The following is a 144179-nucleotide window of genomic DNA, read 5'->3' on the forward strand; positions in this document are numbered from 1 at the left end:
AGGTTGCCCGTTGTCTCCACTGTTGTTTATAATGGTTTTGGAAATTTTGATGATACAGATCCGAGAAGATAATGCAATCCGTGGAATAAAGATAAAAGACTTTTCCTATAAGGTCAGAGCATTTGCAGACGATATAATGTTAATTGTGGAAGATCCAATTGAAAACATGCCAAGGGTAATAGAAAAAATCACAGAATTTGGAGATTTGGCAGGTTTTTTTGTAAATAAAAAGAAGTCAAAGATACTGTGTAAAAATATGATTAAACAAAAACAACAGCAACTTATGGAAATAACAGACTGTGAAGTAACAAATAAGGTGAAATACTTGGGAATTGAACTGACTGCAAAGAATATAGATCTATTCAAGAATAACTATGAGAAATTGTGGACTCAAATAGAGCGAGACTTGATTAAATGGAATAGATTGAATTTGTCATGGTTGGGAAGAATTGCAGCAGTCAAGATGAATGTGCTGCCAAGAGTGATGTTTTTGTTACAGACAATACCAGTTATTCGGGACTCCAAGCAGTTTGAGAAATGGCAGAGAAAGATATCGGACTTTGTTTGGGCAGGCAAAAAGCCTCGAGTGAAAATGAAAGTGTTACAGGACGCGAAAGAGAGAGGCGGAATGCAACTGCCCAACCTAAGACTTTACTATGAGGCAATCTGCTTGGTTTGGCTGAAGGACTGGATGATGCTTAAAAATCGCAAATTGCTGGCCTTGGAGGGATATAAAAAATATTTGGATGGCATGCATATTTATGGTATGATAAAGTAAAAGCGGACTCTATTTTTTTACACCATTACATTCGGAGAAGCCTCTTCACAATATGGAAAAAGTACAGAGATTACCTACAAGAAGGAATTCCCTCCTGGGTGGTTCCTTATGAAGTGATAGATCCGAGAACTGTTGATAATGAACAACAGTGTTTAACGTATAAGGAGATAACACAAATAGAATTTTCTAAATTAAGAATAAAGACGCAAGAAGAGTTGTCTCCAAACTATGACTGGTTTCAATATAGACAGCTCAGAGACCTTTATAAATCGGATTGTGCCAAGGGAGGGATAAGAATGGAGAACTCGGACTTGGAGGAAGTAATTTTACAAGAAGACAAAAAGGAAATTTCAAAGGTCTATAAAGTGTTGTTAAAATGGTATACTGAAGAAGAGGTAGTTAAGGTGCAAATGGTGAAGTGGGCTATAAATTTTAATAAAGAAATAACAATGGAGGCGTGGGAATACTTGTGGAAAAATACTTTGAAGATTACGACATGCACTAACATTAAAGAGAATGTCTATAAAATGATCTACCGTTGGTACCTGACACCAAAGAAAATTGCGCTAGGGAATGTGAACACGTCTAATAAATGCTGGAAATGTAAAAAGCATGAAGGATCTTTGTATCATATGTGGTGGACTTGTGAGGTAGTCAGGCAGTACTGGGGGGAAATAATAAGAGTAATAAGTGAGATTTTACAGTTTCAAGTTAATAAGAACCCAGAACTCCTGCTACTGAACTTGGGAATGGAAGATATTCCAGCACAACATAGGACATTGCTTTTTTACATGACAGCAGCGGCTAGACTTTTGTATGCGCAAAAGTGGAAAGTACAAGAAGTGCCAACTATCGAGGACTGGATTTACAAATTGCTGTACATGGCGGAGATGGATAAACTGACAAGAAAACTAAGAGACCTTGATCCAGGACAGTTTAACACAGATTGGGAGAAGCTGAAACAATATTTGGTGAAAAAATGGGAGGTGGGAGGAGAACTGTGGCAGTTTGAAAATTATTGAAGAAAAACAAAAGAAGAGAGAAGTGACTATACCGGGGGGAGGAGAGTTAAAGAAGAATTACTAAGCAATTATTCTATTTGATTATTCTATACAGTGTTGAGTAATAGTTATTATGTGATATATAAGAATAGAAATTAATTAATTAATTATGTTGCTGGCAGATAGGGGTGTAATTGAGAATTAACAGAATTAAAATTCATGAATACAAGAAGGGAGGGAATGAGAAGTAGCATATAGAATATAGGTTAAATTGATTGACTTATGCTGAAGGTATTTTTGGTTATAGCGATATTTAGAAATGTGCAGAACATGGGTCAAATTGATTGACTTATGTTGAATGTATATTGTGTTTATAGTTATATTTAGAAATGTGTAGAATATGAGTCAAATTGATTGACTTTATGTTATAAAGATAAGAGATATAAGAGGAAGTAAAGAGTAACATATAGAGTATACGTTAAATTGGTTGACTTATAAATGTATTAATCACTTATGAGTACTCAAGTTATGTATAGCGAGGGATAAATTGTTTGTCCCATATTGATGACATTAGAATGAATAAGTTACCAGCTCCCACCCCAGGGATGAATGAATAAGTTAGAGTACAGGATATTGAGAATATTACCAGTATTATTACTATTGAATAATATGCCAGGAATATATTAGTTAGTTGATAAGTGAAGGGAAACTGACTTAGCACTGTGTTATAATAGATTAGCTTAGAAGAGTGTGAAAGTATATGTTTAATTGACAAAATAAGTTGAAATGAGTAGGGGAAGAATAGACAAAGGGTTGGAAAACTGTTGGAAGTCAACAAACGGGGGGGGGGAAAGGGAGGGGGTTAGAACTGGAATATTAGAGTATTTTGATTGTTATAAATGACCAAATATTTCTAATTCCAATAAAAATTTTTATTAAAAAAAAAACACTGGCAGAGGAGTGTTTGCATTCTGCTGCATTCAATTAACTGCTAGTTTTTATAAAAAGAAAAAGAAAAAAGAAAAAAGCAGCTAAATTCATAAATTTAATAAGAGATTCAAAAGGAAATACGCATACGACTACCCAAAAAATACTTGAAGTGTTTGAACAATTTTATAAAAAACTCTATAAAACAGACAACTCCGATGAGAATGATATCAATAAATATTTGTTGGTCACTGGGAAATTTAAAATTACCAACGGTCACAAAGATCTGATGGAACAGCCAATAAGCGACCAGGAAGTCCAAAAAGTGATCAAATCTTTGAAAACAAATGAGACCCCGGAAGGGAAGGTCTTCCTGCAGAATCCTACCAAAAATACTCAGAAATCCTAACGCCCCACTTAGTTAAGGCTTGTAATTTTGTTATGGATAAAGGTAAATTGCCTCCGTCCTGGACCAATTCGGACGTTGTTGTTCTCCCCAAACAGGACAAAGATCTTACAAATCCTGCCTCGTACAGGCCAACTGCTTTACTTAACCAGGATGCCAAGATATTTACAGCAGTACTAACAAATAGACTGAAAACCTCCATAACCAAATATGTACATAAAGATCAGACAGGCTTTATGACAAACAGACAAATGATAGATAAGATACACAAGACTTTAAACATTATTAATTTTTGTAGAAAATCAAATGATGATGCCATAATTTTAGCCTTAGATATAGAAAAGGCATTTGACAGCTTGGAGCCAAAATATTTGCATGCCCTGTTAGGCACTATGGGATTTGGTGAAAATTTTTTAAGAGCCATATAATCAATATATGCTGAATCTACAGCGCAACTGAAAATTAATGGCCAAAGATCCAAAGACATCACCATGTCCCACAGTATGAGACAAGGGTGCCCAATCTCACCTTTATTATTCACAATGGCTATTAAACTCTTAGCCCAGGAAATTAGGCAACACAAACTGATCAAAGGTATGTGAATTGGCCAATCAGAGTACAAAATGAGCCTATTCACAGACGATATGGTCCTGTACCTGTCTCAACCACTTACCTCACTTGAAGGTCTAGCAGAGGTACTACAAAGATTTAGCCTAGTGTCTGGCCTAAAAGTCAACCTTACAAAAAGTGAACTCTATCCTATTAGGAATACTGATAATGCAGCTAAAGCGATTAGTTCAGTTTTCATACAAGTGGGTCAAGAAAACTTGGAAACATCTTGGAGTCAAAATCCCTTTAAAAATCAGTGAACTTATAAAATACAATCACCTAGAGTTAGCAAAGTCATTGACCCTATAACTTAAACAATGGAATGAAAAAAGCTTAACATTATTAGAGAGGGTCAACATAGTCAAATCGCTGCTGTTCCCAAAATTCTTATTCTATTTTAGAGCCCTACCAATAACCATACCACTGCAGCTCTTACAAACTTGGCAGAAAAAAGTTAACAAAATTTATCTGGAACAACAAAAAGGCAAGAATAAATTAAAAAAATGCTGACAAGACAATCCAAACAGGGAGGACTGGGTTTACTAGATCTCAGGAAATACTATGAAGTGACCCACTTGGAAAGCATTCTAATCTTGCTAGACTCAAATAATCAGAAAGACTGGAAAGACATAATACAAACATATACACACCCCAAAAGTAGTCAAGATGGACGGACCTGTGGCACCACTATCTCCTCGGAATACAATCTCTTCTGCAATACCAATACAGTGGGTTTGCCATTGCCTGCCTCTGTGTCTCAACCCTGGCCTTCTCTGGTGGCCTCCCTTCTGAGTCCTAACCAGGTCTGACCCTGCTTAGCTTCCAAGAACTGATCAGAGCAAACTAGCCTGGGCCATCTAGATCAGGGCAAGGAAGTATATAGGCCCATGAAAAAAGTGATCCATAACAATATCTTCAACTTTCCATTTTGTTTCATTGGGAATACCTGAAATAAAATAGGATACTCCTAAATTTCAGGATTCCCAAAATTTATTGTCCCAAAATTTCAGGAGTGTTTCCAGTTCTTTTGGCTTTGGGGCTCTACTGTTTTCAATGGGCAGTAGACCTGGCCTCTGTACTCTGGATTTCATCACTGTTCAACAGGAGGTAGACCTGCCCTGCACACTCCAGATGTAAGGTCTACCACCCATTAAAAGCAGTGGAAGTTGACATGGTGTACCTGTTATACAAACACTAGGTCTTCTGATACTCAATATTCCTAAATGCCAATAATAATAATAACATTCGATTTATATATTGCCCTTCAGGACAATTTAACGCCCACTCAGAGCGCTTTACAAAGTATGTTATTATTATCCCCACAACAAGAAACACCCTGTGAGGTAGGTGGGGCTGAGAGAGCTCCAAGAAGCTGTGACTGACCCAAGGTCACCCAGCAGCTTCAAGCAGAGAAGTGAGGAATCAAACTCGGCTCTCCAGATTAGAGTCCAGATTAAGATTAGGCTCTTAACCACTATGCTAAACTTGCTCTAAATCAGTTCCCAAAATGGTATAAATACTCCCAATAATAAACATGACCTTCCTGAAATGTTTTTTGAGGGTTCTGACCACTGTTTATTTTAAAGTGGTTAGAATTATTCCCCAGTTTATTAAATTTAAATATGCTTTATAAACAGTTACAAAGTAAAGAAAAATAGACAGTGGTACACAATAAGTTTTCCACTACATGCATTTAGAGTAACTTAGGTATTGCTAACTCAAAAATATTTTTATATACAAATATATCTTCATTGATTATGAGTAAAGTACTATAATTTGGCATCTCTAAGACAGGTAATAACTTATATCTTAACATTATTCCTAGCTACTATCTAAACTACTATCTATTCATAAATGCTTATAATTCTACTTCTTTTCTTTTTTTCTGTGGTAATGAATATCCAAGAATATTACAGTGAATAGCCTTTATAAATTGCTTTAGCCAAGAACAGTAAAGTGAAAAATATAAACAAAAACTTGTAACTGTTAATATTGTCCTTACAAAACATGTTAACATAGCCCCTATTACCCTCCTCCTCCCATTCCCTCCCCTGCCCAACCCCATTCCCCAACTCCCCCCCCCCCATCACCCAAAGTAATAGTTCTTCCACTAAAAATAACTTCAACATTCAAACAATATTGTACTCTGTAACCATATGGACATTTGCCATCAGTTATTGGGGAAAAAACCAAACTTGAGTACAATAAACTAAACAGTGGGAGCAAGTGCAAGATGCATCTGACTCCCTCCCTCCCCCAACATGTTACATTATTAATTTCTATTATTACAACCACAATAATTGTTCCTTTTTTAAAAGTTCCAATTGGGCTTTCAGTTTAGTCTCACTGGAATCTTTCTGCTTTTACAAGGAGACAAATCTTGAAGGTTTTTTCACTTCTGTGTTGTTTTCTCTTTATCCATCAAGAGTTCTAAATAAATGTACTTAAGCAATGCTGTACCTGTTTCCTTACCAGTGGCAGTATAGGTAGTATTCTGATGGTTTACTTGCAAGGTGGTAAAATTGTTCCAATTGTATTTAATTTGCTTTCTTCTTAATGTCTCTGTTATTTCTTTTAACTCTCTTCTTTCGTTTAAAACTTCTGTTGGCAAATCAGATAAGGCCAAAATGGGAGAGCCCTTAAAGTTTAATGATCCTTTTTTCTTTATCAAGTTCAAAATTGTCTTTTTATCTCTCCAACTTGCAAATGTAGCCACTATATCTCTGGGATATTTTCTTTTACTTAGGTTGCGTTTACCCACACAATAAGCATTTGTTATTTTCAATTCTGTTCCATCTTTCATAGTCAGGGATTTTATTAGCCAGGAGTTTAATAACGAAATAAGGTCTTCTTTAAATGTGCTATTTTCTTCTATGCCCCTGAACTTAATATTCAGTTGTCTAGCAGAAATTTCAAGTGTTAATATTCTATCAGGCTCAGCAAAGCATCATGAATCACGCAATTTCCTGACCTGCCTGGCCGATAACTTCCTTTTTCAAAAGGTGGAGGAAGCTACAAGGGGCTCAGCCATACTAGACTTGATATTAACCAACAGGGAAGAATTGGTAGATGAGATTAAGGTGGCAGGGACCTTAGGGGGAAGTGACCATGTCCTCCTTGAATTCCAGTTGCTGTGGGGGGCCAAGGAAGTTCATAGCCAGACTCGTAGGTTAGATTTTCATAGGGCCAACTTCGATGAACTCAGAGGCTTGATGAGAGTCATTCTGTGGGGGAGTGTGCTGGAAGGGAAAGGAGCGAGTGAAGGGTGGGCCCTTCTCAAACACGAGCTTTTGCAAGCTCAAGCCCTCACTATCCCAGCAAGACAGAAACATGGTAAGGGCTCCAAGAAACCGATGTGGATGTACAGAGAGCTCCAGAATAAGCTAAGGGAGAAAAAGGAAATGTTCAGGAAATGGAGAGAAGGACAGACCTCTAAAGAGGAGTATATGAGGGTTACTAGGTACTGCAGATCAGCCATCAGAGAGGCCAAAGCTCAGTACGAGCTGGGTCTGGCCAGGAGGGCTCGCTACAATAAGAAAAACTTCTACGGATATGTGAGAAGCAAACGCAAGGTAAAAGAGGCAATTGGACCACTGTTGGGAGTAGATGGAGAAACTCTGATGCAGGACAGAGAAAAAGCAGACAGGCTTAATGACTTTTTTGCCTCTGTTTTCTCCCTGAAGAACTCAGGCACATCTAGAGATAGTAGAAAATGTGGCAGGACACCTGAGTGGCTAATTGACATTGACAGAGAGGTCGTGGAGAGGCATCTGGCTGCACTGGATGAATACAAATTCCTGGGCCGGATGGGGTGCACCCAAGAGTGCTGAAAGAACTTTCTAGAGAACTTGCAGAACCCCTGTCCATCATCTTCAAGGCCTCCTGGAGGACTGGAGATGGGCCACAAGATTGGAGAAGAGTGAATGTTATTCCAATCTTTAAGAAAGGGAAGAAGGATGACCCGGGAAACTACAGGCCGGTCAGTCTGACTTCTGTAGTTGGGAAGATATTAGAACAGATTTGAAAGGGATCAATCTGTAAGCATCTGAAGGACCGCTCAGTGATCCGGGGAAGTCAGCATGCTTTTGTTCCTAACAGATCTTGCCAGACGAACCTGGTTTCCTTCTCTGATTGAGTGACCAGCTTACTGGATCGGGGGAACTCTGTTGACATGATTTATCTGGATTTCAGTAAAGCTTTTGATAAGGTCCCCCATGACATTCTGGTGGGCAAACTGGAAGACTGTGGAGTGGACTATAAGACAGTTTGGTGGATAGGAAACTAGTTGGAGGACTACACTCAAAGAGTGGTGGTCAATGGCATTTCATCAGATTGGAGGGAGGTGTCCAGTGGGGTGCCGCAGGGCTCAGTTTTGGGCCCGGTACTTTTCAATATTTTTATCAATGATCTGGATGAAGGAGTGGAAGGGCTGCTCATTAAATTTGCTGATGATACCAAATTGGGAGGGGTAGCAAACACCCAAGAAGATAGAATTAAAATTCAACAAGACCTGAATACTCTGGAGAAGTGGGCAGGTGTGAATAGGATGCAATTCAACAAAGACAAGTGCACAGTATTACATCTGGGCCACAAAAATGGGAAGCACAAATACTGGATGGGGGATACACTTCTGGGCAGTAGTATATGTGAAAGGGATCTTGGGGTAACAGTGGACTGTAAACTAAATATGAGCAGTCAGTGTGATGTGGTGGCAAAAAAGGCTAATTCAATCTTGGGTTGTATCAAAGGGGCCATAGCGTCGAAATCGCAGGAGGTCATAGCCCCTCTCTATACTGCCTTGGTCAGGCCACACCTGGAGTATTGTGTGTAGTTCTGGAGGCCTCACTTCAAAAAGGATGTGGACAAAATCGAGAGGGTGCAGAGGAGAGCGACAAGAATGATCAGGGGTCCGGAGACTGAGCCCTACGAGGAAAGGCTGAGGGCCTTGGGAATGTTTAGTTTGGAGAAGAGGAGGTTGAGGGGGGACATGATTGCTCTCTTTAAATATTTGAAAGGCTGTCATTTGGAGGAGGGCAGGGAGCTGTTCCAGTTGGCAGCAGAGGGTAGGACGCAAAGCAATGGGCTTAAATTACATGCACAAAGGTACCGGCTGGATATTAGGTAAAACTTTTTCACGGTCAGAGTAGTTCAAAAGTGAGATCAGCTGCCTAGGGAGGTGGTGAGCTCCCCCTCACTGGCAGTTTTCAAGAAGAGGCTGGATGAGTATTTGTCAGAGATGCTTTAGGCTGATCCTGCACTGGGCAGGGGGTTGGACTAGATGGTCTGTATGGCCCCTTCCAACTCTATGATTCTATGATCTTGCAAGAGGATATTTTCCTCTTGCATTTTCCTCTTGTATTCAATTTGCAGCATTTTTCCTAATTCTACTGCTGTTTCAGCATTTCTTGCTGCTTCACTTTGTGCCGTTTTCAACTCAGCAAATTGTTCAGTCGTTGAATGTAATAAAAGAGTTATCTTACTTTGTAATCTTTGCTCCATTTGTGTTAGAAACAAAGTACTGCTGGTGCATTCAGAGGAGCAACTTCTTCTCTGTCAGCCATTTTGTCTTCCCCTGTTAGCAGGGGTCATTTCCTAGAAAAAGAACTGCAGGAACTCATTAGCATATGCCACACCCCCTGACATCACCAGAAGTGTGTCAGAAGGCAACATCCACCCCCCAGGCCCCTTTCCACAAAAGTCTCCAGGTATTTCTTTAAAGGAAAATGAACTCAAAGCAGCTTACCCTCCTCTAGAGAGCCAGCCCTACTTGCAGCCACTCACTCTCTCAAGTCACAAATGAAAATAAAGCAGTATGAATTCCAAGCACCCTGCATTCCTTTGGTGCTCAGCACCACTTGGCTTGCACTCACTCACTCATTTTCTCTCCCCGCCCCCAGTCACAAATAAAAGGAAAAGAGCAGAGCAGAATAAATGCAATCAGCTTGCCTTTCTTTGGAGCCCAGCAACACTCGGCATTCACTTCTTTCTCCACCCCCGCCCCGCCCCAAGTCACAAACAAAAGTGAAAGAGCAGAGCAGAATGAATGCAATCAGCTTGCCTTCCTTTGGAGCCCAGCACCACTCGGCTTGCACACTGAGGAAAAGTAATCACGTGGGCGGGGACAAAACCCACGTGACCTCTTTTTAGAGGTACTGGAACGCCGTTCTTGTGTGTTCCGGCTCCAAATGAGCCCTGCCTGTTAGTACACTTGATGTTTCCTCCAAGGCTTTTGAACTCGGGAAGAAGTCTTGTAGATTTTTAACCACCTTTGGTTGTTGCTTCTTTCTTTCAGCAGTCTGCTTGCCCATATTTTATTCTGGTTCTATGGGTTGTAAAGCTTTTAATTGGCTAAAAAAGGGGAGTGGGGGAGTGGAGCTCTGGCACTAAGCTTCCTTCTCCTCTCCCGGCGAAGCCACACACCCCACCTTCCTGAAATTTTGAAATGACATTAAACTGAAACATTTTGAAAAGCACATCTTCACATGAAAATACTGTGGTTCTCTGGTCCAAAGCAGCTGTCAGAGTGCTGTCTCAGAGTGCTGTCAATGACAGCAATGGACCCTCTCTGTGTGTTTCTTGGTGTCTAGCTGCCTTTCCCCTAAGTATTTTGTCCTCAAAGCAAAAAAGCAAACCTCACTTTCCTCCTTCAGTAGAGTAGAACAGTCCTGGAGAGGCCTTGCTGTGTGTAAACAGCTACCTCAATCATAGGAGGGCACTGGACTGGAACTTTGAAACTTTTGTGGATCCTCTCAACTTTCTGTGATTGAATCAAGCCTCCAAGGCAGCCATTTTGTGATTGGTCCCACCTTCCCTGTGGCAGCCATTTTGCTGTGGCATCCTCTACCTGTTGTCCAAATCTTTAGTATTTTCATGATTCTTTAGAATACATATCCATTCTCCAAATTCATGGCTAGGCTGAGAACTAATTGCTACTCTACTATATAGGGTTCAACTACACTTTGTTTTATTTTGTGTTTATTTTAAACAATGTTGTTTCTGTTGCAAATGTTTATTTTATTTTATTTTATTTTATTTTATGTCATTTATAGTCCGCCTTTCTCACAGAGACTCAAGGCAAATTACACAGTATGAGATTAGTACAGTCAATTTCAAGGACATTTCCATAAACAATGCCATAGGGTAAATAAACACACTTTTACAAAGACAATAGCATTGGTAAGAATCCAATACAGAGTTGAAGAAATGCTGAAACAAAACCTAAGCAATTCTAGGGCTGATATTAGACCACATGAAGCACAAGGATCTCATAGGAGCACATATTTAAGACAACAGGTAGTACGTAAGGTAACATTCTGGTGAAGTCTAGGGTGCTTAACTCATTAGTGAAGCATCTGAGAGCCCCTCCCTACAGTATAAAAACCATTTTGAATAAAAATGAAGCCTCCAGAACTGCTTTTCTAAAGGAGGAGGAAAGGTGCAGGGAAAGAGAGAGGGGGGATTTTTAACACTCCCTTCCTGTCACTTAGTTGCTGGGAAAAGCCATCCACTCCCCCAATAACCTTCTCCCTTCCTTCAAAGCAGCCCATGAGACTGCTAGTTGTATGCAAGGTGAAGTAAAGTTGCAGCTGAGTTATGGTGACCCCTTGTGGGGTTTCCAAGACAGGAGAAAACAACTGAGGAAAATATTTTACCAAGTATTATTACAAAAACGCATAGTGAATTATTTAAGTATGTGGTGGTGGTAGCAAGAGTAATATTTGTAGCAATGCAGAAGCCAGTGAAATGCCCAGATGTGGATGAAAGAATAAATTATACAAATATACGAAAATGGAAAAACTAATATCTTATATACACAATAGGCCGATTTCAGAATTTCAAGAAAAATAGAAAGCATTTTTTGATTATATAGCTGTACATTAAGAATATTTAAGAATAAATTAAAACAGAAAGTGCTATAGGAGAGAAAAGAGGGGAAAAGAGATTGGCAATGTATGTTTGTAATAAAATTATTATTAGATATGAAGACAGACAAAAAGGATAGAATACTTAAATAGAAGTGAAAAATTAAGAACATAGATAAGCAAGTTCAATATAGATATATGATTTAATTGATGATTCCCATCATTTAAATTACAGTAATTTATGTTTTATATTTCCTTTGTATGATATAGATTATTGTGTTTATGGCCGTTTCCACACATCCTTAAAGGGACGGCTCACTCACCAAACGCTAGCGGCTTTCCCCCTTCACTCTAGATGTCTCTGTTTTCAAAATGGTTGCAGGCTGTTTGGCTTCTGGTTTTTTGGAGCCTTTTTGGGGAACTTACATTCCTGTGGTCCCCAAAAAGGTACCAAAAAAACAGAAGCCAAATAGCCTGCAACCATTTTGAAAACAGAGACGTCTGGAGTGAAGGAGAAAAGCTGGCAACATTCGGTGAGTGGGCTGTCCCTTTAAGGATGTGTGGAAAGGGCCTATGTTTTATGTAGGTGATTGTGGACAATTGCAGTAGTGGACCACTGTGGATGTATGATTTAGAAGAGTGTACAATTGTAGTTCATTTTATGTTTGTCAGTTTATTAACTGAAATAAAAATTTATTTAAAAAATGAAAGAAAACAACTGAGGTGATTTGCCGGTTCTCAAGACACTGCTTCAAGCCCCTTTGCAATAGTCATTTGTGAAATTGCCCTTTGTGCTATAGGGCCATGTCATACCCTGGTAGTAACTAACTAAGTTGTGTATTGCAGCTACTTTGGCATTTACACACACTGCAAACTAAATCTTCTCCGTAACCAACGAGAAACAGCTCCTCCATGATTATAGTCAGGGTCATTAAAGGGGCCATCTTATTAGCCACAGACTTAATCACAGTTCACCCCATCTTGATGCCTTCATAGTCAAATGTATCCTTTAAATACCCCTAGAGAGGATACGTTGCTTGCTGTTTGCACCTCTGCAGTCAGCAGCATCTATACCAAAGTGACTGCAAGATTAGTTAGGTTCATAGGCTGACACAACATCACACAAAAATACCTAAGTTGTAAGTTTAAACTTTAAAAAATCATTTCCCCGCCTTTTAACTATATGCTTTTGCACAATTGAAGATGGCAGAGGCAGCTGATAGGCTGTGGGGGGATCGCAGCTGTGGCAAAGCAGCCTGTAACTACGCAAGCAGGCATCTGAATCTGTTTGATGAGCCAATCAGCTAGAAAAAAAGTTGGCTTCCTGATCATGACTGGCGAGCAGCACATGACATGAACCAGCTGGTTATCAAGCAGCCGTCTTCTAACCAGCAGAGATGCCAACCTGTCCGCTGCTGTCTGGACAAGCAAAGCTGCAGTCAAGTGAATACAGAAAGCGGAAGGTGCCCATCTGCGCCAGAATGACCCCAGAAGCACACAGGTACTGCATGCTAGGAGAGCTATTTCAAGGGGGCACTGGGCAGAGAGAATTGCTTGCTTATGAGGAGATGTTGCTGAAGGGACACAGGGATGCTTTGCTCACAAGGAGACCCCTCTGAGGGCAGGTTGGCTGCCTGCAGGACAGTCCTTTGATCTGCAGCTGTAGGCCATTTGGCTACAGGCCTAGCTCCACCCTGCTTTCTCGTCTCTTCACACAGGTAGGAGAGCTAATTCAAGGGGGCACTGGGCAGAGGGGCATGAGCCATGGGTGCCCTGGGAGTGCAGCCCGGAAGCAGCCATCAGCTAAATGAGTTGGAGGACAAGAGAGGATAAGAAGAAACTGCTTCTGAGATGATTGCAACAACTGATCAACATGGCTTCTGTAGATATATGAAGATTGTAGCCCTGAGTTGAGACTAGCAGTATGTTTAATATTGTAACATGTGGTTGTAGGGTACAATTCTGAGCTTCTTACACTACTTATTTTCTTGGCAGAAAATGTCAGGCAAATTTACTATTCAGGTGCAGTTGAGAGCTGGTAGATATGGGAGCAGGGCTTATGAAAGGCGTCCTGCATTGAGCAGTAATACTTGTTGCTCATTCAACCTCTCTAGTATCCCACCTGCTGACAATGGGGCCCACTTCTACCCCCACCCCCCGCTACACTAATCCTATGTAATACCAGATCTGTTAGGAACAAGGTTGCATGCATTGCGGGGATGTTTCAGGAAGAGAACATTAATGTGGCTTGCCTAACAGAGACATGGCTGCAGGAAAATGACACGGTGTGTCTGTCCCAACTAACTCCCCCTGGCTATGTGGTCCTACACCAACCTTGCTATAGTAGCAAAGGAGGAGGGGTCGCTATTATTCTTCGTGAGTCCTTCAACTTCCGTAGATCTCCAGTACAAGCTATAGCTGGTATTGACTTCATGTTCTTGGAAGTAAAGATAGATCAGGTATCCTTCTTGTGTTAAGACCTCCTGGCTCCCCCATAAGCACCCTTTCTGAGTAGGCAGAGCTGCTAGCAGACATGGTGCTGGAGACACCTAGACTTATTGTTCTGGAGGACTTCAACATCCATGCTGAGTGTTCAAAGTCAGGCCCGGCTCAGGAATTTATTGTTTCCCTGGCAACCCTGGGCCTCTCGCAAATTGTGACAGGCCTTACACGTGAAAGAGGCCACACCCTAGACTTAATATTTTGCACTAAGCCTTTAAGGCAAACCCTTGTTTCAACATTGGAGGTTCAGCCTGAACCATGGTCAGACCATCATCTGCTGAAGGCAAAAGTGAATATAGCCCCAACTCCCCACAAAATTGGGGGTCCAGCTAAAATGATTTGCCCACAAAGGCTCATGGACCCTACTAGATTCCAAAATGCCTTGGGGCCTTTTAGAATCCCAGACACATGCCCCATGATGGCTGCTGTAGGAATGTGGAACTCAAAGCTCCTTGAAGCCGTTGACACCATTGCTCCTTATCGGCCCTTAGGACAGACACCAGCCCCATGGTTCACCACGGAGCTGGCTGACTTAAAGAGGATAGGAAGACATTGAGACAGGCTCTGGAGAAAAACTCTCACGGAAGAAGATAGAATGTGCTACAGAACCCACTGGAGGACCTATGAAGCAGACATGAAAGCAGCAAAGAAACGTTTTTTTCCGGCAACTATTGCATCAGCTAGTTCACGACCATCCCAATTGTTTAAGATATCCAGATGCCTCCTAACCCCTAAATCTGAACCTTTACAGTCCCAAGAACAGACAATTAACTGCGAGGCCTTTGCTAAGTTTTTTGCTGATAAAATAGCATGAATATGCTCTGATCTAGATGCTAGCTGCAATGCATGTGAGATAGAAGAAATGACAAACACACCATCCAGCTTACATTTGGACTGCTTTGAACCAATCACCATGACAGATTTTAACAAGATCTTGATGTCTATGAAAACCACTACTTGTGTGCTCGATTCTTGCCCATCCTGGCTGTTAAACCTCAAGTAAGGACCACATAAGTGAGCCACTATTGTAAATCAATCACTAACTCAGGGCAGCTTTCCCCGATAGCTCCAACAGGCAGTTATCCGTCTGCTACTTTTAAAACCATCCCTAGACAAAAATGATGTGGCCAGTTATCACCCAGTCTCTAATCTGCCCTTTCTGGGCAAAGTGATTGAGAGAGCAGTAGCTGACCAACTCCAGACCTTCTTGGATAACTCTAGCGCTCTGGACCCTTTCCAATCAGGCTTCAGACCAGGGCATGGGACAGAGACAACACTAGTAGCATTAGTGGATGATCTCCGTCTGAATATAGACAAAGGCCATGCCTCCTTACTGCTTCTGTTGGATCTGTCTGCAGCCTTTGATACAGTAGACCATGCCATCCTGTTGAGGCATTTGGAAACAGAGGTGGGCATCAAAGGATGTGCTCTGGACTGGTTTAAATCATTTCTCTTGGAGTGGACTCAAAGGGTTGCCATTGGAGATCAGCTATCTCCAGAATGGGGTTCCGCAGGGCACAATCTTATCTCCCATGTTATTCAACCTCTACGTAAAGCCTTTAGGAGAACTCATTCGCAGCTATGGAGTTGGATGTCATCAATATGCAGATGACACCCAACTCTATGGGTGATTCCCTACTATTGGTTTTCTGCAGTTCAGCTTCCAAATGACCTCAATTTTTTTTTGCGTTTCCACATGTGGGAAGGCGATCCTAGCAGCAGCTTCGAAGTCACTGCAGGTTTTGTCCATTTTTTTCCCTTCCTGCTTTTCCCCGACTTATTTGTCCATTCACTGCAGATTAGGGATTTTAATTGTGCGAAATTCTTTATCCGATGTTCTTCCCACCCTTGCCCTTTTCTCCCGCCCTTCGAATCAACTAAATTTGATTGGTTGATCACGTTTTCCAAGCCACACCCACTACCCTTCCCCTCTTGTTTCTCTTTTTTAATTTTTTTTTTATAAAAAACGTTGCAACGTTTCTACATGTCTATGCAGAAACATATCCTGTGTCACTGATGACAGCTGCCCAATAACGGTCCGTTTTTCAATTTGCCAAATTTGTTACTTGTTGCTCACTGACAGCTGACAGCTTCTGAGGCAGAGGGAAAGCAGGTTCATGGGTAACAATTTTCCCTCCAAATGTCAATAACCAATACTCATTCCATGATATTGGTGGGAAATGCTCTGACCTATCAGATGTGTTGGTTTGATGCAACGTTTATACGTAGCAATGTTTTTTTGAGAATTTTTTTTTTAAAAAATGAAGAAGATGCATGTCTGTTGACACTTCCCCCAGAAAAAGTGATGAGGAATTGATTTTTATCCTGTCAAATTCCGCACGATGGACCTTGAGCATGAAATGAAATGAAATGTCAATGCGAAACAAAAGCCTTAATGTGGAACCGGGGAGCGGTGGATTCACACGACTCCACTGCAGCACAACTGCTCAGAAAGCCCGATCAAAGTCGATCATGTGGAATCGCCCTATATCTCACTATCCAGATCCCCACAGGATGCAGTGGAAATCTTAGATCGCTGCCTGACAGCCACGGTGAAATGGTTCAAAAACCACAAATTGAAATTGAACCCAGACAAGACGGAAGTGATGCTTGTTGAGAAGGCAAAGATCTTGAAGGACGTTGTACTCCCCACCTTCGATGGAGTTTGTCTGACCCTTGCAGACTTGGTTAAGAGCCATGGGGTTGTACTGGATCCAGCGTTATTACTAGAAAAACAAGTTAAGTCAGAGGCAAAAAATGCTTTCTACAACCTCACTCTAGCCTGGAAGATGGCTTCTTATCTTGACACAGCTGACCTGGCCACTTGGATCCATGCTATGGTAACATCAAGGCTTGACTATTGTAATGCTCTATACATTGGCCTCTCATCTAAGTTAACTAGGAGGCTCCAATTAGAGCAAAATACTGCAGCTCTATTGCTATCAGGAGCGAGCAGGAGCATGAACATCACGCCCATCCTACAGTCGCTCCACTGTACCCAGCTCAAGGTATTAGTTATTACATACAAAGTTCTTCATGGCTTTGGTCCAGCATACCGATGGGACCGCCTCCCTTCCTATGTTCCTCCACGGCAGCTTCGCTGATTTGAACAGGGTCTCCTGCAGGTGCCAGGCTGCACACAGGTGAAGTCAGTAGCAGCCCGTACAAGGGCTTTCTCCGTGGTGGCCCCTATTCTGTGGAATGACCTGCCTGGGGAAGTCAGAAGAGCCCCCACTCTCCTGGCTTTCTGTAAACAACGCAAAACTGAACTATTCAAAAAGGCTTTTTTACTCAAATGGGAGGGCTGCATTGTAGGGAGTTGGGGATCATAGACTTCATCACTATTTTTGCCTTATATATTATCTACTGCTTTAAATATGTACAACCAGCTCTCCATGTTGTCTAATGTTAGTCCTAGAATTGGTTATGTTTTGCTGCAGAATTTTTTCTACTCTGTCTGGGATCCTTGCTAATGCTCTGTCTTTTAAACTTATATCTGTTCACCTTAGAGTATCGTATTGAAATGTACTTAATACTGATTGTATTAACCTCATACTGTGTAATCTGCCTTGAGTCTCAGTGAGAAAGGGGGACTATAAATGATGTAAATAAATAAATATTGAAGTTAATCTTGTATCTCGTTAGTTCTCTGCACAAGACCTCTCCAGGTGTTGACTAAATGCCCAGGGAGGGAGCACAAGGCCACACGCGGAAAAAATTTCTGTGGGGGAGGAACCTGGCCCTTTTGATTTTTTCCCCCTCCACATACCAGCAAAATTTGCTGCTATGAATAGAATACCAACAGGTTTTAGATTCTCAGTTTGAACCAGATTCTGATGCGACATATCCCTTGTATGTGAAATAAGCAGTACTGCTGGCATTTGGTCTGCAGTATGTTAGTAAGGGACTTGTGAACTCCTGCATACAATGTCCTCAACCTTCAGGGGTCTCCAATCTGTTGGAAATAGCAAGGAAGAAGAGAAGAAGACCCTTTCCATACAGGGGGCAGCAAGGACCAGTTAGTTAGGACAGTGAGAGTAGCACCTCTCTTGTTTCCTGGGGGTCATTTCCTTGTCTTGTCTCCTATTGGACTAAACAGGGCAATCTCCTCCTTCTCTCTCCTAAACGCACACTATCTCTACTTAGATAGACAGCATCGATCTCCATCTCTCCTCTTTACTATCAGATATGTTGTACCTAAATAAACTCTTTTTAACTTTTAATCAGTACTGTGTAACTACTGCTGTATTACTTACAACTCTGTCAACACAATCTTGTTGAATGTGAGTGTGCTTTTGGAATTCTGAGGAAGGGTTGTGGGTACCAACACAAAATAGTTGCCATGAGTCTAATCATAAAATGGCTGCCTTGGGGTTGGGAGTTCCCAAGCCAAGCAGCCTTCTATTGGCCAAGCTACAAGTGACGAATGACACAGGTCATAGAATCATAGAGTTGGAAGGGGCCATACAGACCATCTAGTCTAACCAAGGTTGGACACTTGTCTGCTTCCCTCAAGTTTTGATGGGAAATGTAGGCATCCCGGTCTTGCAGCTTGGCTCTCTGACTGCTGTCCTTTCAACTGTCACTTGTCCAACATTCCGCCAAGCTGCCTACATTTCCCATCAAAACTTGAGGGAAGCTGACAAGTGTCCAATCTGTGCCTTTTGTCAGTTGTAGTTTGGCCCTATGATGAGGACAGCTATTTCTCCAAGAATGTTTTCTTCAGACTCAAAGGTGATACTTCCTGGAGTCTTCTAACACACTTCTAGGTCTAATGAGATGGAAGAAAGCCAGGCAACAAATGGGTGCCAAGAAGCATGTAAGCGGAGAAATAGTCGAAGAAATCTCTCATCTCCTACACTTCCTCCCCTCTTATATTGCTCTGTTGTCTTGTTTTTCCTTTCCTCTCTCCCAAACTTGCCTGATAGCCCATACTCCCCAACCAATATTCCAACTTTCTGTTCCTTCCTGACCCCTCCAAAATGCCCAGTTCCCTTTCCCCTCCCCAGCCTCCTCAATAAACAGGTGTTCCTTCCCTCTTCTCAACCAATACCTCCTTTTCTGGTTTTGTGCATTTTAAAATGTGACATCTATACATGCACTAATATTGCAGGTTACTATTTGGAGCTTCTTAAATTGCCTTTTCTTTTTTACTTTTATATTTGTTACACAGTAAAGGCATGTCTTCACCAGTCTGAAAGCTGCACTGATATGTTGTTGTTGTTGTTGTTGTTGTGTTCCTCTTTACAATAACTTGGACTCAACTAAATCCAAATTATATTTACAGTGCAATTGAAAAAGGAGTTACTCCATTTTAAGATAATTGAAATCAATGGGTTTAGACTGGAGTAACTCAGTTTAGGATCACACTGTTAGTATCAGACACATTTTAAAGAAGAAGACAGAAGAGACAACACTTGAGTATCTCCCAGTTTGGTGTAATGGTTAAGAGTGGCAGGACTCTAATCTGGAGAGCTGGGTTTGCTTCCCTACTCCTCCACTTGAAGCCAGCTGGGTGACCTTGGGTCAGTCACAGCTCTCTCAGAGCTCTCTCAGCCCCAGCCACTTCACAGGGTGATTGTTGTGAGGATACTAATAACACACTTTGTAAACTGCACTGATGGGTGTTAAGTTGTCCAGAAGAGTGGTATATAAATAGAATGTTATTAATTATTGTTATATGTGGCGGAGCATGTACAGAGTTTATACACGGTGCATACAGACTAAAGAAAAAGAACTTAAATGAGCATCATCCTTCTAGGATGTGTTTATTCTGTCTCTCTATTTATTTTATTTAAAATATTTATAAGTCTGCCTTTCATCTGGAAATCTGGGGCCCAAAGCAGGAACTGTAACACACACTAGAGAAATCCAACACATCTGAAGTGCAGCTCCCCATTGAAAGTATTTCTGTACACACACCCTTTTTTAAAAAAAGACTAGCCTTTGTGATAATTTGAAATAAATAGGAGAGAAGTAAATGCAATTGCTGGAAGGGCTGGTTTTGGGCTGTTGGGTCTAGCATCTGCAGTGAGAAGTAGAAGCTTTGGACCGACTGAGGAAAGTTTGGAGATAATCTCCTACATAACAAAGGATCATGAAACGTAGGCTTATGATAGAGAACATAGTGATCCATCTGCCACATTTTCATCTTATCTTTCCTCCAAGAAGATTTGGGTGGTGTATAATTTATTTATTTATATTTTTGTACTCCACTTCTCCCCCCAATGGGGACCCAAAGCAGCTCACATCGTTCTCCTTTTTCTCCATTTTATCTTCACAACCCCGTGAGGCAGGTTAGGCTGAGAGGGTGTGACGGGCCTAAGGCCACTGAGCAAACTTCCACGGCAGAGCAGGGAATCGAACCCAGGCTTCCCTGATCCTAACCATCACTCTAGCCCCTACATCACGACAATATTGAGGAAAGTTACATTTTGACATGATTAATGATTCTCAGCCTCCTTTGTTAAAAGTAACATTTTTTTACAACCGGAGTGATATATATCAGTGATCTGTAAGATATTGTTGACTTGTGCCTACCACCTACTCTTCAAACTGCATTAGTCTGGAGTTTCTATTTCCTACCATATAGCTGTAACTACTCAGGAAGAAAGGAAGGATAGGCTGTTCCACAGTTCAAATTATCCAAAATAAGCTCTCTGAAACTGAAATCTATTGCGTTGTCTGTCTTCTTTCTTCACAGCAGCATCTCCCAGTGCGTCAGTCACAAATGTGGAGACCTCTCCTTAACTTTCCCCTGCCAAGTTCCCAGCTGCACTTGAGACTGTTTGTGAGATCTCCAGTGCCCCCTAGTGGTTAATTTGCACTCCTGTATACAATTGTGCTCTATGGGACACTACATAAGATTCAATCCGCAGAAGTAAAAGGAGAATGGAGGAAATAGGGGTGCATTTGCAAACCTCCCTGATATACATGTAAAACCTCCTATCAGTTGCATACCCTTACTTGGATAGCCCAGGTGAGCCTGATCTTGTCAGGTCTCAGAAGCTAAGCAAGGTTGGATGGGAGACCTCCAATGACGACCAGGGTTGCAGAAGTAGGCAATGGCCATCCACCTCTGTTAGTCTCTTGCCATGAAAACCCCACCAGGAGTGGCCATAAGTCAACTCTGACTTGAGGGCACTCTCCACCACCTTATCAATTACGTAGACTCCCATTGTGTTTCTGGGCCTAATGCTTTTTTTTTTTTTTGTAAAAATTTTTATTGGATTAGAAATATATCATATCATATCATTTACACTCACATTCCTTTAAATTTCCAATTCTAACCCCCTCCCATTCCCCCCCTTTTGTTGACTTCCAACAGTTTTCCAACCCCTCATCTATTTTCCCTTTACTCATATGAATTTTACTATATTTATTATAATATACTTTCAGATTCTTCTAAGCTTATCTATCATATTTGTGCTATTTCTGATTCCTTTCAATAATATTCATTCTGATCACCTATACTCTATTTTACTCTTTCTACTCTCTTCAATATGGGACAAACAATTTGCCCCACCTTATACATATTTTCTAGTACTTCTATAAACTTTACATGTATTCATAATAAATCAATCAATTTGACTTATATTCTATATATGTTGCTCCTTACTTCCTTTTACATATCATATCCAATATAATTATCTAATTTCTCCGTTATAGAGCTATTTAACTAGAGTAATCCATTCATATATTCGTTTAACATAAGTCAATCTATTATTTCCACATTTCACCTACTGATATGTATCCATTCACCCTTTTGCAACTATTATTTACGTCAGAAAGATATTTAGTTTAGCTTTTATCCTTACATTTCTTATAATAATAGCACTACTAATACTCTATATAATAATCCAATATGGTATTTGCTTAGAATTATTCAGTCAACTCTCCCCCCCTCGGTATAGTCACTTCCCTCTTCTTCCGTTATGTTTCAGTAATTTTCAAACTGCCACAGTTCTCCACCCACCTCCCATTTTTTCACCAAATATTGTTTCAGCTTATCCCAGTCCTTGTTAAACTGCCCTGGGTCAAGGTCTCTCAATTTTCTTGTCATTTTATCCATCTCCGCGATGTACAGCAATTTGTAGATCCAATCCTCAATGGTTGGCACCTCTTGTACTTTCCACTTCTGCGCGTACAAAAGTCTAGCTGCTGCTGTCATATAGAATAACAATGTCCTGTATTGTGCTGGCATATCTTGCATTCCCAAGTTCAGTAGCAGGAGTTCTGGGTTCTTATTCACTTGAAATTGTAAAATCTCACTCATTACTTTTATTATTTCCCCCCAGTACTGCCTAGCTACCTCACAAGTCCACCACATATGGTACAAAGAACCCTCATGTTTTCTACATTTCCAACATTTGTTAGACATGTTCAAATTCCCTAGCGCTATCTTCTTTGGTGTCAGATACCAACGATACATCATTTTATAAACATTCTCTTTAATATTAGTGCATGTCGTAATCTTCAACGTATTTTTCCACAAGTATTCCCACGCCTCCATTGTTATTTCTTTGTTAAAGTTTATAGCCCACTTCACCATTTGCACTTTAACTACCTCATCCTCAGTATACCATTTTAGCAACACTTTGTAGACCTTTGAAATTTCTTTTTTATCTCCTTGTAAAATTACTTTCTCTAATTCTGAATTCTCCATTCTTATTCCTCCCTTTGCACAGTCCAAATAATAAAGATCTCTGATTTGTCTATATTGAAACCAATCATAGTTTGGGGACAACTCTTGTTGTGTCTTTATTCTAGCTTTAGAAAGTTCTGTTTGAGTTATCTCCTTATACGTTAAACACTGTTGCTTATTATCGACCGTTCTTGGATCAATTACTTCATATGGAACCACCCAGGAGGGAGTTCCTTCCTGTAGGTAATCTTTATATTTCTTCCAAACTGTGAAGAGGCTTCTCCGAATGTTTCTGCAATGTTCTGTTGCTGACCTTTAAAACCCTAAACCCCACATCTGAAATGCCTGAAGGTCAGCCAAGGAAACCTTGAAGCAGGAATTCTCAGTGATGGAAGGCCATGTGGTGAGGTCTCACATGCAGGCCTTCTCCATTACCACTCCTAATCTTTGAAACACCTCCTGTGAAAAGCAAGATTCAAATCCAGTCACACCTTAAAACCAGATTTCCAGAAAGTCAACATTCCTTTTGTCATCCACAAGAGGAATGGAGATCCCTGAGACCTTATTCCCAGTCAGAAGGTGGGAGGGGTGCTGCAAAGAAGTAAGATAGGATGTGGAAGTACAATGCGAGATGTGTAGTTTGATTAGAACAGGGGAGGAAATACAGAACGTTAGCATCCGTAGTGAGAGTAAAAATCTATGTTCCTATTCAGACTTGGGGGAGGGGTCCTTTATTCTGAATTTGTGAATGAACTCAGTTTCAGCAATCTTGCATTGTAATCTCTCCTTGAAATGCCTCTGCTTGAGAACTGTCACAGTTAGGTCAGCAATGAAATGTCCTGCAAGATTAAAATGTTCTTCCACTGGTTTTTAAGTGATGTGATTTTTAATGACAGATTTATGTCCATTTATTCTTTGGAGTAGGTGCAGACCTAATATGAAGTATGTCTGATCCCATTGCAGGCCATCCTGACGGCAGCATTTTTTTTAAAGGCCTTTTTAATTGAAATTCATACCCTGGTTTGCAGTTCTCTCTTTTGTAAAATTTTTGCTTGGCATTTTGCTATCAGTGGTGTTGTGTGCTGTCATTGATGAGGGGCTTCAAGCAATAGCCAATTTCAAAAGGCATATATAAATATCCAAAATTATATGTAAATCAAATGCACAGTGGTACTTTCTATTATCTCAGATGATTCATAACCTTTTTCTTGACAAAGCGAACCAGCCACTACAATGTACTCAGTATGAAAATGAACACATGAAAGCATGAAGCTGCCTTTATATTAGTCTGTTAAAGTCAATGTGATCTTTCACATCATCTGTTGCCTGGTCCTTTCAACTGGAGATGCCAGGGATTGAACCTGAGACCTTCAGCATGCCATGCAGATGCTCTGCCACTGAGCCACACCCCCTTCCCTGGATTGGAAGTGATATCTTGAGATGGAATGCTTTAGGCACCGCTTTCTCTTCCAAAGACAGAGGGAAAGAGGACATCATCTGCAGTGGATTGACAGCTACATTCTTTTCAACATGCAGATTCTCATTCACAAAGCCATGGCCTGTGCTCAGAAAGGATGCTTAAGCACCCACAGGTTCAGCACATGTCCTGCTCCTTCATTGTGAACAAGGGAGCCAATTGTTCAACAAGCAGTTTGGGCTGCTCACCAGCAATTTGAGCCAATTCACCTTTTCATGCATGCACAGCATATATTAACCTCCCTCCCATACATGCACCCATCACTGCCACCTTATCATGTTTAACTGCAAATTGTTAAACAAGGAATGAACAGAGTCAGTCAGTTGCATATAAACACTGTGGGTTGAATCCAACCAGCTTTTTCATCAGGGAGATGGGAGCCAAAAGTCTACACTGGACAGGGATAAAAGGCTTGTGGTACCAGAGTAGGGCTGCCAAGCCCCCCCCCTCTGGGTTGGGCATTCCCTTCCCCAAGCTCCTGGTGCATTGATGGGAAAACAAAAACCCAGCAGCATTGCAGGTGTCATGATGTCACTTCCAGGGAAAACCGGGAAGTGGCATCGTCATGGCCACGACACTGTCTTCCCTAACATATCCCCGCTCCTGTCCCTCCTCCTGGTTACCAGGCTTGGACTGGCAACCTTAAATCAGAACTAAAATAAGGAAGGGAATCAAATGACATAGACTAAATGCTGGCTGGATCCAATGCTGTCTAACTTGTTCCCCCAAAAATTGCTACTTGGTGTTTTGTAGCAGGTTTACATGCAAAATACCGTTATATGGTAAGGAGATAGTGAATCTGTACAGCACCTGATTTATTCCCTCTGTTTGCCCTGTTTCACTCTGCCCCAGGGTTCAGGCCTGCACTGCCAATTCCCCAGGCTACTAATGCCTAGTTAGAGATAACCCTGAAGGCAGTAAACAACCCACTTACGGGAACGTGTCTCAAGAACAGCAACCGAGGCTTGCTTGTAAACAGGCTGCAGTGACTTTTAAAAAGCTGGGTGAGCCGTGAGGTATGTGGGTCTTTCTGGGTGATGGAGAACTGAGCAGATGTGGGACGAGCTATTCGTCCTTCAGAGTGAAAGTGAAAGGCAATGGTCAGGGATCTCCCCTCTCTTCAGAAGATCCAGAGGAGTCAGCCGTGTTAGTCTGTAGTAGCAAAATAATAGAGTCCAGGAGCACCTTTAAGACTAACCAACTTTATTGTAACATAAGCTTTTGAGAACCACAGCTCTCTTTGTCAGATACATCATCAGTTTTCAAGAACCACAGCTCTCTTCTTCAGATGCATGGAGGATATGAAGAAACTGGCCAGAGATATATAGGTAGGAAGGGGAGAGGGGAGAGTGCACAGGGAGTGAGGGTCATGTAAATAAGTTACAAGAAGTCATGAAAGTGGTGGAATGCACAGTCCAAGCTGGGTGTGACCCCTCCCCTCCATGGCATTTTTATTGAGGCTTCAATTCACTGATCTTTTTAAAGAATGTTATAAGTACTGCATTTTTAAGTTCAGTTTAATTTTTGGTTGCTGTCTCTATATATTGTAAAGGATCTAACCTTTAAAAAACTAGTCAGGATATAAACAGGAGAAAAAAACAGACAGAGAACTGAGGATATCGTTTTACTTGAATTAAAACAGTGGGGAAAACATGGTGGGAAGACATCCAAAACAAGAAGTGCTTGGAAATAGTGAAATCTACAGCTTCTGCATATATTTCACACACCATACCATAGAAAGGTCATAGAGCTTAATCCTGAGCTTATTTACATATGAACAAGCCACTGAGTTCAGTGTGACTGGAGACAGTTTGGTGTAGTGGTTAAGTGTGCGGGACTCTAATCTGGAGAACCGGGTTTGGTTCCCCACTCCTCCTCTTGAAGCCAGCTGGGTGACCTTGGGTCAGGCACAGCTTCTAGCTCTCTCAGCCCCACCCACCTCACAGGATGTTTTGCTGTGGGGATAATAGTAACATAATTTGTAAACTGCTCTGAGTGGGTGTTAAGTCATTCTGAAGGGTGGTATATAAATAGAATGTTATTATATATTTTTAGAATCATAGAACCATAGGGTTAGAAGGGACCTGCAGGGTTACCTAGTCCAACCCTCTGCACCATGCAGGAAATTCACAACTACCTCCCCTCTTCCACCCCCAGTGACCCCTGCCCCCTGCCCACTTATGCCCATTTACCTGGGAATAAGTATCACTGAACTCCTTGGGACTTACTGCTCCAGTAAATGTATGTCCAATGGCATAATTTCAATCGGCAAGGAGGTTCATAGCCCCCCACCCATTGCACTTGAGGGATGGACCAAATTCTCAATTTCATGATTTCATAACACTGTTAACTGAAAAGTAAAGCTCAGTCATTTGATGAGATTTACTCTCATCATGAGCAACATCTGTGAATAATTAGTCCCTTAATGCTTTTTGTCATTAATAATTGGTATTCTTTTTTTTAAAATGAGGGTTACACTGAACATCTGTCACACCATCTATTCCCCCCCCCCCGCATTTCAACACACTGATGTTGCTTCATATTCCAATTTTTAGATGTCTTTCCTCCGGTTTGACAAAATGAATCGAATTCTCTGACCAGGTGCCTTAAATGCTGTAAGAAATGTTTCCGCCATTTTCACACACTCTGTGAAAACGTGAGATTAAAAAAATGCAGATTTTGAAAGGTGTCGGTTTCCCAAGAATGGAAGAGGGGCCCGGGATGGCATCGTTAAGAATAAGAAAATGACGGAGTTGCGCGTTGCGGTCATTCAGTGGCACCACCTGACGACCAGCAGAGGGCGCAGAGATAAATTTTTAAAAGAGGAAGAAGCTGCAGCCCGCAGCTTTGGATATGAACAACATTGTCCCGTTTCGGATAGGTGCTCGGCTGCCAGGAAAACAGACACTGGGGAAGTGGGGGGAGCGGTGGGGGGGGGGGACGAATTCAGTATATAATTCAAGTCCACTGAGGAGCAAAATATTGTGTTGGAAATAAATGCTCCCAAACAGCACGGGGGGGGGGGGGGGGCGATGTTTCGGGCTGCATGTCGCTGAACCGTCTCAGTGGCTTAGCAGGTGTGTGGCTGTTCGCAACGAGCAAACTCTCTTTGCCCAAATCCTTGCAAATTGTTGCCGTTTATTTCGATGCATGGCTGGAATTTCTTTTACCTGATCCAGAGGATCTACTGGAAGTGGTCGCTCCTAAAGATGTCCCTTCCCTCCCCAGTAACACAGGCCAAAAGGTACAGAACTGATGTAATCTTTTGAAAGCAATCCTAAGCAAGTTTCCTTAGAAGTAAGTCTCATTTTATGCAGGAGGCTTACTTCTGTTTCACTTTCTTCTGCACTTTTTAAAAATGTAACATATAATGTGTACTTTCTGTTGCCGTAAGTATGCGCCCGCTGGATAGTTTGTTCCGTGTTAGTGGAATATGTTGTGTCAATTTGCTTATTTCTCAGCATTGTTTTTGGCTCTGTATTAGATCTCCGCTTGTTTTCAAATTTCTGCAATCCTTATCTTATTAGTGTTGTTTATCGAATGTCCCAGATTTTGATGGTATTGACTTACGGTGTGAAGTTCCGGTGAGAAACATAAATTAAAATGAAAATGAAAATGAAAAAGAACTACCGAAAAAGCTTGCCGCGAAGTTGGCTGGTCGCGGTCATTACGAAAAGGCCCGACAGAGGGCGCTGGTACTTTGCTAAACAGCAGTTTGCGGCGATTTCGCTTTGCAGAGAATCTGAGTTTTTAAGATCTGTGTAGCAGGTAGGAAAGTCATTCCCTTCGCCTGTAACTCTTCTAAAGTGCTGGGCTTTCCTGACACATTAAACCCGCGTAGACAAATCACTTTAAACTCCCTATTTGCGTCCTCAACCCATAAAGCACTCTCACACCCCATTCCTAAAACTCAGTACTAGCGGAAATAACCTTACAGGTTCCATTTTTGTTATCCCGAGAGAGCAAATATAGATTGCTTTGAAAGAAATTCCTAACAGGTTTTTTTTTGAGAGAGAGAGAAACCCACGTACAGAATGTTTCGATTTGTCCACTAGTTGATTATGCCAAAATACTTGGATTTCTAATCGACTCGCTGGCTATTCATTCATTCATTCATTCATAATCCTCTTTTCTTCCTGGGACTCAGGGCGCTTGTTATCCTCCTTGAGAATCAGCGAGAAAGACAGACTATAAATAAGGCATATAAAATAAATAAGTCAATACAATCAACAGTATAGGAAATCCGATAAAACAAAGTGGATTGTAGAGATCTGGACCCAACCAGAAATCTAAAACAGAATTGTGAGCTTGTTATCGAATATAAAAGGAGGTTCCTGAGAACCTTTGTAAGAGAAAAGCAATTGCTAATAATGTCTTAGTAGTATTAGGATGGTTCCGTTTCTTCAAACAGCTTTTGCAACGGGATTTTTTTTAAGGGCTGGACTCTTCTTGTCCAACTTGTCAAATTCTTGTCTCTGTCAAATTCGGCTGGTGCTTACAGTGCAATTCTAAGCAGGGTAACTTTGTTTAGGATTGCACTGTAAATGCTGTTCGAGTCGTCAACGCTGGCCTTTGGCTTTTCTAATGGCTGCGCTTCCCAGAGAGACCTTATTTATGTACGACGTGAGATTCTGCTCCCCCCCCCCAACAGTAAAGGTCGTTGGCCCGAAGTCCTGTGTGTGTTTTCCTAACAGAGATCTATACAGTCCAAGAGGACGAATCCCTCGATACACGTGACAAATTCGTTCCCCATTGAAAAAGACACGCGGGCCATTCTTGTCACCGCATTGCTAAACGCATCAGCACATCGCCTCCGAGAAGATCAGCCGGGCTGCTGCGGAGCCTAGAAGGGCGCAAACTCTCCCCCACAGGCGAGGGGCACCGAGTCACCCACCCCAACCCCAGAAGCCAACGGTCTGTTTAGGCTGTAGGGTATAAAAGGGCCTGAATTCGAATTTGCTGCTCATTGCAGTCAAATTTGGAGAGAGAGAGAGAGAGAGAGAGAGAGAGAGAGCGAGAGAATACGTAGGTGCGAAGGCCAATGAGATGCGCAGGTGCGCATTCGTTTTCTGCTTAGACTTCCCTTTGCAATGCTGATCCTCTCTTCACACCCGCCTTGCTCGGCCTGGCTCCTTCCCCAATCCTAGGAAGATGGAGCCCCCCCTTCCTCCTCCTCCTCCTCCTCCTCCTCCTCCTCCCCCCTCCCCCCCTCCCCGCAAGCAGCTCATATAAGAGACTCTTCCTGCCAATCCCTCCAACCGGCTTCAGCAACTTTCGAGGCAAACTGGCCGGGGCTCCTCTGATCAGAGCGCCCTGGCTGCTGGTTGCATCTCGTCTCCCCCACCCTCGTGAGTCCTCCCCGCCAGCCTTCTCTCCCCTCGCCCATGACCCACGCGCCCGCCCGCAGAAAGGGCACCCGCACGCGGCGCTCTGATTCGGTGGCCCCCTAGAGCGTTCCTTTCCCACCCGCCCCCGCTCCCTTGCTTCCGATCGAAACCTGCAAGATCTTGGCCGGTATTGTAAATAAGTATATAGGGGACAGGAGATATATGCAGTCTCTCGAGTCTCCCCGGACGGCAGCCAGGCCAGCGCCGAGGTGACCTCCTCAGCAAACCCCGAAACGAGGCAAGCCACTAGCAGCTCGCTCCTCTGGTGCAAACCCGAGAGCTTCGCTTCCCCAGATGATCTCCGAGGATCAAACTTGCTTGGAAACTCTCAGGGCAGAATAGGCACGAATGCGCTCTAGCGTTATCTAGCAGGGCGATCTTTTAAAACGTTTATAACACACATCCATTCGGAAACAAAACCTGGGTGACTTTTCGGGGGAAAAGAATGGTCTCCAAGCCAGCCAAATGCAAGATGAGGGCCGGCCTCAGAGCTGATCCCCTGCTGGGAAGTTCAGCACCTCCCGCCTTTGTCTGGGGGGGTCCACGCAGCGCCAGTAATTCTGCCCTATACCTTACCGGTCTGAAAAGTCTGGTAGTTTTCCAGCTAGCTTGCCGACTCGCTCTGCCTAAAATGGTTCCTGAAAGAGAAAGACGTGTGTGCATAACAGTCCCCATGTGCTTCTATAGGACGTGGGAGGGTGCGCATCAGTGTATGCACACATATTCATGCGTGTCTATCTATCACTTTAAATCTACCTATAGCGCGCGTGCCCTGCCTATATGTGGGCATCTTCGGCCATCCGCGCTCAGTACGCTCCAAAAATTCGGAAATCCCCGTGTCCTCTGTTTAGTAGACGCAGGGTTCCCAATGCACATGTGGATACGTGTGGGCGACTGTATCGCGATCGAGATGCATCTCTAAACGGTGCGGGAGTATCATTTATCATTGCTCTCTGTTTGGGCTGGGGTGCGGATCTGTCCGCGCGTGTGTGCGTGTGCGCGCGTGTGTCTAGGTGTGTGAGTAATTATATGCATAATATATGTGCGTGTTCAATCTGGGTATGTGTTCTAGATAAAGTGTGTTCGATGGGAAATGATTTTCCTGCCGGCCAGAGGTTGCCTTTCCCCAGCCTATTGTTTCAGACAACAGATATAAGTTGCGATGGGAGAGGAACGCCGGACTCGGTGTCTGTCCCCCATTTCCAATTATAGATGGATCATTACAGAGCGGGAAGGAGAGAGAATCCAGGCATCTGCTCTTCACATGAATGCATTCACCTCCTAGAGAACAAACCGCCATCATGCTCTGGAAACTGGTGGAAAATGTCAAGTACGAAGACATCTACGAGGTAAGTCCCGAGACCCGAAGCGAGTCTTTTAGAGGGAGGAAAAGAGGGGCTTCGGGGCGACAGAGGAACCGAGCCAGCCTCCCCAGGAGAGGTGCGGATTTTCTGGGAGGATTCTCCGGGAGACATGCAAACCGAGAGGCGCGCGGTGTGGCGCTCGCCTGCGGACAGGCAGCCCAAGAGGACTTGATTTTAAGGGAAAGAAGACGGAGGAGATTTCCGTGGCAAAGGACCGAGAGATGGGGAGGGGGGGGGGAGAGACAGAACCGCAGGAGCTGGTTCGATTCGGAAGGCGATGCCATTCGATTCGGCGCGGGCTGATGCCGGCTTGGAGTGGGCAATTCTCTAATTCGAAAGAGGGAATCGCGTAGAGAAAAGGAACGGGGTTAATTTGCTCGGTCTATTTTTAAACACACAAACCCCTCCGCCGGTTTTCAGTCGAAGACCAGCCTAAGTCCGCCCTTTCTTTAGGGGAGGACGAGGCAGACGAGGGAAAAGGCAAGGAGCGGGACACAAACCGGTTACACGCAGCGACGCATCCACACGTTCGGGAGAGCCCCAACGCGTTGACTCTGGAGTGCAAAATCTCTTTCTCTATCATTTTTGCACCCTTTTCTTGAACCTGAAAATCCCACGCGAGCTGCAGCGCCCTCCAAACCAACGGTCCGTTTTCTCCCGGGCTGCAAGGAAGGCGGAGAGGTTGCGTTCCGAAAGCGAGCCCGGGTGTTTCGCTTTTCGCCTTTCGCAAAGACGCCTCCTTAGCGGGGCGCCGAAGTGGGTTCCGAGGCGCTGTTAAAGTAGATAATTCTCGGTTCCGGGTTTTGTTTTGTTTTGTTTTTGGTCCGTGGAAGGAAAAAAACCCGCTTTCCTTCCGGCGGAGGAGGCGAGTTGGGACAGCCTCTGTGGTTTCCCAGCGTGGGAATGGGCAGCGTATTTTTCCTCTCCAGAGAGTGCTTTTTAATAGCCTGGGTCGGGTATTTATTGGAGTGCGGTTGGGGGCAGAGAGAGGAGTTGAAAGAGGCCCGTTTTCTACGCTCGGCAGAGTTTATAGTTCCTCGCTGAACGATCAAAAAAAAAAAAAAGTCAAGAGATCCCGGGGACGGGTTAATCTTTAAAGGCGTCGGTCTGCAGGGGTAAGATCGCCCCTGGCTGGCCCGAGGGGGGCTGCGCGCAGTGCTGAGAATCTGAGCTCCCCCAACGCTGCCCTGCAAGAGAACTCGGTCAGGGCGGACGAGCTCCGGGATCCCGGCGGGTCACCATCTTTCAAAGACCAGCAACGTCCGTATACTCTCGGGGAAATTATCACCCGCAGCCTAGCCCCCAAATAAACACAAATGAAAATACATCCCAGTCCGGCCTGGTGGGTGAGTGCCTTTGGGCCCTGCGCCCTTCTGGGTCTGCCCCATTTCTCCAGCCCAGCGCACAGACTTCAGTTCCCCCTCTACCTCCCGCTCCCTGCTTTTCCCCTTCTCGAACGTGTTGGAACGAAACCTTTCAAGGCAAAGCATAAAACAAATGGCACGGGGGCAGAACGAGGGGGAGAAACGCCCAGCTCGGACCTGCCTCGAAACCTTCCCAAAGCCCAGCGAAGGGGGTTGCTTTGGGCGCGTCTGTTCCTTTTGCCTGGATGCTGGGAACAGCCCCTCCGCTTTTGGGCCAGGGTTTCTCGGCCTTACTGCTGCTGCTGGGCTCTGCTTGGCGCTTGGGAAAAGATCTTTGCAAAATGCAGAAACTGCGGGAATTTGTGGGGGGGGGCATGGGAGGGGCTCTCTTGGCAAAGGCTGCTTCGGAAATCCCCCCCTTGCAATGCTACCAAGCCCGCCCCGTTCTTTGCAGCCGTTTGATGGAAGGCGTTCCTGTTCCGATTCTGTCGGACGTCGGAACGCGCTTTACGCTTGACTCGGGTGAACATTCCCGTCAGAATCAGGCGGGAGGGCAGCAGGCCAGACCTGCCTAGGCCAAGGGGGAGCGAAGAAGGGACGTTTGGTTGAACTTTAACTGCCAGGCCAGTCCCGCCGGCCAAACGGGTTCTGGAAACCTCGCTTAGGAACAAGGCGCTGGGAATCCTTTTCCCCTACATAAACTGTAGGGGAAAAGCACCTTGGTGGAAATGGGCTCAAGGAGCGAAGGGGGAGAAACTATCCGCACGTCAGGGCAGGCTCAGCTGAGTCCAACTGCTTCGCCTCCCACCCCACCCCACCCCACCACACACAATTGCTTCGCAAAATTAGGGCAGTCTGGGAGGGTTTTTTAAAAAAAACGTGTTTAATTGCTACTGTAAACAAACAAATCGCGTTCTCTTCGTCTTAACTGCTAAGATTAGAGAATCCCCCCTTTTGATTATTTGCTTTAAAAATTAGAACACAAGCACCGAGGGCAATCGATTTTCTTTCGTATTTGGAATGTATAATTAAATGTTCAAAAAAGGAAGGAAATATGATTTCGCCCCCCCCTTTGCCTCCAGCGTCTCCCCTTTCCCTTTCCTTGCTCCAAATCAGCAGTGCCTCGTTTACACGCCTGCCTCGGCTCGAGTTAATTGAAGTTCTTGCCTCTCCCCCCCCCCCAACTTTTTTTTTGGTCCCTTCCCTCTCCCTCTCCCCCAGCTCTGCCTCTCCCAGCCCCCTCGTCTGATTACATCTAGTAATTCTCCACTGAATGAACGTCATTTACAATACGAGGGGAGCTCTCGAGCCGCCCGGCAAAGCCTTCACGCTCCATTTGGCCCCGCATTCTCCCTTTAAACTCGTCGTGTAATATTAATAGTCATGAATATCAATTATTATGAGGCGGGTGTAAGGAAGGAAGCGAAGGAAGGGGGCACCGGAGCAGTCTGAACCTCGCCTTGGGTTGAAGAGGATTGCCTGTGGTCGCTGGGGGGGGGGCATAGGGAGAGAGTCTTTTTCAAATACAGATATAGTTTTTCAGTCCCGCTTGGGGGGGGGGGGCACTGGCTTATTTTTTAAAAATTGTTTTGATGGAGAGACTCGGAAATCCCCCCAGCTGTTCTCCTGGGTTTCTTCGCAGGATACGCTGAAACGTTGTAGCGCTATTCTTTTATTTTTAGGCGTTCGAGACTTTTTTTTTAAATTTTCCAGATGTTAGTCCACACCTATGCCGCCATGGTGAGTTGGGTCCACGTTGTCTTGTACAATGGCATGCTCGCTTTCTTCCTCCCGCGCCTTCACTGCCTCCCTGTCTCTTTTCGCCTTTGGCTTGGCAATTTTGCACAATAATTGCAGGCGGCTCGCAGCTGCTTCTCGGGTTTGCGCTGTGGATTCTCGGGTTGGAGCTAAGGGGGCGAGGAGGGGGGAAGAGAGAGGGGAAACTTTTTTTTTTTAAAGACATTGCTGATGGGGATTTGGAGCACGCTTTGAGGAATTGATTTTGTGTGTGTCTCTGTGTGTGATTAAAATCCCAGCCTCACTTCGGATGGAGCCCGTTATTCGGAAGGAACACCGGCCTCCATTTTAAACTATTTTTCAATTAAAGGGCTTTGTTTTTTTGTTTTTGCTAAATTCTTTATAATCTCCAAATACTTTGGAAGGTTAATCTTTCAATATTTGCCTTCAATGAACACCCAAAATGTCGACATAATCGAATTAATTCGGAGGAGAACAACCATCAAGGGGGAAGCCTTATTTTCTTTCGGTTTTGTTTTTTTCAGTTGTGATGGGAGCTGGTGGGAGAGAACCTCATTTGTTTCCCAGCTTTCCCAACTTTGTCGAACACCCTCCTCGTGCAAACTTTCCCGGTTTGATAGCTTGCTACTGAAAAGGGAAAGGAAGCAGTTCGAGGAAGGTTGGATCCAGGAGCTTTTATGTTTCTTTGCGCTCCAAATGTTTTCTCGCAGAAGGGGTAGACAAATTGGATCTTTAGCGTGTGGAGTCATGAGCTTTTATTCTGGGGTTTCCCACCCCCAATCCAGAGAGGGCTTCTTCTGTTTCTTCAACGCGGGTTGGGTTTGAAAGTTGGGAGGGGGAATACTTTCCTACCAATTTCTCGGTGGATCTAGAAGAGAGGGAAGACAAGGTTGCCAGAAAGCAAGCACGGCGCGGCAAAGCGCAATGGCACATGAACGGCTAGCGCAGATTCATGATTTGCGAGTGTATCGGATGAAAACAGACCCTCTCCCCTTCTTTGTTTCTGCCCTCCAGGACCGGCACGATGGAGTCCCCGGCCACAGCTCCCGACTGTCCCAGCTGGGCTCGGTCTCCCAGGGACCTTACTCCAGCGCCCCTCCGCTGTCTCACACCCCGTCCTCGGATTTCCAGCCGCCCTACTTCCCGCCGCCCTACCAGCCACTTCCTTACCACCAGAGCCAGGACCCCTACTCCCATGTCAACGACCCCTACTCCTTGAACCCGCTGCACCAGCCCCAGCAGCACCCGTGGGGGCAGCGGCAGAGGCAGGAGGTGGGCTCCGAAGCCGGCTCCCTGCTGCCCCAGCCTCGGGCCTCTCTGCCTCAGCTCTCCGGACTGGACCCCCGCCGGGACTACCACTCGGTCAGGCGGCCGGACGTCCTGCTGCACTCGGCCCACCACGGCCTGGACTCTGGCATGGGGGATACCCTCTCTCTGCACGGCCTCGGACACCCGGGCATGGAAGACGTGCAGGTAAGCCGCTCGCGGGGATGGTTTCCCCTACACGTGTCATTGCCTCGCCCCGGAGAGAAGCTCTGAGCTGCTTTGGAATGCCCATGGGGAGGTTGGCAGTCCCTCCACCCCACTTAGGCTGCACCAGTTCAAATGCAAAGGGCTGGGGAACCACTCGCAAGGCCTGGGCTTCTGTGGGATGACTCTGGAGTAAATGAATAGGAAGCAGTCTGTTTGCAGCATAATGGTCTCTGGGCAAGGGACTGGAGCGGATCCGAGGCCCTGGAGGCCGCAGTCCTAAACACGCTTTAAAAACGCGGGCGTCAAGTAGTTCTGCAATCGCTAGGACTTACCCCTGCTAGGTATGGCCGCGACTTGGAAGGGAAGTGGGTCGCAGGGACTGCAGGGAAACTTCCGTGGCTATGCGGAGCAGTGGAGAAATGCACGGCCTTTTTTCAGACTAGCAAAAACTGTAACCCAATGTCAGTTTTCGAAAGGCTACAACCCGCTTCTCCAAAGGAAACTGGTCTAACTGGTCTAGAAAGCCCTCCACGCTGACGCTTGGTGGTCGACTTTCAGGTGCCCCCAGAGTCCCCTTTAATTTCCCTCGAAGCGCGCCCAGGGTGTCTACAAATATTGAAGCCTAGGGATTTGGTTTTCTCTCCTTCGGTCACTTTTGTATGAGACCTGAAGAATTTTTAAAGGCAGAAAATCGGGAATATCCTCGGAGTCTTCCCCAGCCCCCTTAATGCAGTGAAGTCAGGTCAGAATTCTCTCCCTAGTTGCACAAAGGGCTTTCGGGAGCCTGGAGGAGCCGGTGATTCCTCCTCCCCCCCCCCCCCAGCTCGCTGTCCTTCCAGTTCCGGAGGCAGCCCGAGGTGGCCGGCTGGCTATTGTCTATTTCGAGACAAAAGCCTGCGAGGGAAGGGACAGTAGCAGGAGAGAGACCCCGGCCTAGGCGGCAGAGGGACGCGGCCGGGCCAGAAGCGCTTCCCTCTTGGCCCAGGCGCTGGTGCGGAGCTGCTCTTTCCCACCGGTGAGCTTTAGTTCCCTGTCGAACTCAAGCCCGGAAGGGTCTTCTTTCCTTGTATTTCATGGTGGATCACATGCCTTACGAGTCAACTTTCTCAATATGCACAGGGAATGCTTAGCTTTGGGGAAAAGAATTTTTTTTCTTTAAAAAAATCCTTCCAAACAAAAAGGTACTCAAGGGAGATGACCTGGATTCCGTTTGATTTGGAGAGGGGCGGGGGCGGTCTTAGAGATCAGGATTAGAGACCGTTTCTTTGTCTCTTTGGCTGCTGTGTGCTGTGGGAGGAAGATGTCAGGTTTCAGTGAGAGCAGAGCGGCTTCCTACCTCGGTTCCCCGGTGTTTCCTTCAAGGGCGCTCTCCCCTACCCACTTCTGGCCCCCCTTGGGTGCAGGTCTTCCAGGCAGTGAGAAGCAAAGGGCAGGCAGAACAGGACGGAGGGAGACTCGCTGTACAGAGGACTCAAAGTGCCTCTGGAAAGGTCTCTTCTGAGTCTGGGTGCAAAGGAATATGAAAAGGGACCGCCGGGCTCCAGCACAGCCCGTTCTGTCCCGACCCGGTTAAAGCAGTTGGTTTTTAATAGCCCCCTATTTCATTCCCTTCTTGGGGATCCCAAATGCGTGGTGGTAGCTAAATTTTACCAACAAATGCTATTTTTAAAAATCCTATCAAAATAAATCGTTGGGAGGCCAGAAGCCGGCCCTTCGAAAGCTAGAAATGGCAACACTTCGCCGGAAATACCAGCTTCAGCTTGGCGGGCGATGAAGAATTTTTGGAAGCTCCCAAAAGCTGCGTGGTAGAAACAGAAACCTTTTAAAAAATGTCCAAAGGGTATTTCGAAATGTTTTCTAGCCCAGGTCAAAATAGTCTGATCGACACTGGAGGCTAGATCTAGCAGATCATATAGAGAAGAAGTCTGGAATTCTACCGATCCGCACTTTTTCGTTGTCCAAAAGAGGGATTTTTTAAAAAAGTTTTCAGAGGGGAAAGTACTTTCCTACCCTTCCGCCCCGCGGATTGGTTAAATTGGCGGGTGGGGATGTGTTTGACTGTGATAAGAAAAGCTGGAAAGAAATTAGGGAGGAAAGTGGACCATTAGAGAAACGCAAATCGAAGCCATGTGGAATTGGCCGTCCTTGAGCAGAATGGAACGGGGATGACTCGAGAGGGCGCCCCCCCCCCCCCCGCCGCCCCAGTATGTTGTCTTGGAGCGCCTCGCATTTAGCACCTGGCCACGTGCAGTTGGACCCTAAATTGGTAGGGCCACGTTGCCCGCATCGATGAGCATATTTGTGAGAGTGTCAGAGAGTGTTTGTGAATTGGGACTCTCTCTTTGCAAGGGCCTCCTTACCTGGAAGGCCAAAGACAGCCGTCTAGAATACGGGTTGCCGGGGTAACACCAGAGAAACACAACCATTGTTTGAACCGGATTTATATCGGATTCCCTGGTGCCCGTGGGCCCTCAAAACCAGAGACCATTTTCCGGAAAGGCCCAAGTTCAGCCTTTCCGAACCGCCCTTGATGACGGGGGGGAGAGAAACACAAGCTTGAGAGAGAGAAGCAAAAGTTTTCAGCCATGGCCAGGTTAGCATGGCCACATTCACAACCCGAGTGTAAATATTGGGGGGGGGGGGAGGGGAGGGAGAGCCTGAGCAATCAGTCTGCTTACTCCCGAGTCATCCTACCGTGGAGGGCCGTTGTTGAGCAAGTGGAATGAAGCGCTGCATACTCGTGTTTTCCGAGCGGATCCTGCTAATATTTCTGTTCTAGGGTGAAATTGAGATTGACTAATGTCTGTGTTGAATTTATCAAGGTGACCAGGGCTAGCCAGGCCACCGTTAGGGAAATGTTGATCCTTGGCAGACGTTTTCCCCTTCCTAATAAATAGCAAAAAATGTAGCTTTCGCCCCACAAGAGTGCTTTTTATAAACGATTGAACAATCACGACCTATCTTTAGGTTTGAAACAAACATGATTTATGTGTATGTGAGTCCTTTGCTTAAAACTAAGGTGTCAGGTGGCAAGAGAAGGCGTTTTGTTTCTGCGGAAGGACTTCAATAAATTAAGAGGAAATTGCCAAATCAATGGAGTAATAGTTTCGAGGTATGCAAGCCTCTATGCCAGTCAGATGTCTGTATTTGTGCTCTAGCTGTAACTAAGGACGAAATTTAGCTTATTCCTGATTGCCAATACGACATAACTTTCGGCTTCATTTTCTCATTTTCGCTGCTGTCAATTTAAAATTTCCTTGAAATCTTTGCGAGTACACTCAGGACGTCTTTGCAGACTTTCACAGGCAAAGGGATCCAATTTGTTCACGCCACGATCCTTGTTATTACAGGGGGAAATGTGATGTTATATCCACCGGGGCCTTCCTTCGGGATTCATGACGCAAAAGAATGTTTCGGCCACAACCAGTCTGTGGGTCAGATTTGCTCCAAGGACATAAATTTACGGAGCTGATATGCCCCCGGCGGGTCATATTGGGAGGGGGGGGGAGAGGGTTCCTGAAGGCAATTGCAACCCAATTGGAAACTCCTCTACAATGCAATCGAAAGCCCGTTTGCTTGCAAGTAAGCAGGCTGTGCTCAGCCGGATTTTTTCCCAAGAAGCACCTTTAGGTTCGGAAGAGGTCCCACGGAGATCGAGGGTAGTAGCGAGATTGCATTGCACTCCTCGGTGAAATGGGGGGGGGGGGGGTCTTCCGAGTAAATCAGTTTAGGGTCGAAGTGTGACTTCATCTCCCCCTTGCTCTCCCCAGGTTTAATTTATTGCAGCCGATAAGTCAGGCGATGATCAGGAAGTGTGTGTTTGTGAGTGTGTATGTCTTTAAACCTGGCGAAATGCGTATGGTTTATTGCTGGGAAAGCCCAAGAACCGACCCTCCCAGGACTCCCCCCCGCCAGACCCAACAGGCACTGCAGAGGCGAGGTTGTCCCACTCCTCTATAAAGCAACCCCCGGTATCACTTTTAACTAAAGAAGTCTAGTAATTAAAAGTCTGCGTGGTGTGTGTGTGTGTGTGTCTGTGCGTGCGTGTGTGTTTTCCTCTCTACGTTTCCGCATGCAGCCCTAATTAAATCTTTACGATCCTCTCTGTGACTATTAACTGCCAGCATGCTGCGCGAATATCCTGTACAAAAACCCAGCAGGCGGCTGTAATTAGATCGAAAATCAGACAAGACTCTTCTCATTAACTACAACAGCTCCGCCACGTTGCGGAGGGACGGTGTAGCACACACCCCGGGCTCCCCACAACACCGCTAGACAAGAGCGGGGTAACCAGCCCCAACCCTGTCTTGCGCGTGTCTGGAGGAAGATGGAGAAGCGATTTAGCCCACGCAGATTAGAATGCCTACCTCGGAAAACTTCCCCGGCAAAGGAGAGATTTCGCGGGTAGTTAAATAGAACCTCCATGGTCAGGCCCAGAGTATCTTTTTCCCTCTTGGAGACATCCCAGGAGGGTTCTTCTGCTACTTTCATGCCCTAATTGTGAATTTCCAGGAGGCTAAGGAATGTTGGACTCGATGGAGCTTCCTTTGAATCCAAGCAGACAACTGCCTTGGGATTGTGAGGCTGGCAAAGTGGTTAAGGGGTGTGGTGGGATAGCATCTTTAGCAAGAGATTCATGTAATCCCCCCCCCTTTTTAGGTATTTATCCTTTTCTCTAAAGCATTAGAAAAGGTGCTTTTCTTATGCAGCAAACCTGCTCATACTGTACCTGGAAGTAACTCCCCCTGAGATCACTTGTAAGTAAATAAGCATAAGATCTAGCTGATAGCTTTTTGACATGGCTGAGGGAATCTATGTGCTTACTGGTATTATTTAACCGTTTCCCTTTCTTCCTGCACACTTAATTGGATTTCAGTCCCTTTACCATCAGCTGGGCCGGGTTTCTAGGGAAGCCTCTTTGGCAGAAAGTTTGATTCGGTTACCCCATAAATATTCCACTCAAGTCCTGCACTGGGTGCTACTGACTGGGAAATCCGTTTCCAATTAGATCAATAACCTCATTTTTTGCTCCCAAGGGAATGCATTTAGGATGGGAGTCTCCGAGGCCCTTAATTCCACTTGCTTCAAAGCTCCCCTTGCTGAACTGTGATTTCAATAGGACAGCGGCTTAAATTGATTTAAAGCGAGTGAAGGTGGATTTAACCTGAGCTGAGAATCAGTTTTAGGAAGGGAGGGGAGGTCACCCCCCCCCCTCCACAAAATCACGGGTTTTCCAGCCCTCCTCTTCTGTAAATTTGACAGTAGTAGCATAGTGTGGATTTTCTTATTAAATACTCACAAACTTACCAGAACCCTGGATCTTGTAGGGAATTTGTTTTGTTAATTGTCTTAAAACGGGGCAAGGTATAATTGATCCGATTGGGGAATTTATTGGCCCTGAGAAAAGGGCTCTTCCCCATCTCCTTTCAATGGAGCGATATTTTTATTTCTTGCTACGGTTGGGTTAACAGAAAACCAAGGCTTCCCCGCATGCTTACTTGGGAGTAAATCCTCTTGATCCATGGCTTGCTTCTCCCATACAAGAGGGATTGAATGTGTGTAAACTTCTGACTGGGGTGGGAGGCTCATATACATGACCGCTATTCGATTATTCTCTTGCAGAAAACTAGGTAACTGGCTTTTCCTCGATGTACTCCTTGTCTACGTGCAGGGAACTCTTTTGTATGTCAGTTGCCAGCTGGCCTGGGGGGAAATGGTCCTGTCCCTTTAATGGAGGCTTAATAGGATGCTATTTGTCAGGTGCTGCTATTTACCTCTGTGTGTGTGTTGTGTGTCCTCAAGTCGCTTCCAACTTATGGCGACCTTATGAATTAATGACACCCCCCCCCCACGTCCTATCACGGCCAACCTTGCTCAGGTCTTGCTAACTGAAGGCCTTCCTTTATGGTCAACCCAATCCCACGTTGGTTCTTCCTCTTTTCCTACTGCCTTTCACTTTCCCCAGTATGATTGTATTTGTTATTTAGCTGCATGGCACAAAAAACTTTGGCTGCGTATTTCTCCTGCTTAGGCCTCTTAAAGGGCCTAAGGGCCTCCAGGCCTGTTGGCAACCTCAGGGATAGGGCCCAGACCAGTGTTAGGCAGGAGTAGGACTTACTTGCGAGTAAACATTCTAAGCTTTCCCTTCCAAATGTAATTGTCTCGTGTAATCTAAGCCTGTGTAAATTTACTCGGAAGGCTGCATCTCTAGAAGTCCCTAGGACTTACTCCCATGGAAGAAGATTGCTGTCCTTCCTACTCAGGAGTAACAGGTGATGCTCCTATAGCCGAGGCCGAGAGCAGCCAAATGGCAGGCATCAGGCGGGCGATTTTAAGCCAGCCAGCCAAAGCAAGTCTCCTCGGAAGTAAGCCTCGTGTTCTCCGAATGGGCTTCCTCCCCGGAAATCGTCTTTAGGACTGCAGCGTTCATTGCCTGTAAAGGTGTCAATGGCTTCTGGCTCCCATTTTGCTGAAAGGGCATCAGTGCTGGGGGAAGGAAGGGGTATGAGGAGAGAGTCTTGCGGTGGGGGAAGAGTTCAAACCAAAATACTGCCGAGAACAAACCCCTCGTTCCCCTGGGTGTGCGGAATAGCAGTTCTGCCTACATGGCGGGCAGCCTTTAATTAAGGTTGCAGGCCTAGGGTAGCTTACTTGGGAGTTAGCTGCAGAGTAAAGCTAATGAAATTTGCTTTGCACCCGTCTGTACTGAAATCACCAAGGAAAGTATTTTAAAAAACATGTTTAGCCCGCACAGCCTTTTAAAAAAAATCTGCAGCCTTATGCACACCTTTCTGGAAGTGTTCCTTGAAACACAAGCGGGATACTTTCCGAGTAAAATGGTCTCAGGGCCGGGGTGTTGAATGATATGAAACCTAGAGGGTCTTGCAGCTATTGCTGGCTTGTTAGACTATCGGAGGAGTACGAAGTTTTGAGGAAGGGTTGAAAATAAAGCTTGGTATATTCTCGAGGCTTGCTGTTTTCGTCTTTTTTAAATCACAACAGAGAATCGCCCAGATGTTCTGCACCTCTTTCTATTAGATTCTCTAATTTGGGAAAGCTTCATTTCCATGTCGATTTAATGAGAAGAACCTTCCCTTCCCCAGCGAATTAATATAAATGGAAATAACAGACTACCCCTCCCTCCCTGTCTAACCAACAAAGACGTGTGGATTCTTTTTATCTGTAATAGCCAGCCAACTTGAATAGTGATTCCTGTTTTGTTATTGTTTTCATTCGTAGTCAGTGGAAGATGCAAATAACGCCGGCATGAACCTGTTGGACCAATCTGTCATCAAAAAAGGTACGAACCTATGCCCGCCCCCAATAAGCTAAAATGGCTTTATTTAGTCTTTCAGCAACTTTCAGTCGCGTGCGTCAAATTTGTTTCCAGTGGCCTTTTCATGCTTACTCGGGATGGGGGGGGGGGTCCGATTCCCACGTTCACGTGCACAAGCTCGGGCTGTGAAAGTTTGGAGAATGAATGAGGGCACGTAACGGGAAAAGAAACGGAAGGTTTAAATCAAACCAGACAGCCACGTTTGATGCACACGCAGGGATGCTGTGAATTTATCTATATGTCCCTGTCCCATTGCAGCTAAAATTCTAAAGTTCAGATGCACGTTTATACGTGCTCAAAACACCCAAGTCTTAGGGGGAAGTACGACTTGCTGACAGTGATGCGATTAACTCCCAAATTATTTATTTCTTTTTTAAAAAATGGAGGATTCTCGCTTGGGGCTAGAATTTCTGCAGTTTTATTTGGGAGGCAACTCTGTCGCCCACGTGCGTCAGATCCGGGTGTGGGAAGTGCTCCTCGACACCGAGGGAGCGCAAGATTGGAAAGAATGGGGCTGGCTTAGTCGGCTCCATCCTGTTTCGTTTCGCTAGTCCTCCACTGAAGGAAGCAGAGTAGAAAAACGACTGTCAAAGTTCTCAGCAAATAAAAGATCCCCTGCATTGAGGGTGGGGTCTGGACTCCGCTTCCCTTTGCTGCAGGTTCTTCCCGGATGCTTGACCCGAGGAGGTTGCATTTGTCCTGGGGCAGGGGGTGGGGGATGAATTGCTGTTGATCCTTGCTGAGTCCTTTTTGGTCGCTTTTCCTAAGGTCTGCTCAGTCAGCGGAGAAAGCATTCATTTATAAACAAAAATAATAATAATTGGGGGAGGGTAGCTTCGAGACTCCCACATGCTCCATTTTTAAAAAAACAATCTCTCCCCCTGTACCCATGATTTAGGGAAAGCGCCGCTTCGCCCCATACTGTTAAAGGGAATGTGATATTAACAAATGTTTGCAATCGCTTGTACAGCTGTAAGCAAAATAATTAACTAATTAAACTAATTAAATGTAATTACAATAACTCATTTTGGGCGTTTTGCAGCTGCTCCCCCCTCCCCCGAATTTCTCTGACAGGCTGTGCCAGGCTCAGGGATATTAAAGAGACCTTATTCCACAAATACTGCAGGGTCCCCCCCCCATTATTCGAGGGCTTTCCCTTTCTAGTTTTTAAGACAACTCAGATCTGGGCTGGAGACCCTTCTGTAACCAAGCGCTGTTACTAGCGAGGAAATCGCCTTTCCTTCAGTGGAAAAGAGCAAGAGTCCAGTAGCACCTACCTATAAGATTAACAAAATTAGCGGTAGGGCGTGAACCTTCGGGAGCCACAGCTCCTTTCTTCAGATACCTTCAGCTCATACCCTTCCACTAATTTTGTTAGTCTTGTAGGTGCTACTGGACTCTTGCTCTTTTCCACTGCTACAGACAGACGAACCCGGCTACCTATCTGATCCTTTCCTTCAACGAGAGTTTACTTTTGAGTAAACAGGCTGATTGGTAGGAAGCTGCTCTTTAGCAGGCTGTTCTTTGAAAGAAACGATCTTAGCAGTTTACTTGGAAGTAAGACAGCAGAAGTACTGCTTCACAGTATCAGGATCGGGACGTTTTAGCTAAAGGGGATCGGGGAGGGAGGCTGTCTTTCACGATGGGAGATGTGCGTATATTGAAAAAATATTTATGTCTTGGGTGATGGTTGGGCGAAGTTCTGACATAATGTATAACTTCCCGCTGATCCTCGATGTGTTTCCTGGGAAGTAAATCTGATCTGAATCGAAGTGGGCTCAATCCCACGGACAAATAATATGTTTCGGAACTTGCTCCCGAGTAAACGGGCCTCTCTCGGAGGCTCTGTTGGATTATTGTTATTATTGTGGTTGCTGTTGTTACTGCTGATGTAGTTATCGTTATTACTGTTTTTATTGTTGTTGGGGGGAAGGGTGCCTTCTCTGTCGCGAGAGCGATTTCCTTTCCTCCTACGCGGCTGGCTCCGGTGGCGTCTCTGGAGAGCCCTTCTCGGTCTGGGCGGTTTGGGCAAGGAAGTCGCTCTTGCTTTTCTGTTTTTGAAGTTGAGCAGGGGGTGCTTTCCCGAGCCGGAGCGAATGGCTTACACGCGAGGAAATCGAAGGGAGGCAGTCCAGGGTCCTCAGCACGGCCTTCCATTATGTTTGGCAGGGCAGCCTGCCTCGGAAGTAAGGCCCGTGGTGTAAAATGTGGGGGCCGGCGATTGCCCAGAGCGCTGAACAGACGTTTTGGGGCGGGAAGAAAAGATACAAATATGCAGATGACTAGTCGGGGGGGGGGGCGTGAAGGGATCCGCTTGAAATTCTGCAGAGGGCACCAGACTGGGTCGCGTTTTGCAGTGCGATCCTAAGCACGCGTGGAGTAAGCAGGCCGGAAACCGCAAACCTCCTCGGGAGCCGTTAAATTCGGGAGGTTGAGTTCGCTTTCTCGGATTTCCGTGGGAATCTATGGGCCCAGATGTCCGGGTGAAATGCCTTGAGGTCCATCACTGCAAAAGCCTTGGAAGAAGGGCCGAGTCACTTCCTAGCTGGAACACGTTCAGGAGTGGGAACCCCTCCTCCAACAGACACACACGCAGATGCTTGAAAATTACAGCTTTTGTTTCCCTGGAATGAATACGGTTCTTGCGGTTGCGAATGCGGCTTTTTTCGGAGGGGGGGGACAGAAGAAACGCCTCCACGGAAAAGGGGGCGCAGTTGTGTGTGTGAGGAAAGCTTTTGCGTCAAGAGAAGCCCGGATTTCGAGCTTAGGAAGGGCCCGGGGCAGGCGGCTCTTCAGGGGCCCCGTTCTGTAGTGTGGGTCGGTTCTCTGTTGTAGGTGCGATTTCTTTCCCTCACGTGCTGTTGGCTCCCCATAGCACATTTCTAGCATATGCAAAAGGAATGGCCTTACTTTCCCTTCCCAAGAGCTGTCCGATTTTTTTTGCCCAAGCACCAGTCCCAGGGCCGCCATGCCAGAGAGAAATTACGATCACAACCGCATCCCTTTGAGGCCTGTGAAGCCGTCATTTTATTTCCCCCCTTTCCTTAGTACCTGCTTCCTTTCTCCATCCTCTACGAATCGTTTTTTATGTTCCCTCTGAAAGTCTAAGGCGGAGAGCCGCTCTTATCGAAGCGTTTCATTCAGCCTGCGTGTAACTGGAAGCCACAGAGTGCCCTTAGAACCAATCCGGCGTGTTCACACGTGCACCTTTGTCATTTGGTTGGGGGCAGCACGTGTGAATGAGCCCTCATAGATCAGCCCCCGGGGGAAACCTTGGAATGACGGTCAGACTTGCAATCTGTAAGCCGCTGCGGCTGGACATAACGACGACGTGTACCTGCTCGTCTAGACAGATGCAAAAGCCACCGACTTATGAACCAGCCCCTTCGTGCTCGGGATGGGGTCTTTCTCATCTGAAAAGTCTCGTTTCCTTGACATTTCCCTCCGTTTTACCTGCAGTGTACATTTGTTTGGAAGTCCATGGAGGCTAACTAAGGGTGCTCTCCGCATTTGTCTGGGAGGAAACACCGCTGAACATAGCAGAGGGAGGCGCGCACCTCTGCAGCAGAAGCGCGAGCACTCGGAGTAACCCCCGCTAAACTTAATAGGGCTTACTTCTGAGTAAGCGCGGGCTGTTTATCCTCTCCTCCTTCCTCTGTCTCAAGCCAGCCTCCCTCTGATGTCTCTCGCCTCTCTCCCATCGATTTATCTCGAAGCGAAGCAAACAGATGGTGCCACATACATATATTTTTTCCAGCTTTCCTCTTCCCTTTTAGCTCTTCTCTGACAGAGGCTAGCGACTGCCTGCACAAACACAATATGTTGCAGGCCCGCCTCTCGCTCTCGTTATGTTTGCGATCTGGGCTTGCTTGACATTTCAGAGGTAATTTAGTTAAGAGGAAATGAGTTGTTCCCAGTAGAGAGAGCAAACGAGTGGAGTGGAGGTAGCCAGCGTGATAAATGGCTGTTTCATTTGGAGATCTCCAGAGCTCGTTTAAGGCTAATTTTCTGTATTAGCCCCCTTTGAGCGATTAATGCAATAGGCAGGGGCCCTGGCCCCTCGTCTCGGAGCTGCCCCATTAGAGGCAGCATTAGGCGATCTCCAAGCCCTGGAAGTTGGGGAGGGGGCTGGGGGAACACAACCGAAGGTGTCTTTTTATGACGAGGATGACTCTGCAGAAGGGGGCGGGCGCAAAGGCTCTAATGTAAAGTGGCAGAGGGTGGTTAATACGATTTGAAGGGGGCCGGTCGATGCGCAATCAATAACGTAATAATGAGAGGGATGCGCTACATTAACAAGCTAAAAATCCAACTAGACATTAAAAAATCATTCGGGAACTCTTATTCTCATTAAGGCAGGCGGGAAGGGGGTGGATGGGGCCGGCCAGGGAGGCAGCCCAGGCGCAGGCCTCGGTGGTGCCGCCCGATCTGGCAAGGGGCGACTCCGAATTCAGGCTGCCGTTGCATGGGGGGGGGGAAGCAAAAATCCTACCCAGGCAAACTACGAATTATATTGAAGATTGCAGGGCAGATCCTAGGCCCGAAAACTGGTTTGGTGGGGCTCTGGCAGCCCAATCCGGATTGTGGCCTTACACCTGGAGTAACGAATGGTGATACATCTAGAGTTATGAAGCGCCGCGCCGATTCAAAGCTTCAACCGCCCTTCCCCCGAAAAAAAGTACCAACCTCGAATTCACGCTAAGAGTGGGGTGCAAAAAAGGCCAGCTGACCCCGAAAGAAATCCTGGGGGCTTTTCTCTTCTCGGCTGAGCCCATCTCGCCTTTCTACGGAGTAACGAATGTGAGTTAAAACGGGGGACTGATAGTCAACCCCGGTCAACATGGGTGACGCTTGAAGCACTTGACCCGGGGCCAGGCAGGCCAGGCCACACCTTCTGCCTCCACATCCGAGAAGGGTCCTCCAGAAATCTGGCGCTGCACCCTTTGCCCCTAGAAATGGTAACTACGCGGGGTTATTCCGAAGTGTGCCTGGAGAGTCTGGGGATCTCCCTCTCCCCAGAATATTATCTGCATTATACCTCAGGGGGGAAGGTTTTCAAAAGCTTTATTGCGTTGGTTTTGGACTGGGTCATGAACCCAGGGCGGGTCTGGAAAAAGGACCTCTCTCTGCGCGTTTCTGGGCGCAGTTCGTGGGAATGCAAATCCCACGATCGTGGGTTTGTAGGAGCCACGCTGCCAAAAAGCGCTGCCAAAACTGCCCCCCCCCCACACACACACTGTTGTTGTAGAAGATGCTTGTGCCCCTGGATCTGGAGGCTCCAGAACTGGGCGCTTGCGGCGGGCGTTCACTGTAAGGCTGTACCCTCCTAGTCCTTCCTCCTTTGGATTTCTTTACCATCACCTCCCGAGAATCTCTCAGATCCGTGCCGTGCCTTTTTCTTAAAGCCAAAACATAACGGTCGCGGTGATTGTGGCGACTATGCTTTATAATCAATAAAAAGGCTTATGGTCCTTGCACATCCCACAATTTAGCAGAAAACGATCATAACAATTAATGCGGTCCTAGTTCACAATTTTAGAAAAAGTCCCATCCTTGTGGTACTGGAGAATGGCTTCTGTAATAAATTGTAGTAAGACTAGCATCTAGCTGTAAAGCCCGCTTTGGAGATGACGTTCTTCCGAAGTTATTCTTAGTGGATCTTCCTCAGAGCTTATCTCCCTCTTGTTTACAACTGGACATTTCCATAGGAGGCAAGCCAGTCCAATCGTCTTTCCTTAATCAGGAACAGAACCTCCTGCTCTAATACTAGTCGGCAAAACGTTGTCAAGTTCCTGGGAATAGACTAATGGAACCCCACCGCACCCCCCAAAACTTAGCAGCCTCATGTCCATTTTTCCAGAGGAGTTAGCTGTGTTAGTCTGCAGTTGCAAAAATAGTAAAGAGTCCAGTAGCACCAACTTTATTGTAGTATAAGCTTTTCAGAACCACAGCTCTCATCAGCTTTCGATGCATCTGACGAAGAGAGCTGTGCTTCTCGAAAGCTTATGCTACAATAAAGTTGGTTAGTCTTAAAGGTGATACTGGACTCTAGTATTTCTTTTTCTGTGACTTCAGAGCCTGGGCCAGATGGGGACCCGAACAGTAGCCCCCCATTACTCTCTCCACCCTTCTAGAAGTGGGAATTTCACTTTGGCTTCCTACTACTCGTTCTGGGATGCTCTCCCAGCCAAAGGAACCAGGGGTCCCATGGCAGCCCCATCCGAGTGAGTTTCTGCTGGAATGAACGTGGTTAGTCTTCTAGGTGCCACCGGTTTCTTCGGGTGGAAACTGAGGTCCTGAAGAGAAATTCTCTTCATTTCTCTTTCCTTAATTTCTCCCTGAAATCCAACAGTCCCTTTCTCATTCTTTTTTAGGAATTTTGAGTCCGCCTCATAGCCATTCCGTTTTAATTAAAATTAAATTCGAAAAGAAGGAGAAGGGCAGAAGGGAGGGTCCGCAAAATTTCAGAATTGCACTCTGTAGATGCTCGGGGGCGGGCAGTGTCTTCCCAAACCTTCCTTCCTATGCCCGTTGTGTAAGGGCTGAAGTCTCCAAAGGCTAGATTGGTTCCTCTTTTAAAAGGTGGGGGACAGATATGAAGAAAAATCAATGGCTATATCTAGAAAAGTTAATTTTGGAAAAAGAAGTTCCCTTTCCTCTAAGAACACTAAGATGGTCCCATTGACCATCGCGGAGAAGGAAAGACCCTGTAGGACCCAAGAGGAAATATTATCCCCCCCCCCTCCAGAATCAAAGCGCTTTTCACTGCAGTTTTGCAGGGCTGCAAGTGGGTCCAAGAGCCACCGTGAAGCCCTTTCTCCTGGCCGGTTTCGGAGAGACAACCGAATTCAGCCCTACTGCCCGGACAACGGATATATTTCTTTTCAAACCGACTCTTCTTAATGCGTGTGAGAAGTGCAGAAGTGTCTGGGAGAGATTTATCTCTTATCATTTAGCCTCAAAGAACTCGGTGCAAGGGTCGTTAGGGAGCGAGGAATTTGTTTTTCTGGCATTCACTTTTTTAGATGTGGCCATTGGTTCCTCTTACTCACTCCTTTTCTCTTTTAAGAGCAGGCTTTCTCTTCGAAGAGAAATCAAGGCACCCTTTTGTAACTTCGGCCGGTGCAGTTGTTTAATGTTCTACACCCTGGGGTGGTGGTGCTTTAGCAGGAAGATAGGAAACCCGGAGAAGACATTAGCTGCCTCAGAGAATCGACGGGTTGAAATGCTGAGATTTGGCAGAACTTCCTTTCCTGCCCCTTCTCTCTTCAAGTTTCTCTTTGTTCAAAAAGGAATGGATTCGAAATGGACTCCAAATTCATGAAAAGAGGAACTAAGAGGATTTCTCTTAACAACCCCACTCCATCCCTTGGAATTGGAGGGTAGCCTAAAACCACGAAACTCTCCGTGGCCAACACGTGTCAAGAAGTGGGCAGAAAAGTTTCTGGGCCTCTCAGCCAGGGACCGAATCCAACCTGGAGGGTACTCCGACAAGGTGAAAGAAGCCACAAAGACCATTAGAGAATCGAGAGGAAGGTATCTGAAAATCTCTAATGGTTTTGCCAATCAGCCACCCAATTTACCCCCAATTTAAATCCAGAGGAGTTCGCTGTGTTAGTCTGTAGTTGCAAAATAGCAAAGAGTCCAGTAGCACCTTTAAGACTAACCAACTTTATTGTAGCATAAGCTTTCCAGAGCCACAGCTCTCTTGGTCAGATGCATCTGACAAGGGAGCTGTGGTTCCCGAAAGCTTATGCTACAATAAAATTGGTTAATCTTAAAGGTGCTACTGGTCTCTTTACCATTTAAATCTAGTGTCATTGAAGGAGGCCAGCCTTACCTGGAATTTAACTTGCAATGAAAATCTGCGTGGGACCTCCAATAAATCGACTTAAACCGAACTAAATGGCCAGTTTAGCCAGACGGTATACTGTATAGGTTCATTTTAGATGGTCTTATCGAGAAGTGCTTCTGGTATCGAAGCCTTGATAAATTCTTTCCAGCTGGCCTGGGCGGTACTTTCCAATCCTGGTGCTGTGCCATGTTATCAACCAGAGAAATCTCCCTCTTGCTTCTCTTCTGTTTAAATGCTATTTGTTAAACGCTCCCTTATGGGGTTTTCCACCCCATTGAAATGAGTGGCAGATAAGAAAAACGAGAGTAATACAATTTCGAAAAGTTTGCGCTCAGAAATGCTGTTGAAACTCTGGAGGCAAGAGATCCCTTCGAAGGAAACCATGTGCCGGTCCGGTTGTCACTTTATCTTGGACCAACCGTGGTTCCTCGGAAGACAGGGGAGTTTACTCCTGAGTAACCATGCATATGGAGGAGCCGACAAGCCTGCCTAAGACTCACTTGTGCGTGTGTGCGGGGGAGACCTTCCAAAAAACTGCGCCCCGATTATTACAATATCTTTCGATCCTATGCTTGGGAAGGAAATGAGGCCCGCTCCGCTTGTTCATGTCACCCCACCGGCTTTAACGGGATTCTACCAGAGCTGGGGATCTCGCTGCAGAATCTATACTCTTGCAGGTACTAGGAAGCCTATGGAAGTGCTCCAGGAGTACAAGCCTCACACCCACCCACACTCGGGAGTCTTATCCTTGGTATATAAAAAAATCTGCCACCCGAGGCTGTATCTTACACTCGAATACGGAACATTTTTAAAAGCCCGATCGGGGAAATAAAGCTGAGATAAGCGTGCCTTAAAGCCACCCAAGTCTTCTCCAACCTACTTGCCGGTTGAGTTCTTATGGGTAGGTGGGCACCGGTCAGAAATATCTCTGTTTTCTGGCATTTATGGTGGCTCCTTCCCCCCCCGCCCCCATCGGGAGAACAGATTTTCTTTCTCCTCTTCTCTCCCTCCCAGCCTTACTTAACCAGCTACCGCGCTGCTCTTCTCTGGCACCCGTGGCTACTACGGAGTCCCGGCCTTCTTGGCTTTTTTTAATGGATCGGCTCCAGAGAAAAGGGAGGTGTGACCCAGATCCCACACACGAATTAAACACCCACCTCGGAGAAAGGACCCCCCTCCCGGAGACAGAGCAGGCAGGGAAAGGCCTTTTGAGGCCAAGAAGCTGCGGCTAAGGAGCGCCTGGCTTCCCTTTTCCAAGCACGAATTGGCACCAAGGACGCGGGTGCCTTGGCGATGCCAACGGAGCTCTCCTCTCCCCCTTGGTTGGGGCGAAAAAAAGTCTCCTAAATGGTCCCAGCAGGGTTGCCGGCTCCAGGTTGGGAAATCCCTGGAGATTTGGTGGTGGTGGGGAGGTGTAAAATGCCATAGGGCCCAGCCTATGAAGCAGCCATTTCCTTCAGTGGAACCGATCTCTATGACCTTGAGATCAGTTAAAATTCCAGGAGATTTGGGGGGTGGAGCCTGGAAAGGGCAGGGTTTGGGGGGGGGGCTCAGAAGAGTATAATCCCATACAGCCCGGCCTTCCTAAGCAGCCATTTCCTTCAAGGGAGCCGATCTCTATGGCCTGGAGATCACTTGTAATTCCGGGAGATCTCCAGCCACCACCTGGAGGCTGGCAGCCTCTGGCCCAGTCAGGCAGCCTGCTCCCTCCCTGGGAAACGTGGACAGGATTAGGGCCACCTTAATCTTCCCCGTCACCCAAGAGAAAGTGGAGGCGACGCCCTTGGAGTGTACCATTTTGAACGACAGGTTTTGGGGGAATATGTTTTGGAATGCCCTCTAGGTGGCGCTGGAAAGCTCCTCGAAGCAAGCAAGTTTGGGAGCTGCTGATTAAATTAAACCGACTCGAGAAAGGTGAGGCGAAGGGCGAAAGAAATATCTCTTCGCAATTCAAAAGAGCCTAGACTTCTACTCTTGCAGATGGCCCTACACATGATCGTAAGGACGATATGGCGGTATGTTTGGGGACAATTTCAACGGGCTCAGACTGTTTAGGACTAACCAACTTTATAGTGGCATAAACTGCTTTCGAGAACCACAACTCTCTTGGTCAGATGCGTCTGACTGAAGAGAGCTGTGGCTCTCAAAAGCTTATGCTACAATAAAGTTGGTTAGTCTTAAAGGTGCTACCGGACTCTGTTACTTTGCAACTACACTAACATGGCTAACTTCTCCAGATCTATGACCTGTTTAGGACTGCACTGCCAGTTCTCAGGTTCCTGGGGCTAAGTCCTAGTAATCGGAACCAGTTGGGTCCGTTTGAGCTAAGATAGGAAACACCTTTATCCCCACCCAACGGAAAGAAAATGCCTCTTGAGTATAATCGTTTTGGGGAAAGCAAGATTAAAGTTAAAAAATAACACCAGGAGGGACGCAGTGTACCCGTTTGCAGATGTATAGCAGATTACCTATAACCACGCATGCACACACCCTGCGATGCCTGCTCTCAATGTATATATTCCAAGCCGCTGATGTCTCCGAATTGCATCACCTCTGGCTACAGCTTTAATAGCAAAGTAATTATTCAGATCTAGATAAGGCGAAACCCGCCACTCCTTCCACGGGAGGCTCGCCTGGCGTGCCTTTTTTGAAGGGGGAATTAGGCAATTTACAAAAGATGGAGCCGAGATTAGCGCGCATCTCCGGAGCTATGAAATTACGATGGCTGTGGCTGTCGAGGCTTGTCGCCCTGTTGCAAAAGGCATCCCAAGGAGGGTTTTTTGTTTTTTTTTTTGCGTTGTCATCCACGTGGACCATCCGAGTCAGGTGATATCTATTTACCCCTGCGAGTCTGATCTGGCCCAGACCCAAATGCATCTCCCTGCGAGCAGGTTCCCTTAATTTCAATGCTGTTTGGTTTCCAGCACAATTCTAGGCAGGGGCTACCATAAACCCATTGGATATGAATTGGCCGAGTTTTGCATAGGGTGGCATTGTGAGTATTCAGCAGGCTTTGAGTCCAGAGGCACCTTAGAGACCAACAAGATTTTCAGGGTATGAGCTTTCCAGAGCCAAAACTCCCCTCTGCAGAGAACTGGACATCCCTGAGCCCTTATGTATGCGTGCTATGTGCCGTCAAGTCACTTCTGAAAGACAACCCAAACGTCCTGTCATTAACAGACTTGCTCAGATCCTGCGAACTGGAGGACGGGGCTTCTTTTACTGAGCCAAGCCATCCCGGTGTAGGTCTCCTCCTTTTCCTACTGCCTTCCATTTTCCCAGGCATTATTATCTTTTCCAGCAAATCTTGTCTTCTCATGATGTGACCAAAGTTCTGTAGCCTCAGCTTTGTCATTTTAGCTTCTCTGGAGAATTCAGACTTGATCTGATCTAGGACCCACTTATTTTGTCTTTTTGGCCATCCGTGGTATCCGCAGAACTCTCCTCCAGCACCACATTTCAGATGAATCAATTTTCTTTCTGTCCGCTTTCTTCACTGTCCATCTTTCACATCCATCCATAGTAATGGGGAATACCCTAGTTTGGATTATCTTGATCTTGGTTCCCAGAGAGACATCTTTATCTTTAAGGATCTTATGCAGCTCCCTTGCAGCTGCTCTTCCAAGTCTCAGTCTTCTTCTGATTTCTTCACTGCAGTCTCCCTTTTGGTTGATGAATAGAAAGTCTTGACCAATTTCAATTTCCTTATTCCTCATAAGAGTCCTGACCTGGATAGCTCAAGTGAGCCTGATCTCATCAGATCTCAGAAGCTAAACAGGATCGACCTTGGGAGACCGCCAACAAAGACCAGGGCTGAGGAGGCAGACAATGGCAAACCACCTTTGGTAGTCTCTTGCCATGAACACCCAGCTAGGGGTTGCCATAAGTCAGCTATGACTTGAGGGCACCAGGCACACACATTCCTCATAAGAGTTCTTTATATCTTCCTTGTATCTGAGGAAGTGACTCTTGAAAGCCTATACTGTGAATATCTTGCTGGTCTCTTAGATGCCACTGGGCTGAAATTCTGCAGACCAACCTGGAATTGTGAGAATGGTAGTTCTTGAGGAAAGAGTGCCATCATGGTAAAAGAGAAGGTTTTTTGTTGGTGGTGAGAATTTATAAAGGAAATAAAGTAGCAGAGTTTGATATTAGCGCATTAGGAATAAGTAGACAGACATCTGTGGTTTTAGCTCTATAAAAATACTTTACTACATAACAGGGAAAAAAGGGTGCATTTGGCAAGAAAATAAAGAGTAGCTAACTAACTGCATCTTGGTGTCTAGAGAGAAAAGCTTTGACTAAGACACAGACTGGCTTAGAACTGAACAAAAAGCAATAAAACCTTAGTATAAATAAAACCTTTTAAAATCATCATCATCATCATGATGTCATTTCCAGTCCACCTTTCTCACTCAGACTCAAGGTGGATTACACAGTGTGCGATTAGTACACTCAATACATTTATTCTGCTAGAAGTTAGACTAGCTACAGCGCATATTTCTACCTATATGAATGAAGTTGTGGGACATTTTAAAAAAGCAGCACTGTTGTCTGATGTAATACCATGCAGTTGGAAGCTTACAGATTCATGTAACTGTTTCGGGGAATGTCTAGGATATACAGCATTTGGGTTTGTAAAGCACTTGGATCCCACATGCATGCCCTGCAGGTAGTAATAGAATGTGGCTTTGCTATCCAGCATTGGATTACTACCTGCAGGGCATGCATGTGGGATCCCGATTTCTCTCCCCCTTGCTACCAGGGAGTAACAAATCCTAGAACTTGAAGATCTGTTTGTCTGTTAAAGGTTTAAAAAAACACAGGCTGCTATGATCTCAAGGAAACAGTAATAGTTGCAGCAACTGTCAGCTCTTATTAACTCTTGCATAAAATAACCTTAAGTATGGTTTGTTATCAATTACTGGCAGCAAATGAAACAACAGGGGGAAAACGCAGCCAGGCTTGGTATATATTAAGGGGGTTGGTTGATTGATCAGAGCACCTGCTGTAATCATAAGTTACATGTACACGAAGGAGCTATTTAAGTTCATCTGTAAACACCATGTTGCAAGGAAATTGCTTCCATTCCCACCCCCCTCCCCGGCCGAAGGAGAACAAGTAAATTTATTTGAACTCCCTTAAATCAACCTCCTTATTTTGCCTGAGAAGATCTTTAAAGGTTCTTGAATTTCATTCAGTTTTATAATCCAAGATATGCTGAAGTCAGTACAAGCCAACGGTGCTTTGTTTTTAGGCTTTGATTAGCAAAGAACTCTTGCATTAGTTCTTGGTTAGGTTTTTCAAGTCATTAAAAAAACCCCTCCTCTTTTACTGTATATCAAACCAACAAAAGCAAAGTTACCCAGCTGTTAAACTTACAAAGGTGGAATAGCATGGAAACGAATACTATAATACTATAGTATATAAATACTATAGTTATCCATATGCACATGGCTCTACTTTATAAGTACACAGAATTACCTAAGCAAAAGAGACATTCCTTGTTCAGAAAGCTCACATTCTAAATATATTACCACTAACTCCAGGTATATTCCCTTACCTTCCTCCCCTTGGAAATTTTTCCTGTGTGATAGCTTTATAAATAAATGTAATAAACATCTTGAAAGCCCCGTCCTCTCTCTTAGCTAGGCTTATAGATGTCATCCATAAATAACTTAATCTGAAATAATTTAGTTGTATGCAGTTTGTTTCCATTCACTTCAAGGAGTCCATGTACAGAAGGTGCCATAAAATCACAGCCAACTTACAGTGTCCTCATCAGGGTTTCAGCCATTATGTAGTAATCTCAGACTTCCTTGGTGGTCTCCCATCCAAGTACCAAACATGCTGAGCTTCTGAGATTTGAAGAGAGAGGGCAATCCTGGTCCATCCAGGTTAGGGCTTGATTTCACACCAAATCCACTTGCTTACTGGTTTACTGAATTGTGCTGTGGGACTCAAGAATTCCCCAAGCTTTCTCTCCTGATCTGCTTGGCAACTACACTCAGAACCAAGTCCCACCTTCATATACATCATGTATTGTGGGGATAATAGTAACAATGACCTTGTTCACAGCTCTGAGTGAGGCACTAATTTGTCTAGAAGAGAGGTATAAAAGCACAGTTGACGTCGTCATCATCATCATCATCATCATCATCATCATCATCATCATCATCATCATCAAGTGCGTGTTATGTGACGTCAAGTCACCTCTGACCTGTGGCAACTCTATGGAGGAAAGATCTCCTATCATTAACAGACTTGCTCAGAGCCTGCGAACTGGAGGACGTGGCTTCTTTTATGGAGTCAAGCCATCTCATCTTAGGTCTCCCTCTTTTCCTACTGCCTACCACTTTTCCAAGCATTATTGACTTTTCCAGTGAGTCTTGTCTTCTCATGATGTGACCAAAGTACAATAGCCTCAGTTTTGTCATTTTAGCTTCCAGAGAGAATTCAGGCTTGATTTGATCTAGTACCCGCTTATTTGTCTTTTTGGCCATCCATGGTATCTGCAAAACTCTCCTCCAGCACCACATTTCAAATGAGTCAATTTTCTTTCTGTCTGCTTTCTTCACCATCCAATGTTCACATCCATGCATAGTAGTGGGGAATACCATAGTTTGGATTATCTTGATCTTGGTTCCCAAAGAGACATCTTTATCTTTAAGGACCTTTTCTAGCTCCCTCACAGCTGCTCTTCTGAGTTTCAATCTTCTTCTGATTTCTTCATTATTATTATTATCTATGCATAACTGTAAATCTATTTGGAAACAAGCAATTGGGTGCTTCATTAGGGATCCAGGACAACCTATCATGGGTTTTGTAGTGGCAAAAGCCTTGGTGTAATCAGGGCTTAATGCTCGAAATAGGAAGCATAAGAACAAGCGCAAACAAGCCACTGGGTCCAGAAAAAAGGATACATTTCTTGGCTTGACAGCTGTATAGAAAATTGGTTGACCAAATACAACTAGGGGACAGGTTTCCCATGCAACAATCTGAGTACCAGAAGATGCAAGGTTGTAAGGAACAAGGCAAGGATCAGAACTCCAGAGAAGCCCCTTTCCTGCTGCTATTCTCAGCATGTACTCAATGGGAGACAGAAGGCATAACTCATTTCTACCCACGCACACTTGCAGCAGGTCCTTCCAAAAGGCAGCTGAAAAAATGATGGCTCTGTAGGGACTGAGGACCCTGCAGATGGGGCTCCAAACCAGGCCCTACCTTATCTTCTTGACTTATGGGCTGATGGCAATGTAGTAAGGGTACTGGAGCCATATTTCTCCAATAGAAGATGAGCAAGAAAAGAGAGTAGGGGCACCATAATGGGCATGCACAGATTTTTAAAAATGGAGAGTAGCAGCTATCATCTACTATTCTCAAGGTGACCAATGGAAGATGGCCCATTTCACAGAGTCTCCCAGGAGGAAAAAAAATCTTGATGGTATCTAGGGAGTCTTTCTTTTTCTGCCAAGATTCTTGTGACTTTGACAATTGCATCGCTGGTGAACTTAACCAAATGAAATTTTTGCCTAGCCTAGATGGGACAAATTTTACTTACTGTTTTTTAAAATCCGGCTGTCTTACGTTAAAGCTGGGGTCTGATCTTTTTTGCCCACGGGCACCTTTGGAATTCTAACACAGGCTGGTGGTGTGACCACAAAATAGACACCATAGAAGGCAGAGCTAACCACAAGTTGGCTGTTGCAGGAGGAGAAGCCACACGCAAAGGAAGCCCAAGAGCACGGTACAAGAGGAGTAATTTTTAAATATACACTAGGAAAGAGGGAGGAGAGTAAACCAACACTGTGGAGGCAGCTACCACTGAAACAATGTTATTTTCATCTCCATCTCCAATCCAGTGGCCAGTCAGATGCACTGCTGGGCCAGGAGCCCACCCACTTTCTAAAAACATTCAGTGGGCACCATAAACATGTCAGTGGACACCTGTGTTAAAGGAATTCTGCCAGAAATCTCATTTATATCAGCAGAATCAAGGTTTTCCAACCCAATAGGACAGGAGAGGGAAATTTTCTCTTTGCGTTACAACCCTTCATTTGCTGTGGAACTCCTACCTTTTTGGATACCTTTGAAAGGTGCATCCGTTCATTATAATAGCAATGTGCTAACCCACAGGACCACATCATGTGTGGTCTTCATACAAAGTGGTTTGTTTAGCTCATTATTAAGTTAAATTTGGCAGCATTGTTATTGTCCCCCTAAAGTTTTCTCCCATACTGTTACACAGAGTGTGAGAAATTAGGAACACAAGGGAAATCATTTTCCTGGGATGCTAATACTAGAATGGGAAAAATCCCATATGTTTGACCTACTCTGCATGGCTTTCCTTTGGAGTTTCCTCAATGGCAGTTGGAAATGGGTAGCCATGTTGATCTACAGTAGAAGAGCAATATTTGAATCCAATAACACCTTGCAGACCAACAAGGTTTCTAGGGAATACATTTTCGAGATTCAGAACTCCCTTTGTCACATATGTCTTGTATCTGATGAAGGGATGAAGCTTATGTCCTGGGAATCCTCAAGGACATGGAAGGCATGGATAATAAAAGTTCTTCCTAAACAAGAATCAGTTCTGTACACTGTGAGGGACCCCACACACATAGGAAGAAAAAAAAGTGTGGGTGGGGGGAAAATCCCCACAAACTCAACCCAAACAAGCAGGGGAACAAAATAGAGGTTGTTAATCAACCCCTCTGTTTTGGACCCCACACACATGCCATATTCAACATTATCCTTAGCAGTATGACTTCCTGTGGTACACGTTAATATCCAGTATCTGCTGCGATCAGGTGAGACGTGACATCTCCTAGGAACACTGGCCATGGCCAGGAGATGTGGGATTTCCATAGGCCACATTTCCTAGCTCTTCAGATTATATCACACTGGTTCCATTCCTACAATGATATCTGGTTAGAGCATCGGACTAGGATCTGGGAGACCCAGGTTTGTATCCTCACCCTCCCACCGAAGCTCACTGAACGACGTTGGGTCTATCATTTTCCCTAGGCCTGATCTACTTCATTGGGTAGACTTTGCTTCCCCATTGAGGAGAAAAGCGGGGGTTCAGAGATCTAAATAAGTAAATGGGACATTCCTGCTACTATAAAATCAATATTAAAAGAGGTACACCTCTGTGTTAAGGAGTCATCTTTGACATGGAACTTCTAATGTGGTAGTCACAAAAAAGGGGAATGCTACACATGCTAACTTCCATATCCCTGAGAGTCTCTCTACATGAGATGCCTTGGTACATGTTGGTCAAGTATAGGGAGACACAATGGCTGATTCCGCACACGTTGGATAATGCACTTTCAATGCACTTTATCAATCATTTGAGGTGGATTTTTTGTTCCGCACAGGAAAAGATCCATTCCAAATGATCTATAAAGAGGATTGGAAGTGCATTATCCAACGTGTGTGGAATCACTCAATGTTAGCCAGGAAGTGTAATTTTAAAAGACAGAGCTGGTGGAGACCATTCCTCAGAGGGTTTGATAATTTCATCTTCACCTCCCTGAAGGCTCTGTCAGTTTCACCTCTCCAGTCTAAAACTGTGTGGGATTGCAACCAGAGGGCAGCGAGGAATGGAAATAGGCTGGGGCTGCCTTCTAGAGCCGGACTTGGACCTGGAGAGGTTATAATGGGCAGGAGTTTCCCTTCTGGCATTTCACAGTCCATTCACGCAGCTTCAGTGTCCAGCAAAGCCTTTGCCCTGCCACCAGCTCTATCTTTTTAAATTACCCTTCCCGGTTACCATTTCATCTCCCAACATGTGCTCTTCATGTGTCAGATGTCTTGTGTGGAGAGACTCTGAGGTAACACTGGGAAATGATTTGGTCTTCCTATTTCATATACTGCCCATGCAGTCTCCCAAGAAGACCGAGGTTGCAGAGGCAGGCAATGGCAAACCACCTCTGTTAGTTTCTTGCCTTTAAACCTCAATAGGGCCTGCTGTAAGTCAGTTATGACTTGGTGGAACCTTACACTGCCGCCAATTCCAGATTTAGCCTTGTGGAAATGTCAGCCAGGATACCAAGATAATCTAAGAACCAACCTTTTGATATGTTCCCCAGAAAACCATCTGGAAAGAGGGTGCAATTTGGAGCCGTCAGAGGAATTTCCTTTCGAGCCAACCTGGGAGGAATCAGGATCTACATGTCTTTAGCCTTGTTATTCCTAAATTAGTGGGGGTGGGAGAATAGAAGTGATCTTTTACCAGTGGGCTTCAAGGGAGGAGTTTTTTTATTTCCAGAATCATAGTGCAATTACATTCAAAACTCTACATGTAGACATTGTAGATTTGTTGTGGTGGCTAATGGCAACTCCACAGCAAAACCTTTTATTATTAACAAAAACCTTCAGAGTTGCACTTATGGGAAGTAGTAAAGAACATAGTACCACCTTTAAGACTAACCAACTTTATTGTAGCATAAGCTTTTGAGAACTGACGAAGAGAGCTGTGGTTTCTCGAAAACTTATGCTACAATAAAGTTGATTAGTCTTACTGGATTCTTTACTGTTTTGCAACTACAGACTAACACGGCTAACTCCTCTGGATCTATGACTCATGGGAAGTATTTCACTCAAAATGGCTTGCTCCCTCTTTTTATTATTTCACTAGAAAATTGTGTTATAACGCTAATCTTGTATTATGAACACACAGCCATGGCCACAGTGGTCTAAGCAGGCAAATTATAATATTCATTTGTGAGTGCCAATGTAGCAATCTGCAACGGTTCAGGCACAATTCTGAAAACAGATAGGCCTCTGCAGAAGTAGAGTATCATTTCCTCTCTGCACCATTTTTCTGTCTTCCCAGTTCCAGTTCCTCCAAAATCTGTGACTTCCCTGATGATGAACAAAGATGGCTTCCTGGGAGGCATGTCGGTAAATACGGGAGAAGTGTTTTGCTCGGTACCAGGACGGCTGTCCTTGCTCAGTTCGACTTCCAAGTACAAAGTGACTGTGGGAGAAGTTCAAAGGCGCCTCTCTCCTCCGGAATGTTTGAATGCCTCGCTCCTCGGAGGTGTACTTAGAAGGTAAGGCCCTAGAACAAACATGCGTATGTATGTTTTATGGGTGGCATTTATTGGCAGTTTCAATAAATGTGCTGATAATGTTTTAAGTAAGTGTTTTATGACATTAATATGTATAAGATAACACATGGGAAATATGCAATGGATAATAATGTGTAGATATTCCTAATTTAGCATGCTAACCAGTATACTGTAAGTCAGTGGTTGCTAGCCTTTTTGGCATGGTGACTCACAAGTCCAAATTTACTTGGTTTGGTGACTCCTTTTTTTTTTTTTTTAAAGGAGCACGAATAAATCAGTAAAATTGGGGGGGGGGGGAACCCACTACCACACATTTTCTGACTGACTTTTGGGTCAAGATTTACCAGGGGCAGCAGATAGGCTCATGTCTCGTGTCAGCTGCAATTTGGGATTTTCATACTCATCTTACCTTACCTTACACATGATATAGAGAAAAAGGAAAGAATGATTTTTTCCTCTCTTCCTGGTAATAGCACATTCTTGGGGTTTCCCACTGAGATTGGCTGGCCCTTCTCTAGATTTAAAAAGAAAAAAAATAGGACACAGCAGACCATTTCTATCAGGATCCTTGCTGAGGATGTATGCCTGAAGGGTAGATTTTTTCCTCATCCCCTTGGGATGCTTCAATCTGTGTGTGCCTGGATCCTTATTTTTATCTCCCCTGAGAAGGAGGAAGGTGAATCCAGAATTTTACAGCCGAGCTTTTCCTCCCTCACTGTAATGCCACTGTGACCATTTTGCAGTATGTGTTAGGGTTGTGTCCATTATGCAGAGTTGTGGGAGGTTTGGTGTATCCTGTCTTATCAGGTCTCAGAAGCTAAGCAGGGTCAGTACTTGGATGGGAGACTGCCAAAGAAGACTCTGCAGAGGAAGGCACTGGCAAAATACCTATGATTTTCACTTGCCTTGAAAACCCTTTGATGGGGTAACCAGTAGTCAATTGTGACTTTTTTGGAGTCTCTCTTGGGGTCTCAGTTGTCGCTGTAGGGATGAGGGTGCCCCAAACCGGCCAACCACAAGGGGCCCCTATCATTGTCCCAAGGGGGACAGAAGTACAAACGGGCCATCTGCAACCAGGAGGTCAAACGCAAGCTGTTCACCCACAGTACAGAGGGGTGCCTCAAGCCACTCCAATGGTGTACAGAGCAAACGGAGCCTACCAAATACCCTTTGCGGTGCAGGGACACATTCAGCCACCCCCCCCCAGAGCAGCCCCAACCCAGCAGCCACAGGGTATCAAGGAGAAGGAGCTCCTGGAGTGGGACTGCCGCAAGGATGGTTCAAATTGGAGGCCAAGTTTTTGGGATTTTTTATAGTACAAGGCATGGAATTTTCCCAAGATTTGGGACATTTGTTTCATACGGAACACAGTCAGGTGAGCCATTTAGGATCTCGACTAGGGGGCCCGGCAGCCGAGTGGTATGTAACTTTACATAACATGGGAGCATCCGAGCTGTATGATTTAAATGCTTTCGTGTATGCGCTAAGAGCCCACTTTGAAGACCTGCTAGAGGGGGAAAGGGCTCAAACAAGACTCAGAACCATAAGACAGGGGTCCAGATCTGTAAGAGAATATGCTGCCAAATTCAGGCAATTAGCCCCAAAAGTTCAGGGCTATCATGAAGGAGTTACAATTGAACTTTTCTGAAACGGATTGAATGCTGACCTGCTAGATAAAGCATTAATGCAAGATGACCCACAGACTCTGTTAGGTTGGATCCAATTAGCATGTGAGGTCGAAAACAGAACCCAAGTGGTGAAACTCATAAGAATGCAACAACATGCGGGGCCGAGGAGGCCAACCACCGCAGATAGGGGACGTACCCCACAGGGGCCAAGGCCCCCCTCCCAGGAACTGGGATAGAATTATGATGGAGACAAGGACTATGCTTACAATGTGGGGGTATCGGACATTTTGCAGCACAATGCCCCATAAAGCTGGCGCAGGGGAGAAGGAGCCAAGGCGCACTAAAAACCATGCCCCCCCCTAACCACTGGGTCGGAGATTGCCTCCAAAATGTGGGAGGCCAGAAACTGGCTTGGATGCCGATGAAGGTCCCGGAAATACTGAGGAATCCATACAAAAAGAAGCAGAGGAGGATTTCACCCCACCATCGGAAATGAGACAGACCTGCTGTGAAAAGGTCCTGATGGCAAGTCTCTAAAGAGCCCAAACCATCAGAGGTGAGCGATGTGGCCAAATGCCCCTTGGTACTGGGAAGTTGTTGGCTGTGGGACCATGACCCGTACATCAAATGGTCCACCGGAATGGTGATCTTTAAAGGAGATTATTGTGCAAAACATGCATGGACTAAAGTGTGGGAGCGGGAGGCACCCTCCCCGTTAGAAACCGTGTTATTGACTGCTGAGGAGGAAAAAGCCATTCCCCATGAATATCAAGATTTAAAACAAGTGTTTGATGAAAAAGAAGCTGATGAGCTTCCCCCTCATAGAGGCATGGACTGTGCTATTGAACTCATTCCAGGGGAAAATTTGCCTAAAGGAAAATTGTACTCTATGAGCCCAGCAGAAAGAAAAGAGCTGAGAGAGAGTTCATTAATAAAAACCTGGAGCGGGGATTTATCCGCCCTGCAAGCTCCGCCCATGTGGCACCTATGTTATTCCGCAAAAAGAAAGATGAGGGGCTGAGACTGTGTACTGATTATCGTGGAATAAATGCTGTGTCCATGTCAAATGCGTACCCCTTCCCTTTGATCAGAGACTTGCTCAGTGTGGTGGCGCAAGGGAAATTTTTTTCAAAGCTGTATCTAAAAGATGCTTACTTCCGAATCAGAATAAAGGAGGGGGATGAATGGAAAACTGCCTTCAATACCCCCTTGGGACAATTCGAATATCTTGTGATGCCTTTTGGCCTACATCGGGCGCCAGGTGTGTTTATGAATTTAATTAATGAAGTGCTGCATGAATACCTGTACAAAGGAGTGGTTGTTTACCTAAATGATGTGTTGATTTATTCTCCTGATAAAGAATCCCATGTGGAATTGGTCAGAAAGGTGCTGACTGCTTTAAAAAAGCACAAACTACCAGTAAAATTGTCTAAATGTGAGTTCCATAAAGAGGAACTGGACTTTTTGGGATACCAAGTCTCACATCAAGGACTTAAAATGGACCCGACAAAAGTACAAGCCATAGTAGGGTGGGAACCCCCCAAAACGAGAAGACAATTGTAGTCATTTCTGGGGTTTGCTAACTTTTACCGGGCCTTCATAAAGAACTTTGCCCAAATCGCTCTTCCACTAACAGACTTGCTAAAAACCAAGGGGAAGGGAACACAAGGAAAAAAACCTAGTGCTAAATTGAATTCGACTGGAGAATGCCAGGAAGCTTTTGAAAAGCTGAAAAAACTTTGTTTCGGAACCGGTTCTACAGCACCCAGATGAGAGCCGAAAATTTGTGATTCAGGTTGATGCTGGTGACACCGCCATGGGAGGGGGGGTGTCCTCCTACAACTAAATAAAGAGGGGAAATAGTAGCCCATATATTTCAAAAAAATTCTCTGAAACTGAATGCAATTGGGAAAAATAATCTTTTGCGGTGAAATTTGCACTCACCACTTGGCGACATTGGTTAGAAGGGGCTAAAGTACTTTTTGAAGTATGGACTGATCACAAAAACTTAGAAGCATTACTCACCCCCCATAGACTGAATGCCAAACAGTTAAGGTGGGTGGAATTCTTTACAAATTCAACTTCACGTTGAATTACCTCACTGGCTGATCAAATTTCCTAGTGGACACACTTTTGCACATGCCCCAACATGACAACCAGAAGGAAGAGATAATTGATACACTTTTCTCACCAGCTCAATTGGGAGGAGCGGTGATGACATGCAACCAAGCTGCAAAAACACAAAGCAGCATGAAACCTGATCTCTCGGAATGGGGAGAGAGAATAAAAGCTGAAACAGAAAGGGAGGGAGGAAATGTGCCCAAAGCAGAACTGAAACAAGAGGGAGATGATACAGAATGGGCAAACTATATGTCCCAGCCAGTTTAAGGAAAGAAATTATACAACAATGTCATGATGCCAAAACAGCTGGACATTTGGGGTACCTTAAAACCCTACATTTAGTAAAAAGACAGTTTTGGTGGCCAGTTATGAGAAAAGATATTTCTCAATATGTATCCTCCTGCCAAGTGTGTATAATGGGAAAACCTAGGAGGGGAAAACCCCCTGGACTATTGCAACCCTTAGAAACCCCTCCTAGACCGTGGCCTATGATTTCAATGGACTTTATCACTGATCTTCCCCCCTTGAAAGGATGTCATTTTAGTAGTGATGGATCTGTTTTCAAAACAAGCTCATTTCATTCCTTGTACTACAATCCCTACAGCTAAAAAACTAGCCAGCCTGTTCATAAAACATGTGGTCAAACTGCACTCCTTTCTTAATAAGGTAATATCCGACAGAGGTCCACAGTTCGTTGCCAACTTCTGGCAGGAGTTTCTCAAAATTACTGGAATTGAACAAGGGCTTAGCTCCACCTATCATCCCAAGAGCGACGGACAATCTGAACACACAAATCAAGTGCTGGAACAGTTTTTAAGATGCTACATTAACTATCAACAAGATGATTGGATTGATTTTCTTGATTTTGCCGAATATGCATATAACAACTCAATACACAGCTCTACAGGAGCAACCCCTTTTAAAATAGTACATGGATATGAGGGAAATGCCTTGCCTTTTGCTACAACCCCTGGATTCTAACAGCCAGGAGATCTAGAGGAATGGTGGACAATTTTAACTTCCCAATGGGGAATCATCCAAAAGACTTTGAACAAAGCAAAAGAGGGCTATAAAAATTTGCTGACAGAAAACGTTCTGAACAATGGAAACTACAACCAGGAGACTTTGTATACATTTCCACCAAAAACATTAAAGGAGAACAACCTAGCAAAAAATTGGGGTGGAGGTATTTAGGACCTTTTCCTATAAAGAAATTAATCAACGAAGTAAGTGTAGAAATTGAGCTCCCCAAGAATTTAAGACAAATCCATCCAGTATTTCATTTCAGCCTTCTGAAAAAGGATCCCACACCTGACCAGTGGCATCCAGAACGGGGCCCCCCACACCCAATGCTGGTGGATGGACATATCCATTATGAAGTGAAAGAAATCCTGGATTCTAAAATAAAACACAACAAACTTTTCTACCTAGTCAGGTGGAAGGACTTTGATGAATCTTACAGGGAATGGGTAGAACACTCCCATATGAATGCACCTAGACCTGTTTCAAACTTCCATAAACGTTATCCTGACTAACCTGGCCCTTGAAAAGAGGGGCCATCTTTAGGGAGGCAGAATGTCATGTCTGAACCCCATCCATGCCAATGCTAATGCTGACCTGTTGTTCTGAATCAATGTTTCATGCTATAACTTGATGTCATGTTGCCAATGTCATAACTGTTTCTTTCACAGGCTTACTGCAGGTGCTTTATCTAACGGTCTGCAGAAACATTAAGTGCTTCTGACCTTGTAGACTGCTCACTCCCATGCACTGCTATGTCTTGACTTTGACCTTTTGCTTTCTCAGTGTCTCGACTTGATGGTATAAATATGCAAGATGTTCTCATACAAGTTCGCGCCAAAAGTCCTGTTTACTGTTGGGAGGGGGAAGGAGCAAACGTGTAGGTTAAGAGAAAGGATTTCCTATTCCTGTTACTATTCCTGTCAATCTTGCTTTTCCTGCTTAGATGCTTACCTTGCTTCTGTGTAATCCTATGGACATATATATGGAAATGATTTGATTTCTGAGTAAAACCATTTAACCAGGAGCCTGGACTTCTTGTTGCAATGGTACAGGGATCTGTCTGCCATATACTGTCATCCATAACTTGACAACACAATACTTTTAACATGTGTTCTTCACATGTTGGGAGATGCAATGTTAGCCAGGAAGCATAGTTTTAAATGACAGAGCCCGTGGAGATCGCTCCGGATGGGATGGATTCTCTTACAGCCCTCCACTGCCTCTGGTGTCTCCCCTTCTGGAGCCTTTGCCCTGCCAGGGATCAGTTAATGCAAAGTTTTAAGCAGTGAGGGAGGCAAGGCAAAAGCTCTAGAAGGAGAGACAGTCTGGCACGCCAGAGGTGGTGGAGTGCTGTGAGAGAATCTGTCCCTTCTGAAGTAATCTCCACTGGCTCTGTCTTTCAAAACTACACTTCCCGGCTAACATTGTGTCTCCCGGCACTTGACGGACATGCGCCCCAGCATCTCATGTAGAGAGGCTGGCCTAGACTTGCAAACGTATGCAGAGTAGTTACTCAAAATCCGCTAAAATCAATCAACAGACGTAGGCTGGTCTAACCAACTAACTCTTTTGCTTGGGCCAGTTTGATGCTCTGAAGATAAGTTTGATGACTGTGAATTAAAGCTGCAATCCTGAGGACACTTTCTTGGGAGTCGGCCCTTCTGCATAACAGCTTCTGAGTACAGCTGCTTAGCCTTGTTCCCATATTGTTCTAAGGCAGGTGTGAGGCTTTTTTGTGTAACAGGGAATGAAAAAGGCAGTGTGGATCTTTCTGTTTTACAAGTGTTCTTTTGCAATGTATTGCTATATAAGATGGTGAAGTTTTGATACAGTGAAAGTAAATTTAAATTGATTTATAAGAAGATGATGAGTTAAATTCTTTAACTGCAAAATAGTAAAGAGTCCCATAGCACCTTTAAGACTAACCAACTTTATTGTAGCATAAGCTTTCGAGAACCACAGCTCTCTTCGTCAGATGCATCTGACAAAGAGAGCTGTGGTTCTTGAAAGCTTATGCTACAATGAAGTTGAAGCTTTCAATGCATCATCAGATGCATCAGACGAAGAGAGCTGTGGTTCTTGAAAGCTTATGCTTACAACAAAGTTGGTTAGTCTTAAAGGTGCTATGGGACTCTACTATTTTGCAACTACATACTAACACGGCTAACTCCTCTGATTCTTTAACTGGTGCTCTCCATGCCGGCTTGTTCAGGCTTCTCTGCTTAGGGACGGTGGTCTGCCTACAGGTCTCCCCCCTTCTCTTCTTTGAATGCCCGCCAGCGTGGAGGTTAGAGCACTGGACTAGGATGTGGGAGGCCCAGGTTCAAATCCTCGCTCTGCCATGAAGCTGCCTGGTCTTGGGTCACTCTCCTGTCAGCCTAACCTACTTTACAGGGTAGGTTGAATGAGGGAGGGGGGGCAATATATGGCCACCCTGAACTCCTTCTCTGAAGGGTGGGATTAAAAAAGCACTAAATAAATAAATGGTTGACCAAGTCTTAACATTCTCCTGCCCCTTTCTCCTGACATGAAGTGGAGAAGGGGAGAAGGTTCTAAGCCATTTTGAGTTTCCACTGGGCAGAAAAAAGGGGTGTAAGTGGAGTAAAAAAAAATATAGCCTCGAAGGTTCCCCCCCCCCCCGCCAATGTTAACTGATTTGCCACTTCTGTCTGTTTATCTAATTCATTTTTATCCCTGCCCTAGTTTTCCCTTTCTCATTTTTTCTTTGCAACAACTCTGTGAGGTAGGTTATGCAGAGAAAGTGAGATTGACCCAAGGTGGCCCAGCAAGCTTTATGCAAGAATAGGAATTTGAACCCAGGGCTTCCTAGTCCAGGGGTCTACAACCCTTTGGGGCCAGAGGGAACCTCTGAAATTCTGAGATGGGGTGGTGGGTGCAACCACAAAATGGCTGCCATGGAAGGTGAGCCAGAGGAGTTGGCCGCGCTAGTCTGTCGTTGCAAAATAGTAAAGAGTCCAGCAGCACCTTTAAGACTAACCAACTTTATTGCAGTATAATCTTTCAAGAACCACAGCTCTCTTTCACAGATGCATCTGACAAAGAGAGCTGTGGCTCATGAAAGCTTATGCTACAATAAAGTTAGTTCGTCTTAGAGGTGCTATTGGACTTTTTACTATACACAGAGGTGGCTCAAGTGCAGGGGAGAAGAGAGATGATTTTAAAAATACACTGGTAAAGAAGAGAGAACACCAGAATGAAACCAACATTGTGATGACAGCTGCAACCGAAATGACATAATTTAAAACTGCACATCCAACTGGATCTCCAGTGGCCAATCAGAAGGCCTAATGGGCCCTACCTAACCCCACCGACTTTCTAAGAACACTTGGAGGGTGCCAGGAAAGGTGTTGATTGGGCACCAAGATTGGGGCACCCATCTTAGTGCAACCATTGTACTATACCGGTTCTCAGTCGAGGTAATAAAGGCCATAGCCCTCTCAGACAGCAGACAGCATACTTGATCCAGCAAGGCAGCAGAATTAGGGGGTAGACTGGACTGTACCACTTCAGACTGCAACCGGAGGACTTTCTTTTTTCAAACTTCTTCCACATTAATAATTCCTTGCCCAAACTAGTATAGATGGTCTAGAACCTTTCTCCTTGCTGTGCCAAGATACATAATCTGCTGGGAATTTTTTATAAGAATGTGATTGTGACTTCCCCTCCACACAGACCAAAGCAATGCATGCCATTTACTGCCTCATAATTTTACTATCTAATTTTTGCTCTGTGTGTATGGATTTTGTCTGTTTGCCTGTCTGTCCATCTGTCTGTTTATTATTTAAAACATTTTATGCCTCCTTTCCACCCAGTTCAGGGTCCCCAAGGAGGTGAACAGTCAAAACATTAAAACCAGTTTTTAAAATGCGTTTTATATTATGCATTTCAGCCTCACTGAATCCATGGAACTGATTTCCGTACAGCCATGCCAAGGATGGGGCTGAAATTGAGCCAGCACACCTCCCACCTTCCCTCCCTTCAGTTCCTCACTCCTTTTTAATTTCGTCTGGCAAAATTTCCCCACTAAGCATTATTTAGAGGCCGGCCCACATGTTCTGTTACTTTGTTTTGGGGGTGGCGGGCGGGGGAACGGTCCCAGGCTTGCCTTCAGTCTTTCCCTTTTTGTCCTTGAGGTTTGAATCCGCATGTTCATTTCTCATTCCAGAGCCAAATCGAAAAACGGGGGCAGATCGTTGCGAGAGAGGCTAGAAAAAATCGGTTTGAATTTACCAGCCGGCAGGCGCAAAGCAGCAAATGTCACTTTACTCACCTCCTTGGTGGAAGGTAAGCAAGATCTCTGTCTGTCTCCACCCCACTGCAGCAAGCCTCTGGCTGTTCTTAAGGGGGCAAAGTCTTGACATTTTGAAAAGTTTCCTGGATTGAATGGAAATCTTTGCAGTGAGGGCACTGGCAAGGACCTATTGGTGGTGCAGAAAAGGGAGGATGGAGGAATGTCTTAAACAGACATACAGATCGGGCTACATCTTGGTCTGTAGTTCGTTTTTAATTCCTGTTGTCACCACCATTACCTTTCAGGACTGCACACTGATGCATACGGACTGCAAAATGGGTTCTCTTGAACCTGTAAACAAAAGCCGTGAAATAACTTTTATTAAGACACAACACAGTGTGCAAGCTTTTGAGTTCTCCAGAACTCTTCATCTAGGAGTTAAGGGAGGTGGGTTGTTGGTTATGATCTCTTGTGTGCATCCTTTCCATATAGAATAATCTGTAGGCTTGAGTAGGTGCTGACATCATGGTGCCTTCTGCAAAGACAAAGTGGAGAGAGACTTTTTTATTTTTACTGTCCAGCCTGAGGAAGAGTTCTGGAGACCCCCCAAAATTTCACATTGTTTTGTGCTGTTTTAGTAGGTCTTAATAAAAGGAATCATATGATGTTTGTATGGGGTGGGGTAACAGGATGACCTGGAACCATCAACTATTGAACTCAAGTGGGATGAGAGACTATGATGCAGTGATCAGCTTGTCAGACTAGAGTCTGGGAGAGCCAGGTTTGATTCCCCGCCCTGCCATGGAAACTTGCTCAGTGACTCACTCTCAGCCCCACCTACCTCACAGGGCTGTTGTGAGGATAAAAATGGAGGAGATGAGAACAATGCAAGCCCCTTTGGGTCCCTATTGGGAAGAAATCTGGGTATGCTTGAACTAAATAAATACATTTATGTTGCAGTGGAAATGCTTCTGGTTGGGCAATACATACTGTGAGCAGTTACAGAATTTCATTAATATGATTTTAGGAGGGTAGTCATATTGGTCTGTAGTAGAAGAGTAAGATTCAGGTCCAGGAGCACCCTAAAGACCAACTAAATTTCCAGGACAGGAGCTTTCAAGAGTGAGACTCTCAGAAGCAATCCCCCCTGGAAATCTAATTGGTCTCTAAGGTGCTACTGGACCTGAATATAGATCCAGAGGAGTTAGCCATGTTAGTCTGTAGTTGCAAAATAGTAAAGAGTCCAGTAGCACCTTCAAGACTAACCAACTTTATTGTAGCATAAGCTTTCAAGAACCACAGCTCTCTTCGTCAGATGCATCTGATGATGTATCGAAAGCTTCAACTTTGTTGTAGCATAAGCTTTCGAGAACCACAGCTCTCTTTGTCAGAAGATGCATCTGATGAAGAGAGCTGTGGCTCTCGAAAGCTTATGCTACAATAAAGTTGGTTAGTCTTAAAGGTTCTACTGGACCTGAATATTATTCCATTAGGAATTTTGAAATTAATGAAAAGCAGAATGGATGGCCAGAATCCAAGAAGAACCACAAGCCCAATACCATTATTAGGAGTAAACATGGCGTTTTTGTGAGTTTTGCAGTTGCATAGGACTCATCTTCAGGTTGGATAATTTTTTTAAAAAATCAACAGTTCATTTTCAGCCATACTTAAAATGCTAACAGAGAGACCTTTTTACATGTTAACTGTCCGATCCTTTTCATGGAAGCAAGTCTCACTGTGTTTAGAGTTCGAACTGACTCCAAAGTAAGTGTACATAGATTGCAGTCTGATTTGGAACCTAAGAGAGTTCAAGCATATAGAAAGGCATGCTAGGAACATTTTTCTGTCTGGAAATAAAAAAGCTAGCTGATGTTTAAATCGGTCTCTGGCATTACTAAGGTCCCTTTGCAAGTTAGAGAGCAGATACAAACATGGCATTCTGATATCAATAAAGCTGCAGGCCAGCTGTGGGAAAACACCACGTGCAAAATCAGTAGAAGCCAAATTGGTTGGTTTTCCTTATAACCCACACATTGCAGACTTTGGAACCACAGCTGGTGAAGGGCGATCTGCTGTCAGCCCTTGGGAAGCCTTTTGGGGAAAAGCCAAGCTGTACTTACTCCAGAAGCAAAGAGCTAAGGTTTGTTGAAATTAGTAATCTGGTTGGATTTATCAGGGCTTTTTTTCAGCGGGAATGTGGTGGAACGGAGTTCCGGCACCTCTTGAAAATACTCGGCAGTAGCACATGAAAATAATATTATTTCAAAGAATCCCATGTGTTTCTCCCTCATTTTCCTCTTGAGAATTTTGCTACCTCTTTTCCCAGAAAAAAACCCTGGGATTTATCATGATTTCCTGGCTCTGAAACAATGTTCCACAATCCATGCCAGTTTCAAGGTAGCCAGGTCATGAAGAAGGATGACATACCACAGCTTGTCAAGGAATGAGCATTGCAAATTAACTGCTAAGACACCAAGTGCCCTGGGGGGGGGGGGCGGTGGAAGCAGGGAATTAAAAGCATATGGTTTGTTGTTCAGGAAAGAAGACACACAAGCCCTTATGAGATGAGTAGTAACCATTTTGCAGCTGATAACTCTGAAGAGGTTATCAGTGAAATCCTAAACAGAGTGACTCCAGTCTAAGCCCTTTGGGCTTAGATTGAATCATTCTGTTTAGGATTTCACTGTATGTTTCTGAGCATCATTCCAAGTGCTGTTTATATAAAGGGTTTTAAAAAAATGATTTTTCTTTATGAAGGGCTGAAATGGATGGCCCAGTCTAGGCCAGGATAGCCCAATCTCATCAGCTCTCAGAATCTAAGCAGGGTTAGCCCTGGTTAGTACTTGGATGGGAGATGACCAAGGAAGTCCATGGTCAGTGCGTGGAGGCAGGCAATGGCAAAACACCTCTGAACATCTCTTGCTTTATAAACCCTACTGGGTTGCCATGAGTCGGCTGTGACTTGATGGCACTTTCCACCACAAGAGACTGGGGAATGGAACTAGAAAATCTGTACTTTCTACCCACTATAATTTTGCTTACAAAGCTGTTTCTTGTTTTTAAGACAGATTGCATTGGGTTGGATCCAACCTGCTTTTCCAGAGGTGTAAAAGGAGTGCAGGGGTCTCTTGGACCACCCAAAAGGCTGTTTGGGATTGAGAGACCTGCATGGAAAAAAGCCATATGGAACAGGGAAAGGAATGAAGTGAGGAATGGAGGAATGAGGTGGGAAATGAAGTGAATGGAGCAGCAAAGGAATGAAGTGAGATTGAGCAAAAGAGCCGGCTGCATCCAGCTCACCAAACCCTATTTGTGACTTGATTCCTTTATTGTAACTTGCCTCAAGCCCCCAAGTAGAAAGGTGAAATAAAAACACTTCTAATTAATAAAGTATCTAAATATACCAGTTTGTTGTAGTGGTTAAAAGCAACAGGACTCTAATCGGGAGAGATGGTTTTGATTCCCCACTCCTCTGCTTGAAGCTAGCTGGGTCCGTCACAGCTTTTCAGAGCTCTCTCAGCCCTACCCACCTCACAGGGTGATTGTTGTGAGGATAATAATAACACACTTTGTAAACTGCTCTGACTATGGCATTAAGTTGTCCTGAAGGGCGGTATATAAATCGAACGGTATTATTATTATTACATTTTAGTCTGCCCTATAGTAATTGGCACTTGTTACTATTTTATCTCTCTAACAATATGGATTTTAAAATATATATTCTGTGTTGCTTGTCTGCAGCCAAAGGGTTTCATTCATCAAGGGAGGGAAAGGAGGTTGATGTCTTTCCTTGTAAGCAAGGCTGGATCTACGGTTGCCGGCGCCCGGTGCAACCCTTGTTTGGCTGCCTGCGCGCGCGCACAGTGCGTGTGTGCGCTCCCAGCACAGTGTGATGATGGCGTGCACTGGGGCGGCCAGCTTGCTGTGCAGGCGGCTGAGCGGTGGGCTAGGAGGCCCTCCGCGCGGCTCGCCTGCCCCGTGCTGCCTGCCCGGCAAGCTGGCTGCCCCAGCGCATGGTGTGCAGCAGAACTGGCGGTGGCGACGGCGGCGGCGCTGGGGTGGCAGGCTGGGAGGTCCTGCACATACGGCAAGTCAGCCGCCCCATCAGCGGGGCAGGTGAGGGCTTCCCAACCCTGTGCTCAGCCTCCTGCATGGCAAGCCAGGGCGCGCTCCGGCTAGCAGCTGCACCCGGCGCCCCCTCTTTGGTGATGCTGGCGACAGGCTACCCCCCTCGATCCAGCCCTGCTTGTAAGGGTCGTATGAGGAATAAAGCGCCTCTAGTGATGGTTGGCCCTGACATGGATGGCCCAAGTTAGCCCAGATTTTGGAAACTAAGCAGAGTTGGCCCTGGTTGATACTTGGATGGGAGACTGCCAAGGAAGTCCAGGGTTGCTACGCAGAGACAGGCAATGGCAAACCACCTCTGTTTGTCTCTTGCCTTGAAAACACTACAGGATCACTGTCAGTTGGCTGTGATTTGTTGACACTTTGTACACAGTGTATGTAGCCTCATAATGTTCTCCCTCCTGTTCCCTTCAAAATAAAGTGTTATTAGACCAATTATCATTTGTTGGAATCGCTGAGACCAGCAGTACAGTCCTACATAGAGTAGGAACCCTTTCAAGCCTACTGAAAGCAAGCAGCTTAGACTGTGGGATCTCTGCATAGGATTGCACTGGAAATCTGATAGAAAAGAGAATATGTGGAGTATATTGTGAAAAGCATTGAGACCAGCAATTTAAGTACACCTGACACAGGAAACCATCCAGTGAGGCAACAGGACAAAAAGGTGAAAGGAAGACCGAGAGATGGCAGAGAAATAAGATGGGGCAGTTGCCCACACCCCAGCCCCTATTTGCAGGAAGGGTGTTAGAAGAAGTGACACAAACAGAAGTGATGAGACAACATTGTGGGACTGTTGGACAAAATTAAAAACTAGCAGATCACCAGGTCTGGATGGCATACAACTGAGGATTCTTTAGGAACTCAAATGCAGTTTGTATCGTAATAATTATTTTCCAAGTATTGTTAAAATGATAGAACATTATAAAGTTGCAAATACAGCCCCAATTTTTGGAAAAGGGTTCTAGAGAAGATCCAGGAATGACAAGCCAGTTGGCCAAACCTAAGTTGGTAGGGTCTGTCATTAAATGTAGCCTTATCAAGTGTACAGAAAAATGAGTGGACTAGTGGTAGAGAAACTTTAGAGATAATGGAAGGAGACATCTGCCCTCGATCCTTTTCAATCTGCTTTCAGGTCTGTGTTTGGGACAGAGTCATCTTTAGTGGCATTTGAGGATGATTGCTGTCTTCAGATGGTCTCTGCTGTTGTTAGATCTGTCAGTAGCCTTTGATATTGTGGACCATTCAGTATTACTGAGGAACCTGGAGGGATCTGTGATGAGATGGTTCTTCTGGTCTCTTTATTATCAGGCCACTCAGAAAAGGTTACAGAGGGAGATGCTCACACGGGGGAGATGCCATGAGCCTCCCATAATATTTAATATCTATGTAAGTTCCTCTTAACGTCGTCCACAGTTTTGGAGTACGTTGTCATAATTTCAACCATCTCCAGCTATATATTACTCTGAATAAGCCACCGGCAGCAGCTGTCTCTGTCCTGGTCCAGTGTCTGAGTGCGGTCGTCAAGTGGCTGAAGGAGAACAAACCAAAGCTGAATCCAGATAAGATGGAAGTGATGCTGAATGGAAGAGTCCCTGCTCTTGTTCTTCCTACCATTGATGTTCTTTGGGGTTGTTCAGCTTTGGAAACTGCTGCTGTGCAAAATGCAGCAGCCTGTTTGTTTTGGAGGGCTAGTCAACACAACTGTGTTGCTTCTATCCTAAGGTCCTTACCCTGGCTACCAGTTAGTTTCTGGATCCAATTCAAGGTGTTGGTGCTTAGCTTTAAAGGCCTTCATGATTGTTAGTCCACATGCTTGGATGACCACCTCTCCTCCCACATTTCAGTTTAGCAGGGTCTAAGGCAAGTTCTGCAACAGTCTTGGCTATTTTGTTTGTTTCAGTGGCCACCCAGTGCTTCTGGAGGAGCCTCCCAGAAGAGCTCAGGGTTGCTTCTGCTTTCCTGGCTTTCTAGCAAGGCTCCAAAACAGAGCTGTTGTAACAACAACAACATTGGATTTATATACCGCTCTTCAGGACAACTTAACACCCACTCAGAGTGATTTACAATGTTGTTATTATCCCCGCAGCAATCACATGTGAGGGGGGTGGGACTGAGAAAGCTCCAAGAAGCTGTGACTGACCCAAGGTCACCCAACTGGCTTCAAGTGGAGGAGTGGGGATTCAAACCCGGTTCTCCAGGTTAGAGTCCCGGCACTTTTAACCACTACACCAAACTGGCTACCAAACTGTAGAGAGCTTTGGAGGCAGCTTGGTCAAAGGGAGAATACCTTTCGGGGGGGGGGGGAGTTCTTTTTAGACTGTTTTTTAATTTTCTTTTTGTTTAGTGTTTATTCAAATTGTTTTCTATCTACCATGGATCCTGAGATGTTCAGGAGGAAAGTGTGCATGTAAACATTTTAAATAGATGAATAAAATGTCTGTGGAGGAAGAATTACTAAGGCTTCTGTAAATAGAAATCTTGTCTCAGCAAATCTTTTGAATTCTCTGCAGAAGATAAGAAACTCATGGACACAGGCGGTTTGGAGGTGATGGTGGAAAGTGCCATCAAGTCATAGCTGTCTTAAGGTGATTGGTGACCCCTGCTGGGTTTTCAAGGCAAGAGACTAACAGAGGTGGTTTGCCATTGCCTGCTGCTGCATAGTAACTCTGGTCTTCCTTGGATGTTTCCCATCCAATTACTAACCAAGGCTGACCCTGCTTAGCTTCTGAGATCTAAGGAGACAGAGCTTGCCTGGGCAAGGATGATTTGGTGGACTTTAAATATTTGGATTCTAGAAAGCTTTTAACAAAATTCCTCATCAAATGAGGAAAACAAACAATGATTCGTATTGGGGAAAGGGCTGTTTAATTTGTTCATAAATGATCCGGAATGGGGGGTGGGTGGGAGTGCAGGGAGCAACAAGATACCCAGGTTGGCTGGTGACACCTCCTTTTTCATCATGGTCAGAACCATACCAGATTGCAAAGAATTCCAAAAGATCTTTGCAAAGTGGATGAGCAGGTGACAGTGTGACAAATGAGGTTCAATATAAATGACAATTTTACATGTTAGATGGGAAAATCTTAAAGTTATAAATACACTGATGGGTCTGAAGCGGTAACTAGGAAAGGAATCATGACTGTGACACAGTTTGATGAAAATACTGGCTCAATGTGAAGCAGTGGAGGAAAAATCAAAATCTGTCCTAGGTGTCAGGCTATGGCGGGAGCTGCTTCTTCACTCTCTGTGGGTTGTATATCCAAATCCATTGAAACCTCTTCTGCTTCTAAGCCTTTTTCCGGTTGATCGCGTTTTGGAATTCCACGTCCCCTGCTGGCCCTTGGGGCCGGGATGGGGCAAGTAGGAGTAGGGGCGGCGGTCACCGGTATGCAAGATAGGCATTGAGCTGTAAAGTGTCCACTTCTTCTGCATTGTAGGCATAGTCCTTGTCGCCAACGAGTGTCTCTTGCTCTGCGACTTGGGGGACCCGCTCACCCCCCTTTGGGTACTACCGGTGTTCTTCTTGCCCCTAATGCTTGTTGTTGCTCTACTAGTCTTACTTGTTGTATGCGATTTTCAACTTCGCAGGCCAATTGTATCCAGCCTAACAATGTTGGTGGGTCATCTTGCATTACGGCTCGATCTAGCAGTCTGGGATTCATGCCTCCTTTAAACATTACAATTTTGGTCCCTTCTTCGCAATGGGGGCATTTGGCATCTAGTTGTCGAAATTTGGCCGCATATTCTCGGATTGGTTGTGTACCTTGCCATAAGGTCTGTAATTCTGTGCGGGAACGATCTTCTTCAAGGGGATCTTCGTATTGGGCTTGTAGCGCTGTCATAAAACTTTGTAAAGTGTCTAGTTCAGGAGCGCCAGAGTCGTATAACGTTACATACCACTCGGCTGCTTTGCCTTTCAGTCTCGACACCAGGTGATGAATTCTACTTTCCTCGTCCGGAAAAAGGTGTCCCCAATGGTTAAAAAACTGGAGTGCTTGTACTACGAAGAATCCCAGCTTTTGCGTATCGCCATCAAAAGTGGCTTCCAGTTTAATCCATCCCCACGGTAACTCAGGCTCCCTCCGTCTGTCTGGCTGTATTGGCCACGGGGCTGGTGGGGGCCCAGGTGGCATCAGCCCCTGCATCAGTCCTCTGGGAATCCCTTGTGGCCGAGGTCTGGGCGCGCTTCCGGGCAGCGGGGCTCGCGGAATCTGCCCTGGAGGTCCCGGTGGGAGACTTCCTGGACGTGGTTGGGGAGCCGGAGGGACTTGCATAGGAGGAGGCGGCCTCGGCGGAGGTGGTTGCTGGGGCACCACCTGTCTAGGAGGTACCTGAGGAGGAGGTGGAGGAGGCACCTGTCTGGGAGGAGGAGGAGGCGGTCGCAGTTGTGGAAGAGGTGGTGGCTGCGGTACAGTCTGAAGAGGAGGTGGTGATGGTGGGGCCTGCCACGGGGCCGTTCGAACCGGCGTCGGTTGAGTTGAGAGCTGTAGCATTTGCAGAGGGGTTGGTATTCTTTGTGGGATCAATGGCGACAGGGCCGGTGCCGCCGGTGTAGTCTGAGTTGGTGGCTGCTGCGGTCGAATCGGTGACGGCCCTACTCCTGACCCCGGAGTAGATTGGGTACCAACCGATACTGGGTCCCTCCTTGGTGCTTGTCCCTGCGCTACGGGTGGCACTAGCGGCGCTACTGTTTGTTCGGCTGCCGCTCTTGCTTCCCTCTGTTCTCTCACCAACACGCCAATAAAGTGGATGGCTTGGGCTATGTCCTCTTCCATCGCCCCCATTCTCTCTTCCATCCTGCGGTAATATTCTTGAACTTTGCGGTTCGCTTCCTCTTGCCCTTGTTCACTGGGTTCAGAGGGTTCTCGTGAACTCGGCGGGACATAGTCTGTGGGCCAAGGCCTCATCGGTCCTTCTGCTCCCCTGATTGGCCTCCATTCATGGTCCGTATTCCCAGTGTCATAGGGCCATATTGGACCTTCTACTCCGCCGCCTTGTAACATTTGCTCTTCCTCCATAGTCATGCTGGCCAAAATCCCTTTTGTTAAACCAGTAACAGCCGAAATTCCGGTATCCATTGCCTGGGCTCAATATTCCAATTGTTGGGTGCGCCCTTGCTCCCACGCTCTGGCTGAGTTCACGTCCGTATAATCCCAGCTCATGAGTTCATGTCGGGTGGTTTCCCAGTCCTGGATATCCTCGGCCCCTCCTCGGGGATCCCAGTCCTCCAGGCAGCCCACGTCTACGTCCCACTTATACCATGGTTGGGTGCTGGCGCGCGTTTCCTCTGGAGTGCGAGCTGCTCTTCTTAGATCCCATATAACGCTGGGTCCCTCCTGCTCCGTCGACCCGATGATGCATCTCACATCGATCATCGATCGGGAAAATATGGTGCCCGCTCTCCTCTCCCTCGCCTCTCGAGGCCGGGAGCCCCACTGCCGCGGTGTCGGCAGCAAAATCAAATGGTTCTCCCCGGTAGCTTTGCACACCTTTGGTCATGCGCCTGCTATGGTCGGGTCGGCCTGTTCCACCCCTCTGTCGGGCACAAACTCTGTTCGGTCGTCGGGAACAGGCGCCGCTCCTCCAGCAGGAGCAATGAAGGGTGCATCTGTGGGTACCTCCCCTGGATCCGGAATCTCCCCCGGTCCATTGTCTGGTACCAACGGTGTCGAATCGGGAAGTCCTCCCTCCTCCGTGCCAGGATTGGTTAGATCAATCAAGGCGTCCTCGGTATCCATCCTCCCTGGGTGACGGGTTGAAGACTTCAAAGGATTCCTAACAAAATGTCAGGCTATGGCTTTCCAGACACGATAGTCTGTCTAACTCCCATCTGCAAGAAGACAAGGTCTTTTGGTTTCAAAAGGTTTTATTTTGAAAGACAGCATTCAGGCCCAGACGACCATACTCTAGGATTTGAGATCCTAGCTGAACAAGGCATTGTTAGGAATGAGATACAGAATAGAAGTTGTTACATTTCACACTCTCAGAGCCCAGCCTCCCCCCAGAGTTCACATAGCAGGAGAGTTCTCGGTGGGAACACTAGTCAAGGTTGACTCAGTTTCCAGAAAAGATAAGACAGTGTCTTCTCCCATGGACTCGGCTCCTGGCAGGCGGTGCCTAGAGGGAAAAGAAGACTAAACAACTAAAGAATTAAACATGGCGTTAGGTTGCTTCCTGTCAGGCAATATACAAACAGATCCTGACACTAGGGATGCTTAGGAAGGGGACTGAAATCCAAGCAGTTGGTATCACAGTGCCCTTGTATAGATCTATAATGCAGCTGCATTTGGAATACTGTGTAGAGTTCTCACCACCTTATCTCGAGAGGAAGGAAGGAAGGAAGGAAGGAAGGAAGGGAAGGATGTTGTGATGTTAAAATATGTGCAGGGGAAGGGTAACTGAATCAAGGGTGTAAAGATCTTTCTAGACTAGGAAAGGTTAAGGAGTTGTGGCTTTCTAGTTTAGAGAAAATACATTGGGTGGGGTGAGACATAACAGAGGTTTATAAAGTTGTGCACGGAGTAGAGATCATGGCTAAAGAGAACTTTTCCTCCCTGTCCCATAACATTAGACCTTGGAAGCACCCACTGTAATTGATGGGCAATAGATCATCTGGTGGAATTTGCTAGTGTAAGATGTGGCGGTGGCCATCATGCAGCTGGCTTTAAAAGGGATTAGATACATTTACTGGAGATCGGTCCACCAATGGATACTAACCATGGGTATTAAAGGGAACCTTTGAGTTTGGGGTGAGGCTGCAACCTCTGACAGCCAGAGCTGAAAAGCGACAGCTGGGAAAGAAGCTGCCTTGCTTGTAGGCCTTCTGGGCATCTGATTGACTGCTGTGTGAAATATCATGGGTTTGATGGACCATTGGTCAGATCTTATGTGGTGGCTCTTAAAGTCTTAGTCGCTGTAGAGCTGGAGTTGCCTTCATATTTCCTCTTCCTCCTCTGGGCATAAACTACAGCACTTAGTTTGACAATGAAGGCAAGAAAGTGGAAAAGAAGTAGGCATTTAAAACTTGGTTCTCATATTTCTGTATGAAACTACGCATTCCCATGCCTCATTACTTAGAAGGAAGCCCCATTGCATATAACAGGACTTGCTCTTCCCGCTGAAAACTGCACAAAGCCGTAGACTTTGTGCCGTGATCTTCAGAGACATGGGATTTTTAAAAAGTGACAGAAGCTGCTTCAATCTTAATGAGGAGTTATAACGGCCCTGTACATAGCTCCTGTCCTGACCTGGACAGCCCAGGTGAGCCTGATCTCGTCAGATCCTAGAAACTAAGCAGGGTCAGCCTTGGTTAGTAATTGGATGGGAGACCTCCAGTGCTGCAGAGGCAGGCAATGGCAAGCCACCTCTGTTAGTCTCTTGCCATGAAAACCGCACCAGGGGTCGCCATAAGCTGGCTATGACTTGAGGGCACTCTACAGCACATAGATCCTAATTCTTTATGGAGCAAAAAATACATTTTTTTTTCATTCATACCCCACCTTTCTCCCCAATGGGGACCCAAAGCAACATATCTTTGTCTATCCTCTATTTTATCTTCACAACAGCTCTGTGAGGTAGGTTAGGCTGAGAGTGCATGACTGGCCCAAGGTCAACCAGCAAGCTTCCATGGCAGTGTGGGGGATTCGAACCTGGATCTCCCAGATCCAAGTTTGGGACTCTAACCTGAACACCACACTGGCTCTGATACAGATTCTAAGTTTTCAAAGTGAGGAGAAAAACAGATGGGGTGAGGTAAGGGTAACAAGGGGTGAATGCATGGAAAGTCAGATTAGCTTCATTTGACATGTGCTTAATGTTGATTTTAAACCATTTCCACATGAGTGAAGAACTGCAGCCTCCTTCTGAGCATCCAAGTTTTCCCTGTTTGCTGGAGAGCCAGTGGAGTGTAGAGGGTAGACAGCCGGACTAAGATCTGAGATACTGAGATACTGAGATTCAAATCCCCATTCTGCCAAAGAGCTTGCTGAGTGACTCCACCTACCTCACAGGGTTGTTGTAAGAATAAAATGATGGAGGGGGCACGAGGTAGGCTGCCCTAAGCTTCTTGGAGAAATGTTGGGATAAAAAATGTAATTAACTGTACTGAAAAGCACATTTTGTGTAATTTAAGCACATTCATTTGATAATAATAATAACAGTAACAACAACAATAATAGTGTTGTCAAGCTGCAAACAAGTTAAGGCAACTCTTTATGGGGTATTCAAGGCAAGAAATGAAGAGAGGTAGTTTGCTGTTGCCTTCCTTACCTGGATAGCCCGGGAGAGCCTGATTCAGTTAGATCTCAGAAGCAAAGCAAGGTCAACCTTGGTTAGTAATTGGATGGGAGACCTCCAGCGAAGACCAGGGCTGCAGAGGCAGTCAATGGCAAACCACCTCTGTTGGTCTCTTGCCATGAAGACCCCATCGGGGTCACCATAAGCCAAATATATTTGAGGACAGGATTTCATTTCATTTACTCTGCATAGCAACACTCAAGTCTTCTTTGGTAGTCAGTTGAGGCAACTGATAAGACTAAACACTATCATCCTGGCTCTCAATGGATAGATTATCGGCACAAGTTATATCATGTATGCACAGGTGGTGTTCTGGATTGAATTTTACGGTTACCATGGTTGCATGGTTGATCTGTGCACAGCACACCTTGTGACCTAGAAGTTATTCTCTCCAAGACCTTATGCGTGCAGCTGGCCCATTTTAAGTCAGGATGCCTTGAGCCTCGGATCTGCAGAACTGGAAAAAATGTGTAACTCTCTGCAGCCACATCTCAGTCAAAACACAGCCTTCCTATCTTCCTGGTCTGGGAAATGCACAAACTCTTGTCTCTTGGTTTGAGCATCTGCTGAACAAGAGGTCCGTGTAAATTGTGTTTCCCGTTTACTATTGCAAAAGAGCTGGAAGTGGGGGTGGACTTGTAGTTTTCAGATGTATATAGCTAGAAAAAAATATCTGACGCTTCCTACAATAAAGAGGAGGATGCACGATGCGTGTGCTCAGAGGTGTTCTCTTATTGTCCGTCTTGTAATTCATGGTTCCCCAATCTCGTTGAGCGTGTTAGCATTTTTAAAATTTTGAGAACAGGGAATGGTTGCCACCATAAAATGGCTGCCAAGGGGGGTGGAGCCAATCAGAAATTGCTGCCATACTGGGGCCAGTCATAAAATGCTGGAATTTACAAGGCAATCATTCTCCTGCTAGAAAGTTGGGTGTTTCTGGGTTCTCTTGCTTCAATGAGATGGAAAAAAGACTGATTCTTTGTTTAGGGAAAAAGATGTTTTGAGGAAGAAGTAAACGGGCAGCAGGAAATTCATTGATGGGTGCCCTGGTGCCCATGGGCAACATGTTGGGGGTCACTGCTGTAGTTCAGGACTGAGCCCCTCAAATTGATTAACAGGTTCTGAGACCAACACTTGGCTCAGAATGCTGAGAAACTGTCTCTGTCTAATCGCCTAAAGGTTCTCCATGTTTGATGGTTGTTGTGGGTTTTCCGGGCTGTATTGCCGTGGTCTTGGCATTGTAGTTCCTGACGTTTCGCCAGCAGCTGTGGCTGGCATCTTCAGAGGTGTAGCACTTCAGAGGTGTAGCACTTTTGGTGCTACACCTCTGAAGATGCCAGCCACAGCTGCTGGCGAAACGTCAGGAACTACAATGCCAAGACCACGGCAATACAGCCCGGAAAACCCACAACAACCATCGTTCTCCGGCCGTGAAAGCCTTCGACAATACATTGAACATGTTCTCCATGTTTGTCCATGTGTAACGTCATACAAAAGGCACATTGGTTGCTCCTTGTTCATGATAAAATGAGTGTTATGTGAATGTACTGAAATCTCTCCTATTGAAATCAGTAAAGTTTGAAATGACTTCAGTCCCTCATCGCCAATAAATCCATTGAGGAGTATAAGTCCTAATTATATGACCGGGTATCTCTGTCTATCCACTGCAAACTTCTGAAGCTGCTTCCTTCAGAATCCTTGGAATTGTAGTTTGATGAGTAAGCTGTCCGTTGTTGGGATTTTTAAAATTATGTTTTTTTAGAATAGGATTCTTTTTTTTATTGTCTGCCTGGTGTTGTTTTGTTGTTGGGAGCTGTCTCAAGCAGGTCTAGAGAGGTGGCATACACATAATCTAGATAAATAAATTAGCCCGGCTCCCTATGGTTGTTTAAAGTCCTGTAATGTGGGTAACGCCCTGAACTGTGTGTTTCCTTTTCCTACTTGGTCATCCTGCCCTTGAAGAGCTCAGCTGATGCAGCTAAATGCTACTTTTCCTTGTGGTGGGGGGTGAAATTATTTTTAAAAAGAAGTTTTCAACACCTTTTACCATCAGGGGCCCCAAACAATGTTTGGGATAAGGTAGTAAAGAGTCCAGTAGCACCTTTAAGACTAACCAACTTTATTGAAGCATAAGCTTTCTGAGAACCACCGTTCTCTTTGTCAGATGCATGGAGGGTATGAAGAAACTGGCCAGAGATATATAGGTGGTGAGGGGAGGGGGAGGTAGATGCAAATCAGTTGCGAAAGTCATGAAAGAGGTGGACTGCGCAATCCAGGCTGGGTGTGACCCCTCCCCTCCATAGCTGAATCTGAATGGAATGCCTGAAAGGCCGTTACTTCTGATAACGAGATAACCACCCAGAGTCTCTATTCAATCCAAGTCTGATTGAGTCAAATTTACATATGAATTCCAGTTTAGCAGCTGACATTTCAAAAACAGAATCCAAAAGGAAGCTTGGATTCCCTTTGTAGCCCCATATGCTACCCTGAACATCTTGAAGATAAGGCGAGTTTTAAAACGTACTGAATAAATATCACTTTTGATTTAGATGGGTTGCCAATATCCAGGTGGATATTGTGTATTATATTTATTGTTATTTATATATAAGAATTCATTGATATTAATATGTAAGAGGTGTTTATTCACTACATGCACTTGTCACTTTATAAACATATGTATGAATGACATTTTTTACTGTATTTCTCTGTATATACGATATTTCTCCAATGGTTGGGGTGTCCCCTGTCGGTTTCTGGGCTTATCCCCGGAGGAGCCTCTCTTTTGTGTTTGTAAATATGGAGGTGGGGGCTGGAGGTCTCCCAGAATTACAGCTGATCTCCAAACTACAGAGATCAGTTCCCCTGGAGAAGATGGCAGCTTTGGAGCGTGGGATGAATGGCGTCACATCTCTGCCAAGTTCTTTCCCCTCTTTAAATCCTACCCTTCCCTTAAAACTTCAGGAATTTCCCACCTTGGAACTGGCAACCCTAATTGAAGACTATACTTGCCTTGGCTAACCAAAACTGTTCACCTTTCCCCAGGAGAAGCTGTACATTTAGCTCGGGATTTTGGATACATCTGTGAAACGGAGTTTCCGGCCAAAGCCGTTTCGGAGTATCTCAACAGACAACACACGGACCCCACCGATCTCCACTCCAGGAAGAACATGCTGCTTGCCACAAAGTGAGTCATATTAAGCCAAGAGTATCCTCTGCTTCAGGGCTAGCATGTTTATACCTTTTGTCGTTCCACTTTGATGCATTGGCAGGCTTTCCTTTTTGCAGGGGAAGTAGAATGTAAATAGAATTCAACTTTTTAAAAAGCTGTGGATTTCATCCCAGGGATTTTAGAATTAGCAGATTAATTTTTGTAACATGCTTAGGTCAGCTGATATAGGCTGCTGCAGGTTTGTTTACACACACACACACACACACACACACACACACACACACACACACGTTTGTTTGTTTGTTTGTTTGTTTGTTCCGCCCTCCATATGAGTGGGCTCAGGGTGGATCACATCATTTAAAGCACAATAAAAGCTTAATTTCACACAATTTTACACAACATTCAAACACTGTAACAATTTTAAAACCGGTTTGTTAACAACACTATTACAGTTTCCAAGATGGCAGCATTTCCTGCTCAGCTATTTATTTGGTTTCACTTTGGGGGTAATAGGCAGGGGCAGTTGAAGAGAGTTGAAAACAGTCGAAAACAGGGTGGTGAACAGACCTACTGGTAGATTTAATCAACCATTTTCTCCTTCTACAGGTTGGTGGCCTAGCCCAGCCTCAACCATATGCCTGGTGGAACACCTCTGTCTTGCAGGCCCGGCAAAAGGATAGCAAATCCTGCCGGGCTCTAGTTTCAGTGGATAGAGAGTTCCACCAGGCTGGGGCCCGGACTGAAAAAGCCCTGGCTCTGGTTGAGGCCAGGTGGGCCTCCCTGGGGCCAGGGACTACCAATAGTTGTTTCTTTGCTGATCAAAGTGTCCTCCGGGGCATATATGGGGGGAGGCGGTCTCGCAGATATGCCAGTCCCAGTCCACTTAGGACTTTGTAGGTTAATACCAAAGCCTGGAGTCTGATCCAGTACTCCACAGGCAATCAATGCAGCTGGTGCAGTATAGGTGTTATGCGTGCTCCAATTGGCACTCTTACAATAACACGAGCAGCTGCATTTTGAACCAGTTGTAACCTCCGGACCAGACTCAAGGGAAGCCCTGCATCGAGCGAGTTTCAGTAATCTAGCCTAGAGATGACCCTTGCCTGGATCGCTGTAGTTAAGTCGCAGGTCAAGAGGCAAGGGACAAACACACAAATTCACTGCTCTTTCTCCAAAGACCTCAAAATGGCTTACATACGGTCCCCAGGAAATTTTCCAATCTAGGCAATTTACGTGCCAGACCTGCTTATTTCAGGAGTAGGATGGTATTGCATGCCTTTAAACCATGCTCTGAGCTTACCCACAATGCACTTTTTGCTGCTTGGGAAAAAATATTCCTTTCTTTTTCCTGTGATACATTAAGAGAGCTTGGAGAATGTAGCCCTTGAAAATTACAGCGGGGTAGATCCCATCCTTCTCCTAACTGAGCAAAGTCTGAAGGCTTCTTCCAACCTTATGGAACCTCCCTCCAAAATAAGTGGTTCTTTTTCCAATGGAGGCAGGAGGTAAATAAGCTCGGTAACCACCAATCCCCGGGGTATGTGAACCCCCAGTAGAATAATCTTTTCTGCAAATTCTTGCAGCAAATTAGCAGTGAAAGCAGGAGACTAGTCCTCCTAATAAGCAAGATTGCTTAGTCATGGAGGCGAAAACCTGGTAGCATGGTAGTAGCATTTGAGGTGCCAATGGATGCAGAAGACACCTTGTCATTTAATAAGTGAGTGTTATGCATGATGGTCTTTAAGTTCATCAGGGTCTTCTGTATGTACTTCGGATGTTAGCTTTTGATTGACCCTTAGCCTCTATATCCAAACTTCGTTGCGTGCTGCTTGATGGTTGTATGATAGCAATCATTTGCAACGGAATTATGTTCTCCGTATAATATCCATTGATGGGATGCAGCCTACGATGTTTTTGTTCTTCTCTTTCACTGTAATAGGCTAAGATGGTGAGAAGCTGAGGTGCTTTGATGTCATAGTCAGATATATCTTCAGCCATCTTCAAGCTACTCTGATTTCAGAGTGAAGTCAGAAGGGCCTATGGAAAGGAGAGCGGAAGAAACGTGGGCTTAAGGAAAGCAGGAGCTTGAGAAGGCAGGAAGAGACTGTAGAAGGAAGGGACTTTGAGAAGGCAGGAAGGGACTTTAGAAATAAGGGTTGATATTTGAGAGGCAGAGAGCTCCAGAGCAATGAGGGAAAAACAAGAGGTAGGAGATGGCAAACTGTGACTGCAAAAGCCCACGGAGAGTTGTGTATGATCAAAAGTCCCATATTGTTTTAATATAACCAGCCAAACTGACTTCAGGCTTCTCATGTGCTTGCATTGAGCTAGTCAACCACATTCACAATCAACCACGGGATGCTCAGCACAGCTTTAGGAGTCCTATTAACCTGCCTGGGGTAAGGAATTGCCAGCTCTCAGTACCAATTTCCAACCATTGAGGAGTTGAGGAATGGGAGAAAATGGCCCCCACATAGTGATGGTTTTTGAATTTTCAAGGGAAATTAAAAAAAAAAACACTGACAATGACTGTGCCGCCATATCACTTCCAGGAAAAACCTTGTGGCGCCATAAAGTTCCTGGTGATTCCTAGAGCTACCCTATATCCCTTCCAGGTTTCTTCTGGAAATGACATGGCAATGCAGCCAATGTGATACCTCCCATATCACTGCTTTAATCCTCTCCCTTGCCAGTTATCAGGCTTTGCTTACCTTCCCCTCCCCCATATGCTTGGCTATCATAGGTCTGACTCTGATCTCAGAATAGAGTGGAACAAATGCTTGTTTTGGCTTGGATATGATACTTCCATTAATGCAGATGAAAATTGCATTAGCCTTTGTTGTTGTGCTGTCCCTTTCTGTGCTGTCTCTTCTTGCTATTGCTGGTTTTGTATGGTTTGCACAATCAAACTGGAATTATGGCAGTATGATCACTTTACTATTACAACACAACAACCCAGGCCTCTGTCACAGTAACGTGACTATGAGAGCAAGTTTGATGTAGTAGTTAAGAGCGGTGGCACTCTAATCTGGAGGAACCGGGTTTGATTCCCCACTACTCCACTTGAAGCCAGCTGGGTGACCTTGGGTCAGTCACAGCTCTCTCCGAGCTCTCTCAGCCCTGCCTGCCTCGCAGGGTAATTGTGAGGATAGTAATGACCAGGGCTCATTTCGAGCGGGAACGCACTGGAATGATGTTCCGGCAGTTCCCTCAAGTCAGGTGGCCCTGCCCAGGTGGCCCTGCCCAAAATGACCTAGATTGGGTCGGTGCCGGGTGGGGGAACCTTTCCCATTTCAGCCTGGATAAGAGCTGAAACTGCCCGAATTGGGTTGGTGCCAGGCGGGGGAAGCGTCCCCCCCGGCACCAACCCAGTTCTGGTCGTTTCGATCCCGATCTGGGCCAAAATGGGCCCAAAAGGGCCATTTTGGGCCCATTTTGGGGCTGAAGGGGCCTGGATTGGGGCCAAAACAGCCCAGATCAGGTCAGTGCTGGGTGGGGGAACCTTCCCCCGCCTGGCACCAACCTGGTCCCAGCCATTTTGGCCCTGATCCAGGCCAAAACACCCCCCCCCCAAAAGCATCTCCCGCCAGGCACTGACCCGGTCCTGGCCATTTTGGCCCCAATCTGGGACAAAATGGGCCTCAAATGGCCCTTTTTGGCCCTTTTGGGGCCCTATTCAGGGCTGAATGGGCCTGGATCAGGGCCAAAATGGCCCAGATTGTGTTGGTACCACACAGGGAAAGCCTCCCCCACTAGGCACCAACCCGGTCCCATCCGTTTCAACCCTGATCCAGTCCAAAACGGGCCCAAAATGGCAATTTTTGGCTATTTTGGGCCTGTTTTGGGGCCAAAGGGGGCCAGATTGGGGCTGAAACAGCCTGGACCAGGTTGGTTCTGGGTGTCTCCCACCTGGCACCAATCAGGTCCTGGCCATTTTGGCTCTGATCTGGGCCGAAATTGGCCCAAAATGGCCATTTTGGCTCATTTTGGGGCTGAAGGGGCCCGGATTGGGGCCAAAACAGCCTGGATCAGGTTGCTGTCAGGTGGGGGAAACCTCCCCCACCTGGCACCAACCCCGTTCTGGCTGCTTCAGCCCTGATCCGTGCCAAAATTGTCCCCAAATGGCCATTTTTTGAAATTTTGGGCCCATTTCAAGGGGGAAGGGGCCCGGATTGGGGCCGAAATGCATGTTGCCATGTTGCCAATCAGGAGAAGCCTTCCCTGTTCGGCACCAACCTGGTTCTGACCATTTTGGCCCTGATCCAGGAAGAAATGGGCCCAAATGGCCATTTTTGGCCATTTTGGGCTTGTTTCAGGGCTGAAATGGCCCAGATTGGGTCGGTGCTGGGTGATCTCTCACCTGGCACCAACCAACCTGTTCCTGGCCGTTTCAGCCTTGATCCGGGCCGAAACGGGTCCAAAATTGCCATTTCCGGCAATTTTGTGCCCATTTTGGCCTGGATCAGGGCCGAATGGCCCCGGTTTGGGTTGGTTTCAGGTGGGGGAAGCCTCACTCAAGAGGCAGCGACGTGGCCCCAGTTGGTTTGGCCCCGATTCTGTCCCAAAAGGGCCATTTTCAGCCCTTTTGGGCCCGGATCAGGGCCAAAACAGCCTGGACCGGGACAGTGCCAGGCAGGGGAGGGTTCCCCCTCCTTGATCCAACCCGGTCCAGGCTGTTTCAGCCATGATATGGGCCCGAAAGGCTGAAAATGCCCACTTTTTGCTGTTTTGGGCCATTTTATGCTGGGGTTGGGGCCGAAATGGCTGGGATTGGGTCGGTGCTGGGTGGGGAAAGCCTCCCCCTCTTGGCACCGACCCAGTCCTGGCTATTCCATCCCTGATCCGGGCTGAAACAGGCCCATTCTCTCTGGAATCGTGGCCTGAACAGCCAGGATCGGGTCAGTGCCAGGTGGGGGAACCCTCCTATGCCCGGCACTGACCTGGTCCTGGCTGTTTCAGCCCTGATCCGGGCTCAAACAGGGGCCCAAATGGCCATTTTTGGTCATTTGGGGCCCATTTTGGCCAGGATCAGGATCAAAACCGCCAGGATTGGGTCAGAGCCTGGTGGGGGACCCCTCCCCTGCCCAGAACTGACCCGATCTGGGCCGTTTTGGGCCCTATCCAGGCCAAAACATGCCCCAAATGGCCATTTTGAGCCATCTTGGGCTTTTTTTTGGCCTGGATTGGGGCCACTGCCAGGTGCGGGAACACTCCCCTGTCTGGCAGCAGCCAAATCCTGGCCATTTCTGCCCGATCAAGGGGTGTGGCATATGCTAATGAGTTATGCTAATGAGTACCTGCAGCTCTTTTTCTATGAAATGACCCCTGGTAATGACATCCTTTGTAAATTGCTCTGAGTGGGCATTAAGTTGTCCTGAAGCATTCTTCAGGACCTGAAGCATTCTTCAGGTATATAAATAGAATGTTATTATTATTATTAGGTGCCTTGCCTTAGATTTTGCATCACTGGAGGCAAAAAAGGGTAAAGAATGGCTGTTTCCCATCAGTGTGGTAGATACTCCTCTGTGGTTTCTCTTGCTACCCCAGGGCCAATGAAGTGTAGCATGGATCTTGCCCACATAGTTATCGCATGCCAACATTACCACACCCGTCTGGGTAAGGGAAGTTTGATCAGGGCAGCGCCAGGAATGTCCCACCGTGTGTGTGCTTCTTAGAATGGTTGCCATAGGGCAATCCCTTCTTAGACAATACCACTCACCCGGCTCACCGGCATCCCTGGTGCTGTTTGGAAGCATTTCCTCAGCCCTTAGCCAATAAAGTTAAGTTCCAGGTGCTGTCTAATTGGGGGCAACCATGCCCCAGATTTGCCATTACGCTCTCAATAGCTGCCTGAGGATGGGGGGCCGCCATCCCCCTTCAGGAACAAGCCAGCATTGGATCGTGTAATTGCCGAGCGTGTTATACAAGGCACATTTCTTATTGCACAGCCACAAAGTTGTCAACTGTAGACTGAACGGCATTGCGTTAAACAAGGCTCTGAGTTCAGTTTTTGTGCTGTTCTGCAATAATCCTAAAGCCACACCACCCTTTCCATGCAGCAGCTCAATTGCATGAACAACTGTTTGTGTGCCATGAATGGAGCTCTCTTTCTCATCAAGGGTGACCTTGGCCCTAACCCCCTGTCAATGGGAAAGTTTCTGACTTGACTTCAGCGGGATTCTTGGCTATCCATCCAATATGACAAAACATAAATTGTACCCCACGCCTAACAATGTTTACTGTTAATCATCCATAGATCTGACGCTTTTACTGCGGCAGCTGAGGGACAGTGGGGGGGAATATTAAATTTGCTGCTATATTTAGGTGTCTCTCTCTCCGAAGCTCATTGAAACTTTTACAATAGCTTTTCTATTTGTTTGATTTATGCTTCCCCTTGGCTCTTGTGCCATATTGTTTGGTATTTTATGGCAGGCTTAGACCTTTGGTAGTACAGGCTGCCGTCTCCCCGTACGTCCTCTCTTGCAGGCAAGCCCCCAAACAGGCCTCATTTATTTCGTGCCCTAGGATGTGGCTTGCTTCGTTGACAGCGTAATTTAAAGAAATATATGGATGGCTGAAAAATCATTTGCTCAAATTTGTCCAGATGTTTTTTAGACGTGATTGGAATGTGATTGCCCTTTTCCTGCAGGGTCAAAAGATATTAATGTTCCAGAACTTCAATTGCTTGTACAACCCACTTTGGGTCTTTGACAGGGGAAAATGTTTGGTGTGTTATTGTTTGGCCTCCAAGTTCAAAGTTTCACATTTCCTTCTTTTCTAACGGAACAAACACACAAACGAGCCTTTTAAAACTTTCTTTATCTGAAACATTTGCTGTGCTTTTAATTTCACGGTGCCACATCTAAACATTTTAGCAATAACGTGCCTTTCCATCTAACGTGATTTTGTGGCTAAACTATTTATATTGATGAGTCATTTTGTCCCATGATAAAGGCAGAGCTCTAATCAATAGTTCCTTTTACACCACATTTCTTAACTTCTTGTGAGAAATGGGTTCTGTTGGGATTTAAAGAATCACAGTACCCCAAGGCTTTAAAAAAGGAAAATGGAATTTCACAGTGGTATGTGATGCATGGCACACCTGTTGTAGGGCATACCTGTGTATTTTCTTCATGTGTGCATGCACACACTTTGTTGCTTAGAGTCACAGTCCATGCTATCTGGAAGCCTATACAGAGTGGGAATTTGTGCTGTGAATGTGGCAGAGTTAATGCAGAAAACTTGAGTTTTTGAACTGCACAAATATTCCTTTGGAACTGTACAGATTGAAAGCCCTGGGACCATACCTCACTGGAGAAATCAATGTCTTTCTTTCATCCATTTCTCAGCTTAGTCAATGGCAACATTCAGACTCGGGAGTTCTTCTTGTGACGAGAGAGAATGCAGCTTATTTTCATGCTTGCGTACCTTCCATCCTTGGCATGCAGAGCATGGTGGAAGCCTTTTGGCTTTTGGAAGCCTTGAATCAACCTACAGTTCATTATGAGGCCTGGACATAGTTATTGGGTGAAGTGGTTTGTTCCCCCACAGATGGATTTTAAGCTGGGATTAAACTGAGGTTAAGAATCCCCATTTTGGGGAGTGACAGGGGGAGATAAGGGTGAGAACAAACTCCAGTTCTCCCAGTTGCCTGAATTGAAACATCAAGATAAACTAGAACTGAATTCAGTGCTTCCCAGTCCTGGAATCTATCAGTCACATCCAGCATCCTAAGGAAGGAGGGGCCTTGACCTGGATAACTTGGGCAAGCTGGATCTCTGCAGATCTGGGAAGCTAAGCAAGGTTGGCCTTGATTGGTAATTGGATAGGAGACCTCCACTGAAGACCAGGGTTGCAGAGGCTGGCAATGGCAAACCACCTCTGTTAGTCTCTGGCCTCGAGGACCCCAGCAGGGGTGCATTGCCTTAAGTCAGCTGTGACTTGATGGCACTTTCCATCCTCAAGGAAGGATGGAGGGGAACACATGAATATGAATGACGTTCCAGCCCATGAGGATCAAACCTCTTTTATGGGAATTACCAATATCTGTAGTGAGCTTATATATTGAACCGTATTTATAAAACAGAGCTGATTTCTCTTACTTTTCTCCTCTGCCAATGTAGCCCCTGTTAAACTGAAGTCCTGAGACAATGACTGGAGTTTTTTCTGGGGAATGTTTACTAACAGAAGGAATATGGGTGTTGGTTTTGATTCCCCATAGGAACCAAATACTGTGGCTTGGTTGCCCCTGGTGCCTAAAAATTCTCCCTGGCGATTAGCAGCTGCAGAGCAGCAGAGATCAAGAAGTAGGGTTTTTTTGCTTTTGCATGGCTCAGATTCTTTTTCTCTTCTTAACAATTTTTTTCATCCCTTTGTAAGGTCATGGGAAATTAGAACGGAATATCAAGTACTTGCTGAGTGTGAAGCTCCTAACTCTGCAAGGACAATATTCAGAACATGCTTTGCTGGGGCAGATGCTTCTCACACTCCCTCCCGGTTGTCTTTTAGAGATCAGTATGAACTGCCTTTATTTGTTCAAACCATGTTAATGATAGGCAGTGCTCGACTGTTTTCCCTGAACTGTCTTGTGTCTTGCTTAGAGATGAATGAAATGTCCCCCTCCTTTTGAATCCGTTTTATCCAGGCCTTGCTTTTCATTCTTATTAGTGCTGCTCGTTGGTTGCTCCCCCACACATTGGATAATGCATTTTCAGTGCCTTTAGAAATTGTTTGCAGGTGGATTTTCCTGCTTCACACAGGAAAATCCAGTTGCAAACAATTCCTGAAGTGTATTGAAGGCGCAATAGCCAACGTGTGGGAAAGCTGCCGTCACCTGGATTCCTGACTGTGTTGTACACTGACTGAGGGTGGGTCATGAAGCTCTTACTTGACCAACCCCATTGCACTATTTCTTTAGTTTATTTCTGAAAATATAGCTATGGAGTAGGGGGCAGGGGCGAGGAGAAAGATGATAAATGAAACTGAGTCCCTTGTTGCTCTTTGGTGAGAGCCAGTTTGGTGTAGTGGTTAAGAGCGGCAGGACTCTAATCTGGAGAGCCAGGTTTGATTCCCCACTTCTCCACTTGAAGGCAGCGGAGTGACCTTGGGCTAGTCACGGCTCTCTGGAGCTCTTTCAGCCCCACCGACCTCACAGGGTGTTTTGTTGTAGGGATAATAATGACATACTTTGTAAACCTCTCTGAGTGGGTCTTATTATTATTAAGTTGTCCTGAAGGGCGTTATATAAATCGAATGTTATTATGTTATTCTTTGTGGCTAAAAGTGAGCTCACGTATTTCAGGTCTGTGGGTTTATTTCATTTAACTTAGCTTTAGGTGGTATCTTCTCTGAGAGGAAAGAAAAGGAATGTTTTGGCCAAGCCCACGTTCATGGACTATTTGGTTGGCAGGAGTGGATGCTAACATTTTGGGGGGCAGGAACCCCCCCTCCACACACACTCTCAGTCCACTGCTGCTGTTCTCACAATGGTAGCATGTATTGATTCTGGGATTAATTAAAGATTACTATTCATACTGTCCACATTCAGAGACAATAACCCTCTAATACCAGTGCCAGGAGGCAACATCAAGGGAAGGCCTCGGCTCCTATGCTCTATTGCTGGCCCTCCAGAGTGACTGTTTGGTTGCCATGCCAGACAAGATTTCTGGACTAGTTGGGCCACCGGTCAGATCTGGCTGGGCTCTTCTTAAGTTCACGCCACACTTCCTTGTCACATCACCAAGCACATCTGTGAATAAGGCCAAAGATATATTTATTTACTGGCCAGTTGGTGCTTGGCACTCTTTATAGCTATCCCCCCCTGAGGTAAATTGTGGCGATGCTCCTGAGACACGTTCATCCCTGCATTGATAAAACCTAGTCATCACCTTGTCCACTCTTAATATGAAAGAGGAGAACAGAGATTGAAACAACAAGAGAATTTATTTTACAGTGAAGGGAAAGTTAACACAGGGGTTGTTGTTGTGGGTTTGTTGTGGGTTTGAACAAGCTGGCATCAGTTCTCACTAACTAACCCCAGGCTTGGAGACTGAGAAAAATAAAGGTGCCAGACTGTCGGGTGAGGTTAGCCCTGCGAGGTCGGACAGTTGCAGACTGAGTTCCACAAAAACAGTTATTTGGCAGCTGGGCCAGAAAGGCCAAAGTACTGAATTCAGATTGAAGCCCCTAAATGCAGTAACATCACAGAAGTATGACTAATAAAGTTTATTAAGAATTGTGCAAAGATTACAAATGCAGAAATTGTGCAAGACAGGAATGAAACAACAGTCTAAATGTGTTGTCTCTGTGTTATATGCCATCAAGTCGCTTCCAACCTATGGCGACCCTATGAACAAGAGACCTCCAAAACGTCCTATCGTTAACAGACTTGCTCAGATCCTGCAAATTGGAGGACGTGGCTTCTTTTATTGAATGAAGCCATCTCATTTTAAGTCTTTCTCTTTTCCGATTGCTTTCTACTTTTCCAGCATGATTTAGCTAACCGAAAATACTTAACAGGCTTTTGCTACCTAATCCAGATGTTACTTTGTCAGGACAGACCACAAAGCCCAAACAGAATGCCAAAATCTCAGTCCTTGTAACTAAAGATCCAAAAGGTATAAGAAGAGACCAGCTTGGTTACAGACCAAGAACAAGATTGCTTACAGCTGACACCTACAGTAGTTGCTAGCCCAAGGAAGCTCAAAGAACTGAAGATCTCTTTTATGCAACGTTGGCTGCAACGTGGCCTGATCCTAATGGACCAGTCCAAGTGCTCCCAAGGCATGTGGCCGTGTCCCTTTGCTGCTGAGGTGTGTTTGCAATTGGAACGACTAGCCCACGTCAGACTGTAAGCTCTATTGAGGTGGAACACAGGCAACGGCCCTCTGGTTTCTAGCCTCTGTTTTTAACAGCTTCAAGGTGGGGTCTGGAGATCTCCCAGAATCTGAAGCGTATCTGTCATGGCCCAGTCTGGACTCAGTGAGGGCGAGGTCTCCTCTGGAGGAGAGGGGCCTCGTGTAGCCAGCCAGGACTCCTCAGGAGAAGAGGAGTTCTGTGTAGCCAGCCCTAGCTGTGACTCTGCAGAAGCCGGCCATCGGGAGCAGCAGCTGCTGGCTGATCAGAGCTTACAGCCAGCAGCTGAAACGCCAGGACCCTCTGGCCCCAATACCACGGGGGAAGCTCAGCCAGGGATGTCCCAGGCTACAGGTGCAGCGCAGCCAAGGGCCTCCACCCCCCCAGGTTCGCCCATGCCCAAGGAACGCCGCAGACAGCTCCAGAGAATGGAACTGCAGGAGAGACGGCGCAGTGCTCGTCTCCTGAGCCGACGCCACCTGCTGGAGAGTGATGATGAGTAGCGTCAGGATGGAGCCCCAGCAGCTGGCTGAAAACCACTCCTGGCTATAAAAGCCAGTCAGGAGCAACTGCCAGGTGTAGAAGCAAAGTGTTGATTACCTGCAACCACTTCCTGGTAACTTGCATCTTGCTCTTGCCTGCACCTTGACTTGATACCCTCATGCTCTGACCTACGGACTGGACTTGGCTTGGCTTTTGGATCCTGGACACACCCCTGGCCTTTACCTTGTGCTCTGACAACGGACTGGACCTGGCTTGTGACTCTTGAACACTCCTTGGCTTCGTGTTAGTGCTTGGACTACCAGCTTGGGCAGGCCTAGCCCACGACAGTATGTCTCTGGGAACAGCTAGCTCAAAGTTTCAATAAGTTTCTAGAGATTTCTCTTGGGGCTGGACTAGGCCACAAGCCTGAACCATAGTTCTGAAATGGGCTAAGAACAGCCCGCTACTTGACAGGTGTTCAATACCAAGTTTATCCATCTATGGAGATACGACTTCTCCATAGAATTTATATATATTGTGTCACAGTGACACGAACACCAGTAACCGTCAGAATACTTTGGAAAGTGGCCACTTTTCCAATAGATTTCCTTGGAGACTCTTCATTACATCCTTTGAAAACTGCAGATGTCTGCCTGCTCTGTAGCTTCTAAATAACCCTGAAAGACAATGAATGAGAATCATAAACCAGTGCATGCCACACTAGGCCAGCACTATGGCTGCTAGGACCCAGGGCCAGATCGAGGGGGGGGCAGGGGGGTAGTCTGCCCCTGGCACCGGGAGCAGCTGCCAGCTGCTGGAGCACGCAGGCGGCAGCATGGGCAGCCTTGCAGCCCCTCGCGCTGCCTTTCGCCTGCCCCACAGGACAGGGGGCGGCTGGCTTGCCATGCACCCCCTGTCCTGCAGGGCAGGCAAAGGGCAGCACGGCTGCCCACGCCATTCATCTGCCCCGCAGGAGAGGGGGCAGCCGGCCGCCCCCTGTTCTGCGGGGCAGGCGCATGGTGTGGGTGGCCTCGCAGCCCCCCACGCTGCCTTTTGCCTGCCCTGCAGGACAGGGGGCGCGTGGCAAGCTGGCTGCCCCCTGTCCCGCGGGGCAGGTGAAAGACAGTGCGGGGGGCTATGAGGCCGCTCGTGCCATTCGCCTGCGGAGAAGCAAATGGCGCAGGCGGCTTCCTAGCCTCACAAGCTGCCTCCGGTACCCCGAGTGATGATGTCACCAAAATGACGTCATCACGCCGTGCTGGGAGTGCACACGAGGCCGGACTAGGGTTGCCTCAGGTGCTGGCAACCCTAGATCTGGCTCTGTTAGGACCAATCTGGAAAATAGCGGGAGGGTTGAGGGCAGGGACATGGTATGTGCCGCATGTGTGTGTCAGCACCAGAGTGACAATGCCATTTCTGATGAAAGTCCATTAAGTGATGGTGAGCAGAAATTGCCAGAAAGTCTGTGGCACCATAGAACATCAAGATTTGAGTCCAGTAGCACCTTAGAGAAGCTTTTGAGAATCAAAGCTCCCTTATATCTGAAGATGCAAGTCAAATATCTGAGGAAGGGAGCTCTGCTTTGCAAAGACTTATACCCTGAAAATCCTGTTGATCTCTAAGGTGCTACTGGACTCAAATCCTGCTGTTCTACTGCAGGCCAAAATGACTACCTACCTGAAACTATCTTCTTGGTACCATAGAGTTTCCAGTGATTCCTACAGATACCTGCCATTTCGTCCAAGTTTTCCATGGAAGAGATGTCGCCATGCTCACACTGTTGCTGTTCTTTTCATCATTCCCCTGCCACTGCTTGGAATGGCTGCAGGCAATGAGAGTTTGAGGACAGGGATTCCCTGTCCCTTCTAGGGGACTGGCAGCCCTAGCCAGCAAACAAAACATCCTGCTTCCATCTTCAGTGACTGGAGACACAGCAAGATCCTTCCCTTGCCTAAGGGACCTCTAACCCCCTCATCTATCTCAGCCATTTTGACTCTTTCCCCCTCTGCTCCTCCCCTTTTTTCTCCCTCCAGAGTTTCTGAGGCCCCTGAATGGTCATTGCTGGCTCTCTCTATCAGACCCTCAGGTTGGATTGCCAGGTCCCTATAGCCTCCTGGCAGGAGGGAGGATCTGGCACTTATTGGCAGGTCTATGTCAGATTGGCACTGTGCATGTGTGCTTCTGGCATCTATGCGAGGGGGCCAATTCAGCCCATTTGGGGCCAAAATTGGCCCCAGAGAAGTGTGGGAGCATACCCTCCACCAGCACAATGACCTAACTAGAGGAAGTGATGTCATCATGCCCCACTGGGAGAGTGCCTGCCCACTGTGTGCTTGGCTGGGTTGACTGCCGGTGGTGGGTGATGAGTTTGCCACCTCCTGCCAATCGCCAGGCAATGCAGCTAGTCTTAATTACAGACTAGTTTTGAAAGATTTGCAATGGTAGTGTAAACATAGGTTATTCTGGCATTTGTGGGGATATTTGTAGATATGCCTGAAGCTTGGGAATTACCCTTAATATATAAAAACTAACTACTTTGTCTAAATGATGTCGGTCATGACTAGGGGAGCCGTGCCTCCAGCTATGATGAGAAACTTCGTGTGGACAGCTGTAGTTGCTCGATGCTGCCCTGGTCAATGGCTGGATAATTTAAAAAACAACAACAGCGGAGCCCGTTACATCACTTCAGGAGAAATCCCAGAAGTGAATTATCTAGAAACTCTATGGCTTTACCACAGAGTTTCTGGCAATTCCTAGAGCCATCCTAAGTCACTTCTACACTTCTCCCAGGAGTGACATTGCAGTGTAGCTTATGTTGCACCCCTCCCATGTCCCTGCCCCCACCCTCCCACTAGCATGGTCTGGCAATCCTAGTCATCCCTATACTAAAGAATAAAGACAATCACAAACTCCAAACAATGGAACATTTAGGTTATTTAATATGGATATAGATAGACATATAGTTATGTCTGATGCATAAAGTTCTTCACTGTTACATGCTTTGATCCATTCAATCTATAGGATGATTAACATCAGTGGGAGATGGATTATCACTTATGGCTACTATTTTTAGATAGATATTAGTCAGCAAATTAGGGATTTTTTCCACTTCAGTTTTGCTCTGCAGCTGTTATTGCAGCGCACACAAAAGCATGATTGTAAAAGATTTTTGTGCATTGCAGCTAGGCGCAGCAGTGCCCCAAACCCTCAGAGAGCCTCAATTGTGTATGTTTTCTCCACTTGTCTCCTTCTCATGTCATTACAGCAAATAACCATCACTGAGAAACCACCAAGTGGAATGATAGACAAAGGCGTGGTGAGACAGAATGCCCAGGGGGGTTAGTCATTTCAGTGTGCATCTTCTGCAACTGGCCACCCTCATGGTCTCGTTGGATTAGACCCAGAATGTGATGCTCAGAGGGCTGTATTTCTCAATCCCTTCCCTATCCGTCTTGGCTTAAAAAACCCTCGTCTTATTCCTGTATAATATTTAGAGTTAGAAACTGTACAATGCTTTCTTTACCATTTGCACTTACAACCTTTACATGGACAGAAATTACTTCCATCGTAAGTGACTGCTACTATGGGACAGAGCCTCCCCTCCTGCCAAAGATCAGTGTCAAGACAAGCCTGATTCTTAGCTCAGGTTTTCATAAAACAGCAAAAAGGACGGTAAACCTGTGCCTTGCCTTGTACTGCACAGGGCTTGCATGACAGGGTGATATTCCGCTGCAGAACGCAACTGCTCATGGAAAACAAGAATACTGGAGGGAGGGCTATGCTAGAATCTACACCAATACAATCCAGCTTTTTCTTTTTAATTACCTCTTTATTTACATTATTTATAGTACACCTTTCTCACTAAGACTCAAGGTATAAGGCAATGTAATCAACAGGATGGGGTATCCGATCAGCAATATAATAGGTCAGGACTGCAGAAGTGACAGAGTGCATTACAGATATGCTTCAAATTCTGGGAGATCTCCAGACCCTACCTTGAAGCTCACAACCTTATTAAAATCAGAGACTATAAAGGCCAGAAACAGGAGGTTCATCACCTGTGTTCCATCTCAATAGAGCCATTTTGTGGTTGGCTCTGCCTCCTATGGCAGCCATTTTGTGCTTGCAACTCTGGGCCAAGCTCTAAGTGACGAATTACACTTGAATGGCAAGTGAACAGGCTCATGTGTATTCCTCCCTGTCCACTTGCGTTCTTCTTGCACTCCACTTGATCACATAGTGATCATCACGTAGTAGCCATTCAAGTGTAATTCGTCACTTCTAGCTTGGCCCTTAGTGTCAGAATTCCAAAGGTGCCTGCAGGCTCAAAAGGCATGACTCCTGCATGCAGAAGATCCCAGGTTCAGTCTCCGTATCTTCTATTAAAATAATTAGGAAGTAAGTGTTATGAAAAACCTCTGCCTGATACCTTGGAGAGCAATTGCCAGTCAAAGAAGACAAGAACAATCTTGCAGTTCAGCAGAGAGACTGCTGAATTGTAACTGATAACGAAGCCCAAGACTATGCATCCACCTGAACTGAATCGAGACAAAGGCTTCCTGTCTCATTACCAATACTAATTTCTCCACTACCACCACCCCTCTGCATACCCCACCCTATTCAATCACGCCTGCCTTTGTCATTCACCAGCTAAAGGGATCAATCTGTAAGCATCTGAAGGACTGCTCAGTGATCCGGGGCCAGACCAACCTGGTTTCCTTCTTTGATCGAGTGACCAGCTTACTGGATCGGGGGAACTCTGTTGACGTGTATTGTCGAAGGCTTTCACGGCCGGAGAACGATGGTTGTCGTGGGTTTTCCGGGCTGTATTGCCGTGGTATTGACACTGAGAGATCTCTATCTTTTGGTGCTACACCTCTGAAGATGCCAGCCACAGCTGCTGGCGAAACGTCAGGAACTACAATGCCAAGACCACGGCAATACAGCCCGGAAAACCCACAACAACCATCTGTTGACGTGATTTATCTGGATTTCAGTAAAGCTTTTGATAAGGTCCCCCATGACATTCTGATGGGCAAACTGGAAGACTGTGGAGTAGACTATAGGACAGTTCGGTGGATAGGGAACTGGTTGGAGGATTGCACTCAAAGAGTGGTGGTCAATGGCGTTTCATCAGATTGGAGGGAGGTGTCCAGTGGGGTGCCGCAGGGCTCGGTTTTGGGCCCGGTACTTTTCAATATTTTTATCAATGATTTGGATGAAGGAGTGGAAGGGCTGCTCATTAAATTTGCTGATGATACCAAATTGGGAGGGGTAGCAAACACCCAAGAAGATAGAATTAAAATTCAACAAGACCTGAATACTCTGGAGAAGTGGGCAGCTGTGAATAGGATGCAATTCAACAAAGACAAGTGCACAGTATTACATCTGGGCCACAAAAATGAGAAGCACAAATACTGGATGGGGGATACACTTCTGGGCAGTAGGATATGTGAAAGGGATCTTGGGGTAAGAGTGGACTGTAAACTGAATATGAGCAGTCAGTGTGATGCGGTGGCAAAAAAGGCTAATTCAATCCTGGGTTGTATCAAAGGGGCCATAGCATCGAAATCGCAGGAGGTCATAGCCCCTCTCTACACTGCCTTGGTCAGGCCACACCTGGAGTACTGTGTGCAGTTCTGGAGGCCTCACTTCAAAAAGGATGTGAACAAAATTGAGAGGGTGCAGAGGAGAGCGACGAGGATGATCAGGGGTCTGGAGACAGAGCCCTACGAGGAAAGGCTGAGGGCCTTGGGAATGTTTAGTTTGGAGAAGAGGAGGTTGAGGGGGGACATGATTGCTCTCTTTAAATATTTGAAAGGCTGTCATTTGGAGGAGAGCAGGGAGCTGTTCCAGTTGGCAGCAGAGGGTAGGACGCGAAGCAATGGGCTAAAACTACATGCACAAAGGTACCGACTGGATATTAGGAAAAACTTTTTCACCGTCAGAGTAGTTCAAAAGTGGAATCAGCTGCCTAGTGAGGTGGTGAGCTCCCCCTCACTGGCAGTTTTCAAGAAGAGGCTGGATGAATACTTGTCAGAGATGCTTTAGGCTGATCCTGCCCTGGGCAGGGGGTTGGACTAGATGGTCTGTATGGCCCCTTCCAACTCTATGATTCTATGATTCTATGATATCATATGGCTTCTGTAATCACTCCACTCTCCAAGATATAAGGACAGAGGGACTCACATTCTAGATGTATCTGAAGAAGTGAGCTGTGACTCACAAAAGCTCATACCCTACCACTAATTTTGTTAGTCTTATAGGTGCTACTGGACTCTTGCTGTTTTCCACTGAAGAATGATCTTGAAAGACTAGTGGCATGGCTGAACATAACACACATTCATGTGTTCTAGAACAATAAATGAAGGGCCAGAATGATAGACTTCATTGGAAAGGTCCTGCTTGTCCACAAATATCATTCTCTCTCTCTCAACCTGACATACCATTCAGGGTTGTTTTGAGAATCACCCACCACATCTTGAGCAACTTGGAAGAAGGGCAAAATACAACTGTAATTAGTAAATAATATCATTCAAGGGACAAACCGATCTGGACTGAAAGTGTATTTATTTTTATTTATTTACATTATTTATAGTTTGCTTTTCTCACTGAGACACAAGGCGAATTATACCATCGACAGGCTGGGACATCCAACCTGGCAATAGGTTTTGGGTTGTGGAAGCCTGAAACAGAGCATAAGAATCAGCTTGGCTTGTTAAACAGGGCGTTTCCAGCATGGGGCCCGAGGGCACCCTGGCACCTGCTGACACCTGCCTGGCGTGTTCAGAAAGTGGGTGGGGCCAGGTGGGGCTCTTCCCCAACATGGCTTCTTCTGATTAAGGAAAGGGGATTTATTTTAAAGTACTCCGTGTTTCAATTTAAACCCCTCCTTTCAGCCAAATAACTTCACACATAATCAAGACACCAAAAGCAGTGATCTTCAAGGAAATATGGGCTTATTGTGGGTGACACATACCACCATTTCAGGTAGAAATGTGTAAGGACCAATTACATTTAAGATCTTTATATAGCTTAACACTAATTGTTTACAGAATAAAAGCTCAAAGGTTAGTGCAAACAACCTGTCAGAGTGACACAAACACCCTGTCAGAGAGATGCAAAAGGATGCATTCCCCAGAATTCATGATATCCGACAAGCCTGAGTGACAAATGAATTATACAAACATTTGAGAAGCTGGAGCCATGTATTGGACATACTCTTGGGAATGGAATGGAATCAAGGTTAAAGTCTTACTCATCTTAATTATAATAACCCAAACAAGAAAATGTTTATACTTTGCTCAGTGACTTTTCTCATCTGCCAGAGACCTATTTGACAAGAAGGATATCTGGGAAGGAGGAATGTGACGCTTAGAGCAAGGCCTGCCTTGCATGTGCTTTATGTGCCGTTAGCTTTGAATGTATGCTCACAACAAGATTCTATGGAAAGAGGTTTAAAAATCCTTTAACAATTATCCAATCTGATTGACTTGCAAATTAAAATAGTGTTGCTTTGGCAGCAGCTGCCACCACAGTGTTGGTTTTATTCTTTCTTACTCCTTTTTCCCAATTTATTTTTTAAATTACCCCTCTTCTCCCCTGCACTTGGACTTCTTCTGGATGTGTTGTTAGCCCGCCTCTCATGGCAGCCATTTTGTGGTGGGCTGTGCCTTCTGTGGCAGCCGTTTTCTGGTTGTGCCCACTACTCTGTGTCAGAATTCCAAAGGTGCCCACTGACTCAAAAAGGTTGGGGACACCTGCGTTATATAGCGCAGAAATGACACAGTAGGGCCATACTTAAAGCAGCAGACAGTACGTATTGTATGCAGTAGTGTTCACAATGACATCTGATCGTGCCCCACTTGAACTCTCATTGTCTCTTTGTGTCATCCTTTCTATACAGGCAACTTTGTAAAGAATTCACAGATCTCTTGGCCCAGGACAGGACACCCATTGGAAATAGCCGGCCGAGCCCCATTTTGGAACCAGGGATCCAGAGCTGCTTGACTCACTTCAGTCTCATCACCCACGGCTTTGGGTCGCCAGCCATTTGTGCTGCCCTGACTGCTCTCCAGAACTACCTGACAGAAGCTCTGAAAGGCATGGACAAGATGTTCTTGAACAACAACTCTGCTAACAGGCATACTTCCGGGGAAGGACCAGGTAGTAAAACCGGAGAGAAGGAAGAGAAACACAGAAAATGAAAACAAAAAGGAAGCTAATGAAATTAGGGAAGAAAAATAAAAAGGAAAAGCAGAAAGAAAGAGAGAGAATCTTTTAAAAACATTTTGATTTTAGCTTTAAAATATTGGATTGGGCTTTGGAGGAATGATGCTAGCTAGGTCAGACCCACAAAGAATTTTTTTTTTAAAAAAAGGACATAAGGTCAGAAGTGCACAATGGCGCAGGAATGGCTTTGACGGAGGAACTTTTGAAGACAACTTCCAGGAGTTTCCACTTCTGTCTCCCACAATCTTTTTTTTAGAAAAATGATATTTGGGGGAGGGGGGGATGGGGGGGATGAAAACTGATCATCAACATAGGTGAAAGCAATCAATAACTTATTGGAAGTATCGTTTTGGTCATGTCAATATGTTGGCCGAGGTACATAGTCTGCTTGTGTATTACCATTATTTGAAAATAAGTGTCTCTTTTGTCTATAATAGGGAGGGGGAAAAACCTTCTGAGGAATGGAATTATTTTATACTGAACTGTCCAAAACAATGTTTTTTGCTTTTGACCCAGATCTTCTTAATTTCAACATGTCAGAATAGTTAGGGCCAAATGCTACTCAACTTTTAGGTTTTTCAGCAGTGGGGAAGAAACAGGAAAATCCAACCTGACTCTCGAGGTCTAGTAGCCATTCAAAAGGAATGCCAGCTGCTATACGAACTGGTCCAGGCAGGCTGCGAACAAGTTAAAACTCTGTTTACGTGGAAGTGTGTTTCAAATCATATGAACTAACCAAACTGTTTTCAAGTGCCCCTAGTCAATACAGGCTATTAAACACCCACGTTGTTTAGATATTTAGCACAACTGAGCCTTAAACTCTGAGGCTCCAATGGCTATTTATTGGCTGTAAAGATGTGTAGAGTTTGCCTATAATTGAGAACTATGTCTAAGGTTGTGATTTAACTTAGAATCAGCATTGAGCTTCTAGGAGACCATCCATGGGGAAATACATGCTTAAAATGTTATGCGGGTGTGCAAAATCTGTGAATGAACAGGACCAGGGAGGAGCCCAATTCTTCAGCTTGTGGACTCATCTTTTTTTTTTTAAGGGACATGCATTTTGCATTCAGAGGTAACTCTTTCCAGTAGGAAAGAGTAGGATTTTTTAAAAATCCAACTGGCCCAGTTGGAATGTTCCTTGCAGGTTCGGGATTTCTGATGCATACTCTGAGCTTCCCCACCTGCAAGAGTTCTCCTTTGCATTGCTGTGAATCCACCTGCTCAGAATGCACCAGGAATAATGCACATAGAGGTGTCCCATTGAAGTGAATGGGAAGCCCGCTTGTTCACTGGAGTGCATATGAAACTCTAAGACTCATAGGTTCAAAGTGATTAGGTGCCAGTTTGCTATTTCAGGTGGGTAGCCATGTTGATCTATAGTAGAAGATCAAGATTTGGGTCCAGTAGCACCTTAAAGACCAACTAGATTTCCACACTATGAACTTCTGAGAGTCTAGAAAGCTCATGCCCTGGACATCTAGTTGGTCTTTAAGGTGCTACTGGACCCAAGTCTGCTAATTGTTGCTCTGAACAGCTGTTGTCTAAATTCCCATAATGCCAGTGTCTCAGATCTCATGCATACATGCCTGATTTTAAAAAAAGAGTGTTAGTAATAGGAATGTCTGTATAAGTTATGTGGTTTCCTTCTCAGGAGTATGTATCCTTTTTATTTTCTTCTGTTTCCCAAAGCTTTGCCCGCTTGGCTTATGAGCTTCTTCAAAGAGGACTAGAACTCCCAACACATTTCATCAGGTACAGAGATGAAAATGCACAGTCTTGACCCTTTTCAAATCAAAGCCAGTTGTTTTGGAATTCTGCAGGTGTACTTCTTTAAAGAAGCTCAAAGGGAATAGATTAAAGAAGGCAAAGGTAATGGAATGGACAATGTAATATCAGGAAGCAAAATTCTGTGTTGGGTCTAATGCTGAGAAACACACTGGGGCGCATTCTTTGACACTGAATGCATACGGCAGAGCAAGTTGGCTCAGCACATTTCTTCTTTAAAGGGCCTGGGTGAAAGGAAAGGCAGGGAGAGTCATATATGCATTTCTGAAATGGGCTCTCATTGTTAGGAAATCCATTTTCTCCAGGCTATTAAAAGAGTTTTGTAATTCTTGACATAGAACACAAACAGCAAAAGTTGGGCAGGGGACTCACCAACTTCCAGTCGCTTGCAGAAATTCAGTATATTACAGGCCCTCTTTCTGATTCAGTTTGTCAATGTCTTATCTCCTTGTTAGTAAAATCATGCTTAAGTGCAAGGAGATGAACTTCACCCTGCATGTTAACAGGTTTGAGAGGTTTTGTTACTTGACTGTTGCTATAGAGTGTTTTGTTCTTCTTTTTTGTTTTTGTTTTTTTAAAAAGTCTCCTGTTTGTCACAACAGCTTTTGTCTATGAATAATTTTGGCCTAACATAGGATTTTAGAAGACAATAGGCTACAGATGTATTGAAATCTGCCACCCTTATCTTCAATACATTATATGGTTTTGAATTTCTATTAATTTTGGTGGAATTTAGTTCCACTTAATGGTGCCCATGACGGCCGTTGCTCAAAGTTATCAGGATAAATGTCCATCTATTTCAAGTTACCAAAATTTCAGTTTCAAAAGTGAGTTAGGACTTTTTCAACTTTGGATAAATAATTGTTTCATATGCTAAAGCTCACGCATACATGAAGTATACATTGTCATAGTTACAGCAGTTGTATACATCTAGCAAGCTGTGTTTCACCATGGTATGTGTATATATAGACATATTCTCCACATGCCTTCCCCACTGCATATAGATATGATGAAATAACATGTGCAGGACACTCTTTTTGGAGGCTAAACCACTAATCCTTGTTTCATGCACTAAATTGTGTTGTTCATACTGGTCCTTGCAATTTCAAGTTACTGGTTCACCCAACCCACAAACCACTTGAGATGTGATTGAAATTCAGCCAACTCTTTTCACATTTAACATTTCTACCTGTTTTGTAGACTTTTTTTTTTTTTGCAAGAGGGAGAGAAACCTATTCACACCACATGGATAACTTGGAGTACCTTGTATGAGGCCAAATCATGGCTGCATTCCTGAATGCATTCTTAGAGGAAGAAAGTATCATAGGAATCCCAGTTTTGTTGACTTTAAAGGGATTTGGTGCAAATTCAAGTATTCAGCGTCTTTAAGCTGTATTTCTAAACCTACACTTATATGTGTATAATAATAATGACTGACTGTACTTATATACTGCTCTTCTAGACAGATTGGTGCCCCACACAGAGTGGTGAACATAGTCATGTTATTATTATCCCCACAATACAGATAGGAAGCTGGGCTGAGAGGAGTGGCTTATCCAAGGCCACCTGCTGAGCTCAGGGCAGTAGTGGGATTTGAACCAGCAGAGAACTGATTTGCAACCCAACCACTTAACCATTATGCCACAGCAGCTATGGTAAGTCCTTATTGCTTAGCAAGTCCCAACTATAATTTCTCTGGGCCCAGTCCAATCTTGAAACAGACTCTTCCCCCATTCCAAAATCAAAAAGAGTCCAGTAGCACCTTTAAGACTAACCAATTTTATTGTAGCATAAGCTTTCGAGAATCAAGTTCTCTTCGTCAGATGCATGATACAGAGACTGGTCTTAAAGGTGCTACTGGACTCTTTTTGATTTTGCTACCACAGACTAACACGGCCAACTCCTCTGCATCTTCCCCCATTCCCTGATTCCAAAACCATCTCCTTGAAGAAAAAATATATTTCTAAGAAGCCATACAGAGGCTCTGTCTTAGTAACAGGCTTGCAACCCGGGCCCAGTGAAGGGTTCCATTCTGCCTTCTCTGGCTTTGCCCCCTCCTGTTAAGCTACAATGCCAATCTACAAACCACCGATTTCAAATGGGTCACTTTGCCAGTCTGTTGCAGCAAAAGCTAAACAGGAATTCAACTGAACCTTAAAGACTGATGAGATTTCATTCTGGCAGTTTTGTAGACCAGGCCCTTCTCTTCTAATGCATCATGTTGAGGGACATTGCTAGTCAGGTATTTATATATGAAGTGGAAAGGGGGGGAGGGGGTTACAGGGGCTGTAAAATGCAGGGTGCACTGAGGGAAATGTCCTTATATACAGGGCCGGTGCAAGAGGTTCTGGCGCCCGCGGCAGCGTGCGCGTGTGCTCTGCGTGCGTGGACGCCACGGACTGCGTGATGACATCATCGCAGACATCATCATGCGCCGCAGGGGGGCTGGGCAGCTCGCGGAGCCCCGAGCACAGAAGCTGCAAGCTGCTGCTGGGCGGCGCGCAGAGGCTGCTCCGTGCGCCACCCCAGCAACAGCTCACGGCTTCTGCGCCCGGCTGGGGCAGAGGAGTGCGCAGCGGAGCTGGCGTGGCTGGATGCAGCTGCTGCTGCAGCCAGCCAGCCAGCTCCGTGCCGCCGCTGCCGCCGCCATGCACCCCAGCTGGGCGCACAAGCTGCGAGCCGCTGCTGGGTTGGCACCGGGAGGCTGCGCCCGGCTGGGGTGTGTGGTGGTGGCGGCGGCGGCAGCATGGAGCTGGCTGGCTGGCTGCAGCAGTAGCTGCAGCCCAGTCATGCCAGCTTCGCTGTGCGTGCCTCTGCCCCTGACACCCCCTCCGGCGCCCCTCCAATGCCCGCGTGCCCGAGGCCACCGCCTACCTGGCCTCCATGGGTGCGCCGGCCCTGCTTATATAAAATTCAAATGTAATCAAGGAAAGTGCAGAGACCAATCCCAACAGCAGAAACTGGCTGCTTCTGTAGTTCAGCTAAGTTAGGTAACACCAGAAATGGACATGAATTCCCAGATTTTTATGATATCACAGAAGCAATTCGATCCAGGAGGGGCTATATCAAGGTTCTCCAGCAAGAACTGTTCCTACGACAGTCCACACTTACCAGTGGAATGACCTCTAGTGCAAATTAAGCCAATTAAACTGATTTTTCTAAATAATTAAGCATATGCTCAGAGCAAGATCTGGGCCCAATAACACTTTAAAGACCAAGTAGATTTCCAAGTTATAAACTTTCAGGAGTTAAATGAAGTGAGCTTTGACTCTTGAAAGCTCATACCTTGGAAATCTAGTTGGTCTTTAATGTGCTATTGGACCAGGATTTTGCTCTTCAACTACAGACCAACAGGGATACTCACCTTAAGCATATGTGTAACTCCTATTGAGATACAAAGGACTACCATGTACTTAAACTTACAGGCTTCCTTTCCTCAATTTCTAACTTTTTTTTTTAAAAAAAGCTTTTTCCTATGTGTGTCTTTCACACCAACAATTGGAAAATGAGGCAAAAGAGGAAATATGCCTTTATGTTTGAAATTGCTCTTTAAGAGCACTATGTGAGGCCTAAAGAGTGTGGGAAATAACTTTCCTATCTCCTGCTGTAGCCTCTCCCATATGCTATTGCTTGATATAGAAGGACCCCCAGAAGTACAGCATGCAATGAGAGGGGCTTCATAACGGGGAAAGCCCCTGCCTCCCTCCCACCCCTGTGGAAGGCAAGGCTTGGATTATACTCATTAATCTCTCACCCAAATGTATTAACTCTGAATCAAGTTAATACATTTCCCTAAGACTTTTCTAATGCATCTCAAGAACATATTAATTTTCAGCCCATTCAGCTGAGCATGCCTGGCTCAATGAAGTACCAAAACCTGGCTAACTTTAACATAAAAATAAAAAGTCCATTTGAAGAAATATTCTAGCAACAAAAATATTTTTAAAAGCTTTGGTCAAGGAGAACTACTTTCACTGTGCTATGGGAGTAGAAAAGAGCAAGAGTCCAGTAGCACCAATAAGACTAGTAAAATTTGTGGCAGGGCAAGAGCTTTTGTGAGTCACAGCTCACTTCTTCAGATGTGCTAAGGGAAATGTAGGCATGCCTGATGGGTCTTGAGTATATGTAGAACCTATTGAAACCTCCAGGGAATCAAATCCTCCTTGCAGATTAAATTGCAAGCATGTCCACATCTATATGTACTTAAACGAGGTGGATACATCCCAAAGAGACTTTGAGGTTTGTTCTAGAAGAGATGATAATTTCTCAACTCTCACAAGCTGCTAGGTTCTCTTGGAGAGATTTTCTTGATGGTTAAAATTTGCTTAGGATTTTAAGTTCCAGGGTGGCTGAACACTCCCAGGAAAGTATTTTTCATAAGAGTGCCAACTTCAGCCCACTGACTCCAGAATTGGATTTGGCTGCCAAGAAGCCATGACAATGGTAGGGAATTTCAAAGTTGTAACCTCCTCTTTCCCGTGGCAACTACTCCAGTGGAATCTGCTTCCCCAGAAACTTCCCTGGTATCAACTTCAAAGCTACGATTAGATTTCCATGATCCCGCCATAGACTGATTGGAAATATCCTTCAAGGCTAGTATAACTTTGTCTCAGAGTTTTATTACTTATCTCAGTTTATGAAGCTCTGGACTCATTTCACATGCAGGATCTTTCCCCAAAGGATCTGGTAACACAATTCCTTCACTCCTGAAAGGTCAAGGTGGCGTTCGCTTGGGCCATGGGCACCCCGTGTCTACTTGAGAGAGCATAATTGCTAGGAATTCAAAAGTTCGTACCCCCAGCTCTAGATCTTTCTTCCTTGTGTAGTAAGTAAAAAATGATCTCGAGTGTCAATAAATCTTTAATAATGGCTGCTATATCCCAAATTCATTCTTGAATAAATTCCATTAATTTCAGAGGGACTTATTCATGAGTAAATGATAGTGAGGGGCATGAAAAATGTGGCATGCCACTTTTCTTACCATACGGCACTTACCCATAGCTTATATTGACTGGTCACCTGCAGGGCGGATGTCTGGTCATGTAGTCAGCAGATGGAGAAAGAATATACCCATTTTTCTGGGTACTGTTTCTCAGGCTATATACCATTTGGAGCACCGTTTAGGCATCTCTGAGCAGTTTACAGTTCAGTGGGGGCTCTGCTGAACCAGCACCGATTGCAATATGTTCCATGGTCATCCTGGCAGTTTGAAAAACTGAACATTTTAATCTTAGAGTGGAACAGCCAGACTCACCACCTTTATCTTAAAAAAAATCATGATTGAGAGCAAAATCAGAGGGGGGGGGGGGAATCTAGAGTCCTACAGAGAGTTGCCAATTGAATATTAAGAAACAAAATCCTGGCCTGTTTTCATAGAGTTACCCAGGGCTTTTTTCCAGCTGGAATGCGGTGGAACGGAGTTACGGCTCCTCTTGAAAATGGTCACATGGCTGGTGACCCCGCAGGGCCAGATTGATGGGGGCAGGGGGAGGTATTCTGCCCTTGGCACCACCAACTGGGCGCAGCTGCCAGCCCCGGGAGTGCGCGGGTGGCAGGACAGGGGGCGCGCTTGCTGCGCACCCCCTGTTCTGTGGGGAAGGCAGCGTGGGTGGCTGAGAGGCCGCACGTGCCATTCACCTGCCCCACAGGACAGGGGGTGCAGGGCAGGCAAAAGGCAGCGCGAGTAGCTGGGAGGCCACCCATGCCATTTGCCTGCCCTGCAGGACAGGGGGCACACGGCAAGCTGGATGCCACCTGTCCTGCAGGGCAGGCGAATGGCGCGGTTGGCCTCCCAGCCACTTGCACTGCCTCCGCCAACTCCACAGTACGCTGGGACAGCTGGCTTGCCACAGGATGGCATGCGCTGCCCTGCGTGATGACGTCACGGAAGTGACATCATCATGCAGCGCCGGGAGCGCACGCGCACAGAGCGCGCACACAAGTGGCTGGTCTTCGGTCGCCCTGGGTGCCGGCAACCGTAGATCTGGCCCTGTGGCCCTGTCACCTGATCTCCAGACAGAGGGGAGTTTAGATTGCCCTCCACATGGAGGGCAATCTAAACTCCCCTCCATTTGGAGATCAGGGGGCGGGGCCACCGGCCATATGACCATTTTTGCCGAGGGCAATTTAAACTTTAAACAACTCCCCCCTTGTTCCAGCTGACCCAAAGTGATGTCATTGTGTGGTCCTGAGTTCCACCACCTCTTTTCCCAGAAAAAAAGCCCTGGTGTTACCTATTGAAATTACTTATCACTCCACAAACTTAATTAATTTTTTTGAGGCAGCTAGAAGCAGGTATCCATCAACAACCATGCTGAAATTTTAAAACTCCAATTTTCATGCATTACATATTTGGGTGTATATCTGGAATTTTTAAATGTATACCTAACATATACAATCTGGTGCCTTACATGGAGATAGATCAAGATTGGTAGCTGTGTTTGTCTGTAGCAGTAGAAAAGAGCAAGAGTCCAGTAGCACCTGTAGAACTAACAAAATTTGTGGTAGGGTATGAGCTTTCATGAGTCACAACTTATTATCTGAAGAAGTGAGCTGTGACTCATGAAAGCTCATACCCTACCACAAATTCTTATGGGTGCTACTGGACTCTTGCTCCTTTCTATATAAAATCTGAATGTTAGAAAGAGCTGGTTATACGTAATGCAGGTATATCAGAGAGCCACCTTCAGGTGAAGCTCCCCATTGAGAGGAATAAACCTTTTACCTGTGAAATGGCCCCTGCTGAATTTAACCAGAATACCCAAGCATTGCTAAATATCTGATCTGGCCTTTTCAAATGCTTCTTCTTTTCTTCCCCCAAAATGCTTGCTAGGATCATTAAAAGTCCTTGGATCCTTAAAAGATGATGTTTCCTCTCAATTTATTCTCAAGATGAATAAATAAGCAGGATGACCAGCTGTCCATTTGGGCACAATCCAAAGAATGTGTTTCAAGTGAGACATGTTTACAAAGTTGGCTTCCAAAGTAAGCTGGTGCACGAGCTCTTCCAGGCTCTAGCTCCTGGCTAGCCAATTGCATTTCTTCTTCTTTGAACCATGGTCTTTTAAGGAGCCACCAGATGCAAGAGAACATTCCCTGCTTTTGTAGGGAGACTAGCTCATGGGCAATGCCTTTCCTGTCACTGTCTGTAGATCTTTGCCCCTTAAATCAGAGGTGGGATTCTAACTAAAGAAGGGGAAAAAACCCTTCCCCAGTGATCAAAGCCCTCATGATATTGTATTCCAGCATAGTATAATGGGCCACACAAGCAGAAGACTAGAATCTTGTGATTACAAGAACATAATCAAATAAACTGAAACTGAGTTTTAAGTATTTATGTTGTTTTCTGTTAATCCAACATAATTAAAAGGTTCCATGAGATTCTAGGATAATAGCAACTAGATGTTCCAGGCCCACCTTAAAATGGTAACCAGTTCTGATCCTAGCAAGTCACCTGCCAAACAATCAGGGATCCTGATTGTTTAAAAGTAAAGCTGGGCTCTGGTATGTTTTCAGGTTAAAAGCAAAGATGCATAGGGGTGAATTCCACCTTGTAAAATATGATAATGTGAGCTTTGCTAAAGGATAAGAGGGGAGTTACACGCAACCTTAACGCACATTGATTTGGATGGGAATCTTTCTGATTTCAACAGAACTTCATTTTGAGGTTTTATATTTAGGATCATGGAATATTGCAAGCCTGATATTGTTCCAAGCTACAGATTGCAGGCAGTTGACAAATCAGATCTGCTGTGTGTGTGTTTGTGTGTGTGTAATTGTGAGGGGGACCTGGAGAAAGGTATTTGGAGATGACCTAATTTGCCCTACCTCAGATATGCACGCCTGAGAAAGTATTGTGCTCAGCTCTTAATTCCCAGCTCAGACTCCTGTCACCCTAGCCAGGGTCATATTATACCAAGAACTGGTTAGATTTACGGTATGGCAAGTCTTCCTAGGACTGAAACCTTAAGGCAACCCGGTTGAAACCAGGGGGATTTGAATCTGAGCAAGCATGTTTAGGATCACACAACTAATCTTATCTGTCAATTATTTGTCCCTTAAAACAGCCCACCTGAGCAGCCATCCAAAGGCACCTGTTAAAATGAGAGCGGAGGAAAGAAAATAAATTACCCTTAGAGGGTGGGCTTTCTCCCCCTCTCTAAAATCACACTGCTAAATCAATAGATGTACGTAGCTTGTTGGAAATAACGCCATTCGCACTAAATGCCCTTTTCTGAGGGGCAACTCTGATTCAAATTCATCTGCACCCCCTTTAACATTTCAAAACCTGCAATTAATAAATTAATGCTTTAATTGCACTGATGAATGCTCTCCCCCCCCCTCTTTTTTTTGTTAAATATATCTTTTTCCCCATTCACATGAGTAGTTGGCAATTGTTTATACCAATCAGAATGCCAATATTATATCGTAGTAGTGTAAAAAAATGAAATGAACAATCAAGTGTGTTAAGGGGAGAAACTGTGGTGGGTTTTGCAGTGTAACCCTTTGTGTACCAGAGTGTCCAATGCCACTCTCCTAAACACATTCTGTGAAGGTAAATCCTTTGAAATAAGGGTATTTACACTCCAGTAAACCAGTATTAAGAACTGAGGCATCAAAGTCTGAAGTTAAACTAATAAAGGAACACGGATCAAACAAGAGTGTGAAATCAACAGTTATTTCCTTTCTATGCCAAAACAGAGTCCTTATTTTTTAAAAATGAAAAATGGCAAAAACCCACAACCCTTTCTTCTTGAATAGATTTACAGAAATATCATCTGTTTTCGTGTCTCTTCCAGAAAAGAAAGGAAAATTTAAAAAGCACGCGGAGAGGCATTCAATGATGAGTTTGTATATATTTATTTATGCTTAATTTAACGGGATTGTGTAAATATGGCGAGCAAGTAGTTTTGGGGTTATTTATCTGTGACTATACCTCTGTGAATGGGTGGGGGAAATTTAAACCAAGGGGGGAAAAGATCAAAAAGACAAAAAAAAATTTACAAACGCTTGACTCTAGATAGTACCCAATCTGATTTTTTTCCTGTTCTTTATAGACAAGCTGTTATGGTAATGGGTAGAAATTGGTTTCTTGTCCAGTGATGACCTGATTTACATAAGTAATAATAAGAAGAATAAAAAAAGATTGTTGTGTTTTGTTGTATTTTCCTCTTTAGATTTTTTTCTTTTTTTAAAAAATGTGTGTGTGTTGGAGCTTCTTCGCTTCTAAATACTGATTTTCTTTCGCCTCCATGAGAGAAAAAAAAATCTTTTCTTTCCCATTTCTGGGAATACAGGAGCCGGTTCTGCAGGGGAAGAGAAACAAACGGTGCTTCCCAGCGATGTCGGCCGGTGGATTCGCCCGATCGATTCTCCGAAGTTGCCTCCAGTTTGGCCCTCCTCCCTTCTCTCTCTTTCTCCCTTGCAATAAACCTCACCTTCTGTGAACCGGTTCCTTTGTTTCATTTCGCCTCCCTAGTTCGGCCTGAGAAGGGCGCAGCTGGTCTCTCGGCCTCCGTGGGACTCCCAGCAACCCCTTCTGGCTGGGCCCCGATGCGAGCTCTTCCTGGCTGCCATTCCAGCGCGCCAGGCATCTTCGAGCCAGAGGCAAGTCCAAGTGGAAGAGACAGGAGGGAGGCCTTTGCCAACGAGTGCAGCTTGGAGAATCCAGTCGCTGCTAAACCTCTCCTTTGTTTCAAGGTGCTTTGAGTCGGTTTGCATCTTTACTAGCCTGGGGAGGGGGGTGGCGGGAAGGCAAGCAAAAATCCCTGTGCACACGGTTAAGGTGAGCGGGCACACGATCCGGGGAAAGTTTCAGGTGGGTGGCCCAGGTGGTCTGCAGTAGAAGAGCAAGATTGGAATCCAGTTGCACCTTAGAGACCAACTAGGTTTCCCTGGCGTAGGCTTTTGGAAAACCAAAGCTACTTTCTTCAGATTCCTGAAATGTATCTGATGAAGGGAGCTTTGACTCGCCGAAGCTCATACATTGGAAATCTAGTTGGTCTGTAAGGTACCACTGGACCATCAGAAGATAGTGATCAGATAATAAAAACAACAACCACAACCTGATGCTCCAGATTAGAATCCTGCCGCTCTTAACCGCTACACCAAACTACATACTAGCGCCAGGAATAGTTCTTCGGTGACATTCCAGGCGCGTAGGGACGAGCACGCAGGTTTAAATGTCACATTTATCTCGGTTCCAGATGTATTATTAAAACTAACCTCCCTTGGCTTGGCTCTTCCTTGCTAAAAGAAGCAGGCGAGATGCGCGCTCCATCGTTGTAACTGCAGATCCCAGCCTAGGCCAGGATAATAGAGCGACTCACAGTTTACTTGGACATAGATGCAGAGGAGTTAGCCGTGTTAGTCTGTGGTAGCAAAATCAAAAAGAGTCCAGTAGCACCTTTAAGACTAACCAATTTTATTGTAGCATAAGCTTTCGAGAATCAAGTTCTCTTCGTCAGATGCATGATACAGAAACTGGTCAAATATAGAAGAGGAGGTTTACTTGGAGTAAGCCTCATTGAATAGACCCGAGTATGACTCTGAGTAGACCTTCTTAGGATTGCTCTCTTCGTTCGGAAAAAGTATGCTTCTTATATCGCTCAGCATAGATGAGCCGTCCTTGTGTGCGTGTTGAGCGGGGAGTTTCTCCCCCCCCCCCCACACTTCCCAACATTAGCTAAAGTCAAAGTTCATTTAGTGAGCTTCCTACCTGAGCGGGGACTCGAACCTGATCTGCCCAGCCCAACATCCCATCCCACTCTTCCGTTTGGAAGCCCATCGATGGCTTTTCGGCAAGAGCAGCATTGCAGCGTCCGAACAAGAACCTGGGAACTGGATCCCGCGTCCCTCCTTCTGACTGGATCCCTCTCGCGTCCCTCCTTCTGACGCAGCTGGAGTCGAAGGAGTGACCCGAAGTCAGCCAGATGCGCAATGTGGTACCCCAGACTTCAGCGCATCGGAGCGTATATCCGGGGACCGGGCTGGTTTCCAGGCTAAGGGCTAAGGGCCGCCCGGTCTCGCTGACAAGTCCGATTTTGCAAAGACCGGATCGAGCTTTCTAATTCAGGCGCCCCCTCGGCCCCATCTTCAGGAACCAGCTAAGTACACAACAACTCCAGATGTAAAATTCTGAATTTTATATCCGGTAGGATGCAGCCAAGGCGAAGAATTTTTTAAAAGTCATCGATTTTTGCTGGAAAACCCAGCAGGAGTTCGTTGGCGCCTTAAAGACTAACAAGGCTTAGACTTCTCCCGAACCAGATCTCACTTCATCGCAGGTGTGAAAGGTCGATTCCTTTTACCAGCCGCAGGGAGCTGAAAGGAGCAAGTCGAGAGAAAAGCTTGAAATTTGACGTCTGTCTGCCGCGGTTGCATTACTTACAGTGCAATCCTAAACAACGTTACGTGGGCTTAGACTGGAGTAACTGTTTAGGATTGCACTATAAATGTTGTGAGTCTTTGAAGGGAGTTTTGATTGAGTTGACCCGGGAAGCCAATGGCTACCCTTAAGACCCACTTTTTAAAATACCCCCCCCCCACGTATTCTGATAGCGCCACTCTTGCCGGCTCTCGCTACGGAGCGAGTCCCATTGAAATGAGCGAGTCTTGCTTCTTCCTGAACAGCCCTCAGTCTGGATTGTCTTAACTGGTTTATTTATTTCGCTTCACTTATACTCCGTTTTTCTCCTTTTCCATTTTATCCTCACAAGAACCTTGCGAGGTAGGTCAGGCAGAGAGGGTGTGACTAACCTAGGGTCACCCAGTGAGCTTCCATGGCAGAGCGGGATTCGAACCTGGGTATCCCAGATTCTCTCTAACCACTATACAATACTGCCCCTGGGAGAAATCGAAGTACAGTGGAATTTCTTGAGGTCATAGAAGTCATAGTAGATTGAAGGCTGTCAAGTCATCGCTTCCGTTTTCCAACTTGGCCTGCTTGTTCCCCCGGCCTGAAAGAGGAGCTGCTGTTTGCTGCCCTTCGACTCAGGCGCGCCCTCTGCGAGCAAGAATCCTAGGCGTGCTTTACGGGAGCACGCTAAGTCCATTTCTATGCAGGTTTCCTCGGAAGTAAGTCCCATCCAGGTCGAAGAGGCACCAATTAACATTCTGTGAAGCCGACAGAGCGCGATGGAGATGGATTAGCAACGCTCTCCTACGCGTAGTTAGGCGGGCATAAGCGGCGTTGCTCTACTAGGACTGAAGCCCGAACGTTTTCAAAACCTGGCGATAAAATCCCACGCATTTCCAAGGAGATTCTTTTAAAGGTGCGCGAGGCTCAGGCGTAAAGGGCGCGATCCTCAGCATGCTTCCTGGGGGTAAATCGAACGAAGCTTGCTGTGCAAGGTGGGGTTAGGGTCCCTCTCTCAGCAGCCCAGAAGTTTTGCTTTGCGGGGCGTGTGTGTGTGTCAGTAAACACAAGCAATAAGAAAGAGGAAGGGGCATCCCCCCCCTCCCCCCCAGCCTTTTGCGTTTGTTTCCGATGGTTGGTTTCTGTATGTCTCCTGTTAGCAGTGCTCCGAATGGAACACTGCGAACCTGCCCAAACGAAACGGTGATGGCAAGGAAAGGCTCTGGCAGTCTTTCGGCGCCTAAACGAATGGCTCACACTGCCGGGTTGCCAACCGGTTGGAGAAAAAAATAATAATGTCCCTGTCGCTTGAACCCAGGCGTAAGGGAGCGCTATTTGCTAGCTGCTATTTATCAGCACGCCAGGAAAAGCTTCAGCTGCCCGTTGCTATGCCTTAAGCCAGTACTGAAGAGAACGGCCGTCTCCCTCCAGGCCTTTTCGCAACCCTGCTTGGTACCAGGGAAATGAAACATTTAGGTATAGGAGAGTTTCTGGGTGGTGATAGCCCGCGTGATGGACTATGATCCTATTGGACACAACCCGGGTTCAAACCCCTAATCTACCATGGAAGCTTGTTGGACGACTTTGGGTCAGTCACACACACTCCGTTTAAACTACCTCATAGGGTCGTTGTGAGGATAAAAAGGAGGGGAGAAGAACTGATGTGAGCTGCTTTGAGTCTCCGTTGGGGAGAAGGCGGGGAATAAATGCAAGCAAGCGAGAGGAGGGAGGGGGGACTCCCTTGGAGAAATCGCGAAGTGTTGGCCCCATCAGGAACCAGTTTAGTGCGCCCCCGTTTGTACGCAGTCTTCAGGCTCCGAATAATATTCCGAATCATCTTCCTGGCTTTAACAAAACAGTCCGTGTCTTTCCTGCGAGGCTTGCTTTGCCCTCAATGGAAAGCTGGTTAAAGAGAAGCTGCAGCTCCGCGGCTGGTCCGTGGCCTTAAACGCACCAGGAATAAGAGGCCGCCGCTCCATGGATTCCCCCAGGTTTCCTCGAGCCACCTGATCCAGAGGAGTTCGCCGCCTTAGTCTGTAGTTGCAAATAGTAAAGAGTCCAGGAGCAGCTTTAAGACTAACCAACTTTTTTGTAGCATAAGCTTTCGAGAGCCACAGTTCTCTTGCATCTGAGGCATCGTCAGCTTTCGAGAATCACAGCTCTTTCTGTCAGCGCATCTGTGCATCTGTGGTTCTCGAAAGTTGACGATGCATCTTACGAAGAGAGCTGTGGCTCTCGAAAGCTTATGCTACAATAAAGTTGGTTAGTCTTAAAGGTGCTACTGGACTCTTTACTATCTAGCCGTCTGGAAAGGCTTGGAAGCTGAGGAGACGTCAAAATGGGGGGCATTTTTAAAAAAAGTCTCGGTAACTTGGAAGTCAGTCTCACTGAAATCCGAGGAAAAGTTTTAAAGTGGGTCTACCCTTACTCCTCCCCACCCACCCCAAGTGCCACTAAACTTATATCCAAAGACAGGAAACCACGGGGAAACCAAATATTTCTTTCTTTCTTTCTTTCTTTCTTTCTTTCTTTCTTTCTTTCTTTCTTTCTTTCTTTCTTTCTTTCTTTCTTTCTTTCTTTCTTTCTTTCTTTCTTTCTTTCTTTCTTTCTTTCTTTCTTTCTTTCTTTCTTTCTCTCTTTCTTTCTTTCTTTCTTTCTCTCTTTCTCTCTTTCTTTCTCTCTTTGTTTGTTTGTTTGTTACCCGCTCTCCTCGAGAACGGGCTTAGAGCGGAGCACAACATAGATTTGCAATAAAACATAAAATATAAACATCCTAAAATCTTCACAACATAAAAATTTATAACATAACATTTACAGTCAAATTAACATTAAAACCATAAACAACAGTTTACACAATAAAATCTGGCGGCCGTCCATATCGCTTAAACCCTGACCAAAAACAGCCCGTGAGATGGGAAGAGAGTGGAAGACTTCACTCGGCTTCCACGAGATCGGAGTGACTAATGGTGCCTGGATTGGGACCGAGATCCGAGGTCGGTTTCGGACTGCTCCTGTCCTAATGACCGAGCCATCTCTCCTGATAGGAAATCGAACTCTTCTCCTTCCGCATTACCTGCGCTCCAGTTCACTAAAGACGATGCTGGGACAAAAAATTGCATTTGTCTTTAAGAGGCCATAAGATTCTCTTTTCTTTTGCTTGAAACAGACCCCCTGGATTCGCCTCGGTCATTTTCCTTAGCTACCTTTATCCGAATCCCATCAACAAACACCCAGATTTTCCTAATCTACTTTCCCTACACCGAGCATCAAGAGATTTTTTTTCTTCCTTTCTGCGTTTTATACTCCAGGCGGTTTGCAGCAAATAAATGCACAGCAACTCAGAGAAGCAATCAGATTTTTAAAGAAAATTCTTTTTGGGAAATAAGCAATAAAACTGCCGTTTTTATTGACAGAGATTACTAAATCATTTGTTAATCATTAAAACTCCACAGCAGCTTCTTTAAAAACAAAAAAAATGCATAACCCTAACATATATTTGAGCAGCGGGTTCAAACCTTTCCAAGCGGCTTTGGATTGATATGTCTATGAAGCAACGTAGTTGTGTCTTTCAGATTTAGGGGAAAGGGTGTTTTATAGGCGATCTCCCAAATAACATCTGGGAATGATTTTTTTAAAAAATCTCTCTCTCTGGATCTCCAGGTATTTAATAATTGATTTGCTTGGCCTCTGTTCACACGTCGCGGTCTCCTTTATTTAGAGGAGTTAGCCGTGTTAGTCTGTGGTAGCAAAATCAAAAAGAGTCCAGTAGCACCTTTAAGACTAACCAATTTTATTGTAGCATAAGCTTTCGAGAATCAAGTTCTCTTCGTCAGAGAACTTGATTCTCGAAAGCTTATGCTACAATAAAATTGGTTAGTCTTAAAGGTGCTACTGGACTCTTTTTGATTTTCCTTTATTTAGGACGCACCATTGAAATCTGTGGGGCTTGCTCCCTTGTAGACACGCTTAAAAGAGAAGGCAGCTTTAAAAAACCGAACCTATCCGGTTTATTTCATTTGCTTTGTTAAAACTAATAGTAAAAAGTCCAGTAGCACCTTTAAGACTAACCAACTTTATTGAGGCATAAGCTTTCGAGAACCACAGCTCTCTTCGTCAGACTAACCACTCGTCATTAAGACAAGCACGGGACCCAATCCACAAGCGACAGGAAACTTTTTATGATATATTTACTTTCGTTGTCCAGTCAAGTGTGGCTTTGGGAAAACCACAGAAAAACAAATCCATCCCACTGCGAGATATGACAATGGGAAGCCTTTAAGGCGAAGATCCCACCCACGCCTACGTGGGAACAAATCCTATTGAATACAGAGCGATTTACTTCCGAGTAAGCATTATGTAGGGCTGTCTCCCCAACTTCACTTCAAGGAGAATTTCCCTTACGTATCAAGTCTGGTAAATGTTTGGGGGTCGATACAGCCTCAACTACAGTGTAAACCAAACTTTTATTATTATTATTTTTTGGTTTTTTATGTCATTTATGGTCTGCCTTTCTTACTGAAACTCAAGGCAGGTTACACAGTGTGAGATTAGTACAGTCAATATCAAGGACATTTCCATAAACAACGCCATAGAGTAAATAAATACAAGTTTATAAAGACATAGCATTAGGAAGAATCCGAATCCAAAGGAGCTACAGCCCTTCTAAATCCATTGGAGACAATGAGCTAAGAGGACTGTAACTCTGTTTAGGACTGCACTATTAAGCGGTTATTAGTTATTGACTTACTTACCTTATTTATAGCCCGCCTTTCTGGCTGAGGCTCAAGGAGGATTGCACCATGTAAATCAATAGAATGGGTCATCCGATAAGCAATGAAGTACGATTTGGACAGCAGAAATTAAAACAAAGTTAAAAAAAAAAGTCTGAAACACAGCTTTAGCACATTGAACGGTGCAGAAATTTCATAATAGTACATGAAACACGCCCTCCTTTTCCCAAGGAGGTGTTTAACCAATCGAATCGTGCCCGTCCTTTCTAGTCTTTTCCGTTTAGGAGACCAATAATTATGTAAGCGAATCAAGCGCTTTTGAATCCAATTTAACCGAAGCCATGGAAGAGTCTCTTAAATTAAATCTAGGATAGCTTCCAAAGTCAGCAACCGAGGCGTCAGACTTCTGCTTACTTAAGGGGGAACAAATGGCCAGCGAGGGCAGTGGGATCTACGGGCCAGGGAGCAGTCATCGCAGCGGCCTCCAGGGCTACCCCTTATTTTCCAACCAGAGGCCCATCTGCGACTTCAGACCCCCAGTCTCGCAATTTGCCGAAGAATACAGTTGAAGCCTTGGCCCAGTAGAAAAGCTCTCTTTGGCTTATGGTATAAACTGACTGCTCGGACATCGCACTCTAGCAGTGAAATCCTAAGAAAAGTTACTCCAGTCTAAGCCCATTGAAATCAGTGGGCTTAGACTGGAGTAACTCTGCTTAGAGTTTCACTGTAAATACACTTTCCACTTCCGAACCCAGCTTCGGATCATATCTCGGGCTTGTGGGTGCGCGAGGAAGGATCCCTTGGAACCGTAAATTTAACCCAGTTTAGCGACTTTAGACGCGCGGGCTGGAGTCTCGTCAGTTTCACCGCCCTCTGGGCAGTTTCGTCAGCAAGGGAGGCTCCGCTTCAGACCAAAGCCGCCGCCTTCGGCGAAAACAAAGCGAAGCGAAGCAGAGGCTGAAAGCGAGCCGATCTCATTGCAAACACAGCCGAGGCAATGAAGAAATGGCAGCGTCCTTTTCTGCGGTCGGCCTCTGGTACACCACAGCTTAAATCGACGGGGATCCTAAAGGAACGCTCCGTCTGTCCTGTCGGTTTCCAGATCCTACGCTCAACAGGAGCTGGGAACATTTGGGCAGACTGTGTATAAGCAAACGGAAGTACAAGGCAGGAGTGGCTTGAATCTTGATAGATTCAACAGGTCCAGCGGGAGAAAAAGAAAAAACCTCTTACCTTTTAAATACCGTACTCTTTAGAAACGGGTATTTCAAGCTTTTTCGTGGCACGGAATTAATAATATAATAATAATAGCATTCGATGTACACACCGCCCTTCAGGACAACACCCACACACAACAGTCTGCAAAGTGTGTTATTATCCTCATTGGGGCTGAGAGAGCTCTGAGAGAGCTGTGACTGACTCAAGGCCACCCAGCTGGCTTCAAGCGAAGGAGTGGAGTGTCAAACTGGGCTCTCCAGATTAGAGTCCTGCTGCTCTTAACCACCACCCCAAACTGGCTCCTCACTTAGAAAATACTTGGCACCTCTCTGTCTCTTAATGTCCCAGGTTAAACCCTGCAAAGGAATGATGGATAGAAACACCACGGAAGAGACAGAGGTACTGTGGGCCTTCTCGGCTAGTAATCCATGGCCCATGGGCCGGCTTTTTGAGCCTTACTCCTTTGTCTGCAATGAGCCTGGGTTCGGACAGAGCGGATTTAAATCACTCCTTTGGCCCTTCCTAATCCAACCAGAGTCCGGACTCATTTTATCGATCTAAATGGTTTCTTCATTTGGAAGATGGTGGAGGAGAGTGCCCTCAAGTCATAGCTGACTTATGGCGACACCCCCCCCCCCTCGCCCAGCCGGGTTTTCAAGGCAAGAGACTAACAGAGGCGGTTTGCCGTCACCTGCCCCTGCAAACCAAGTCTTCGGAGATCTCGCATCCAATTTCTAACCAAGGCCGACCCTGCTTACCCTCTGAAATATGAGGAGATGAGGCTCTCCTGGGCTATCCAGGTCAAGGTCCAAGGCGGCTTACGAAATTTAAAATCATTTTAAAAAAACTGATCTTAAAAATCGACATAAACATGAAAAACAAAGACATGCCTTCACTAAAATCTACTCTTTCTCCAAGTTCAAAACACCCTTAAAAATCCGCCCTAGCACAACTTCAGTGTAGCAGAGCAGAGGCTCTCCTGACGCGTTCTGGAAGGCTATTCCCACAAAGAAGGGACATGCGCAATAAAGACCATGAAGAGAAACCTCACCGACCTACAAGCAGCAGCTTGCGCCCTGCAGGACTATGCAAGGATAAAGTCTATGTTCAACGGGTCTTACTCCCAAGCAAGCCCAAACTTGCTCCATCAGGACCCAAACTTGCTCCATCAGGTGCATCTTATAGGAGGAAGCTCAAGTGTAGGGAGATGCAATGTTAGCTGGGAAGCCTAGTTTAAAAAGTCAATTTCCCCTTGCTACACAGAGCCGGCAGAGAGCGCTCCTCAAAGGGTTTGTTAATTTAATCTTAGCCTCCTCAAGGAGGCTAAGGGGAGGTGAAATCGAAAGAGCATTGGTGAGGCAAAGATGAAATTAACAAATCTCTGAGGAGCGATCTCTGCCTGCTCTGTATAGAAAGGTGAAATTGAACTAGGCTTCCCGGTGAACATTGCGGCTCCCTACTGAGCCTCCGCGTGTAAGACGTCTTGTGTAGAGAGAAGCGGGTTTGGAAGACCGGGTGGTCTTTCCCCTTTTCCTTTGGTGTTGGATTTTGTCCTTTGCAAAGGGCAGTTGGAACCCCCACTCGTAATTTTCCAGGGCACAAATTTAGGATCGAAGCTTTCGGTCAGCAGCAGCCACTAACAGGCTCAAACATCCCGCCCCACCGAGTGTTCTGGAGAGAAATGGGGGTCGCTGCTAAGGGGCGCGCGCTAAAGAGGCCTCAGCGCCCACCCCAAGGCAGGGCACTGAAGTTCCACGGGCAAGGAGATCCCAGGTGGGCCCCACGACGTGTTTCTCTTGCCAGATCTCAAATCCTATTCTCACGAAAGGGTGGCCTTGCGTGTGCGCGTGCGTTGGGAGCTTTGTGGTCACACTGAGTTCGATCATCTGCAAACCTCAGTCTGCAAACTTCCAGGAGTCTGGGCCAGGCTGTTCACCCTTGAAGAAATTCCCTGGCAACTGCAAAGACACACCAAACTTCTGTCCCAATAGGATTAAGGAAGTTTTTTCACCCGCCGTTCCCAGAACCCGTTGTGGAGGTACCAGCGTAGTGTAGTGGTTCAGACCACGATCTGGGAGACTCAGGCTGGAATCCCCCTTTTGTCTGGGGCCAGTCACACACTCGCAGTCTAATCCACAACAAGGTTGTTGTGAGGATGGAATGGAAGAGCGGGAAAGGATGTAAGCGCTTACTGGGAAAAGAGGGAAAGGATGTAAGTCCTTATTGGGGAGAAAGGCGGAATATAAACAAACAAACAAATTGGGGGCGGGTGGGGTCTTAAGAAGATCTGAACAGCCACCCAGAGTCCAGATGGGGCAGCCATCCAGAGTCCTGAGGGTTCCCTGTGGGTGGCAATGCTTCGCCCTGCTTGCCCATCAAAGAGGTTCATTGCCTCTAAGCGAAGTGGACCTCTGCACCCTTCCTCCGAAGCAGGGCCTACTAGAACCAGCAGCGCCTCCTCTGAAGAAACTTCGTTCAGGGAGTGCCCAGGTGTTCCATGAGCACTTCGGTGAGGGTTGCCAGCTCCAAGTTTGGAAACTCCTGGAAATTTGGGGGAGGGAGCTGGGGAAGGACTTCAGCGAGGTATAATGTCCACCACCCTAAAGAGCCATTTTCGCCAGGGGAAATTGATCTCTGTGGCCTGGAGATCAGCTGTACTTCCGGGAGATCTCCTCTGTTTGTGAGTACAGGGTGGGCCCTTTTTGGTCTCAGGATGCGGCCTCCAGAGCAAGGAGTGGATGGGTGCACCCAGAAGCCGCTTCTCCACGTGGCTCATGCCCCACAGGTCGGAAATTGAAAAGAATAGGGCAGAAACTCCCGCAGAGTGCACAAGCGGCGTCCTCGCCCTCCTCCTGGAGGCAAGATCCAGCCAACCGGGAAAGCCAAGGGGGAAGGATTCCCGCCTGGTTGCCTCCCGTCGGGAGCTTTTCTTTCATTCAGTCCATTTCGACTTCCAAACCGAGAATCTTTTCCTAACACCTAAACCTTCCTCTGTATTTTTAAATGTTAATTTGGTTGGGCGCGGGGGGGGGGGGATCTGCAAAGAAATGTAGATTAGCTTTTGGGGTGGAGCAGCAAGATTTGAGTCAAGTGGCAGTTTAGAGATCAACAAAATTTTCAGCAGTAGAAGCAAGAGCAAGAGTCCAGTAGCACCTATAAGATTAACAGAATTAGGGTATAAACTTTCCTGAGTCACAAATACCTGAAGAAGTGATCTGTGACTCACGAAAGTTTAAAATCAGTGGTAGGGTATGAGCTTTCCTATGTCACAGCTCACTTCTTCAGGTACCACTGATTTTGCTAATCTTATAGGTGCTACTGGACTCTTGCTCTTTTCTTCTGCTACACGGCTACCCATCAAGATTTTCAGCTTAAAAGCTTTTTGAAACCGAGGAGTCACAGTATCTGAAGAAGTAAAATAGTAAAGAGTCCAGTAGCAGCTTTAAGATTAACCAACTTTAAGACTAACCGAAAGCATAAGCTTTCGAGAACCACAGCTCTTTTTGTCAGATCTGACGAAGAGAGCTGTGGTTCTTGAAAGCTTATACTACAGTAAAGTTGTAGTCTTAAAGGTGCTTCTGGACTATTTTGCAACTACGGACTAACACAGCTAACTCCTCTGGATATGTGGAGAAGGGAGCTCTGACTCTCGGAAACTCATACCCTGGTGATCTTGTTGGTCTCTAAGGTGCCACTGGACTCCAATCCTGCTGTTCTACGGCTACCCACCCAAATGATCCTTTTGGGGAGGAATGTCTTTTCTGACTTTCTGCCTGCATTTCCTCTCCTTGGTTTAGGTGATAACTAGCTTGTCCTGCCGCCCCCCCTTTCCTTAAGCTCTCCGCCCCCCTCTCCCTCCCCCGACCCATTCTGTCAGGCAATAGGCTGTAAAATAGTTATCCACTCCAGCAGCCAGGCGAGCGCCGCTTGAGAGTCCCCTTGGCCTCCGGCGCTGCGCCCGGGGCGAAGCAAGCGCGCTCTCTAAGCGATCAACCTGGATCTTTCATTATTCATTAATTTACTCTTTAACCAAATCCCGCTCATTATCAGAGGCGACGCTTGGCAGAGCCCAGCCGAGGGGAGCAGTTGGTGTCAGGCGTGGCGAATGGGCCCATTTGATCCCGGGCGGCTGGATTTATTCACCGAGGGAGAAGGAGGGCCATGAATAATAAGAAGCGCCCGGGCGCGTTGGAACGGAGCAGCGTGACTGCGCCCGACAAAACCGGGAGAGGACAGGCGGTGGGGCGGCCTTGAATCCGGGGATTTGGCTGGGCCCAAGCAGAGGTTGCTGGAGAGGGGGAGAGATTAGGACAGCCGTTGATTTTGGATACCCCCAACGCAGGCATGGGTGCCAAAGTGCTGCCCCTTGCCACTGCTATCAGCTGCTACCAGAAGGAATCCAAAAAGCAAAAGGAAGGAATCCAGCTATTAATTTCTACTCCCCCCTGACCTGGAGGGCCCAAGGTAGCCTCAGATCCTGGAAGCTAAGCAGGCTTGGCTCTGGGTCCTACTTGGATGGAAGACCACCAATGAAGTCCAGGTAAACCACCTCTGTTTGGCTCATGCATTGAAAACTTTATGGGGCCACTGTAAGTCAGCTGTGACTTGACAGCACTGTACACACACACACACACACACACACACACACACACACACACACACACACACACACACACACCACAGCCACCACCACCATCCCATGTAGGCTTGCTAGGTCCAGTTCGGGAAATTCCTGGAGATTTGGGGGTGGAGCCTGGAAAAGGCAGAGTCTGGCAAGGGAAGAGGCCGCAGAGGAGTATGATGACATGCAGTCCATCACTCAAAGCATCCATTTTCTCCAGTGGAAAAAATCTCTGTTTCCTGGAGATGTCGTAATTCTAGGTTTCCAGCCACCACTTAGAGGTTGGCAACCCTAATCCCATAACATGCCTTTGTCACAAATGGGGCAGGAAAGGTGCCGTGTGTTTTGCCACCTGGTCCAATGGTCTTCAACCCACAGGTCAGAACCCTCGGGTGGGGGGAGAAGACCCCCCTCCAGGTCACATGCTGCTCCTTATACAGCTGCTACTTTAAAATGTTTTGAGGTGCACCTGCAGGTCATGCACATGAGAAGACAGCCCGGGTGCCATGCTTCCTGCGTCTCTTTCTGTGCACACATTCACTGCAAGCTGCGTCAGAAGGGCAATGTGCTGTGTTGTGGTGGTGGAATCCCATTTTGGCACAGGCAGGCTCAGGCAATGGCTCCTCTTCTCCCTGTCACACGATTGCGATGTTTTGTGCTTGTCACTCTACCTGTGCCACACACAGGAGTTAAAGCTCAGTCTCAAGTCTGGAAATACTTCTTTGCTAGACACACAGCACATGTGTGTGTTCATATTTACTGTTGTTCACTGTAGTGGAGACCCAAAGTGAGCTTCCAAGGCAGAGCAGGGATTTAAACTTGGGTCTCCCAGATCCTAGCCAGACACACTAACCACTACACTGCACTGTATATTTTATCCTGCCCTGCCTCCCAGCAGCTCAAGTGCAGTTTTCCTTCCTGTATTTTATCCCCACAACAACCTTGTGAGGTAGGTTATGTGAAGAGTATGTGATTGGTCACCGGAGAATTGATTAGCTGGGCAGATCACATTGTTTCAGTGGCAGCTGCCATCCCAATGTTGGTTTTATTCTCTATCATTCCTCTTTCCCAGTGTATTTTTTAAAACTACCCCTTTCCCTCCTGCGTTTGAGCTTCTTCTGGGTGTATGGCTCCGTCTCTCACAACAGACATTGTGTGGCTGTCTCCACCTCCTGTGGCAGCCACTTTGTGGCTGGTTACACTTCCTGGCAGCCATTTTGTGGCTGATTACACCTCCTCAGGCAGCCATTTTGTGGCTGGTCTAGGGTTGCCAGCTCCAAGTTGGGAAATTCCTGGAGATCTGGGGGGTGAAACCTGGAGAAAATGGGGTTTGGGGAGGGAAAGGACCTTGGCAGGGCATAATTGCATAGAGTCCACCCCCAAAAGTAGCCATTTTCTCCAGGTGAACTAATCTCTGTGGCCTGGAGACCAGTTGTAATTCCGGGAGATCTCCAGCCACTACCTGGAGGCTGGGAGCCCTAGGCTGGTCACATCTGTGGTAGCTGTTTTGTGGCTGATTACACCTCCTGAGGCAGTCATTTTTTGGCTGGTCACACCTCCTGTGGCAGCCATTTTGTGGCTATGCCCACCACCGTGTGTCAGAATTCCAAAGGTGCCCACAGGCTCAAAGAGGTTGGGGACTAGGGGTGCCATTCCCCCGCCTGGGGCAGAGGATCCCCTGATCCCACTATTCCCTCCTGCACATCCACTTACTTAGCTGGCAGGGGGTGCACTCCACAGGGCGCCCCCTGGATGGTGTGGTGCACCCCCAGGCAGTGCGGTGCACTCCTGCAGCCCCGGCACCCTGAATTACACCCTGCAACAAACCCATTTGGGGTTGAATCGTGCCACTCGGGGAGCATAGGGGAGCGCCCTTTGCCCTGTGTGGCTGCCCTTTGACCCACACGATGATGTCACTTCCTGGAAGTGACATCAGAATGCAAACCAGGAGCACATCTGTGAAGAAAGAACCCCAGGAGGAGATAAAGTAAGTACCAGGCTCCCAGGCTCCCACTGGAGGAGTCAAGGGACCTGGCAACCCTATTGGAGACCCCAGTGTTACATCTAGAGAGCAGATGTATAGAGAGAGATTCACTAAAGATAGGGTGGGTTAAGGAAAGTCAGGTGACAGTAAAACAGGAAAGGTGTTCCTTGAAAGAGGGATGGATTTGAAAAGAAAGAAGCAATCTGCAATTCCTTCACAGAGTTAAGGACAGTGTTATGTGGTTCTCCTCTTTATCATCCCAACAGGCCCAACAGGATGAGAGAGCAGCTAAACTTAACTCAGGACCAAGACCCTTTTTGGAAAGCAATAACCAATAGATGATGTATACTCTTGGATTTTAACTGGTGAACATTATATGCAGAAAATATTATGGGTGCCATGCAAAAATATACAGAAATATTTCTCTGTTATCTTTATTAAAAAATGCTGTGAGAAGCCTATTTCCCGTAGATCCAGGAATATGGTTGGCATCGCCAGCATGTGTTGATCGTGAATGGATGGCTAGCGGTTCTGTCGGTGTAGCATCATTTCAGTTTTAAATCGAATGCGAATGTGGGGGAGTGATTGTAATTGAGTGTGGGTGTCAGGTGGCTGGTGTAGCATCAACGGGCGTTTGACACTGCAGTTGTGATTAAAAGTGGGTGTAGCACTGTGAACATAACCCACTGTGAGTGCTGCAGAGAGTGTTGGTAACTGAATGTGAAATTGTCTAAGTGAGTCTACGTTCGTGGTGGCAAGAGGGGGTGACACTAATTGAACATGAGCGTGGCATTGGGGATGTGCTTGGTTTGCGTATGCCTCCCAATGGGGTTGTGAGGAAATTATGGGCAACGAGCGTGTCTGGTGGTGGGTGGTTCTGAAGTGCCCTTGTGCTGAAGCATCTGGAGATGACCATTTCTGGAGATAATCATGTGCTCAGTTCACGTGCTTCTGTAAACTTAAATCTTGCGTGGCTTGCTGAGATGGAGGATTTGTCTATGCTTGCAAGCCCTTGTGATTGACAGTGCAATCCGTTGCAAAGTTGCTCTAGCCCGTGCCCTTGGAAATCAATGACTTTAGACTGGAGAGACTGTGAGTGGACTGCAGCTTTTATCACCACAAAATTTTATCAAGCCCCACCCCCTCTCGTATTTATGTGACGGAGTTAACAGCAGGCAAAGACACTCAGGAAGGACCCTTTATTGTGCGTACTGCGTAGATGTAGCAGCTGCGCCCTTGCTGTTGGAGAGGAACATGAACCTCCATTACACAGAACACCCATGGATTAGTTTTCCTTCTAGATTATATCCAAAGTTTGTTTGTATTATTATCCGTCATTAGAATTTACCAGAATCCTTTACATGAAGATGCCATATATTGAATGAGACCGTTGGCCCATCAAAGTCAATTTTGTTGTGAAGTTCCTTCCACTCTATCTCTACCTCTCATACTTTGGCTGCCTGGCTGCTGAGGTGGGGAGAGTCCCCCCCCCCCAAGCCTCAGAAGGGTCCCAAAGTGGGTTGCTTCATTTGGTTCCTTGGAGACACTAGGTCAGTTGGTATACTGGAGCAGGGGCGTAGACTTCCCAATTTCCCGGGGGGGGGGGCTGGGGCCGGGCCAGAGGTATTGCTATGCCAGTGACATCATAGGGAGGAGCCAATGACATCACAGGGAGGGGCTTCCATTGCCACCATCTATGGTGGTGGGGCTATGGGAGATTTAGGGAGGGGCTCCGCACAAATTTAGGGGGATCCAGGCACCCATGGGGACCCCCCTAACAATGCCCCTGAGCTGGGCCAAACCTAGGAAAATGTGGGAGTTGGCCAGAGGTTATAGTGCTATCTCAGCGATCTCTTGCTGTGTCCTGTTTTTGAAATTCACTTCTAAGATAGTCACTTTATGATCTATAATTATACATACCATATGTATAGGACAAACTAATGGTCATAAATTTGACACTATGAAAGGCAACAGAAAAGCCTGTAAGGGAACATTTTTTAAATTTTCCTGGATGTTCATTTACAGGAGTCTTGATTCTGCCTTATTCATAAGGGTAACTTAGTACTGAAATTTACTAAATTATGGCATTGCAGATGCCTTTGTTTGGTAAATGCATGGTTGAGGTTTGAACCAGGGCAGAATACAAAACAGTTGCCGTGCACTCGATTTCTGAGCAGTGTACAGAGTGCAAAGTAGTAGCAAACTCCCAGCTTCTCACTTCAAACTCATATCCTATAAGTGAGTACAAGCACATTTTGAGGCAATTCAGAACTGTGCTAGTCATGACCCCAAAGAAAACTCGCAGTTATACTACCTAGGATTTTATATACCTTGCTTTCTTAGCACACTGCTTAAAGTCCACCTTAAAAGACATTATTAACCAAATCACAGCCTGGACACAGGGCAAAAGGAAATTTTTAAAAGGCCTCTGATCTGCACCCCCCCCCTTTTCCAATCTTGTTCATGCAGATAGGGCTTCTCATTGCTTCAGAGAGACAGCACTCATTTTTAGGAATTGTTCTTTTCTGCAATAGATACCACCTCTCCATTTAAACATGGAATGGAAATTGAAAGAGGAGTTTAGGAGTGGCTGAAGCAGCCCCCCCCCCCGCAAATATTACCATGAAAAAAACTGTTCTCCCACACCCAGCAAAAAAAAAGCCACAAACAAGCAAACAAAGCTATTTCAACAAGGAAACATAAGGCCTACCCTTTCCCAGTGTTCCATTTCCAAAATACAATGTAATGATAAGGTTACTGGAAAGTAAAATAGATGCTCACTTCTTTCCCTGTTAAAAGGAATAGAAACTGGTCCTTAACAGAGTAGCACTGACTGCAGAGAAAACATGATGATGGGTGGCTGGAGCATGCTGGCTGGTGTGAGTGTATAAGTTTCAAAAGGGAAGCAGTTTTAGAAAAATTTTAGTTTTAAAAAAGAAATCAGAAATCGTCGTCGTCCTTCTGTGCAGCCCCACATTGGGGACTGCGCAGGCGCAGGCCAGCCGCGGAGAAGATTCTTTTAGCTTCTAGAAATGTGACGGGGACGTTTGGGCCCACCGCGCATGCGCGCCGGTGTTCCCGCCAATTTTGAAGTACAAGTACCCGAACGTCCCCGGCATTCCCTCAGTTCCTTTTTCGCCGCCGTTCGAAAAGGTTCTTTAGCTGTCGCTCGTGTCTTCGGACTGTTCGTCGCTTGTGAGTTATCGCTTCATTTTCTGGGACACGCCTCCACCATGTCCCATTCCTCTCTATTTAAAAAATGCCAGCAATGTGGCACTAAAATGACCCACTCAGACGGTCATGACCTGTGCCTTATCTGTTTGGGCGAGGGGCACGTCGTGGAGCGCTGTAAGTTCTGCATGGCCTTCACCCCGAAGGCGCGGAACGACCGCAAGGCCAGGCTCCGAGCCTTCCTTTGGGACGCCAACCTTCTGCCGCCCAAACCTTCTGGATCGTCCGGGAGCAGGCCCAGCTCTGTCGCTCCCTCGCCGGCTCCACGTAAGTCGCCGGAACCGCTCCCCTCGGATCCGACGGGGCCGCCCGTTCCGGAGGGCTCGACTGCCTCCGGTTCCGTGAGTGTTCCGTCCAGTCGGAAGGCGAAGAAACGCGCTTCGTCGAAGCCTTCTTCGAAGCCTTTGGCCACTGCGGCTTCTTCGGAGCCCCCGCCAAAAAAGGCAAAGGCCAAGTCGAAAGCCAAGAGCCGTGCTTTATCGCCGGCCCCGACATCGTTGGCTGGTTCGCCTCCCAGATCGGCCCCTCCTGCTGAGGACGTCAGGAGTCTCCTGCACACCCCTTCGCCTCCTCGTACGCCTCCTCCGGTGGTTCCGGACGACTATGAATCGTTCCCTTGTTTTTCGGAACCGTTCCAGGAGTTTGAACGCTCCCTGCCATCTGCTCCGGTCCCGTCGGAGGTCTCCGTTCCGGCGCAGCCAGTCTTGTCGGTTCCGGCGCCGTTTCACCGATCCGTTCCAGTGCCTGCTGCTCTACCTCCTTGGCAGCCTGTCCCGGGCTTTGGGAACGTGGCCTCCTGGCAAGATTTCGTGGCTTGGATCCAGCAGTCCGCCCCCTTCCTGCCTGGCCCATCGGCGCCCTTGACCTCGGTTCCGGCGCCGTCGACTCTGCCACTTGCTCCGCCTGCTGCTCGGCCGCATCGCCATCTTTCGGCTCCCGAGCCTTGTACCTCGGTTCCGACGGAGCGCCCTTCGGTTCCGACGCAAACCCCAGCGGTTTTCTCCGACTCCGAGGATGAAGAGGGCCTGGCGTCTCCATCAGAGTACTCCTCGGACGCGGCTTCCGACCCTTCCCCTGATGATGCTGTGGGGGAGCTCCGTTCGTCGTCTCCTAATGACGACTACAGAGTGTTCGCGGAGCAGCTGGTCCGGATGGCCGCGGCACTGGAGCTGGATGTCGCCTCTTCCACCTCAAAGCCCAAGAGCAAGCTGCTGGAGCCGCTGTACTCTGGCTCTCCTGCCTCGGTGGCGTTCCCCCCTGTCGAGGATCTCGTCGACAATGCCCTCGCGCTCTGGCAGACCCCTGCTTCCGTTCCGCCTACGGCCAAGAAGGTCGAGAAATATTATCGGCTCAAGCAGGAGGATTGCCCTTACCTGTTCACCCATCCGAAACCCTCTTCCATCGTGGCCGAGGAGGGTCAAGCTCGGTTCCGACGCGGTTCCTCTTCGGCTCCGTCGGATCGGGAGGGCAGAAAGCTAGATGGCATTGGTCGGAAGGTGTATTCTTCGGCTTCCCTGGGGTTCCGTATCGCCAATTTCCAAGTGATAATGGGCTCCTACAATCTCTTCTTGTGGAAGCGACTATCCTCCTACCTCTCTGACCTTCCCGACGATCGCCGTGCCTTGGTCAAGGCTCTCCAGGCTGAGGCTTTCCGGTTGTCAAAGCAACAGATGACAGCTGGCAAGGACGCCGCCGACTCTGCTGCATGTGCGATGGCATCCTCCGTGCTCTTGCGTCGGCACGCCTGGCTTCGATCTACGGCCCTGCCCCCCGAGAAGAAGGCCAAGGTCGAGGATTTCCCGTTTGAGGGTCCCCAGCTCTTCTCAGAGAAAACGGATGAGTCCCTTTCCCTCATGAAAAAGAACCAGCAGACGGCCAAGTCCCTCGGGGTTGCGCCTTCGGTTCCGCAGACGGGTCCGAGATATCGGTACGGCAGGTTTCGGTCCTATCAGTCACCCTACCAGCAGTTCCAACAGCGCCAAGGAAGGTTCTCCTCCGGTCAATCCTATGGCCACCGTTCCTACTCTGGCCAGCAGCGCCACTCTTCGAGACGCTCCGGCCGGTCCAAGGGACGACAGCAGCCTCCCTCGCCCAAGCCCTCGACTTCGGCGCAAAAGCCCACGGTCTTCTGACTAGACCAGGACGCTTCCCAGTTGGCCTGCAAGGACACTGTTAATATCTTGTTCTTGGACAGGCTACGGCCTTTCTTGCCCCATTGGCGGCTCATTACTACTGATAACTGGGTCCTCTCTATTGTGGCCCGTGGTTATAAGTTATCGTTTACCACTGCACCCCCTCTTTCGCACCCCCCTCGTTGTGCTTCTTGTTGTAATGTTGTGTTACAAAATAATGTTTTGGAGTTGGTTAACAAAGGTGCTGTCCGGGTGGTCGATGTCTCTGCTTCCCCTTGGGGATTTTATTCAAGATACTTTCTTGTGGATAAGAAAGATGGGGGGTCTCGTCCCATTTTGGACCTTCGGGCCCTTAATACTTACTTGAGGGTGGAAAAGTTTAGGATGCTTACTCTGTCACGAGTATTGGAACTCTTGGAGTCAGGCGTCTGGATGGCCATTTTGGATCTCAAAGACGCCTACTTCCACATTTCCATCTTTGAGGGCCACAGAAAATATCTCCGTTTTACCTGTGGAGGCGCTGTCTATGAGTACACAGCCTTGCCCTTTGGCCTGGCCTCGGCGCCCAGGGTGTTCACTAAATGTATGGCCACCGTGGTGGCACATTTACGGTCTAGTGGCTGTTTTGTCTATCCATATTTGGATGATTGGCTCCTGGTGGGTCCCTCCTCTGATTCCCTCCGGGCCTCTATCGCCCTCACCTTGTCCGTGCTAGACGGCCTGGGGCTAGTGGTCAATTTGGGGAAGTCTGTGTTGTCCCCAGGTATGAGCATTAGGTTCATCGGGGTCCACTTTGACTCTCTGCTGGGCCGGGCTTATCTACCCCCGGACCGCTTGAGCAGGCTGTCCTGCCTGGCCCGCCACTTCGTGCATAACCGGTTCCAAACTGCCCTCCTGATTCAAACCTTGTTGGGCCTCATGGCCTCCTCCACAGGGGTGGTGTGTTTTGCACGCCTGCACATGCGGCCTCTGCAAAACTGGTTTGTTCGGGTTTTCAACCCTCTCGCTATGAGTCAACACCGTGGGTTTTCCATCCCGAGGGTGATACAGCGGTCCTTGGTGTGGTGGACTGTCCCTGAGAATTTGTCCACGGGTTGTCCTTTTGGTCCCTTCCTGCCGGAGGTCACCGTCTTTACGGACGCCTCTAATCTAGGCTGGGGAGGGCGTTGTGGGCGCCTGTCTGCTCAGGGTGTTTGGTCCTCCCTTGAGGTAAACATGCACATTAACCTCTTAGAGCTTAGAGCGATCCGTTACTCCCTTGCTTCTTTTGCAGATGTCATTCGGAACAAGAGGGTGCAGGTCCTGTCGGACAATACCACGGCCTGTTACTATCTCAACAAGCAGGGAGGAACGGTCTCGCTCAAGCTCTGCAGGGAAGCGACTACGCTCTGGAACTGGGCCATTACCAACAACGTCCTGCCCAGGGCCATTCATATTGCGGGGGAGAGCAACACAGCAGCAGACACGCTGAGCAGAGTGTTTTTGCCCCAACACGAGTGGTCCCTCAACAGGGCTTACCTCCATGTGGTTTTCCGCATGTGGGGCACCCCGCTCATCGACCTCTTCGCCACAGCCCACAACACACAGGTTCCCCTGTTCTGCTCCCGGGCCGGGATTGGCCATCGTTCACTGGGGGATGCCTTCCAGATACCCTGGTCTCCAGGGCTCTTTTATGCCTTCCCGCCCTTCCCACTCCTTCACAAGGTCCTGTCCAGGATCAGAGCCTTCCGGACCCATTGTATCCTGATTGCCCCTCGGTGGCCTCGCCAGGATTGGTTCCCCCTTTTACTCTCCCTGTCACAGGGGCGGTGTCTCCCGCTTCCACACGCCCCAGACCTGCTACTCAGGGACGGGGTGTGGCATCACGATGTGGCAGTGCTAAATCTGACTGCCTGGCTCCTCTGCGCCCCAGACTAGGCCTCTCTGCTAGGGTGCTTAACGTGATCTTGAATGCCCGAAAACCGTCTACCAGGTTGTCCTACCAGAGGAAGTGGTCACGTTTCTCTAGGTGGTTAGCCCCCAAAGGGGTTTCCCCTTTCACTTGCCCGCTGCCTGTCATTCTGGACTACCTCCTGGACCTGTGCTCCCAAGGCCTGGCGTTCTCCAGTGTTAAGGTGCACATGGCTGCTATCTCTGCCTTCCATGAGCAGATTGATGGGAGGACTGTGTTTGCACATTGGCTGTCCAAACAGTTCCTGAAGGGCCTACTAAAGTCCTTTCCTCCTAGGGCCCATCCTATTCCTCAGTGGAGCCTGACCCTGGTGCTCTCCCGTCTGATGCTCTCCCCTTTTGAGCCCCTGTCTACCTGTCCCTTGCCTCTGCTCACGCAGAAGGTGGCCTTTTTGGTTGCAGTCACTTCCTCCAGGCGGGTTGGGGAGTTGTCTGCTTTGAGGTGTGACCCCCCCTTCCTGCAGTTCTTCCCCGGTACGGTCATGCTCCACACTAGTATGCAGTTCCTGCCCAAGGTGGTTTCCAAATTTCACCTGCGTCAAAAGGTGGTCCTTCCTTCCTTTTTTCCTACACCCTCTTCCCCAGAGGAACGTACTCTACACACGTTGGATGTGAAACGTGCTTTATTGTTTTATTTACATCGCACCAAGTGTTTCAGGAAGTCTCCTGCCCTGTTCTTGTGTTACTCTGGCCCTCGCAAGGGCTCGCCAGCTTCTGCCCAGTCCATCTCTCGCTGGATTGTGTCTGCAATTAAACTTTGTTATCAGCAAGCTGGAGTCCGGTGCCCGTTGTTGATTACTGCTCATTCTACTCGAGCACAAGCTGCCTCTGCTGCCTTCCTGCGAGGAGTGCCACTCCAGGACGTCTGCCAAGCTGCAACGTGGTCTACCGCTGACACTTTCATTAAACATTATTCTGTAGACGTGAATGCACGCCGTGAATCCGCTGTTGGCACGGCTGTTCTGCATTCTTTGTTCACATAGACACTCACACCCGCCCCCATTGGTGAGATGCTAGCTATTCTCCCAATGTGGGGCTGCACAGAAGGACGACGACGATAAACAGGGTTTCTCACCTGTAACTGTTGATCGTCGAGTCTCTTCTGTGCAGACACACCTTCCCTCCCGCCTGCCCCGCTGTGAGTGCTTGGTTTACTCCATTGTTTCTCCGGCGGCTCAGGTGAACTGAGGGAATGCCGGGGACGTTCGGGTACTTGTACTTCAAAATTGGCGGGAACACCGGCGCGCATGCGCGGTGGGCCCGAACGTCCCCGTCACATTTCTAGAAGCTAAAAGAATCTTCTCCGCGGCTGGCCTGCGCCTGCGCAGTCCCCAATGTGTGTCTGCACAGAAGAGACTCGACGATCAACAGTTACAGGTGAGAAACCCTGTTTTTCTTTATTATAGAAACTCCATGCTTTGATAGGATAGATCTACAGATCTATTCTGAGGAGGAAGTCCTCATGAGTAGACATGGATATGGAACAAAAAAAAACAACGAACAGGGCCGGATCGAGGGGGGGCAGGGCGGGTAGTCTGCCCCTGGCGCCACCAGGGAGGGGGTGCCGGGAGCAGCTCCCAGCTGCTGGAGTGCGCAGGCAGCAGCATGGGCAGCCTCGCAGCCCCCCACGCTGCCTTTCGCCTGCCCCGTGGGACAGGGGGCGGCCGGCTTGCCGTGCACCCCCTGTCCTGCAGGGCAGGCAAAGGGCAGTGTGGCCACCCACGCCATGCGCTTGCCCCACAGGAGAGGGGGCAGCTGGGCCCCCCTGTCCCATGGGGCAGGCACATGGCGCAGGCAGCCTTGCAGCCCCCCGCGCAGCCTTTTGCCTGCCCTGCGGGACAGGGGGCGGCCAGCTTGCCATGCACCCCCTGTCCTGCAGGGCGGGCAAAGGGCAGCCGGCCGCCCCCTGTCCCCTGCACGTGATGTCAAAAGAAAAAGAGTAAACATAATATAACAAACAATATAAATAACTCATGTTTTTTATATCCAGCACATATCAATCCTTGAATGTGTTTGGTGTCTGTCAGAAAAGAAAGTATAGTCTCCAATATTCAGATTTTTAATCCTACAAGCATCTTTCAATTGTAACATTTCCGTATAATTAAATACATTTTGGAGAAGATGGGGGGAAGTGAAGAGAGGGGAGAGAATTCTGAGGTAAATACTCTCTGGATTTATGGCTGTCAAAATCTCACATGCTCTCTGGTCTTTTTATTTATGTAAACCGCTTCAGTCGCCCACAATGTAAAAGAGACACAAGCTTGGTTGATAGTTTGTAAGCTTTGTGTTCCCGTTGTAGGATCAATAATCTTTTAGACATTTAACCCACTGTATAAACATTTATTTGTAAATTGTTTATACAAACCACAATACCTTTAAAAATGATACATTCTTAATAAACACACTAATACATACAAGCAAAAAACAGGAACAAAGTCCTAAAGAATCATAGAAATTATACTATGATATAACAGGAAGGGATTGTGAGCCAATCCTGTGCTTCATTGGCTCACATTGGCTCATATGAGATCTGAGGGGGCTCGAGCCCCTCAGCCCCCCCGTAGTTTACACCTATGTACTGGAGTGCCCAGATCCATCCTTCCTATCTGGCTTGGCCCTGGGAACCCTCTTATATGGGCTGTGTATCTGCCCCTCCCCCTCCACTCCCCAGCCCAGCCCCCAATCCCCTTCGGGCACATTGGCCCCACCTCCAGCAGCTGCCTGTTAATCCATCCAGGTTGCTCTGGCTTCTCCAGGTGCCAGCCCTGCCCCTGAATGCCTCGGGCTGAGCCTGACTGGCCCATTCCCTCCAATGTTGCTGCAGCTGGGTCAAGCCTAGCCACTGACCCCAACCTGGGCCGTTTCCACACAGCTTACCTTATTCTGCAAAATAGCGAAATCTCGCCCAAAATCTCGCGAGAAGACGCTGTTACTGCATCTTCTCGCGAGATTTTGCGTGAGATTTCGCTATTTTGCAGAAAAAGGTAAGCCATGTGGAAACGGCCCTGGTCAAGCTGCCCTCCTCTCGGCTGCCAGTTTATTAGGTGGGAACTTCCTCTAAAAGCAGTTGGTGGGCTAATGTTAGCTAGTGCTAATGTTGAATTCCATGTCATGGATAGCTTTGATGTCTGATTTCTGTACATCAAGAAAGAGATGACTAGATCTGGCCAACTCAAGAAAAACCCTTCATGTCTCATGGATTCCTGAGTCAGAAGGTCTCCAATACTGAGGCAGCATATAGGGGGTTCCACTTCCTGAAATTCTGGGGGGGGGGAAGAATCACAAATATTTTAATCTAGCAACAAAGCTCATTGTGGGGAAAAATACAACGGGCTCTAGAAAGGGGAGGGCGGGCAGGCGGGCATTCCCTCCTCCTCCATCATGGATGAAGGCGGGGGGGCAGCATGGCCACCTCCTCTGCACCTGATCCTGGCCAAGTGAAGGGGGGTGGGCATTGCCACCTGCTCTGCACCTGATCCCAGCTGGGTGAATGGGGAGAGGGCATTGCCACCTTCTCCGCATCTGATCCCGGCTGGGTAAAGTGGGTTGGGCATTGCCTCCTGCTCTGTACCTGATCCCAGCTAGGTGAAGGAGAGGCGGTATTGCCTCATGCTCCACAGCTGATCCTGGCTGAGTGAAGGGGGACGGGCATTGCCACCTGCACCATGGCTGATTCCAACCATGTGAAGGAGTGGTCATTGCTGCCTCCTCCACGCCTGTTCCCAGTTGGGTGAAGGGTGGGCTGTCATTGCCTTCTGCTCTGTGCCTGATTCCGGCTGGGTGAAGCGGTGTGGGCATTGCCACCTGTTCTGCACCTGATCCCGGCTGAGTGAAGATGGGGCGGGCATTGCCACCTGCTCCACTCCTGATCCCAGCTGGCTGAAGAGAGGGTGGGCATTGCCACCTACTCTGCTCCTGATCCCATCTGGATTAAGATGGGAGGGCGGGCAATGCTTCCTGCTCCACTCTTGATCCCAGGTGGGTGAAGTGGGGGTGGACATTTCCATCTGCTCCGCTCCTGATCCCAGCTGGTTGTAGGGGGGTGGGCATTGTCCCCTGAATTATTCCTGATACCAGCTGGGTGAAGGGGGGGGGGTGGACATTGCCACCTGCTCCATGCTTGATCCTACCTGGGTGAGAGCAGGGTGCGGGCATAGCTACCTGCTCTTCTGCTGATCTCGGCTGGGTGAAGGGAGGAGCAGGCATTGCCACCTGCTTTGCTCCTGATCAGAGCTGGGTGAAGAGGGGATGGGTATTGCCACCTGCTCCACTGCTGATCTCAGTGGGGTGATGGCAGATGATGGGCATTAACAGCTACTCCACACCTGATTCCAGCTGGGTAAAGGGTGGGCGGGCATTGCTGCCTGCTCTTTTCTTGATCTCAGCTGAGTGAAGGTGGCGAGAGGGCATTGTCACCTGCTCCACTCCTGATCCCTGCTGGGTGAAGTGGGCCCGGGCATTGCCACCTAATCCACTCCTGATCCCAGCTTGGTAAAGATGGGGGTGGGCATAATCACCTGCTTTTCTCCTTATCCTAATTGGGTTAAGACAGCGTTTGGGCATTGCCACCTGCTCCACTCCTGATCTCAACTGGGTGAAGGTGGGCGGTGGGCATTGCCTCCTCTCTGCTCCTGATCCCATCTGAGTGAAGGTGGGGGTGGAGATTGCTACCTGCTCCGCTCCTGATCCTAGTTGGGTGAAGGCTGGGGGTGGGCATTGGCACCTGCTCCACTCCTGATCCCTGCTGGGTGAAGGTGGGGGGGGGCAGGCATTGCTGCCTACTCTGCACCTGATCCCGGCCTGGGCTTCCTGCCATGGCGTGTTCTCTGGAGGTCTGGCTGCCTCATCTGGGCTTCCCTCCACAGCAGGAGGCACACCAGGGTAGGAAGCGAGTTGTCTTAAATATGCTTAGCCTTTTATATAGTAGGATATGTTTGCATTTTATGAACCTTCAGGATAAGAATGTGTTGCTGGAGACGAAGATCAAGATAATTCACACTATGGTATTCTCCTTTACTATGTATGGATGTGAAGTTGGACAATGAAGAAAGCTGAGAGGAAGAAAATAGATTCATTTGAAATATGACGCAGAAGGAGAGTTTTACAGATACCATGGACAGCCAAAAAGACAACTAAGTGGGTAGTAGATCATACAAAGCCTGAATT

At 46.4% G+C, this 144179-nt stretch overlaps 1 protein-coding gene across 3 annotated transcripts; it reads left to right on the forward strand.

Annotated features, from left to right (window-relative positions):
• Positions 1 to 30730: 30730 nt before the first annotated feature.
• Positions 30731 to 117238, forward strand: TFAP2B (transcription factor AP-2 beta). Of its 3 annotated transcripts, XM_054995159.1 has the most exons (9): positions 30731 to 30942; positions 35094 to 35552; positions 42792 to 42852; positions 61584 to 61803; positions 70780 to 70898; positions 86308 to 86449; positions 105678 to 105937; positions 107696 to 107758; positions 117088 to 117238. In XM_054995159.1, the coding sequence occupies exons 1-8, from the start codon at positions 30862 to 30864 to the stop codon at positions 107734 to 107736; spliced, it is 1383 nt and encodes a 460-aa protein (XP_054851134.1). In that variant the 5' UTR covers positions 30731 to 30861; the 3' UTR covers positions 107737 to 107758; positions 117088 to 117238. The 3 variants fall into 3 exon arrangements, with proteins under 3 accessions (XP_054851134.1, XP_054851126.1, XP_054851142.1); XM_054995151.1 differs by lacking the exons at positions 107696 to 107758; positions 117088 to 117238 and having other exon boundaries at positions 105678 to 106231; XM_054995167.1 differs by lacking the exons at positions 30731 to 30942; positions 107696 to 107758; positions 117088 to 117238 and adding an exon at positions 33984 to 34061 and having other exon boundaries at positions 105678 to 106231.
• Positions 117239 to 144179: the final 26941 nt, after the last annotated feature.

Source organism: Eublepharis macularius, chromosome 1 (assembly GCF_028583425.1).
Source record: "Eublepharis macularius isolate TG4126 chromosome 1, MPM_Emac_v1.0, whole genome shotgun sequence".
Classification (NCBI taxonomy): Eukaryota; Metazoa; Chordata; class Lepidosauria; order Squamata; family Eublepharidae; genus Eublepharis; species Eublepharis macularius.

Excerpts from the sequence above, each read along its gene's own strand:
- TFAP2B (XM_054995159.1), top strand. The coding sequence starts at position 30,862 with ATGCATTCACCTCCTAGAGAACAAACCGCCATCATGCTCTGGAAACTG. Across the intron at positions 70,899-86,307 it reads ACTCACCTCCTTGGTGGAAG|GAGAAGCTGTACATTTAGCT; the intron begins GTAAGCAAGATC and ends ACCTTTCCCCAG. Across the intron at positions 86,450-105,677 it reads AACATGCTGCTTGCCACAAA|GCAACTTTGTAAAGAATTCA; the intron begins GTGAGTCATATT and ends CTTTCTATACAG.